Genomic DNA, 127382 nt, shown 5'->3' on the forward strand with positions numbered 1-127382 from the left:
TTATTATTTCATATTTATTTGTTATCTCATGTACATGCATATATAATATTTAGACATAAAAATAAATATGCATATTCATATTACGGTCTCATCGGTGTATCCTTGTTATATACACAAGGGCCGCTTACAAAACTTGTTTCATTTAAACTATAGAAAGCAATAGCTTATATATGCCACCACCTTGTGTACCATGATAGAGCCTACTACTAATATGCCTTAGCGTTATATTTGCACAAGAACATTATTAATTTTGTTATTATATCATATTTATATTGTCATCTCATTTTTATAATGTTTAAGATAATTGAAGGAGGTAGTATGAAATAGTGATAGAAGTAGGAGACAACGACAAAGAGTATGAGATGATGACAATGTATAAGTACTGAATATGAGATCTAGTATAAGATAATAACATGGTATAAGATGATAGGTATGAAATAACACTAACAACTTGTATATACGAACTGACAACCATTTAGTTTATACAATCCCAAAACCTTTGGTTACCACGTGACATAGTTATGTTGTGTTCTTTCTTTTTATTTAGTCAAACTGTATTCTTTCTCTTTATTAGGTCAAATGGTGCGTGACATGCTGGTCAATTTGAGTTGAGGCATGTAAAATAAAAAATGGCCAATGTCAAGGTTGTACACCTGCAACCTCATTAAAACCATATACACATACAGACATTGTATAGGCCTTTTTACTACAATCAATCTACTACAACTTTTTTGTACATATATGATTTAGTCGAGATTTTCACAACTCCAGTTGTTTTGACGGCCTAATTCAAGGATGCAAATGTGTTTAACATGCAGCACAATCACGAGAATACAAGCAGGAGAAGGAGGAATGCTAGAACGCAGAAAACAAAAGGAAAAAAAAATTATAAGCATAAAAGTAGTGTAAAAGCTACAAATAAATAAATGACACAAAAATAAGTAAAATAAAAAAGTTAATGATGAATTGAGAATGTATTAAAATAACAGAACATTACAGTTAATTTCATCATTGCAGGTGGAGTGCCTCAATATCTAAGGTACCCTCACTCCTTCAACTTTTTAAAAAATTTATATAAAGGCATCAAGGGGGCGGAGGGAGGGGGGGCCGCCTAGGCCGTGGCCCCACCCCAACTAAGTGAAAAAAAAAATTACACTAGCAAAATTGAAAATTTTTAGTTGTATAATATAATTTTTGAATTCGAGTTTAGTTTGACGCTATTCGGATAAGTTTGTTGGACCGTTTAGCATGCCCATGAAAAAAATTTTCGAAATGTAAAAATTAACCACCGCCGCCGCATGTTTATGCCTATCCTTACTGGCGTTAAAACATACACATGCCCATGCACGCACATGACACACACGGAACATGTACAGCACTACCAGCTCCTTCGATGGACGAGGGTCCCTTCGACAGTTGTTAAGGCAAAACAACAGCATTTTACACTACATATGTGTAGACTCCTGACCAGCTTAGCAAAAATTAGCTGGATGTTGCATTCTTTATATCTCAGGTGTACGTGTAGTCAGTAGTGGGACCCGTAACTTGTCACCCATAAAAGGATGTTCACTCCAGCTTTCTGAACGTGTTGTGTTTGTGTACGTATCGCATGGGCTTCACAATTTGTTCCTTTTGTTTTCAAGATATGGTTATCTGGATATGATTGGATTTGTTTGAAAAATGGGGAATCTTGTAAGGTAGTTTATCTTTCTCCTTTCTCATATACATCTTGGCATATGGTACCTGAGTTTACATGTTAACCCATAAGAAGGGAGGGCATGAAATTTGCTATGAACTCGTGCTTACGAGGGTCCACTGTCGCGGCCTCACCTTATACAGGCTAACACAGGAATAGCCTGTTGTTTACCTATAATATAATATAAGGTCATAAATGAAATGCGATGCAGGGATGCTAAAATTGAAAATTCAGAATTTAAATCGTCTTGTTTGAAGAATGCACGGATCCTAAAATAATTTCGCAATTCCTACAACTTAAAATGGGTAGGTTTCAAGTCACACCCTTCGTCTGAATTAAAATTCATGGATTGCGAGAATGAAAAATCTTACAGTGGTTCTTAAATCTACAATCGGTTATAACCATTTATTTAAAATGGGTTTCCATGTAAGCAATAGGGAAGCTAGAAATTTTAAGTTAAGTAGCACTGATCTAAAAAAACATATATTAAATTCATTATGACACAGATACATATAAATAAATAGATAACGATAAAGGAATGTGGGGCCACTTGTGCAACTGCTCCCACATGCCTATATACAATAACCAAATGGTCTGTTCTGTTACGAAGGTGCTTGATAAGAAGGATAATGGGTTATTACTTATTAGAACACATTATTCTTAAAACACGTATTTGCAAGAATTGTGTTTTTGTGTCATTGAACATGGTGCATACATCTAGTATGTAATTGTTGGATCTAAAGACAATTTACAAATTACACGACGTTTCTCAAGACAAGAATATGGTATTTTTTGGAACATGCGTTTTAAAAATATGTATTTTAATAATACAATGTGGTATTCTTATCAAACGGCGATAAAAATCATAACGACCATTCGCGAAAGTGACTTAGCAATAAAAAAGAAATTCGAAACATTTTATTTTCTTTTCGCATGAAAAACGGGCCAGGGTTAAGCAGGCCCATGTTTGATTGTGCCGACAAAAAACGGGCCACTTTAATACAATTGCCGATCTATCTCCGCGTACAAACGCAACAGCACTGGCGCCATGACATGACATGAGTTCTGGGACAGTAAAAGTAACTAGGAAAAGCTGCAAATAAGGGCATAGATTTTGGCGACAGCTGCCGTCCGCCGCTCAGCTTTCAGGTTCTGGAAGAAATGGTAGTTGTTGTAGGTGCGTCCTGTGTGTGCCGCTAATCTGCCTGGATTGCAGGTGCGACCTAACACGAGAAAGAGAGAGAGTATATATCGTATCCATCAAGCATAACAAAAAAAGAGACAGTTGATCATCCGCTGTTCGTTCTTCACCGACACAAGTAAAGTAATGAAAAAAGTTTTTTTTTTAAGTTTATCCTACCGTCGAAAGCAGAACCAGAGGTGAGGGAAGGTTATCCAACCTCCCAAACAAGAGTGAAAACTCCTCTTCCTTTAATTTTCATTGTTCTTAGAGTTTCCCTTGTCTTTAGTTGAGAGCTGCCTCGGTACCAGGCAGTAGAACTTTCTGATCAATAATTCAAATGAAATGTAATTCATTCTCGCAGGACCTGATTTAGAGCACTGTCGTCGTGGTAGGCATGAACATGCTTACTTTTCTTCATCGTCGACGTATGAGTTCGCAGCTAACGTTCTTATTTCAGTCCAAACAGCGACACGAAATAGCAGTGGGGGCCGGCCGGCCCGGCCCGGCCCCTACAGGGCCCGATTCACAGCACCGTCGTCGTGGTAGACATGATCATGCTTGCTTTTATTCATCGTTGACGTATGAGTTTCGCCAGCTAACGTTCTTAATTTCAGTCCAAACAGCGAAATTTTCCACGAAAACTGTAACAGATGGGCATGTCAGTTGGTGATGAATCATACTCTCGAGTTGGCACGCATTCGCCCTTTAGAACACCAGACAGATGATTTCAAGCAGATACACAGTTCATGAACTATTTCGAGAAAATCACGATCTGTGGATGGATTCATCATCGCAAATTTCAATGGTTAGATCTTACTGGTCCAATAAGAGATAATAGTTTTTCATCCTAAAGCATTACAGCCAGATGCACATACACAAATCCGGTTCCCACCGAGTTGAGAAGCGATGCTGACTAAATAGATCATGAATCCTTCGCTCGTCTTGCAAATTTGTGACTTCCCAATGCGTGCAACAGGACTGAACAGTTGCTACGTTGTGCCTCGATTGACTATCGACGTTCGGTTCCTTTTGTATGGGGCCACACCCCACGTTTCAGTTGACCTAGTTTACCACCATCGTATTTACTTCCACGTTTTTTACGATATCTGCGTTGTCACCTACCTTTTTCTCATTTAAAGCATCCGTCCATTTCGTCGGAAATATAATATGCATACTCCTTTTTTGACCTTTCTCAAAACTTTCTGCTAGTTTTTCAAATCGATGGTCAGTTTTCACGGTAAGTCGAAGAAAGTTTTTCCGCCTAGGAATATTATTTCTTGCAAAACAATCCAGCTTTTCGAGGGATTTTAGTTTTAGAAAAGAATCTTCGTCCTCGTCACAGTCTTGCGGATATATTCGTGTCGTTGTAGCACCAAGCATCAAGCCGTTCATGGCTTTTCAACTCTATGCGATATTCTGTTTGTGGCTTGAGCTAATCGTAGTGCATCCCTATCTTTCTGGTTGCCGCCCTCAAATGGGCATAAAAAGAAAAAGAAACCATTGTGCAGAGCCCACAACTTCTTCGACTTGATTTCCGGAACCAGCTGTTTTGAACTTGCTATCCGCAGACCGCAGGGAATCCTTCTCTGCCTTGGGAGATGTATAGACGCTTCACAAGGCAGGCACTTTCCTATCTAAGAGGCAAAGGTTCTAGGCAACGCCGCGAGGCGCTAGCTAACCGGCTGTATGTAGCTATTCGTGGGCAGCGGCCCACACTGCCAAGCGGGTTATGTGCTCTTACTGTGCACAAAATTTTGGCGAATGATTAATGCCGAACATACTTCTAGTTAATAAACAAAGATAACGTTTTATAAGGACCAAAAAAAAAAAAACTGAAAAAGTTTAAAGGACATATTTTTTTAAATAATATTTAAAAATCCTACTCCATGTCCTTTTTCTTTTAGCATACACGTGTTGCGTCGAGCGGCGCACTCAACTACTTGTCCTTGTATCTATATATTGGTGCCTCTTTGCCAGTGCGGATGAGGCTAGCTCTCCTCACAAGGAAAAAAAAATGGCAGCTGCATTTTGTGCGTGTGTGGGGAAGGTTTTTATCTTTTTCTTTCACTTTCCCTAATTTCTTTGCCCAGCTAACTTGTCCGAACCATTTCTATGGATGGGCAGTTCCATCCTGCCTAACCCAGCTTGCCCTTTAAAGAAATAAATAATGAAATCAGCAAGGCGAGAGGCAGTGGTGGAGATACACATGAGGGTTAGTGTGGGTTCATTTTAAAAATTTAAAATTAATTAACTTGTAATGATTTAAAAGTTACATGCAACGCCCACATCCACATCAAACTTTGGCTGACGACTCGATATTTTTATTCTGGCTTCACCACTGACTAAAGGCATTTTATTCGACTACCATATGATATCTATCATAAATGGGACCCAATATTGTTTCCTTGTGCACTAAGAGAAGTATATACTAAAGTCGAGGCGAAGGTTTGGAGGGAATTGATCACTTTATATAGACTAGCTACACGTCCCGGGTCTCGACGGTAAAGATTGACTTGTGAATCATGAGCTGGAGTTGACAGCAACAAAAGTAGTTGATGTAACTATATTTCACCGCCAACCTCTTTTGCTTCCTCCATCTTATCTAAAAGTAAGCCATTAATAATCATAACATTAAGCTACTAGAAATTAGAACTGTTATTTTTTATTCTTATCATTACTTTATTAACTTTTTTGCATTCGAAAGGAGTCAAATAACGACGAAAAGCTGATGCCGTAAAAGAAGAAAGAAAGAAAGAAAGAAAGAAAGAAAAGAAATTTTGTCGGCCGTATTAAGAAGAAGAAAAATGGATTCAAGAATTGGAGAAGGCAAATTGTAAGTGCAACACCCCATGCATGCGAGAGACAGCTTGAATGGTTCATAAACTTTAGGGATATACTTACCAACGTTTCTCTAATTTGTGGTGTTTTAAAACATGCAAACCAAAACTGTATACGAAGTCCCTTAGTGGCATTAGCTATACGAAGCGGTCCTCAGTTTTTATGTCAGGTTTAAGTTTCAATCACACCTGAAGGCATGAGACACATAGTTCAACATTCGAAGACTTTTCTCTTCAGTCATTGCCGACCAAAAAGGGGATCAATTAATAAAACGTGGGACAAGCTTGTCCCGAAAGTTGCGAAAGCAAACAGAAATCAAACGAAACACAAATTAAAGATGGGCGCGCGCACACACAGACGGGTGAATTATAATATCTTATGCGTGCATAAGAACTTTCAAAATAGTCATATATAAGTTTGCGTATTTGTATATCGCATTATTGGTTGTAGAGATAAAGGTAACGTCTCATGCGTGCATAAGAATTAAGAATTAACTTCAAAACAGTGCTATATTAATAATTATCATAGTTTGTAACTTTTTGTAGGCAAGACTTAAAGCTGACTATTATGCAAGTTCGGATCCACAACACTTAACACTAATTAAATCAAAATATGTTTACTCCTTCTTGAAGGTGAAGTAGATGATATAACACCTAACGTGGGAGAACCTAAAGGCATTTTTATATTTGTTGAAAGTGAGCGTCTTTGAAGGGTATCTAAGTTTTGGTGATCCTACCATACCAATTGCTTGGGTTTATTAATATATATATTTTCACGTGCAAACTAAACTGGCCAATGAGCAGGTTGAGATTCGCCCCTTGAAGCAGTACCTGTAATAGCATTTATATAATTGACGTCACATTGAATCAAGTTCCACAACTGGTGAGCTGGAAGTTCAGTATGCAAAGACGCATGTTCCTTAAAAAAAAAAAAAAAGGAGACCGAAAAATCTTATGTGATCGTCTTATATATATTTAAGCTTTTAAATATTTAAAGGGCATACGTACATTCATATGGCATATTTCAACAACCTGTACAGCGTTGCAATATTTTTAAAAATAAAACATATTTGAGAAAAAAAATGATAATTTTTAAAAACGATGACCTTAGGTGCTATATACCAACCAATGCAACAAAAATATTGGAGATCAATACATATACCATAAACTTGGAGTGATGAGGCCTTTCTTTCTTTTCTTTTTTTTTTTTGCCGTAACTTGTCATCTTCCCAGCTACTGATCGCCCGCCCTTGTTTTTTTACAAGGATTTCAGGTATTTGTTCAACATCATTGACAATTAATGGGATGAGCTCAGCATGGACGGACTGAATACGAGTATGCACGTCCACATGCATGCAAGATCATATATGCTCATGCAGATTCACCAGTCCTGCACAAAATCCAATTAAAATACAATAAAATCATGACAAGGACTACCAGCTTGGACGTCCTAGTGGTCAGGATGGTTGTCCAACTGCGTGCTCCTTGTCTCGTTGCACGCTGAAGTTGCGTTTTTGTGATGATTTTATAATTTTTTAGAGGAAAAAAATATGTGATATATAAATAGATGAACCTTTTTCTTTTGAGATGAAAAGTCGAAAGAACATTTGATCTTATTTTTTGGAAAAAATACCAAATACAGGCCTCAATTTTAGTTCTCTTCATAGACTTCTGCCTACAACCGTCGCAAAGGGATGGTATCAAAGTTATACCAAGTTATAACTTGCATGGAAGATGCATGTGGATATTTTTTAGGCATACAGTGTCAATTAGTTGAACACTTTAAGTCCCATCCTGATTACATGCCTGTATATGTACAGGCTCTTATGCATGCTAAAGTATGTACAGGCTCTTATGCATGCTAAAGGTGAGCTAAGGACCCAATACAAGTGGGCTAGAGGTACACTTGAACTTTTTTTTTTAACCATGCACGAGTAACCAACACTCTTTTAAATCAGTCATAACCTTGTCATGTTGTTGTCAAAACTTGTGCTTTTTATGGTGGCAGGAGCCATAAACCCTGGAGGCAAAGTTAGGAAGGGTTTGGCTTGTGTTTAGGCAGTTTTCCTTCCCCGTAAATAATACAAAACAATGCCATAAAAAATTAGTTTACTCTCAACGAACATCTAAAATTAATTTCAAAATAATAGCAAAGGTAGGTACTTTTATTTGAAAGACATATATCAATAAAAAGAAAAACCATTTGTGTTTATGACTTAAATAGAAATGCCCCCAACAAAAAAGGAAGGAAACAATTATACTAGAACTTTGAAAACGAAGATAATATATATGAAAATATAAGAACAACAAGATAAGGCAATCGAAATCAATAATGCATATGTAAACGTCAAGATTATCAATGTGACCCAAAGAGTGGGTGCGCTCCATTGAGATTTGAGAATATGGCAGTTCTTTCTTTTTTTTTTGTGTGACAGGTGACCAAATCAAATTTATTCGATAAAAAAGTACAACATCTAAGAGCAGACGAAAAGACCATTACGACTCCCACCTAACTGAGATGACCAATTAATATAATAAATATTGTGAAATTTAGATAGGGAAGTATACTGCCCTAATATAATAAATATTAGGACTCCCACCTAATGTTCATTAGATTTTTTTTTCCCATTCATAATAGGAAATAATCTATCTTAATTACCTGCCGCATGTGCGTGCCCCGTGCTTGTTGTCACCTTAGATCGATCTTTGGATCTAACAGTTATTTGTTTTGCTTTTTGTACTTGGATTGGAAACAATCATAGTTAATTATTTCTGAGGTGGCCGAAGGGGCATGGGCGTACGACACGTGATAGTAAAAAAAGATTGGTTGGCCTACAGTACATTAACGTGGAGTTATATTTTTCGAAAGAAAGCAAAGTTAATTAGAAAGTGCTTGGGTTGAAAAGAAAAGTTGCTGGCCTGTGACATTCCATGTGGTAGTCGTTGAAATTATGATGGAGAAGGAACATGATTCCTCATGAAATGAAGGATTCCACTATATTTGTTAAAGATATTCGCAATGATATATAGTAGGGAAAGCTTGCTAACAGTCCTGCGAATCCGTAGGATGAAATCTCCAAAAAGTGAATGAAGATATGATATTTTATGAACTAATTAACATGAAAAAAGACACCGTAAATAAAAATCAGTTTGTGAATCGAATCGGTGGAGCTGCCAATTAGGTGGATCGACCAATTCACCGGTTCAGCAGAATCAGTTGTGAATAGCCGACAATGTTTTATTTTTTTAAAATAAATAAATAAATATATAATTAAAACTGATAACATATGGACCGGGAAACCAGGTAGAGCCAAAACTTACATATACAGATGAGCCCGCTGACCAGTCCTTTGCCTTTCCACAACGAGATAAGAAACTAAATATTCAAGATTAGTTTACTATTATAACTCCCATGACAAAAATAACAAAGGTCATCTCAGAGGGATGGTGGGAGTTCCTGATCACCAATGAAAAATAATAGTTGATTGTAAAAGTAGCTTCTGTAGCCAAATAATCCTGCATTATAGAAAACAGGACTTGTGTATGAGATTGGGTAACTTCCAAATGGTGCAGGACCTTTCATATATACAGTTGTTATTGTTAAGGATAAAGACGAATCTCAAGAATCAGGCAAGATGGATCCTTCTATATCGTGAATCATTGAAGACTCAGGCAGGCCTATCAAATTGACAACTCAGCATGCCAAGATATATAGAATGGTCGGCAGGATAGAGATGATCATGTAAATAGATCGACTGTAACAAACAAAAGATGATCTACTTCAAATGAGGAGACAGTTGCCATCGATGTACTTATCTAGTGGCACTCTTCTATCTCAGTTGCAAGTTGACACAGAGAGATACCATGGACGTAGACCTCTGATGGAACGGCGTTAAAATCTTGTGTGTGTGCATGACCTTTTAGTTATCTTCTCACTATTTGAGGGCAGCCCAATTACCATGTTTCTGATTGCCCGGCTGTCTAGGGTTTTCTCAATTAGCTTAGTCTTACATTTACTTTCTCAATGAGCTTAGTCTTACATTTACTGATTAACTAGTATATATATATACTGATTAACTAGAAGATTTCTACTGGATAACAGTAGTGATCCGCTTTCATTGTTGAAGGCATGATGAGAGAGAGAGGAAAAAAAAAGGCTGGAACAAAAGAACCCAGAAATAAATGATCAGCTGCCGAAACAGGGTCAAAAAGTCAAAAGCGACACTGTGGTGTACATTTTCGGGAATGAACATGCTGCAGTACATACTTTTGAGCCCCTTAACAAAAGGCTACATCAGAAAGAAAAATTTCCAAATCCTGCAGGGGGCTATTCGGGGGCCCCTTTATTTGTTCAGAGCATCCGCACACTTTCAGATCATTTTTTCCCATAGTTTCAGAAAATTCCCTATATTTTTCTTTCTTGATACAGGCCTCACTTGGGCAGCCACTTGTAAAATTTTTTATTTGAACCATCATCCAGGTTTAAAGCTAAGAACAGGTCTAAATGCAAATATTTAATTATTATTTAGTTGCTCATTAAATGACAATGGTACCTTGTGCTTTTCTTTTTTTTTGTTCCATAAAAGTAAAAAAGTTCTTTTCAGTTGGAGATGACGATATCGGGATATGGGAATGAAAGTATAACGTGACAAAACTTTGAATCGAGCCTGTTTCTAGCGGCCATGGAAGATGAGGATTCAATATTTCTAACAAGCAGGGTCTTATTTTTACTACGATAATCAAAAGCCGTGTGATCCTAAATGAGTGTTTGAACAGGGAGGAAAAGGTGTGTTTCCCCTATTCGAACACAATTGAGAACGGACGTTCTCCTACAAACTACATTTATGTTGTGGTTTTACTTAGAAGTTTGATGGATGGGTTTCATTTTCATTGATGATATTGAAAGGTACTTATTCAGGTCAGCTGATGACCACTATAATGGAAGTTCATCTCCCCCTTCCCAGACATGCCCTAGATGGATTTCATTATGGTTCTAAAAATGGTCCCAAAACCAAGAGGCTTATTGTAGGCCGATACCCAATTTAATTTGGATGATTTCAGAAGGTTTGACTTTAGGATATCAAATGGCGTCTCATGAAATGACTGGATATAATTAAAACGCGAGAAAATCAAAACAAATTATGAAATAGTACACGACATATAATAATTAAAGCTCATACATGGTAATTTGTAGAATTAGCTTGTCGTCAACTTTTGAAGCACATATTTGCGATGTGTCTTTAAGCACAATCGGTTTTAAACTAGCTAGTTTTGTGCCGTTTGATGAAGTTAGTTAATGAGTGACTAGTATAAAATCGTGGGTGACACTTCGATGCATCAAAAGGCAACTAGGGGCTGGTAAGAGCTTTGGCTTTCTTCTCAACGGTACTGTGAATACTCTCATTCTCACAAAAAAAAAAAAAGCTAGTACAAAACTTTATGGAGACTTCAACAATTTAAATTGTAAACTTAGATATAAGCGAGCATAAGGACGGATGATGCAGTACTGAAGGAGGATATCTCATCAGATATGATAAGATATTGATGGGATGTTGGATATGGACACTACTAGGTGGTGCTATATTCATGCTGCTGATGGGTGGAAAATTACATCACCTTTGAAACTGATTGATTGGTCTGGGAAACTTCCTCGATGCTTCCACCATATTGGATCAAAAGGTTCACTAATTCAGGCAACTTCCTCGATGCTTCCTCAATGTAATCTTCGAGTTAAAGGCTCAGGCCACTTGAGCCATATTAAAGTACCGGACGGAAGAAAATTTCCTTGTCAGCTTCCTCGCAGATGCTATTCCTTGTTTTCTCTACTAGAAAATATCTTCATTGCCTTGGACTTACAGCAATTTATGGCACGCATGTATCTCAATTCTCAATCATCACGTTATATTGTACAAGCCTTCTTTAACGAGGACCAGCAGACAGGGGCTTTAACCAACACTTGAAAAGGAAGAGCTTCCACTAGGTATGGATTGTACAACGGGGTACCAAAACCTGAACTGGTTTTTAGAATGAGCAACTGTACCGGCAAAACATGAAGTAGTTGGCATGTAATCTACTGCGCCAGTTTCTGCGAGTAAGAAAACCATGTTGAAATTCAGGCTCTGTGATTGGTGCTTACCAAGTATTGCCCAGTAGTTCTATAAGCGTAGTTGATACTTAAGGGTTTCAATAACGGTTAATGCAACTGACAAAATCTAAAAATAATGATAAAATGATTCGTTTACACACACACACACAGAGAGAGATATATGTGCTGTTGGATGGTTAAAATTTAAAAATCTGCCATTAAAAAAGTCACTAAATTAACATTACCCATAGTTTATGATGCAGGCATGGTCTATGATTACTTTAACAACGATTTATGATATTTTTAGCAACGAACTTCTAAATTTGAACAATCCAGCAACTATCGAGCACTTGATATCATTGGTTTTTCAATAGGAACTTAGCAGACTCTCATACATCAGAGTTGATGTGAATAGTCTACATGAATATTTACTTGCAAATATAGAAGCTACATTATTTTTTCAAGAGCCCAAAATACCTCTCAAAAGAATTAAAAGGTTTCGTTTAAGGAAACTCATTTGTTTCCTGCTTTCTCACTCTCCCTTTGAAGAGTATTTTGGACTCATGAAAAATAACTTGACTTTCATATTGGTAACTAAACTCCACTATCTAAGCTCATTGGAATCAACCACCCAAATGATTTCCATCAAAGTCTAGTAAATAAGGGTCTCTAGTTATCTATTTGCTTATTGGTATATAAAGGTTTGGTGGTTATCTATTTTCCAATATATATTAGTGCATATGTGTTTGTGTGTGTGTGTATGTATGTATGTATGTATGCAGATATGTGTGTGAATTCATGCATGTAAATGAGAGCTTGCTTGATTTGGGTGGAGGGAGAAATCTAAAGTCTCAAGATTGAACTCAGTTGCACAAGTTCTACAGAGGTATCACAAACCCAAGAAGGGTCAGCATGGTTTAATTTTGGTCAGACATTAACCTTACCTTATCAAATGTTAGCTTCTTCTAGCTCATCTCGTATCCAAAATTATATAAGATCGGGGATCTAGATCTTATATATAATATGTGCCCGTGTGCCAAAATCAGATTGTTTTGACCAGCTCCTACCATCAAAGGGGATTCGGTTCAAATTCTATACGCGCATTAAGTCAAAAAGTAATTGTACTAAATACCCAATTAGCCTATCAGTATCCACATTAATGTTTGATTTCCTACCTATTTACATCCTTCACCGTACATTTCTGATAAGGAGAGCGAGAGATACGAACGTAGATTAGCCACAGAATTTATTGTCAAAGTATAACTGTGAGAAACAGGAATGTTTTATATATTTGACGTCCCACACACTGCAAAACATAAGGCCTATACTTGTGATAAAAGATGTGGAGCAATCAGCTAAAGATGCTTGGCTACTTGCATGAGCCAACAAGGTCCTTAATTTAGGAATACATAGAGAATTTGTAACCATGCTCTTGGGGCACCAACGATGGACAATTAGAAATAAACTCATAAGTGTGTCTTGTATTTAAACCTAGCTTTAGTTCTGAAATAACTGGTTGATAGCCAAAATCAGGAAAGAACTATGATTCACTAAAAAATAAAAACGGCCTTAGTGCAAGCTAATGCAAAGAGATGTGAAGTGCCTTTAAGAGCACACTAAATTTAGTCTTAGGGATACAGCTGGTCCTGGGTCCTTTTATCCCTAATGTGTTTTACGAGATGAACCATTAATTAAGAACCAGACCACTTAATAGGTGCCACAGTAGCCAAGCCACTATAACAATTTTTTGCACTGTGCACTGTCGAGGCTGTTGGCATAGACCTTCGCAATAGTCAGCATTTGCTATCCAATGGTCGCAAGACTGTTGGATGATTTCCACTGACACGTGATTGCCAATGCTTAAGAACGCTAGGATATGAATTCATATTGCCAACGGCTTTTGTTGGATGAGATGAGCAGGAGTATTTTATCATACCACTTAATAAAAGAACACAAATCTCCACCCTTCCCCTTAGGTACATGGCATACTCTTCGTATCTTGGGGTGCACCCCGCTACACTTCAAATGATGGCCCCATGTGTTTAGCCAAAGTTATAAACCGTGTCTGTAACCGCATTTTAACCATGGTTTCTCTGCGTAAACAAATTTATAAGTAATTAAAAAAAATCATGGAACTTTTTAATTAACCATATATTGCTGATTTGCGTGATATACATGAGCATCCAAGAAACAAGACAACTTTAGTTTGTAGCCATGCAACAAAAAATTAAGCCTCTTACTACAAACATGATCCACTTATGCAACACAAAGTACATGACTCGCCTTATAAAGTATCGAGTTTTGTTCCTCGTCAAAAGTTGGACGCTTTGTGAATCTTTCAAAGTTCGACCTCTACACCTAATTTTTACAGTGTCAAACAACTGCATAAGCGTTTCACTCCTTCAGCAACAATGGCCTGCAAATATAGCTATCTCCATGTAGATTGTAGCGCCTTCACCTCAACTACACGTTTGCTTCACATCACAAACAAGAGAAAAACATCATGAGGATGCATTCCTGTTGCATGACGGACGCATAACTTCAAAACTTTTAATCAATCGAAATTCTTTCTCGGACGAATCACAACGACGTGAATAGAAGCTTGATTTGCAAAACACGTGAGCCCAATATCTTGGTACACTCAACTCAACTGTTCCCGACCTTCTACCGAAACACCGGGGAGATCTAGCTAGTGATAGACGATTCAGAAACAAATAAAGAAATTAAGAATATACAAAAAAGGACTATAATTAGGAGCAAACAGAGAAACTAAAACCATTAAAAAAGGATCGTATTTAATAAACAAATGAAAAAAACGTATATATATATATATATGCATTTTAAGAGAAATGATCGACTTGCCAGTTAGGAGTTAAAAATATAAAATTCTCAATTAGGACTAAAAATTGAACTCCAAAAGCAATAGAATTTGTAAAAGGTATTTGTAAAAAAAGGTCAGGATATCACTACGAATGTGGGCTTTAAATGTTAACTCTATGTTAAAAGTAGTCTAAGGAAATTGCTCTGAAAAGGTCTCATTCTGTTTGGTAGTAGGTCACCTTTTTTCTACCATCAAATCGACGACTAGTCTATCCATATCCATATATGTGAGCTTGGAACAGACCATGAACGTAATTTAATATTTGCCCATCTAGGTTTGGCTTTCTTGAAACGGATAAGGATAATAATCACCAATTGGTATTTATATTTATTACCAGCACAGCTTGTGATAATAAATATGATGGGGTATGATGTAATCTTAGGAATGGATTAGTTATATTATAATTCTGCGACTATAGATTGCATAAAGAAAAAGTTGAAGATTCATTTAGAGAATGCTCAAATGATAGAATTTGGGGTAAAAATGCCTTAAGGCCAAAGAAAGTTAATTGTCTCAACAATTAAGGCGAGGAGTTATGTGGAAAGTGAGTGCACTGCCTACTTGGTTAGTATGGATGCAACTGACCAACAATTAACACCCATCAATGAGGTGCTTATGATGAAGAACTTCGTAGGCGTGTTATCTGAAGATCTACCTAGATTGCCTCCTGTACGTGAGGTGGAGTTTGGTATTGAATTGATGCCGGAAACTACACCAATTTCTTGCCTGTACCATGAGTCATGTTTCAGTTTTCTTTAAAGCGTTTGGCCATGTCAATTCCATCGTCCAAATCTCTTGGGCAACTACCCATTACCTTGCTCCTCAACCCGTCTTTGAGTCATCTAATAAATTTGTTTGCTCTGACTGAAGTGTACACATGTGGACAGTACTTCTCCAAGTGCCTGTATTTGAACAAGTACTCGTGTAGGCTCATACTTTTCTGTTGAAGATCCAAGAATTCTTGCATGTGCTTTTCCCGTGTGAAGGCTAGTATAAAAGCATGTGTGATTGCTTCTTTGAATTCCTCCCAAGTTGTTTCGTGATTAGCGAACTTCACTTCACGCTATGTCCGCCACCATTCTTCAGCATCTCCTTTCAGCATAAAGGTTCCAAATTAAACTTTTTTGTTGTCGAGCATGTCCAGGATAGTAAAAATTTTCTCAGTTTCTTTTATCCATTCCTCTGCATCATCACTTGTGCCCTTCCCATGAAACTTTGGTGGATGCAAATTCAAAAACTATTTATGAGTTACACCTCTTGCATCATAATTCGTTGTTTTGTTCATAGCTGTACTTGTCATGCCTGAAGGAGCAGGCTGCACTAGGTCATGAATTAACCCATAAATCGCATGCATGGTGTTCGTGATGAACTCCTATTGTTGTTGGATGCTTTCAACAAGTGTCTCAGATCCAATAGGATGAGTTTCAACATTTTGACTCCTGGAGTTGCGAGGGACTCTACCTCTTCCTCTAGTGTTTTCCCCCTAGTGTGCGTCATCTAAACTACACCATAAGGAGAAAACAAAAACATAAATATTATGTTTGTAAATAAAATAGACATTTAAGATTAATATAAAACTTTGAAACTCAGCATTCACACTAAATCAAAAACATTATTCTATAACAGGCTTGGATGACATTTCCTCTGCTTGTGATCGGCATTGGCAATCTGTACACTGCATTGAGTCTGGGCATTGTGGATGCTTTAGTTGTTTTAGTCTAAGTGTCTTTGTGTGGAAATTAATAAGAGTGTCTCTTAAAACAGTATTGGTGTTTGATTTGTTTACATTTTAGTCATTACTCAAGTTTGCTTGGAGTAAGACTGAATATTGCTTGCGTTATCTATAAAAAAAAAAAGGAAAAAAGTTGGTGTCAAAAACTTAGGTGGTGACATTTCGTATCTATGTTCTCTGCACTTTCTGTACAGTATTAATGCTAGGCATCCCACGACTAGATAGGTTTTGCAGTTGTTGCATCTGCGCCACTCAGATGATTTTTTGTTATATATGGGTGCAGTATGACACTATATTTTTCATGCAGACACTCAATGATGTTTCCCTCGAGGTGAACAAGGTTACAATGAATATGTCGCACAAGGTTGAGCCTTATGTGACCTATGGGTACGCCTCTCTCTATCTCTATTGGCAGTTTAAAAATATGTGATGTTTTTATTTTTCATAGACCTTGCATATTCTACATTTTGCAGCTATCCTAATTTGAGCGTGAGGGACCTGATTTAACAGAGAGGATACGGAGAATTGAATAATCAACGAATTGCATTGAGTCATTGACAAACAATGCCATTATAGAGCAGGTCTGTCCGTTCTGCCTTTTCTTTTCATAATCTTACTGGTAGAACTCTATCTCAAACTTGTCTCTTGTTTATTTAATGCAGGCCTTGGGCAAGTTTGGGATAATATGCATCTAAGATCTTAGTCATGATATTATTATGCACCTTGGGTCCCCATTTCATGGAAGCAAACAACTTTATGTGGCCATTCAAGCTCCATGCTTCATCTGGTGGCCTGAAGAAGAAGAGAAATCATTACGCGCAGGGAGGTGATTCTCGTCACCGCGAAGACAAGATGGTTAGGAGGACGAATTAAAATTTCCCTTCTATCATGAATTCCCTATTGGTTTTTGAATCATTATTGCTTTTTATAACTAGTAGCAGGGATTTCGTTTGTTTGATTCTCTACAGCGAATGAGATTCTTTCTGTTGTGTTGAAGTTTCTTAGTTCCTCAAATAAGAGAGAACTGTTATGAACATTGAAGGTTGGGAATGTGAGCGTGCTATCTGGTTTAACCGAGCCTGTTCATCCATTTTTGTGCTTATTATTATCTATGTTCTAAGCTAAAAGGTTTTGGGATATTCTTTCTTCAGGTTGTTGTTGTTTCATATTTGTCTAACCAGTGCCAATGACACTATTGATTTGTTTCACTGTTGAAAGTGGCAGGATTTATAGGGTGGGCGATACAAAGGAATATCAAGCATAGCATATGCTTGGTTGGTTTGAATCTAGATTTCTAAGTAGAGTACTTTTATGGGGCTTTGATTTTGCATGATGGTAATTATCATTACCTAGGGTACTACTGTTATTCACCTGATATGTCCGTTGGAAGGGTAGGATGATCATCTTCATTAATTTCTGAAATAGCTGATGTTGAGTTTGCATTTTGTAGGCTGTGGCAGGAATGTTTTTCCTTGTCCAATTTGTTCGGTGAAGTAGGTAACTTTTTTAGTTGCACACATTTGTCGCCTGAAAGTTAATCAACTGTTGATTCGGATGGTTGCCGGCTCCTGGAGATTAGAAGGGACAATAGGTGGCTTTTAACCTTCTACATCTCTCAACCCAATTGCGGCTCCCCTGCGCGATCAAATCAGAAAAGCAAATAAAGATAATTGGATGGGGGAAGTTGACCATTTCTTGAAGCTATCACTTGTCATGTAATTTTGGCACGACTGACAGAAGGATTCGAGGTTGGACGCAAGAGATTCATTGAGGACTGATTGAATTCCGCCGTGAATGTTGCGGCTTGGTGGGCTACTGAAGCCCGCTTCTCATCTGCCTGCGCGACTGCGTCATGGTTAAATGCTTGAGGTATGCGGCCGCCATCTATAGCCGGTCTCAGAACTTAACCAGCATGTTCAAACAATACTGAAGATTAAAGGCTTAGCTATGCAATGCCAAAAAGCTCTGGGTAATTCTAGGAGCAGCAAGAGCAAACAGGCTTCGATGCAGTTGGGCGAACCTCTCCCTGTGAAGCCTGATATTTGCACGTTTTTTTGGCGATGTGCTACCGTGAAGCCTAACTTCAAAAAATTAGTTTAATATATATAATAATATTTTGATATATTTGATTGTTATATATATATAAACGCTTTAAAGAAATTAAAGATATTAAATGAATGACTTACCAAAAAAATTTTTTTTGGCTCCACTATGCCGTGAAAGTGATTACCCATCACCAAGTTATTTCGCATTATTTTTATAATACAGACCATCTTTATACCTGCACAGATTAATATTTCGCATTGATCAAATTTAGGTTTCCGTATGTCGGAGACAGGTCGGTCGAAGGGGATGCCGAATTTTCTGGAGAGGTTACAAAGCATAAAGACCGCTTAATACCTTGGTCGTAGACCTAAATCTTATCCTTTGAGATTATACAGATGGATCGATCATAAAAGAGAGAGGGCGAGTGAAAGATATTGTAATACCTCATTGCTCTTCTTTGTACTCAATAGCTCTACCAGTTCTGGACCTTCCATCACACCATCATCATCAGGTGACACCACAAGGCCAGGATGAGAAGCAGTGAGAAAGAGTGCGTGTGCTTGAAGATTCGGAGGAACTTAAATATAATACAAAAACCCGTACATGTACATATAGGCCAGTTAATTTAACAGGAAAAAGGTGTACTCGGCTCCCTCAGTCGACTTTGTTCTACATTCAAAACCTCTACATGTATGTGGTAATGTTGAAACGAAAAAGAAAAAGGGCGTATTACCTTTTCTTCCATTCACAGATACAGAGCCAGAAAGACGGAGAAACCGCCCCTGACCTTACCACCCTCGGGCTCCATACGTCCTTCGCAGACATGGAAGGTCATGTAGAAGGGTGTAGGACGAGCTTTCTCCGGCAGAAGGTGCAGTAGTACTTCCTGCGTGTCTTGGAGTAGAAGGGCAGGAAGCAAAACCTCCACTCGCTCTCCACGTCTGCGCAGCTCACCAGACCGCCACAATAAGGGCAATTTCCAGGGGCCATCTGCGTCGCCAGGACCCTGTCCTCCTGATCGCACGTGAAGACCAAACACATGGTATGCCCAACTATGTCTTCCTCTTTCTGCCTCTCCCACGCGTTCTCTGCAAGCAGGTGATAGAAGAGAAGGCGACCACAAGAACCCGATTCTAAAGCAGCAAGCCGGAAAGAAAAAAGTAGCACAGATCAAAAACCGGGATAAGAGTCGGATGGGAATTTATGGGATTGAACAGGAAATTTGGACCCCCACCTTTTTTCTATTTCACGAAGAAACCGCGTCCTTTCCTTTTCTCAAAAAACGCGTACCAGCTCCGGTTTCTTCTAGGTTATTCGCCTTCCCTCCCTTGAAAAGGTTTCTAGAAGAGGCAAGAATGTGGGGATGTTTCTGTTTTCAAATGGAGAAACATTGCATCAAGTTGAAAGCGAAAGGTTTCTGCCCCCCAACAACGATTGTTGTCACCCCGTTTTCTAGAGAATGAGGAGAAAGCTGTAATTATCTCATTGAATCCAAAGTTTAACGATCAAACTCTTTTGAATTGCTGGTACTCTATTGGAAAGGTGGAACTAAAATTCAAATTTCAACACAAGAACCCGGAAGATCCGGAACTTTAATACAAGCATTAAAGTTCCTCCTACACAAGTGGATGAAATTAATCCGGCAAACAAAGTTGCACGTATTCAAGGTTGCGAGTGCTTCGTGGGCTACTTTAATGATGTCTATAGCCCAGCATAAATAACAGGTGTTCTCTCCATTCTCGTTTTCTCTTCTCTCTCACATGAGTTTGCCTAGTTCAAAATTTACGAGCAAGACCGCTTGAAGTGCGGGTACTCCAGTATAGTGGTGGAACTAAAATTTAAGTTTCAGCAACAGTACCAACAACAACCAAACATGAAACTAATGTTACAGGAGTTGTTGGGCAGATCGGAAACTTTAATACCACCATTAAAGTTCCACCTAAACAAATAGAAGATGAAAGTTTAGGTGCGCTGTTTAAGTGAAACTTTAATAATGGGTATAATTTTTACCCGTTAGGGCACTCATTCTCCCTATTCTATTCCACATTAGTTTGCCCAACGTCGTGAATCACCACCAACAGCCCAGCATTACTTTGATTAATTTCGGCTTCTTGGAATGCAGGCTGGACGCAAGATGGCTAAGTAAATCGAATCTCAGCCTGGAATAATATCTATTTGAAAGAAAGTTCACAATAATAAAATTGTCCTTCCATTAATGAACAATCTTGGTTTTCGTATAGTTTCTTCTTCCCCTGTATGAGATCGACAAGTGAATGATGGAACGATTTGAGTCCAAACCTTAACAAAGAACATCTTCACCAAATACAGATGGAAAACGTGAATAATGTCAAAGGCCGACTAGAAAAACAATTAATTGTGGGAATTGTGTCGATGTTATGAGCATATTAATAATATGCTCATCAAGGGCAGGAGTTGCCTTGATGATTTCATCGAAGTGCTACAGTTATTTGCTGGTTCTCTTTATCGTTCTAAAGCAATTGCTAGATTGCTGCATGTCTATATTTTTTGATGCTTTGGGCAGATCCATTTGTATATGATGTGGCAGTTAGAATATTATTTATATTTTTTTTACATATGACGAATTTACATAATTGTTATTGCTATCATTTTTTCCCTACCTATAAGCAGTTACAATCTCAATGGTTGCCTTCAAATAGATAGAATTTTATCTCTATGCATAAACAAACACGGAAATAAAGTACTAGAAACAAACGTTTTAGAAAATTTAACAAATGGAGGTATATGGAAGGTGGGGCAAAAGTTCCACCAGGAAAGGTGCCTGATACTAATACCCAGCATTCTCATACCCGTTATTTAGTTCCAGATATTGAAACATATAAGCAAAACTTCAATTCAAAAATGGAATATGGGCTGAAAATTTAAATGTAATGGCTACATTCTACATGCAATGCAGTGCATAATCAAGTACAGACGAAACTATTTTTTTACATATTACGTTGGAAACTCAGAAGCTTGATATAAACTGATGTTTAGCCGCCTACCCTGAAAGCTCTATTTAGCTTAGCTGAAAAAGAAAAATACATAAGTTCAGTGAGCATACTACCTTGACGATCCAATCAATCGAAAGGAAATCAACAAGGAACCTAGTTATAATGGTCACAGCCCTTAGGCAGTCCTCGCGGCCAGCCTTGATAGGGACTTAGTTGAGAATTTTAATTACTAATTCACATAAAATCTAATCCGTATATCATATGTTCACTTAAATATATACTCATTCAACAAGGAACAACTTCAAATCTTAATCTTTCTTTCTTGACAGTCATTTCTAGTTTGATTGTATGTGTTAGACACATGTTACTCGTTAGATGATCTTCCCTGTTCAAGTAACAATGAACACTTCAAACAAAAGTAGACATAGCTTATCTTCTGCTCCCAATTCAGATTGAACCCTCTTCATTTGTACACATTTTGTTATAGCCACTCAACACAACATCTGATTCAACATGGAGCATATCAATTCTTAATGCAAAGGTAAAACAACATGTCAAGAAAACTGCTGTACAAATAAATATTGTCATTTTCCTTGTGTAGGAGATATACATATATCCGCATACCTGCTACATAAGAATGCTGCTAGAGCATCTCAAATCACCAAAGCAATCAAATCCATCATTCAAATGTCATATAATTCATTTACACAAAAGTATGCTCAAGAAGTATGCAATTCAACATACATTAAAGAAGCTATCAAATAGATTATCCACACAAAATTTGCTCACCGGCGAAAAAAAAAATTCTATTCGGTATGCTCTTAGGGCACGTCCTTGGGTGCGGTTTCACAAACCTAATGATAATTAACATGGTTAGTCAATGACCTCAATTAGTGGGCTTAACCCATTCACCCTAAATGGCCACCAGCCTCACCAATTAAGAATCCTGTAACTATGATACCATGTCTTGCCAAATTCACTCTTTTATATAACTAAAATCTTAATTAACATACACTCTCAAAAAAAGACTAACTGTGTGTACGAAAGCCTTCTTTTTGATGCAAAAATATAGTATAACCTATCAAATTAAGTAATCAATCCCTCCTCATAAGATCCCCTTAAATATCAGCCCGTACAAGATATACAACCCTCTTTTAATTTTCAGTCTACTACATGAGTTAAATTTAATCAACTGTTAAGTACATAAATCTCATCATTTTCTTAATCAAAATGAACTCTAATCAAGGCCCAAGAGTGAACCGTACATACCTTCAGCCCCACTGAAATAAGAAGAATGTTATTCTCACAAGCATTTAAATCTGGTTGTGCAAGCTAAAGCTGGCTGTTGTTACGTAACAGAATTGGACTTGGATCAGATATTATAGGTATTAGGAATATCAGATGTACTCGATTGAGATATAACTACTACAAATTCGGCCTTTCGGATGTTGCTTAGTTAGTTAATTGCAATTAGATTCCAATGTGTGTCAAAATAATACATTTATTGGACACAGTAAGTAAAATACTACTATTTATACTAATTAAATCTGCATTCGACTCCAATCTGGACGTGAATTTTGTTGCAGATTTCAAGTACCATTTGAATTCAAATTCAAATTGAATATCACATTCTTGCTCAACCATTGACATCTCTATATGGATTTGTATGGTTTTGACGTTGCTGCTATGAATGTTTGGCACTGACGTTTCTCCGTATGCAACAGAAAATAAGTTCTTAATTACCATGCCTTTTCTCCTCTTAAAGTTTTGTAGTTGGTAGTTTGATTCTGTGACATACATGCAGGATCTGCCTGGCTAGTCTCAGTTGAACTCCCTCAATGATCGAAGCAAAGGTCGAGGGAAAAGGAATTGCGTTCAACAAATTGGTCGCATATGAATGAATATCGGTGAAATGGCGTGGAATATGAACCGATCGACCAGTTAATTTTGCTCCATCTTGACGCTGAGAAGTGTTTTCCTATTTATCCCGCCTGTGGAAATTGGATAGTCATATTGGTATAAGAGGGCAACACTTTGAGTGGGTGCTCCTTCCCACGGATGGATAATGGAAGATTTCTAAGTTGGTTATGTCAAGTGTAGGTTTCAAACTTTGGTATTAGAGACGGGATAGCAAAATTATGGTATTCATGTATAATAATAGAGAGAGAGAGAGAGAGAGAGAGAGAGAGAGGACTAATTGGGATCATATTCCGAAAGGGTATACTTTGTTACTAGAAAAAATATTTTCTCCAAACCAAAAGAATAAATTCAAAGAAATTAAATGGCCTACATAAATGTCATATTGATGTTAATTATTAATGATTGTCTTAAACACAATCTTTAATGAAGATGAATTTGATTGATTATTGTGAACCTATAAATTGGTGTTGTCTAAGTAAATTTTATGTTGATGTTATTTATTCTCAATCATCTTAAACACATTTATTAATGAAGATTAATTCAATTAATTTGATTATGAACATGTGACTTGAAATTAACTACATAAATGTTATATATATATGCATAAAAGAAGGCTTTGGACCGACCTCGAGACAATCAGAATGCAACTATACGCTGACGTTGATGTAGTTAATTTCTGCTGTGTATCTTGAACAGGTAGGGTTTGCCTAATCCCAACTACCATTAATTCTCTAACAAAAATCCTTTCAAAAAGTTCTCAAAATGCGCCTTCAACATTGCAAAATATCTTTAAAATGTAATATTATTTTCAGAAATATTTTAACAATTTGTGTGGACTGCCCATGTCGTTCACCAACACAAGAGAACTTGGTCTAGACCAGCTTCATTTCGTTGTTGACCTGTCATCCCAGGTGAAACTTTATTTTGCTTCGAGTGTTTTATGTGTTTCTTAACGTGACGTGTCTCTTTTGTTTGCCACGCAAAAATTAGCACAAATCCTTCTTTTTGCTGGTGGACAGCTCAATCAAGCATGTCTCTCTCTCTTTTTTCTTTCCTCCATTTTTTGACGTTTTCTACCCAGCTTGAATTTGCATCGATATGGCTATGAGTAGTGGAAACAATCAATGTCGCAGTTGGAACTGCCAATTTGCGGGGAGCTTCTTTCTCCACATAAAGAAATTAAGAACGTCGGGAACAATGTAGTGGATAGGTATTAATTCGTGGAGTGGAGTTCTATCTAAGTTTTGCACGTAAATAAAGTACATCTTCTTTTTCCTGGGGATGAAAAAGTTCAAAAGAGGTTATATCTACCACATGAAAAAACTAAAAAAATATAAGAAATACATTTTTATGAAAAAAATTGTAAATCAAGTAAGAAGAAAGCCTTTTACTAAAATAAAAAGGGTATCATAAAAAATGTCAAAAATCCAAAAAATACATTTAAAAAAAAAAATTTGTGAAATGCCTGAAACCCCTCTCGTTTTCGCTTTGTATATTTTGTTTAGTGCACCAGCTGGGGCGGGCGACCAAAACTCCATTTCGCTTCTACACACTGCAGTGGGGCCCAGCATTGATGCCTTATAACAAGGGCTGGCTGGTTACTTGGTAAGAAAAGGAGGTGCGTTGTACACAGCCTTGGCGGTTAGCGGAGACGGAACACGAAGCATGATGCACGTGGTCTCAGCAATCTGTCCTTACTCGCCTCCAAGACAAAAGGAACAATGGATGAACGGACAGACCAACTTAATGCCCGGTCCGATGTTTGCCTCACAATATCTATCGGATGTGCTGGTGTTTGTGTTTGAAGCCTCCGCTTAATGCCTCTTCACTCTGATTGTGCATAAGTTCATATCCACCACAGTAACTTAAAAGTAGGTCAAAGATATTGTGTACAAAAAGCTGTGTACTGTAGCCATTACTGAGTCATTGGTGCTGTTTATTATTGTACTTCAGACTTTTCTATCGTTCCTTTTTGCTTCAGGTGACCAGAAAGAATATTCGATAAATCAATCCGGTACAAGATTTTGCTTTCCGCCCCTTTGCCCCACCGCATTTGGAATTGCAGGCACCCCTTTTTACAGAAGAGACAATGAACACCATTCTGGCCGCTTGCTATTAATGCTTTTACTAGTTCCAAACAAATGCAATGAATTTCAATCACAGTTACAGACACGAATGTTCTGAAAACAAGAACGCGAAACGCCAAGGAGTAAAATATTTGTTCGTTTCATCAGTAACAAGGTGAAGGCACCCAGATGGTGGCAAACACTGCGTTGTGGCCCTTCCACGTGAGGGTAAGGCCGTCGTCCTCCCTTTTCACTCCCCACCCGGCTGCGTGGTCTGCCAGCACGCTCTTAGCACGGGCAAACATGTCGTCGCTCGCCGGAAAGCTGCGGAAGAGCGCCTTCCTCATCCTCTCCGACCACCTGCTCCTGGTCTCCAGCCGCTCCACCCTCTGCAGCCCTTCGCAGGCCACCACGTTCTCTATCTTGAACCGAATGTCCGACTCGTATCGATCCCTTTGCCAGCAGGCTTTGGGCAGCACCGTCTCGATGGCATCGAGCGGGATCCAGAAGTACTCCATCGCCGACCTCATCCTGTCCACGAGCTCCGTGGACGTCAGGTCCGCGTCCTCGTCGACCAGGATGAAAAGCGAGGGCTCCAGCTCCCTCACGGCGCTGAGAAACCCGTCCCGGAGACCAAATCCGGTTTTCTGCACTGTCTCCTCTGGCACGTAATGCAGCATCATCTGGCAGTTCACGATGAGGGCCTCCTCCGATTTCAACCCTCCGAGCATTCTGGATGCGCGCAGGTGCACGAGCAGGTTCTCCACTCCGGTGATGACACGGAACTCGAAGGGGACGTGTCGGGTCCTGGCGAAGTTGAGGAGCCGGAGACCGAGCTCATCATACGAAGCGTTCAGCACGGGAGGTATGAAGGCAGTGGAGACAGACACGGTGAGCTTCACCAGTGGAGGTCCTCGGGGCCTCTTGGAGAGGATGTCGATGAGGGTGGGGTACTGCATGCAGTGAGTCACGCCGAAGTCGACGATATGGACCGACGTGTAGTTCCTGACGGCCTCGTACACGGCGGAGTTGGCGACGCAGAAGCCGAATCTGTACCAAGGCGTGAGGTCGATGGAGTAGGCCAGGTCCATGACGGAGAGAGTGGGTGGCTGTTGCTCGGATATTAGGGGATTGCCGGTTGCCCTGGCGACCAGGGCCTTAAGGAAGGCGTGGGTGAGCCTCTGGTTGCAGTCACCCTCAGAATCAGCATAGTTGTTGAGGACCCACATGAGCTGCTGGGAGAGGGTGATGTCGCCAGTCTCCAGCGCTGAGGCGCAGTGGAGGAGGAGCTTCTCCATGAACTTGGAGTCGCCATAGCCGTCCATCCTTCGGCACAGACCTTTCGCCGGAGAGCCGGGCGCGTCGTCGAAGTCGTCAAACTCGACGGAATGCCGCATCCTGCCGCCCAATATTCTTCCACGGACTCGATCAGAAGCTCCCGAAGGAAATTGACTGCCTCAAACTCACGTCCTAGCGGTGCATGTCATACTGCAGGGCTTTGCTTGCGAGTTCCTCCCGCCACGAGGGGCCGGGGCCTTCATTCAATTCCACATGACAATTATTCAAGAGAGAGAACACAGTGAGAGAGAGGAAAGCGTCCAAAATCTCGTGAGAGTGACGTTATGGGCGCAAATGAGGAGACACTTGGAGGCATTTCATGCACGCGTTTTCGCAGACTGCACAGAGACAACGGGCTCCCAACCTAAATAAAGAGTCCGGGAGTAATGGATCTCACAGCTCATTTGAGATGGATTGATTTTCTCGGGAAAATTTTTTTATATATAAGAGAACGGACGACGAATGCATGGTTAAACATGACAAATATTAGATAATGTTTATAAAATAAAAAAATATTTATGAGATAATAAAATAATATTAAATATAAATAATAAGATAATGTTTATGATGTAATAAAATATTTATAAAATAATAAAATAATGTTATGAATGAGAAAAAAATATTTTTTACTACTTGAAAAATATATTAATTATATATATATATATATACTAACAAATTTTACTTTTATCAAATCTTTAAACTCTTTTTATGATTTACTTTTTTATTGACATGAAATAATATATTCAACTTCACCCTAAACTTACTAACTTTTACCTGGTATAAAAGGTCCCGTGCAATCTAACCGGCGTCACGGACCAGATGCCATTGGTGGTTTGATGCGACCACCTGCACATGATTGTACGGGTGTTGGGAGAAAAGAATCAAAAGTGTTCACCCCTAACTATATGCTAACGGAAACCGGTTGAGGGTCTTGCAGGGCAGCAGCATGGAGTCGAGTCAGGAGTAGAGCGGAAGGCGCAGAAAGGTAAAGCAGCGGCTTTCTGTGTTGGCCGACGGCCTCCCATAAGTTCGGGGCTTAGAAAGAACATCACGTCCGCTGGTGGACGGACTTTTGCAGGGAAAAGGAAAAAGGGGAAAGAAACCTGTGAAGAAGGTAGCACATATTTATACTGTAAGCGCCTGTGGTGCATTTTTTAGTCCGATGTTTCTCTGCAGTCCTGCCCCAGGAGGCGGGTTGCAAGCTTGGTTATCAACATTTAACCGGCCGGGAAGCCCCTCTGAATTGGAAACGGAAAGAACAGGACGAAAAATGGTAAATCTTATCAGAAGGAGAAAAAGGAAAACAAAAAGTCCCTTGTTCACCATTTTTTGTCCCTCCTTCCCTTTGAAGGAAGCAGTTTAATCCTTTCCAGCCCTGACATACCGTCCAGCACGCGGTCATTTAATAACATGCTGCCGTGGAGATCGTACTCGCCACTCTTTATCCCTCCATCGGTCATTCCATTTTTGGATTCGGACACACCGCCCAGGAAGATGACGAATAACACCAGAAATGAACAGAGAAGAAACTCAGGATTCGGTATCCAGCAGGTACAATAATTAATGGGTTCTAATCAGTTCTGCTCAGATTTGTACTGAAATGTGTAAAATGCAAAACCGGTTTTAAATTTCTACACGTAATCCATTTCAGATGCCCATGACAGTTGGATGTATATTTCTTGGATTTGGTAAGATTTTTTTTTTTTTTTTTTTTACCAAACTCTAAAATGAAACTACGTACCGATCATATTTGAGCTTAGTTATCAAATCCCATAAATAACTCTGCATTTGAAGAGATCGTGGAAAGTCAAGCTGAAACCTATCTATATTGTTGTAAACGTCGGTTTCTGTCTCGTCCCAAGGACACTGAAGATCAACGCATATCGGTGATGCACATCACCACCACTGCATGTATCCAGTCATCTTCAACGTTCCACTTATAAAATTGAATATAGGCTTGTAATTTTTGCGTCGAAAGCATATCTAACGTCTTCCATTTTAACGTAACAGGAAAAATAGTTCCTTAGAAAAAGCTATTATTTTCGTCGTTAATTTAAAAAAATAATGTTTACGCAAAACTGGCTTTGAGTTATTAATGCATACAAACAACATCTCAAGAACGATAAAACGAAGAGACATATATAATAGACATCAACCTGCTCAGCAGCCAGCAGATTACACTGAACAACGTTTGCATAAACGGAACTCGAGTGGGCGGCTAAATGGCATTATGAGTCTGCCTGCCTGCAGAGCAGAGGTTTCTTATGGGGAAGGAGTCTTCTTAGCTTCTCTGGCATTTTTGGTTTTGGCTTTACCTTTCAGTGGCAAGAGTCCGGGGCAACTTTGCTTCATCAGGCTTAGCGCCAACCCTTTAGTTACAAGCTAATTCAGCCAATTGTGTTCCTGCAGCAATTGATTTTTCCGCCATTTTTGCATGGGGGAAACAAAATTTAAGCAAACTATGCTTTCGAGTTTGGACCATTGAGGAGTCAAGCGTGGGTACAACCGGTCGATCCACTAGGACCAGCACTCCCACTGATCAGAGTGGTTTCGCAGTCATTGAAAACCAACTGATACCTACCTGCAAAGGAGATTGGTGCATAGATAGTTCATTTCCATACCCTCTTTTTCGCAATATAATGTTTTAGGAGATACTTCATTGTCTTACTGTCGCTTTCTTTCACTTTACAGCGTTTACAGTCACAGAGAAGCAGAAAAGCTTGAAACTTTTCAGGGCAGCAATAAAACATCCGAGATATGGTTTCCCTTTCGGGGACATACGCCTAATTGCTTGGGTTTTCATCAACGGAAACTTAACACCTATAAGATTCGAGCATATAGTTTGCGATTGACAAGAACAGGGAACGAATTACGTTCGCTATGGTTTAGTTAACGGTGCCAAAATCGTTTGCAAGAGCTATATATGACACCTACCCCTACCCCTAAGAAACAGTGTCCAAAATCTGTTTTGCTCTTCACCATCTCATCAGTTTGATTCATTAAAGGGATTGGTTGAGTTGGAGAGACAACGTGTACGGAAAAGACCCGCAAGAAAATGGGAGCTGCATGATTGAGGATCGGGCGACAAACGAAAGTGACAATTCTCAGAAAATGTGGGAATCACTGGAAAAAAGAAAGAAGGAAGCTCACATTCATCAGCGGACCAATGGCCGTGCACCTTTCCCTCTCCCCCTCCCTCCCCTTCTCTAGTGCATAAATTGCATTGAGATTATCACGGATGCGTTTCTTCACTGCAAACTGCAGATCACAGCGAAAATGAACCGATATGATCAACAGGTGACAAAATTTGCAGGAATTTCTTAGTCTTACTACTTCAGAGAAACAGTGAAATGAATGCAGTGAAGAAAACTTGGCGTTGAAGGAAAGCTTACCACTCTGATATATTACTTGAGCAGGCGAACTTGGCGGATGGCAGTTGCTATAATGTCGCGTCGTTCGGTGAGAGGGCGGCAAACGCCGGATGACGGAAGGGCCGGGAAATGCAAAAGCGTGGACCTCTAGATGGAATGGAGGAATTATAAATACATGCGTGGTCGACGAAAAGGCTGAAGATGCTAACTTGAAGGCCGCAATGGTTACCTTTTTTTCTGTTCTGAGGAGAAAAATGAAACCCTCTTTCCAGAACACTCCTCAGCGCTTTACTATTCTTGAAGGTGGTCATTTCCGGCTCAAGGTTTTGCAATGCGAGCCTTTTAACTTTCGACATTTCGTTGTATTTATTTTTCAAGAAAAAGAAAAGTCTGGATGTCTTAGAAGTTAATTTGGGTTGGTTGGTGGAGAGAAAAATGAGACATATACATCCCGAAATGAGATGGGCACTATTAAACTTTAACGCAAAAAAAAAAATCAGGTTGGTACGCCCCATCTTTTTAACTATATGAGGACGTGGTTGTGTTAGCAAGGGTAAGTTGAGAAGTTCATTTCCAGCCATAGGGAGCACGTAGCTTTCAATCTCACTGGACTGCTATGACCAAAAGAGGAAGCGTGCCAGAGCGACGGATTTCTTAAAGGATTTGTCTCTTGGACTTCGCCGGTAACTTTACGAAACGGAATCGGATGGGCTTCCCACTTTTTAACTGCACCAATGAATGCATACAGCCAATTTGGACAGCGCTCAATATCCCTTCCTGCCGTTAGGTTGCACGCTTCATGTTTCTTTTGTTCTGAAACTCATACTTCTGTCACGTGCAAGCATATCCAAGTTGAAAGAAGATGCTTTGTTCTTACAAAGCATGTAAAACATTTTTTGCCAAATTCAGAGAAGATACGGAGCCCTTTCTGTAGATGCGGTTTTTTGTTCAAAGTGTTCTTGAGGAGGTTCACTTGCGCAAAGAGTTTCGTGAACGCTATTGGGTAGAGGGGTCTAACTAGCAGTAGCTTGCAAAATAAAAAGAAGCCTACATTCACATTGTTTTACAATTCTTCAGCAGATGTAATTTTTCTACAAGAAGTCAGCAAACACCTCGGAATTAGTCAGGAGGTCAATTACATAAAAGGTTGAAATGGTCAGGCCCTTTGTGTTATATATATGGGAAAATAGGTAACTACAGGACAATCATGTGCCAGACTTTTAAGGAAACCATTTATATTGTTGGTTCCAATGCAATCAACTGGTAGATGTTAAGTTGCAAATATATAGAAGATCCGTTGAATTTTTTAAGAGTCCAAAATGCCCTCCAAATAAGAAGAAAAAATATAAAAATGGAAATGAATGGGTTTCCTTAAAAGAAACCCATTGTCTTCAATAGTCTAAATTATTTTAAAAAACAACTTTGACTTCTGGGGAGGGGGAGGGGAAGGGTAGTTTATCTTGTTCCAAATGAAAGAACTCACCAAACCCATATTTTCAGTTAGTTTGGTTGTATAGTATTCCGGCGATGCTGTTGAAAACGTAAAAATGTAGATCAAGAAATAATTTAGCATGGCCAGAAAAATACCGAGTCCATGGAAGGCGACCATCGACCGTATAATTGACGTTGATGTTCTAGTCCTTTACTTGTGGTGCTATCAGACTTATCCACCACTTATAACGAAGAGGTGAATCTAGCCGTTCGGTTAACCCCAGCAGTGTTTACATATTTTCTTTTTAATTTCCGCTAATGCCGTCATCCATGTTAACTTTTAGCTATATTTATGGAATGCTTATCTTTTACCTTCGGCACCACATGTACGTGCCTTATGTTCATTCGCAAAAGTAGCATGCACTGTGGCATGCTCTTTCCCACGATCATTCGTGGTCCTTCATCATCTTTCAAATTGACCGATAATCCAGGAAATCTTTGTTTGCTCCGTAGATATTTTGTAAAAGTGGATCGCCAGGTAACATCTTTGGTTGTTTGCCGGCCAGCATTAAGGCCAAAATCCTGCTCCCATATCATAAACATAAAAGCAGAAAAGTAATAATTTAACAGGGCTGGAATAATAATATTTCAGTCCACGGAAGACCACCATCAAACTTTAGAATTGATGGTGTTTAGGCCTTCGTTTATAGAGCTGTCACAATCATCCAGGACCTAAGTAAATCAAGGGGTGAAATCTATAGCCGTTCTGCTACCCCTAGCAGCATATATTAAATATATATCAGTGTCAGTTTCACATATTTTCATTTAATTTCTGCCACATTTATGGAGTACTACTTATCTTCATCTTCGGCACCACATTAACTGCCCTTACCTAGATCTGTAGCAGTAGAATGCACTGCCGTTTTCTGCAAGTTAAGATCAGGTTACGTTGGCGTGATAAACAGTCTGTAAAGTTGAAGCTGTAGTCAATAGAGAGTGCGACAAAGGTAATGTCTGTCTCTGTACACTTGTAAGGTGAAGATGGTCGTAGATCGTCCGTGGGACTTGTTCATAAACATAGTAGGTCCACCGCGCAGTGGTGCGTTTCTTTTCTTCAGTAAATAGAAAAGATTTCTTATTTCTTATCATACCGAAAGAAATCTAAAAATCGGTCTTCTCAACCAAGCGATTGAAGAGGCCATGCAGAGGGCCAGATACGTGTTTAATAAGTTTAGTACTCTGTAGCTAATTGACACGTACAAGGATAAGAGACGATACTTAGCAGCTGGTTTACCAAGCATGCACAGGGAAAATGTTGCGGGGATACCATGGCGATCGACATATCCAAGCTATCATTTTCTGTCATCGATCACCATTTTGTCTTCCAGTAGCTCATGCATTGATGACTTATTGTTTTCTTGCACGGCGTTGTTACGCCATGAAATGTTTACTGGCATCAATTCTAAAGCATTGCTGGCTAATGTGAAAATATTTCTCGCTTACGTGAGAAACTAGTAACGCATGGGAACGCGAGAACGGGTGGTCCTATAATTTAGGAGACGCCTTCATTAATAATGGAGATGTTGCTGAGGGGATGACGGAAATTGCTTGACCACTCGACGCCTGGCAGAGGCGGGCTGCGGCTAGGAGACGAAAAGGAGGGTTTGGCTGCCAATCACTTTCCATGCCCTGGTTCGTCTCCTGCACACTTAGCCAAGGCCTGGTAAAATAAAACGAACGCAATTCAAGGGACGCTGTTTCTGGCACACGCCGCCAAACGTACAAAAATAAGGCCATTTGTTGGCGCAAACCCGTATTCCCAATCATTACTATTTCTAATGTTTATTTTCACTTATTTCTGGCATTCAATTAAGACAATATAATCCTTCACGTCGTACACTTTGAAACCGAAGATTTCAGTATAATGCAACTCGAATCTCTCGATTTTGCTTCTATGTTTCCAATGCTCTTCTTTTCTTTTCTTTTCTTTCTTTTTTTTTTTGTTGCTTTTTCATGAACGTTCTTCAACAAAATTAATGGCTTTTACTTTATGGAAGCGGCCCCTCAAGTTCTTTTACATTGAAAAAAGAAAAAATATCTTCATTTTCCAAGTTCAACAAAGTTGAAATAAACATCTTCTTCTTCCTTTTTATCTTGACGTCTTACTTTGTGGATTTTAAAAACTTATTTTTTAACTGTTTATGCTTTATGTTATTTTTTAAATTTCTTCTTTTTTCTAATTTTATAATATTTTGAATTTTATTTAATTTTTAAAATCCATACTTGCGATTCTGATTCCGTTTATGGATTCCTTGAATCATTTGGCTTCCAATTGGATTCAAAATCCGATTTTAATAACCATGCCGATGCCCTGGACCATGCGTCCAATCCTGCATTTTGCTGCTTTCTGTCTTTCTCTGCCAATTTTCTGTGGTGAATCATCATCTCTTTGTTTTCTTCTTAGTTGTAGGCAGCCGCATGTTTGTCTTCTGGTTGGCTGAGAATGGTATCTCTGGTTACACAAAACTCATGTTACTAACCGCTCGATTTTCATCCCTTTGTTTCTTTCTGATGTTTACGAGACAACATCTCTCCTTCCACCACTTTTAATCTTTATGCCTCGCAAACCCCTTCCAAAAAAAAAGAAGAGGTTCTGAAAGGAAGATGGGGGGGAACTTTCACTTTGCAGCGACCACTGAAATGGCTTAGTCCGCTCTGCGACAGCATTCGATGTTGACGATACGGAGGGCAAGCACGGGCGCTGTACCTGCTTACACAAGGTGTGAAAGCATCCTTTTTATTTTTATTCCATCCCACGCTTCTCTGCTCTCAATTTCTCTATCTCTCGACAGATGGGAAAGGAATAGGGACGCTTATCCCATGAAATACATTGGCCGACGTTAAATGTCACACGGGGTTGATTCGTTGCAGCTTGACGACGGAGAAATTTTAAGCCTTCTCGGGCTTTCTTGAAGAACCAACCGCCACCTCTCCGTACCTCCGTTTTTGTTCCTTCGTCTAATTAATTAATGTTTCAAGTTTCACGGGGCGTCAAATCACCTCGTCGATCTTTACTGCACGAACCTAATTTTACATGAACCAGAGCCCACGAACCTAATTTTACATGAACCAGAGCCCAACCAATGATCTGCTTAATGCTTATACTATACTAATATTCTCCTGTCGTTGTTTTATTACAAGCCGAAGAGCCTGAAGCTCTTATAATTTTAGGTCCACTAGACGTTGGATCTATATATCAGACAAGTATAACATACATGTCCTATCAGAAAGTTCTTTCCACATGTGGTCAGTCCTGTGAGACGAAGTAAAACTAAAAATGGAGGTAGCCGTTACAGTGCAAACGTCAGAGATATCAAACGCTTCTGAGAGTAAACTTGCATTCATACTGAGTTGCAATTTATGCACCAGGCCTTGTCTCACGGCGAAGTAACATTTGGATAAGGTGGCTGTAATCAGCCAACGTTTTCGCTTTGGAGAGTTGCTTTAACATTACAAATTTTGGAGCAAGCATCTCGATTTGTGGAGTTAGAACTCATACAGGACTCGTAGTTCTCATATTTCCTTGTGTATATATCTCATATAGAAGCATCGTGGACATTTATATGGTTCATCTAAAACCTGAACTTCACATTTATATGGTTCATATTAAAAGTTCAAGCAATTCTTCAACAATATTCTTTCTATGGGGTACCCATTTCTATGTTTTTTGAGAACACCTTAAAGAATTGCCTACCAAAACATAATCAGTTTAAAACTGTACAATGGAATTCTACAGAGTCACGTTACATTAAGCTAGACGCAGTTTGAAAATTGTTTATAAAGGTCATCATAGTGTTATATGTATCTATTTTTATTAAAAACAATATGTTCTTGTTTCAGGAAATATGGTTTGATTGTAAATATTATTCTTATACTCAATAATTACATGATAGGACATATTCACATTATATTCCCAGCCCTCCAGCATCCGCTCCACATAAATCGTTGTTAGTAAGAGAGAGAGAGAGAGAATAACATTAACATAAGCCCAACCAAAAGTTGAACTTGAAAAAAAGATTAAATTTAAAAATCAGTTCTTAATTGTTGTAAGAAGTCTAAGCTACCACAATTTCCCCATAGATTACATAAAATTAACCAAACAACACACAAAATAAAGGATGTCATGCGCTAAACTGAGACAGCCTCATTTGGAGTTCCAAATGACCCACCAAAACGTAAACTGTGAAAATAGAGAGAGAGAGACATGGATTCCATATCTTTTTAAACTGAATGTTCGAATTCCCTCTAATGGATCACTGTGCTTCGATGCAATTCCCTTTGGTCGCGGGTTCTTCACAGACTGCACTTCCAACGGAGACGGAGAAAGGATGTCATGCATGAGGGTCGTAAACAAAGTGAGTGCGATCCGTTGGATAACTGCATACTGTTCGTGTTTTCATCCATGGCAGTTGCATTCCTTCCTCAGCCGTTCAATTCTTTTCAGGGGGGACCGAATGCGGATGGTCCAGTTGGAATCAGGTCAGGTCGATCGGACTAGTAGCTGCGCACTGTAGCTTGTCTCTACATGCTTCATATATTTATTTTATCTTTTCATGAAGACGAAACATCCAAAACAAAGGACCACTTAATAATAACCATGAAGAACAGATCACCCTTAGTGGTTCCCATTCACTACACCTCATTGCTAGCGACCTTATAGAAAAGTTCATGATGTGGAGCACCAAAACTAAAGGTCTTGTCCTTTTTTTGTAGGTTTTCTTCTAGGCCCCGTTTATCATGGGGCTCAGAAAGTACCAGAAGCAAGATAACCACGCAAGGATGGTGAAAGAAGACATACACACACACACACACACTATATATAAAGCTGTCGCTAATACGACTTTACCACAAGTTTACTGTTGTCCAAATAATATTTTCGAATATGACTAGCTCTATTTTCTAGGCCATCAACTTAATTTTATGCATTGTAGACTGCCGTACGTTTTTGGTGTTCATCTCCTTGATCTTTCAAGGGAAAACGTGATCGATTCCGCATATCTTACTGTTTTACTGGGAAATCAGGAGTTGATGCCATCTTTTTTTAAAAGGCCGATCACTCGATAAAGCATAATTATGCGAAACATGTCCCGCATCATGTCTTGCCAAGGGGCACTCTAGAGGGCGTTTCATAGCAGGAACGCTGCATTCTTTACAATTCAGTGTTTCATGAATCTGGACATATTCGTGGAACACGGTATTCCAAAGAATTGCTGTGTTCCTGTTACAAAATGCCATCTTAGCTATCGCTTTATGATTAATATATATGCGTTACATGTATTCGATGTCTGATATTTTATACACGGGCGGAGAAAGTCGTATTCACGTATCATGTTCCTTGGAAAAGTTATAAAGATTTTAATAAAGATAGCGCGTGTATCTGCTGTGATATTTTTTGCGTGTCCTTGTGACGTAGATAGGACGCTTGCTTTCAGAACGCGAGGTAATCAGTGGTGGTGGGGATGATAATGATACTGGCAATGGCGGTGGAGGACTCGACAGGTGAGATTTATAGGAGTTTATATATTGCTCAGCAGAGGAAATGCCAGTGAATAGTTCAAACATGTCACGACGACTGAAAAGAATGGTTTGGCACTGCGCAAGGTTTACATGTGAACACATTCGGCCGGAAGAATGTGGCCTGGCGACAGTGATAATAACGGAAATGGAATTTACCTGGTTTACCTGAAAAAGGAATCGATCTGCAAGACGATCAGGAAGGCCTGCTTCGCGGTCCACGTGTCTACGGTATCTGCTTTCTGTTCTCTATCATTTGTCTGTATAAAAATGAAACAAAAATTTAGACTTCGAGATGTTTCGTGATTGATTTCATTCTGTTAATTTATTGATTCTATGATCGACATCTCTTCTTCTTCGATTCTACATCAGAAATATTTCGATCGATGTAAAACTGAAAAAATATAGATGTGATGTCGCGTCTAGTTTAGCTCATAAACATCTCTGATTTTGATGTATTTGGCGGAGTTCTTAGTGCTCAACCTATGCACTTTCAAGTTTCTGGGTTACCAAATCTTATTAGTCAATGGAGTAGCAAGAGAAAGTGAGTAAACGAAGCACCATTAGTAGCTGCGATGACACTGCGGAAACTGAGTGGTTGGTAACTAAGAGAAAATGACAAGAGCCAACGGGATCAAGTTTCAGTCCCTGCCATTCTATTGGTTCGAGACAGATTTTAACCAAACGCGGTCAATTTATCAAATCCATCTCATGATCAACGCTGCGAGGTTTGAGTCAGAGTGTTAACCTAAATATCCACATTTAGAGAGGGGATGCGAGCACTTTGGCATTTTTACCAACAACGCGTTAGGTGCGACGAGTTTTTGGCGACAGAAACTTTAGGTGATATGAACAGTACTTTTGGCCTTTGGCTGTGAGCTCTACTACAGCCAGTAACAGATCAAATACTTGGAGCACCATCCGAATGGACTCTGACTTTACTCGTTCACCCCATCCAAACACGCCTGACATATAATAGCTATACGTTAGACATGACAGCAAATTCAATTACTCACATGACATCGTCAAACATTAGTCGTTTATTATCATTCACTCCTCAAATTAGACCTTGCATCCTTAAAAATGGATAAAGGTCCTTCGGTACAAGAGAAAGAAAGTTAATTGTTTCTTTGATTTTGTTTCCTGATGATGAACTCTATTATAACCAACGCCCTTGGCTTGCTGAAAATATTGGCATTCAGATAAACCTACAGAAAAAAAAAAAAACCCTGGCTATAATTTTTTTTTGCATGCATGGCCATGGGTACCTTTCATAACTTCTTCTTTACGTTGTGGACGTGTAATTGCTTCAAACTGACAGTTCGAGGGAGACGTACGTCTTGTCACAAGTAGGTATAAGTTGGGGGGAGCATGCTTCTCAAGGATAGTACTGTTAGAGTCCCGGCTGTCGTGGCTTGTTTATATAAAGCGATGGGTACACTCCAAATGCAACAAGAAGAAGTTGATTTCTTTTTCTTGTTTGAAGAAGAGCTTCTCAAGGATCAGATAACTCAAGAAAGCATGCTTTCAAGAGGTAAATCTCCCTTTTGCATGGTCGTCACACCACACGCGAGCAGAAAGCGAGGGGCTAAGAAAGCTCCCAGTGCAGAATTTACCTGCTCACTTCTTTCGTTGATGGCAAGACTGGCGAGATCTCACGATACAGGTGGCGTGGCAAAAGTGTCGTTAGCTTCTTTCTTTCAGCTAACGTGGAAACTGAGGGATATTTTGGCAACATTTTGGGTTCCACTTTTGCCCCGAGTCTTTCATTTAATCAAAATGGCATTTTGGTCATTACTGCCCTCACGCAGTCCCTTTATCGCAGCCTTGATTTTAGTTATCTCATCTTGTTAGTGTTGTTTAATTAATTTGCACGAGTACCAGAGGCCTTTTGTCATCAATTAGGAGCTCTTCGTTGTATGAGAAAAAGGTTGATTGGCTTGTTAGCTGGATTCACATAATAACGATCAGTATAACACCATAAGAAAAAAAGAAGGGTGTTGAAGTTTGTATTTTGATTATTGAATATTTTTTGTGCACAGAGGTGTACATAAAACCTGTTTCGATTAAGATGTAGTTTGAACTTGTGCTTTTGTTGGAATCAAATCAATCACAAACATATTTAATTCTATAGTCAATTAATTTAAGACTGCTATGTTTTCCCTCTTAACTATGTTCTTGAAAGTTCAATTGCAGAAAAATCAGGGGTTTTACGCCACCGGATGAGCAACATCTCTCGGATATATGAATACTCAGATTCACGTTGGGGCCATTCAGTTCCTTTACTGCTTTCTCGTGAAGAAAAAGCTCTTAAACAGGCTCTAAATTTCTGCAGTTTTAAGTATGAACGCACTTTTCCCAACTAAATGCAAGGAGTCCCAATCTGAAGACTGCTGTTTTCATAGAATGTAACTTTTGTATCCCCCCCCCCCAAAAAAAAAAATGGTATTACTATCTGGGCTGGTGAATAAGAGGCTTGCTACCCACCGCTTAAAAAGCCGGCAACTGGCCGGAGAAAGCATTTGAATCCTGCAAGTTGAATTATAGTCAAAAGTTATGCTTTAGAGCAATTATAAAGTCAGGTGTCCATTGCCGGATGGTAAAATTAAATTTGTGATGCTAAAAAGTGTCGCAAACAGTGCATTCCGTAATGGCATATAATTAGTCGTGGTTTATAACCATGGAATACACTATTTCAATTTGTGACAGTTTTTTAGATTTGTACTTAAAAAAAAAAAAAAAAGGTTCATGTGGGAGAGATGCTCCGGCAGGTTAGCCGGGATGTGGAGCTCGCCGATGCACAACAAGTCAAGCAACGAGGGAATGAAGATTAACGTATGTGGCAGCTAACCGCTCATCCATAACTACAACTTTGAATCATAGAAAAATCATACTCTGTTTGTGGAGTTTCTCGGATACCACCACCGATGCCCTTAATCAATCACCAGGAGTACCAAAGAGATGGACGAAATTCCTCAGATAGGACGACCGGTCGATTTACAATCCATGGGAACTGTTAAGCGCATTTATTCGCCATTCGGTGGTATCTCCACTGATGCTGTACACGCCGGAAGTTCACGGCTACAATTTGTTTGCCAAAATGCCTAAACGAAGCGTTGTTCTTTGCGCTGTCATGGTTTCCTTTCCCCATGTGGAAACAACAGTTTCGAGTTGTAATTGCCCGAGTACCTTGGCCCGTTCTTGAAATCCAGCTGTAATTTGAGTCTGCTTCTTCAAGTAGGCTCAATCAAGCCTGGACCAAAATCCTCAAAGCAAGGTCCAAGTCGGCTCAATGAAGTAGCGTTTGACGTAGTCCCGAGTAAGTACCTTGGCCATGTCTAACCTATTTAGCATTATGGGCGTCTTGGAACATTAACCGAAATGGCACAGCCTCCTCTCCCCCATGTTTCTCTTATTCTTTGACAGCTCACATTTTTTGCTCTTGGGATGTTTTTGAACAGCAAAAGAAATCTAGAAATCAATAAAGTTTTTGCTACGAACGAAACTAGATGTTTTTCAATCGCATTGATGCAAGAAACACGACAACCACCAAATTAACTAATTTGGAAATGTAAGCATAATGCTATACAAATGTCACCAAAATTTTAAATAAAGATAATTTAGATTTTCTAAAACTGTTCCAAATAAAATAGCCCCGCTACGGCATGTGCCTAAAGCTTTTTTAATTTGAAATTGGGATCATAAGTGCGAGGTTGGATTGGAATAGATTTGGAGAAGTATGCAGATGGGCAAATTGGATCTAGTCAAGAAAGCTGATTGAACTAGCAAAAGATATTTGGTTTTTTATCATATTAAACCAATCTTCAATTTATAATAACTTACGGAAAATGGGTTAAATAATAATTCTGAACTAATGATGTAAAAACCTAGTTAAGAGTGTTTTAATCATACGAGAAGGATAGGTCCCGTTTTTTTTAAGAAAAAGTTTAAGTGCTTTTACTACTAATTAATTCAAAAAGTTTCCTAGGTAGGACATACGAGAATTTCCCTAAATTGACCTCAATAAGATATCCTTGTGATTAATGCAGTGACAATGGGTATAAAAGTAATGTAGCGAATATTCGGCGGAGATCCCTTGTGGAAGCTAGCTGCTGCCAGCCACTTGACCTACCGGTCCGGTGGAAGAAAAACCGAAGAGGGCAGTCCTCAAATTGTATGAGAGAGAAATATTTTCCCACTCTATCTCTGGTTAGTTTTATGGATGTTATAATTTTGTGTCGTTACAAAAGGTGTATTTTGTTGCTAAAAATCATGGTCAAGTAACTAGTTATTGCACATGCACTTTTTGTGATAGACGAATAAGCATCTGATATATATATATATATACATATGTAAGCACTAAGCAAATGAATGAACGTCGATATATGAATAAGGAAATGGTTGAAGACAACCCAATATATAAATAAATAAGTTGTGTGGGCAACTTAACTGCCCATGGAAGCCTACCTGCATATGACTCTGCCATTGAATATAGAAGCTATAAGTATGTATGTGACAAGTCACATTTTCGCTTGCTTTCAACTATCAAGGTAGCAAGCAATAAAAGAATCCCACGATCAACACCTCACACTTATGTCTCAACTTTTTGTCATTTGAAGAGCACTCTACTCAGGGTTCCCTTTCGATTGAATGAAAAATAAATGAGCAATTTCGTCTATAGACATAAGGTAAGGGTAGATATGTTAATATTTCGTTTGGAATGCAGTGTTCTCCAAATGTGTGATGTGAGCGTGAATTGGTCCTTTATTCTCCATCCAAATGCACATCCATCCTTCGCTATTTATTGATTAGGTCTTAGGGGTATCTTAGTCATTTTCCGTTGATCATAATCGTCCTTGTCCGGCAGTCTTAAACGGCGAAACAAGTCTGGCACAAGTAAGTAAAACCGTATTTCTATATTGTTAATTATTATCGATTAAAGGTGTGTTTAGTTATCTTAAAAAGTTAGGAAAGCGATCATTTAAATTGAAATAAAAATTCCAACCCAGCGTCAAGCTCCCCATGGTACGTGGCGGCCTTGTAGAATTAAGGACTGCACCCAGCACGAGCCTCAACTGGGCTTCCTTGCTCCATCATTTTAGGCCGCCCATCCGACCCAGAAGCTGATCATAACGAGAACAGGGAAAGACAATCGAATCAAGCCCTTCCATCGATTGATTGCCGCGTCAAACAAGGGCCCGGCCGTTCAAGCTTCTTGCGAAGTTGGCGTCGTCTCCCGTCTAACCGTCACCCTTCGGTGCTTTGGTTATCACTTCGCAGCCGACCGAGAGAGGGCGAAGAGATTTCCGGAATATAACGGTTGATTGACCGACGAGGAAAAGCGGTAAAAAGGTGGAGATTCTCACCGTCTCGCTTTTGTCGAGTGATGAGCTGTGAGGCCTGCGAGAAGAGAGGGACGCTCGGCAGAGTCAGAGGACGAGGAGGAAGAGGAAAGAGAGAAACCAGGGGAAGGGCAAGTGGAAGAGGAGTATCGAATTACGAATTGGACTCGAACGGGTCGAAATCGAGATATATGTTTATCCTCTTGACAGGGATTGCAAGAGGAAGAGGACTCTCCTGCCTTCATGGGATTCTACCATGCCCAGCGTCGTTTTCGAGTTACTTCTGTCATCCGGGAGTGATATTATCGGTTGGTGGCTGATCGGTTCGCCTCTTTCTCCTATCTTGATCCCCGCAACATGTGGTCGTCTTTCTGGAGGAGCCGGAACCGGTTGTCGATCGATCAATTCAGGTGCCATTCTGGTGTTTCTACTAAGCGCTTCTATTCCCCGGGTTTTCTTGTTCCTTTAATCTTTTTTCTCTCTCTTTCCGGGATTGCGGATTAGATCGGAGGCGAATCCTTCGCTTCTTCCTCCTCTTTCGTTGGGAATTTTAGGGCTATTCTCTTGCTGAAAGTTCAATTTCAGTATTGGATTTCGGATCCCGGTATTCGTGCCCTTTGGGTACATCTTTGCTCCGGTCTGACTTCTGCTTCCTCTGGCATAATTGCCTCTTTCTCGTTTTGTTTGTGAAATTTTGGTGCGTTTGTCCTACTTCGGCTTGTCCTAGTTAAAATTGATAGGCTTGTGCTTGAGGCTAGTACTTGGAACGCTCTCTTATACGAGATCATGTGAGAAATAGCTGGAAAATGTGGAAGCTATAAAGGGAGCCTCGAACTTGGTGAGCAATTCCAGATGCGATGGACCTGCAAATAATGGGAATCGGGAGCGGTTGGGAGTCCTAGTGTGGTTAAAGTTTTAAATAGGGATAACGCAAACGACCTAGTAAGGAGCGGGATTATCAGTTTTCATCTGTAAAAGTGTCCAAAGGTTTCTATTTGGTAAATTGGTCTTAGAATTTTGCGTACCATTTTAAATCCTTTAATGGTTTTAGCAAAAAGAGATTGATCGCCTGGATTGGTACTTTATACAAAAGCAGCTTTTTGTCGTGTGCTTTAAGGCCCCGTCTGGGATAAGGGCAGGTAAAAAACATCTGATGGATCGAATTTTTCATGTCTAATGTATTTAAATAGATATTAAAAAAAAGAAAGGATTTCATCCAGAAGATTACGCTTCTTTTTAGTCAACAATCCTTTGTGTGAAAGCCTTCAGATTAAGCAGACAAATATTTGCAATTACGATGTCCTCTTGTAATGCAGAGGATATATGTTGAAGTAATGCTATTGCTACCTATGTAGAGCAACCGTTGATATATGTTTGTACGTTGAAGTAAGACTTGTTTGAGATGAACACTTTTGGAGTTTCATTTGCCATGTGGAAATTGTAATGCTAGTCAGGCGGTGCTTATGGACAACGTTTATTTTTGCTATTTCAGATGTATCGATGACAATGGTTCTCCATCATTAATGAAATAACGGCATGATGAACTAATTCTGCCACTTATGTTTGCTAGACAAAGTCAAGATGTTTGAGCCCCCGAACTTCAGTCTTCCGCTGTGGACTATCTGAGATTTTCTTATTCAACTAATTTAGGTGTTAATTGCCCCTTAATTTTGCCCATAGAGCTGAAACTGTCTTGTTGTTTAATCTTATATTGCTTTAGCTGAACATGTGTGAACTAGTTACCAAGTCTTCACATTACAGATATCTCATTGAGCAGTTGCAGAAGATCCAATTTGTCAATGAGGTTAATAAGGTAATGGATTGTAAGACCATATTTCAGGACATCTTTGTATATCTCACCTACACAAAATGTTTTTACCTTCTTTTGTCTTTGTGTGAAGGATTTTGTGATCGAGGCTCTTAGGACAATCTCTGAATTAGTGACTTACGGTGACCAGCATGATCCTGCCTTTTTTGAGTGAGATTCAGCACCTGCGTTTTCCTTTATTATTTTTGTTGCCCCTCTGTATGTTTTGTCCTATAATATGTCATTTCAGATTTTTCATGGAGAAGCAAGTCATGGGTGAGTTTGTGCGTATACTCAAAGCTAGTCAAACCATGAGTGTTGCCCTCCAATTGCTTCAGACTCTCAGTATAATGATTCAAAATTTGAAAAGTGAACATGCTATTTGTAAGTTTTCGAGCTATTGAACTGGTTATAGGATCTGTCCTCTGGATGGATGTGTGCTAAAGTGTTGTCCTTCACGTGCAGATTATATTTTCAGTAATGAGCACATAAATTCTCTGATTACATATCCTTTTGATTTCCGTAACGAAGAGCTTCTTTCATATTACATTTCCTTTCTGAGGTTTGTCCTTCTCAATGACCCCTTCCAAGTAGTTGCTGATTTTTCTAGGAAAGTGGCTTTCCTTGCCATGTTTTTTAGGTCCATTCTCAGATCTGATCTTCAACTTCTTTATGTTAAGTTGTTTTCAATTTCTCATGACCTTCTTGATACATTTCTGTAGGGCGATCAGTGGAAAACTGGACAAGAATACCATCTCATTGCTTGTGAAGACAGACAATGTAAGTTCAAGGTCTACAGTGTGTCGTGAAAATTTGATGACTTATGTAATCTTGTTATTATGAGTAAGATACACTGTCATTGTCTGTGTGCATTAACCTCTTTCATTGATAAATCATGTGTTTTATGATATATGTTGCAGAAATTTAGGCAGTGGCTTTGCTGCATTCAAATTCAATATTCTTGAAACCTAACCTACATGTTTCCAAATGCTTGTAGAATTGGTGCTGATTTAAATAAAATATATACCTCTTATCTGGGAGTTATAACCTTCATAATTGGTAATATACTCATTCAGGATTTGACAGATACAATTTCAAACGAGATCCCTCTAGGTTGCACATCATTTTTTAGCTTTGCTGTCTTTATGATCTATGATATTCCTTGCCATTTTCTTCTTTCCTGGTTTTGCTGCTCAATATTTTTATGCTTTTGCTGTTTACTATTATGAGGAGAATTTGGTCTGCATAGCTGTTTGTGCTTTGACACTAAATGGTACATTGCGCTGTTCACTGTTTTGAATATTTCTGTCTGAAATTGGTCAGGATGAAGTAGTTTCTTTCCCGCTATATACAGAAGCAATAAAATTTGCTTTTCATGAGGAGAATATGGTCCGCATTGCTGTTTGCGCTTTGACACTAAATGTCTACCATGGTAAGTTTATATTCTTACTGCTTGAGTGTTTCTGGGAAAAGGTCTATATTCTTGCATCCTGTTAGACTGGCATGGATTGGTGCATTATGTTATTATATTTAGACTTCAGGTAGAAGTGTCGGTGCATTATGTTTCAACTGTTCAAATTTTCCATCACATTTGGACTTGAAATTGTTTCTGGGATAACTCCACGCATAATGCCACTTCTGGGTCCACACTTAGAGCACAGACAGCATACTTAGTTAATTTAAAAGCTTTTTTTCTGAGAAAAATCCTTCTCTTTAGATTATTGAAAAACTAGCATATGAAAAGGTAGTTATTTGCTATCTTGTCCGGATATTGCAGTTATTTGAACCTTAGTAGGAAATCTGGATTAATTTTCTTTATGTTTATGCATTGAATGCCTTTAAGTTGCAAGTTTTTGGAGACTAATTTATTTTTCATATTTTTCAATGAAATGGTACATCTTTCCATGGTTTTTTCAGTTGGAGACGAACATGTGAACAGATACATCACAGGACCAGCTGTGGGAAATTATTTTTCTGATTTTGTCACCTACTTTAGGAAGCAATGCATCAAATTGGATAAATGGGTCTCTGAAGCTTCTAGGTAAGAAATAGTTACTAGTTTGGTGGTTGATATTTGGCATTCGTGCTTTGTCTCACGTGGTGTTGCTTTGTGCCTATGGAAGAGGGAAAAAGAGAAAATGGATGGCAAGGTCCATATTGAGCCACCTGAGTGCAACTTAGAAACAACTGCACAAAAGCTCATTCGAGTGCATTACTTATTCAATTAACGCTTACAGTGAGGCCACTCAAAACTCAGTAACTAATGAAATCAACCTATGGTTGGTTTAATTTGTGATTCTGGTCATAAGTTTTGCAACTTTGCATCTATGCTTAATGAAACATCTGGGTTTATTTTCATGTTTGTGCTATTCTTCAAGTGCTTACAGTTTGTAGCTTTCACTGTGGAATCAGTGGTCATATCTCTTTTTGTTACTTTGGTTTCTGTTTGTTTCCTCTGTCCGTGTGGTTTTTCTAAAGGTGTAAAATCATGTTTCCAAATTAGGGAAAGTTTTTGTGTTTCATTTCTGGAATCATTATTCATTTCAAGTTTGTGTTAGAAGTAGGCATTTTAAAATGGTTTTTTGTTTCAAAAATAACTTATTGAAATTGATTGAAACCTGAACTTGGCACTGAGCTCACTTTCATTATGAACCTCCTGAACAAAACCAGTCCAACTTTGAATATATAAACAATATATTTGCTAGAAAACCAGAGTTGTGAGTTCTGGATACTCATGTTTCCTGATAAGCATTCCTCAACTTGTATGACAGGGATCCTGGATGTACTCGTGCAACTTCTAATATTAATTCTGCAGTTGATGAAATTGAAGACAACTTATACTACTTCAGTGACATTATTTCATCGGGTGTTCCCAATTTGGATAGGTTAATAACAGATAATATATTGCAGCTTTTGGTATTTCCATTATTTCTGCCTTCTATTAAGATGGATTTTACTGATGTAAGTATATGCTGCATTTGTATTTTTTTATTTTCTTCAGATTCTTTAAGTAGTGACTTGTTTCGGGGATTGACTTATCAAGTTTTTGGTATTTGATTTCAGGAGACAACTATTGGCACTACAACATCTTTGTTTCTACTTTGTTGTATCTTGCGAATAGTCAAAACTAAAGACTTAGCTAGTGGAATAGGTGCTGCACTTTTCTGTCCACCTGAAGTTTTCGTTCAAAAGTTGGACCCAAGATCCAATGGTGATGCATGTGATTTTCAGACGTTCCATGAGAACTTAAAGCCAAAGCAAGAATCTCTTTATGGAGAGAAAGGCATAGAATGTTCAAAAAATACCGTACAGAATATTTCTTCTGCTCATATTGGTTCAGCTGAAGAATTTTTCTTGCATCACAATTGTAGTGCAAGAAATCTGGCTTTGAGGTGAAAACCTGTTCCAGTAGTCATCTTTACATTCAAGAGCAACTTGTTAAAGCCTGCTTTGTTGCTCCATCGACAAGGAATTATTTTTTTTTGTTAGGTTTTATTGGTGAAACTTTCAAGGTTCAATAAACTTCAACTAAGTAATATAAGTAATCATTGAATCTATTGGAAATCTGCTCTTTAGAAGTACCTTCATCTTGACATAATCTATTGTTCTTTCTTCTGCCCGCAGAACTAGTAGTTTCATTTAAGAGATAATCTCGTAGCAGAACTCTTGCCTTTTGTATGTGGATATGTTACATTATGCTCTGTTAATATGAAGGTCATGTCTTAACCATGAAATTGTTTTTTGTAGGGAGATACTGCTATCCTATATCATCGATGGTGAGGAGGTGCAGGTCCTTGGTTCTTTGAGTGTATTAGCTACCTTATTGCAAACAAAAGGTTATAATGCTTGGTTAGACTGCATCCTAAGGGGTTTTTGCATTCGCATTATGTGTTTTTTGTCTGACAAAGATGCTTTGTTCTTCTTATAGAACTGGATGAATCAATGCTGGATGCACTTGGAATTCTCCCCCAAAGACAGCAACATAAGAAACTTTTGCTAGTAAGTTTCTATTTCTTTGATGGTAGCCTGCTGATTGAAAAACCAGTGAACAATTTTACACTTGATGTTTGATGTTTTTCATCTATACATGATAAGGAGGAACATGTAGTCAGCTGATCCATTGGAGAACTTCACTGGATGACATTGAATTTTCTTTCTTTTTTTGGTGGAAATTTGCACGGTTGTCTTCATGATGATGAATTCTTGCAATATATTCTCTTACAGAGTTTGTTTTTATAAGCACATTAGAATTCACTTTGTGGCCTTTGTATGTGGCAAGGCAGAATATGCTGAGTGTTTTACATGTTTATTTAGCATTAGGTTCTGTTGGTTTAGATTTCTATTATATGTGAATGTTTTCTTGGTTGTTAAAAGAAGGGACATGAAGGTTTTTTTGTCGGACAAGGTGCTTGGTAGTTCACATGTTTGTTAGAATAATGACTTCAACGTTTTTGTTGGACTCTGTTCCAAGGTAGGTGATGTTAGAATGATGATTTATAGATTTAACGAACACATAAAAAATTTTGTTGCTTGGGTCGATTGGAAGTAACTGATCATCAAGTTAATGACATTTGAAGATGCTAAGAATGCAACTTTGCAAGTTCTCTAACAGAAAACCAAGCAAAAAAGCCTGTTAAAGAGTTAAGGGCATTGAATTATGAAAGAAAGTTTGACAAGCCTATGTAAAGTAGTATTAGTGAAGTTTGTACAAGGTTATCAGGTCCTTCTGTATTTGACCTAACAAAGGATTGTACGAGCTAACGTGTGTACTTTAGTAAATAAATAATTGCATGTCAAAGATTGTTGATTTTCTTGTGCTCTGTTTGAGGTTCTCTTATTTCTGATTTTCTCTGTTTTTCATTGAAGCAGCCACATGAAAGCATCCAGTAACAAAGCTATACGAGAAATAACTTGCATAATAGTTCATTTGAAATTTGCATGGGGTTTCTTTTGACTAGAGATATAACTTGTTATGGTCTGGAAGCAGCTAATTAAGTTGTATGCTTGGGACATATATTAGCCACATTTGAAAAAAAATTGGGGGAAACATATCCACTGAAGTTTTTGGAATTGTCAAATTGAATGGCATGGATATTTTCCTTTTTCTGGACCAAAGTGATCCTTGTAAATGAGGATTTTGCTTTGCATGAAGTGCATTTTCATTATAAAATGCTTATAGACGTAATACTTGCAACCCCAGCAAGCCTTGGTGGGTGAATCCTCTGGTGAAGAGCAGCTATTTTCATCAGGAATTAATTCATTGAAGGATGGCATCAGCAGTGAACTTGACATGTACCTGCAAAAACTCAAGGTACTTATGTTGTGTTCGTAGTGACCTGTACATTAGTTCTCTTTTATGTTTCCTGTGCTTCGTTCCTGACTTTTGATTTATCAAGGGCATGTGTGGCTTCTTTCCTTTTAGGAAGTAGAGAAATTTATTGCTTTGCTATGGTTTCAACTTTCAAATAGTTATTGTGAATTGAATAAAGACATGGATTCTACAGAACAAATCAAAGTCATATTTTTCAATGTTTGCATGGCGACCTTACTCAAGTTCATTATTTGCATAACATTCTTTCCTGTAAACTTGATGATGCAGAGCACATGGAATGAGCTCTGTATTAGATTTCATTTTCTATCAATATAAGTTTGGAAATAATTCTCAAACATAGATGATTCTGGTTCAATTTTTTCCAGACAACTTTTTGGGAATCATCTGAATAACTTCATGGAGAAGAGTGAATGTTGTGCCTCACCAAGAGAGACTAACTTTCTTTGTTATTCTGAGGCAATAAGATGTGGCTCTTTAGCATATCTTGAGTGTTAATAGTGCATAGCGCATGCATATGATTTAAAATTGCCTTCATCATATATAATTTTGGTATCGAATCCTGACATCTAGATGATGTCATTTCCTTGTTTGAAGTGCTTTAGCATCTTATCTCTGGTCTCTGTGGTGAGCCGATAGTAAAAGGCAAATGTGAAGAGTTGCATGAAAGCTGAAAACCATGAATCAACTCCCTGCCCTGCCATTCTGTTGCCTGAGTTTTTCAATAATGTTGTTCTATAGGGCTTGGTGCCAGTGGTCGAGGCACACCCGAATTCAAGAAAAAATGAAAACAATAATGTACATCAAAGTTTCTGTTCAGTGCAGGAAAGATGCATCGCATGTTCTGAGCACAATTGCTCCTGGACAATGTCGGGTGTCTTTTTCCATATTTACATTTTGTAGGCAAGTGTATTTACACAAGTTTTTATCAAACTGGCCCTTTTGTTTAGGTTCAAATTCTAGGAATAACCCGAGCCTCAACAGTCAATTAAGCTTTTATTCTACAGAGGGAAGTTCATACCCATTGAGGCTGGCAAAGATAATTGGATCAGAATAAGTTTCTGAGTTGATCCGAAGAAATCCTTTTCGTGCTAGATTACATACATCTAGGTTGGATTTGGTTATTCACCAGTTTTGAACCATTAAATTTCAAAAGCTAAGCTAAGTGTGCACCTATCTTTCCCTAATATCAAGAACAGACAATGTTCATATAGAAAACTGATTGATCGACACCTTGTTTTAAAACTTTAGATTGTTTTGCCCATTGTGTTATCTATTACTTGATGTTTATTTGATTTATTTGCAAATATGCTTTCTTTTGTTATTTTTGTAGGATGAATATGGTCTATCTTCTTCAACTATGGACCCCGAAATAAGTCCACAAAAGCATCGATATCAGGTTCATTTTCCTAACTCTGATTAATTTTGTTTAAGAATGTAAGATACTTCAGTCATAAGGTTTGGAGCTAGGAGGTAAATGCTAACTTGCAACTTCTTCATAACATGGTCAAGTATCTGCTGTGCTTGTTATGAACTTTTACTCAACAGTCTTTTCAACCATTCTGTGGGAGTATTCCATTAAAAATCATATTTGCATAAAAAATTATAGGTGTTTATGTAAGTAAGTGTATCTGCATGTATCATTTCTGAACATTATGATCGTTAAGTCATTAATAAGGAACTAAAATGTATATAAGAAGTAAAACATTGACCATGTCACAATTATATTGTGATATCTGAATTTTTTGTCATTTCGGTATCTTGCAATAGTTTCAACTTTATGCCATGATAAAATCCTGTGTTCGTCAGAACCTCATCTGGATCTGTGACTGTGCTTTTGGGATAGCTGCTTCATCTAATGTTTCTTCTTGTTGAAATCACATGGTTATGTCTAAACTGTAGGACATGCTAAACAATTCTTTAAGTGCATGCAAAGGCACTTTTTTGTGTCTTAGTTACATTTCATACATGCTGAAATTTTCCCATGATACAATGTTATGTTTCTTTATTGGCATTCTGGAGGTTGTTTATGGCCATAGGATGGGACATTGTTGTCATGGCAGTCTTGTAAAATTAAACAAGTGTAGCACATAAAAAATTGATTTATGCGTTTTCACTAGGAACTTATGTAATCACATCTAAGTATTTAATTTTTCCAAGTATTTGATTTTTTCAGGTGCTTGATGCATTAGTGCATCTTCTTTTCAATAGATCAAACATTTCTGCTGAGACGTTGTGGCATGCTGGATGGCTCTTGCGTCAGTTGCTTCCTTCTGGTGAACAAGAATTTAAAAATGAGCACCTAAAACTTCTCCAGGTAGGATAAGTTTGATTCAAATACTTCACTGAAATCAACCAAAGAGCAATTGACAGTTTGGTGGATGATATTTTTATAATCTCTATGGCATGTTCTGGTTTACAATTTATATGGTCTTTTCTCATTGTATGCTGGTTAAGCTTTCTGGTACATATACTCATCAGGGGATTATGGCTTTGGCCTTGTTGGGCTTGTCAAGTTGTTGCACATGCACATGTTTGCACCAGTGTTGTACGTATCATACAACATGGGGCCGTATTGTACAATACGTATCTTTGCTTTTTTATTTTATGATATGATACACCACCCGTATCGCAAATAGGTGGTGTATCATATATGTATCACACATATCGTGCGATACATAGCTTGTATCGTATGGTATGGGGCAATACGCCCCGTATTGTATGATACATGTCTACTTTGGAAAATAAGGATGATAGTCCCACTCAAGATCAAAAGAGAACAAAAGAAAAAAGGCAACAAGACAAAAAAAAAAGAAGACAAAACAAAAAGGAAAGAAGAAAGAGATAGAAAACATGCCTGTCATCATTGTTTTTCTTCTTCTCCCTACGGTCGGAAAACTAATCGCTGCAACTTTTCTGTAGAAGCTCCGTCCAGCTCTTGATTTCTTCTCCGCTATTTTTCAAGTTTTTTTGCTTTGGGTTTCCCATACAAAGTCTACAAAGGCATGCCATCCGCATCGATGACGTTCTGACGAGTTGGCGGTGGTTGGAGAGTTTGGCTCGGCCTCTGCACGCTGAAAACCCTTGGAAAGAAGAGAGTGTTTGAGAAAAAGGAGAGAAGGCATAGAAGAAAATGAAAAGATGCACACTGGGTTATTTATACCCGACTTCAAAATTTCATGAATCATTCTCATTTTTCTAAGCTTTATGTTAGCAATTTTTAATCCTTTAACGCACAACATTTATTTTATCAAAATATTTGAAAAGTGGGTTGCATAACAAAATTCACCTTGTGGAAAATTTCGTAAAGAGGCTTGGGTTTACTATCTTCCCTTTGTTTCGGAAAGCTGTGAACCAGTTCCTGTTTAACCTAGTTGACTTGTTTATAAGCTTGAGTTTAAATTTAAGCTCGAGCTCGAGTCAAATTTACTCGGACAAGCTCGAGTCAAATTTACTCGGACAAGCTCGAGTCAAGGCCGAGTTGGCTCGACAGATTGAACATCTCTAGCATCAGCATATATTATATATATTGCATGGTGTACAATGACATGAATGACAAATATAAAATATTACTGGAAAACTGCAAAGAAGCTGTTGGGCATGTTCATGCTACAATAAAATTGACATTCTAAAAAAGGTGATTTTGAAGATTTGAGTATTCATGTTGGTTTTTGACAATCTCATGAAGGGTCCCGTTGCTGCAAAGCAAAGCCTAGCAGTTAGGCTAATGAAAATTGGAGAAAGCATGACACGGACCTATACTTGATGCATGCCGATGGAGATTGTTCTGGTTTAGTTTTTATCTCTCAGCATCTCTTTGACCAGTGACATGCCAAGTATGATTGCCACAAGAATTAGCGAAAGTATACATTCATTTGAAATCTCTCTGTCTCTTTCTCATGAATGTGTGTGCGCATGTGGGTTTGTGTGTATGTGTGTGTATATGTACAAAAGGAAAATATCTTTCTAAACAGTCTGTAACGATCCCAGTAATACTCAAATAAGGAAAGACAGTAAATGAAGTACATGTGGGGGAGATGAGGAGCCATGTCACTGTTGTCTGCCTTGTGGTTGGATACATATTCCAATGTTAACAAAATCAAGTTGTGGATAACAAGAAACTATTATCATGTGTGCAGAATACTGGAATCAGTTTTTCAATATGCACTGACTTCCGACTTTCTCTTCCAAGTTTTCTTATGATATTTGATACATAGAGCTTTATTTTATATGCAGGACTCATATGAAAAATGCTCTAATAATGTACTTAATGAAGTCAAAGGTTGCTGGTGTGACTTGCTTATTGCAATCATTATAGAAGAGTGGAAAAACTGTAAAAAGGGTACAAAATCTGACCTGTGAATTTTTGTCGTTTTAGGGATTTTTTTTTTCCTTTTCAATGATTTGAGGTTACTTTTATTGTAGCAATTGAGGCTTCATCCTTACAGAAAGATCTCAAGAGTATTATCATGCCTCACCAGTATATCTCCTCTGATGAAGGTTAGCCTTGGAAATTTGGTTATCTTTGCAATGTTGCAAAGATAAGAACAGTGTTTCTATATTCTTTTGCTACTTACACAACCAAGTTCAAAGTTCCTGGTACCTAGTTACGGATAAGTGATAGCATTTACATGACTCTTTTCAGATGACTCCTCTTCTGCTGCTGGCGGGAGGATGTGCGAAACAATAAAGGTACTATTATGGTCACATCATCTCTAGGAATACATTGAAGGCACGTCTAAACTCTAAAGCATGCCATCATTCATCCAGGGGCAGAGTGTGTTGTAGTATAAAATTGATCTTTTTTCTGCTTATATATGGTTGCTGAATGTGTGGCCTGCGTAGAAATGTATGGTGCAGGTTGTTGAAAAATGAGCGATCCATGTCTTTGAGTTCTTATGGCCATCTTGTTGAATTCCTTATGTAGTTCCATGCATTACATTCTGATTTCCTCTATACATTCAGGTGTTTGTACTTCATCATCAACTGCAAATCTTATCTCATGGAGGAACTTTGCCTGAACAACCTCGGGTCGGGACTCCAAGAAATGTCAACATGGAAACAAGAGCAAAAAGATCTGGCCTGGGTGTTATTAGCCCAAATCCAGGCACTGAAATAAATCTGGGTTAGTTTTCATAGCTCGACATATGACTTCTTATTGTCATTCACATCAAAATTTATTTACTTTATGGATAGGATTTCTGTGGTTCACATGTAAGCCCTGTTGCTATTGCCATGACGCTATCTGCAGTGGATGCAATGCCTTGTAGAATCTCATTTGAAAGAGGCAAAGAGCGCCACTTTTTTTTCTTGGCCACTTCGACGGGAATGTTAGGATGGGTCCTTCTTGCAGAAGAGTTACCTCTCAAGCCGCAGCATGGAGTTGTTCGCGTTGCAGCACCATTAGCTGGGTCAAATGTATGTATACTTCACATCATCCTTTTGGAGAGTATCTTTTGCTGGATTCAACTTGAATTCTTCTCACATTCTTGATAACAAACTTAAATGTAAAAAGATGTTAGGATTTTCACTTGGGGTACCTTGACATGAGTCATTTCTGTGTCTTATGCTGTTTCATGCATATAAAATTGGTAATCTGATAAAAGTCAAGAAAACATTGGATTCAAAAATTGGTTGGGTGGAAGCTGTCATTGGGCTCTCAAGAGATGAAATCTTGAAGTGTGCAACAATAAAAGGCTTTCTCATTCCATCAGTCCATACATCTTTTTTAGAGCGAAGAAGCCACATTGTGTTTGTTAAAGCTTGTTTTGTGATTTTTGTACTTGCTTGAGATATGTTGCTAGCTAGACTGAGCTTACAGCTATGTGTTTAGCTATGTCAATGGATGCTGGTTGGTTTTTACATACAAGACATGTCCCCTATTTTCTTGTAATTGTGGTATTTTCTTTTATCAGTAAAACTATTTGATCAATAAAAAAAAAAAAAAATCCATGGTACATTCGTTGAATTTGAGCATTGACAATCCTTGTACTATAAATCTTCTTTTGAGGTAGAAACACTTTTACTCTTTAGTTTTTGAATCCCGTAGAAGTTTGCATCACATTTACATGTTAACAAGAGAAAATTATTTTTGAGAGAAGGCGAGTAGCCGAGTCTTCAGCCTTTTGATTCTTTCTTGTAGAATCAGATGTAAATATTCTTTGGCTACCAAATGGCCTTTATTTGTATTTCCTTTTTAATATTTTGAATATGGTAGAAGTTAATGTCGTATTTGTCTGCTGCTAATATAAGAGAGAACATTTTTTGTCAGAAGGGTAGTGGCTGAACAGGGGCTCAACCTTGGGCTTTCCAAATGGGGAAAATGCTCAACCGTACTTTGTTGTTTTACAAACAGTTAAAGAACTTCCAAAAGGATCACTTTTATGACAACGATTTTCTGCATTTTTTTCTCCAAAAGAGTTTTTGCACTTGGGAGTTTTTATGGTACATATTGCATTGTAGTGGACTTAGCAGATATATGTATGCAAGCACTCCGAATCGCAGTTTGTGGCTAATTGTTATTTTAAGAATGAGAGATGGTGAAATGAATTACTGAACATGGTAGGCGGCGATTGATATCAACCCGTAGAAGGTAATTCTCCATGTAAATAAATTTTAGTACCAAAGTTAGTACTTATGAAGTCAGTCTACTGTGTGTTAATTTTGTGTGGGAGACACTGCGTGCTGTTGTTTCATATTTAAGTAATTGAACATTGGAAAACTGATGATAATGTTACTGCTGAGAGTGTCTTACTCAAAGCTCAAAGGTTATGCTATTCAGTACATATCAGATTCATGTGCAATTTTCACTGATGTGATATGGTTGACTTCATGCTTATAGTACATCTTGTTCAAAAGCTAAGAGGATTTAACACTTTTTGAATCTGAAATATTAATTTCATGTACCAACTGTCAACATCATTTTGGAATTGCATTAATAAATTCTGGTGATTCTGATATTGCATGAATTTTCAAAATTTAGTTCTGCGGAGGTTTTGCTTGGGGATTGGTTTATCAATCTAAATTCTATCTGAACAGAGATACGGTCATCTGTCAGATTTACTCGCGGTTTGCCAAAACTCAAAGGTAGCAAGTGTGGAAACTTGGGTAGGGGTAGGGGATTAGCGTGGGGTGAAGACTAGTAAGGCGTTTATATTTCACGACTTGATCCATGGTCTCGTGATTGAAAGATTTCAGCTTCAAGTTGTAAAAAATGCCTTTCACAGTGCTCTTACAAGCAAACTTTTCGTTTTGTCTATTTCCGTTGCTGAAATTGTCATAGGCTATACAGTTTGTAACTAGCGTCTGACTTTTCAACAGCCCAAAATTGACGGTAAACATCCCAGGTGGTTACACTTGCGGATCCGTCCCTCTAGGTTACACTCCAAGGGGCAGCCGAAGTTGGAAAACCTTGGGATGGTGAAGACGAGACCAATGATGGATGGAAGATGGACTCTTGCTTTCAGAGACGAGCAATCTTGTAAAGACGCAGAAGCTATGGTACTTGAGGAGATGCATCTGCAAAGCAAAGAAGTGGAAACGAGACTAAAACCGTTATTGAACTTTGACAGCCCCACTTCTCAAGATGCAGCCATTGTGAGCTTGGATCCCTCTGGCACGACATCTCTTCCATTGTAGATATTGATATTTTCAGCGCTCCTCTTTTCATGTCTCCAGTATATCCTCCTGAATAAAGTTATAGACAGACGCAAGAAACAAAAACAAAAGTTAGGGGTGCAAGAGACTGGTTTTGGGATGCATGGTGTCCTGCATCCGAGCAGCCACAGCTACCTTCTGTACATTGCGAGTTCAGTAGGCGAATGTAGATCAGAATGAGTGCAGATTTTTTTTGTATAGTAGGTCAGTTGTATTTTAAATCTTGTTATTATCAGGCATTCTTTAACATGCCCATATTTGGGCTTCCATCTGTAGCACCATCTAATTTCCTTGTACCGCAACCGTGTGCTTTTCGTGTTGGTCTGAAGAAGGCTATTGCGTTTCTTTTTCGTTTCTCTATACTGAACTTTGTATAAGGTTTTCCTTTCTTTCTCCAATGAAAGACTGTTGGAGGATGGGGCCCAAGGATTGGCCTTCTAAATGAATGCTCTCTTGAGCGACAACCGAGTGAGAGTGAAGAGTTGTCCGGGTGGCATTTAACCGAGATGTTCCGCACATATTAAAAGGCAACATGGAACCTTTTCTGGTTCATTCCTTTTCATGATCAACGGAGATTGCCGGGTGCAACCTTACAGGGACGGCGGTCGTATTGCGGTTCATCTATGTGGATAAAGGTATTAGGCATGGCTTAAAGTCTACAGGATGGTCAAACATCAATCCCCATGAATGACAAAAGCAGGTTCCATGTGAAAAAATGTAAAGGAGGAGGAAAGAGCGGGAAAGAGACTAAGGATAAAGTATGCTGCCATCAGGAAACAAAATGACGCCATTAACAAAATCGAATTTGTTGGAAAACGAAAGGCACAATGAAATTAAAGATACGAAAAAGGAAAAAAAAAAAAAAAGGAAAGGGGAATGAGATCCTAAATCCAAGTCCCTTGTACTGCTGTTGTGTGCATGAAAGAGAGAAAGTCTTGCGTTTTGGGGAAAACACGAAAAAAGAAGAAAAGTGCTGATGACCACATCTGCTCATTGGATGATAAAGTAAATGTGGTAGGAAGAAAGTACCACAATACCAGGGATTTGACAATGCTTTTAGGGGCAACTTGTAGAATATGGTTCCACTTTTGTTTGCAACACTGATCACATTGGCATATGTTTTCTGAGATGGCCAGCTTTGTTCTTTAAAGATACTTGGGATTGGGCAAGAGTGGGGACCAGACCCAGTCTCTCAGTTTATGTCTAGTCAACAATGTGAACCTTTTGGCCACTTGTGGTCAAATCAGACAACCCTCTTGCCTTTATTCTGCAAGTTGAACCTCTTAAAAGAACTACAAGTTTTTCTTTATCCCTGCATATAAACTTTTAACACAGCGCAGTGGGTGCCCCACATTCGGCTGGTCATAAAGTGGAAAACTAATCCATCTTTTGAAGCGTTTACTGCCGACTCTTATGATGACCTGATTAGCGAATTAGATACTTGTTTGTTTTTGCCACTTGGTACGGTACAAGTTCTCCTGGTTCATCAAATGTGGAGCTTCTTTCGTCCCCAGTATAACCGTATAGGCTTCTTAATTTATTTCTCTTTACGTGCTTTTTCTTCAGCTGTGTGCTACTTTGTTTTCTTGTGTTCGCCTTGTTCTTCTGTGGTGGACCAGCTAAAAGTGAAAAACCATCAAGTCGTGTACTATATGAATGCTATATTCTCTCTCCATCTCCCTCTCCCTCTCTCTAACTATGTATCACGGGTCCAACCCCGTGGAAATGTGCTGATAAATTTTAATGTTATTTTGATCGTCTATTGTGTGTATTAATTGGGTTCCCACCCGCGTCCTTACCTCCTATTGTTGGACTTGCTCACTGAAGTTTTTGATAAATAGACGATCTACCTTGGCCACGTCCAGGAAGTTGGTAGACGTTATTTCGCCTAGAACATTAATGCCGTCAATGCCTGTGGGGGCAACTTCTATTGAATTTAGAACACATTTTCTCTGTTACGCACTCTTTTGGTGTTGGAGAACACTATCATCATTCATCACGAATATCATTATGGTCCACGTTCATAAACATGTTGGTGAAGGAATTGGTAAAAGAGAAGCGGGATCTGAGTGGAGCACTCTTTCAACATCAGTTGCATACTTTTCTCGCTTGTAAAGCATCTAGACCATCGATTATCTCAAGTAGGTGTTGAATAAGAATGTATTTAAGCAGCAAATTAAGTACATTGTTGGACAAAGCAGGAGGTGTCCAGATAATTCAATTTAAGTACAAGGAGAAACGGTCGAACAAGCAATGCAGAAGGCTTGGGCTATTGTTGGAAAAGGAGTGCGAGTCTTTCCCTTTCTTATATCGAAAGACCCCAGACTCGAGGGCTTGCTGCACGAAGAGTCAAGAAGAGAGGTCGTGGAGTTGTATGGTCCATATAGTTCAAGCATTTTTATATGGGACACTAGCAACTTGTATATGCGCTTTTAGAGTGTAAACCATTTAATCGGTAGGTCATCGTTAAGTAATTTACGTAAAATTAGTTCTTATTTGAGGTCCAAAAAAAGGAATATAAAAAAATCAATATTGCACAGATGGGTGTGTAAAGCTCTTTCTCATCACCGGGGAAAGTCCCTCTATCTCTCTCTCTCTCTGGCTCAAAATATATATATATATATATATATATATATATATATATGTGTGTGTGTGTGTGTGTGAAAATTGAATGGTGTATGTGCATAAGAAAAAACTGATGACATAGGTGTATGTGCATAAGAAAAAACTGATGACATAGTGGATTCGTTACGAGTCATTCTTGATTGAAGCTTCACATAGTAATATTAAAAAAATACGCATACACGTCGTTTAAGCAATATCTAATTTTCCCTTCTTGGTTAATAGAATCCTCTGACAACTTACTATTGTTCCTTTCACGTGACGGCCAAAGGTTCCCCTTTTTTGAAATTTTCTAACCTCACCAAATGTTTTTTGTCTTTTAAACAGTCGATGTTGCACTGCAGACCTAATTCAAACAAGATTTTCTTATCAGTCCATTTAAGAGTATTTATTTATCTTTTTCTTTTCAATCATAGATGTAACACGTCTAGCTTTTGTGCTACTTTACAACTTAACTTCTCTTTCTTTTCTAAATAATTTTTCGAATGCGTTCAATTTCCACGAGGATGTTTACTCTTAGAGGGCGTTTGGTTTGGCAACAGGAACATTCCGTATACTGCAATTTTCCACTCTTTTTCTTTTGAAAAAGTTTGGCTCATGTCTTATTGATGAGGCGCTGGCCTTCCACCTAAATGCTGCAGACGGCGTATCCATATACTGGAATTTTGGACAAGGGTCGACGCCTGAGCAAAGTGGCCGATTCTGAGGTTCGCGACCATTCGTTCCAACCAGTCACATTATGCATTTTCAGGCAAGCTGTAATGAAGCAGGAGACGGGTAAATGGAACGAATCTAGCCGGCAGCGTCACTGACCTATAAACTCATTTCAGAGTTCCCTAGTAGAGGATTCATGTGGTATGGGCTTGTACATTGCCCCTAGAAATTCATTTGGCGCATCCTCAAATTTTGGGATGTCAAGTCCTAAATTCGATATGGCTGTCCAAGTCGAAACCCTCTTGGAACATTGTCTTCAGCGTTCATCATCGTGTATCTGTTCAGCATCGCCACCACTCTGTTCCCATTCTCATAATTTCTCGGATGGAAAATCTCGTCTCGATAATGAAGTTGCATTTGTTCTAGCAACATACTTGGGAGACCACAACAAGCGGACAGCTTGGGTCCTAACGCTCTTAATTATTCTATCATCAAACAGGCAGGGTTGTCGAGCAGTCACGTCTTTTGCCTCATCATCTTAAAGGGAAAAACGAAAGGTAAACTAGTTAAATAATGCGTATTAGTATGCCATGATGCCAGCAAGCCCGCAGACAGACAGAGACAGAGACAGAGCATGTTTACAGTGTTAACAGTAGCCTATGGTTACACTGGCTAATTTCCTCTGCAATAAACAAAATTCAGTGTTCACAGTAGCCTATTTACAACTCTAATTTGATATGCTTTGGTTCTGATGACTCGTTTTTCGCCGACCCGGAGCTGGGACACCAACTTAGAAATTTTTTCAGTTATCCTTTACAGTCGTCAAAGACAACCTCTATTCTGTTTGGCAGGGGTGAACCTTGGTACCCACATTCCCCCTCACTCAGTCTTTCAGAATCAAGGCAGAGTTTCATTCTAATCCTTTCGTCCTTCCCCGCTTTCCTTAGGATTTCCATGTTTCTCTGGAGGACATCTCTAACCCAAGCATCCATCAAACAGTTGAGAAATGAACATGAAGCGTCAACCAGTCTCGTAAGGACGTCGTCCTCAACAAGAAGAGACCACGCTCCGTCCTCGAGAACTTCTCCGAACCCTCGCCTCAGCCTCCTAAGAAAACTCTCCGAGATCGTGCTTAGATCAGCAGGGAGGTCAAGAGCAAAACGCTGAGTGATCTTACTAAAGAACCAATTCAGAACGGAGTCATCATTCTCCATGTTTGTCAGTCGTGATTCTTGAGTCAAGTGACTATGAATGATGGCCATCGTTTCTTCCTTTTCTTCCTCTTCTTCCTGAGCCAACACATTAAGATCCAGTGTACTCGCATAATGTTTCTTCGTGCCGTCTTTCTTCATATCTAACCCAACAGTCTCAGATTTTCTTTTCTTCGATACATCTTCTGATGGGGGCTGAAGGCCATCAACACCCACGTGCAATTTCATAGGAATGACACTCGAACTCTGCTCTTTAGTACTGGCTGTTGCCCTACCACTCGTCAAAATAATTATGCTGCTCGTTAGGAAAAAATCCTTTCCATTTGGGTCCTCAACTTTTCCATCTACCATGGCTTTCCTCAGTAGCTCCAGAAAGGATTTCTCCGCATGGTCAATGTCTTCAATAAAAATCAACGCTTGAGGTTTGGCGTTTATATATTCTATGATGTTCTGTGCAGCCACTTCTCTTGTTTTCGTGCTCAAATGCAGTATGCCAGCTGATCCAAAGAAGGACTCTGCAACTGTGATTGCTAGCCTTCTCTTCCCAATCCAATCAGAGCCAGTTAACAGAAACCATATATTTTTCTGCTCTGACAAGGCATCTGATATGGAAGGCATGATTTTGGATTGCCAGGGTATGTTTTCTTGCAACTCAGTACATAATTCTTTCCCGGATACCGTTTTTCGTTTACTACTTTCGGCAATCCAAGTGCATGGCAAGAACGCTTGCTTATTGTTACGAAAATCGTCATCTTTGATAGAATTATTGGGTACCCAAGAATGTGATCCTCCATTGCCTATGCCAAGAGCTAGAGTGGTTTTCACTTCAGTAGAACCCGCTGTGACCTTGCTCTTTTCAACATGAGAGCTGCTGCAGCACAGTGGAAATGGCGCACTGAAGCCCTGAGTATAAGCTAAATTTGGAACCATACGAGGACTCCCAGCAGAGGCTTCTCCAGAATTCAAATTTTCATGACGGACTTCTCTTGATTTCCTCTGGATTTGATTCGGCAGCGAATGATTTAAACTTTGACATAGTCTGTTCCATTTTTTCTTTAGTTCCGACAGCTCCTCGCATGACCCATCCTGAATGAATTCGCAAATGTAATCAATCTAGACGCATATGTTTTATTATATGCTTACCGAGCAAAAAGAGTGCAAATAACTTAATGAATGAATAAGTTAATCTACCTTGCGAATCTGGTTTCTGTAATGTCGCATCCAGTAAGGGAAACTCGACGGACCATTTTCTATCTCATTGGAAATCTGATGCTGCTCTTCTTTTAAGAAAACCCGGGCTTCCTTTTCATAATTGGAGGCACAATCCTTGCACAAACTGAGTTTATCATAATCTTCATCCTTGATGAGACTGGATTTTAATATCTGCGTTCGGTGTAGATATTGTGGATAGTTCGCCCCTGTTATGAAATCCATACCACTGCATTCACATTAAAAAACAAAAAAAAACAAATGAATGTTAAAGTCATTACTATAAAGTTTTGTGCAAACAATCCCTCGTAACAAATTTGTTATAATATTTTCATATTTTACTGTTCGCTGTCTTTTTTGTTTCTCTGGAGGCTCATGATTTTGGAACTTCCTAATGATGGCTTCACCACATTTGCATTGTTCACCTTTTTATAATTAGCATAATTTAATACATGTTGCAGTAGTAGGAGCGATAGTGCTCGAAAAGTAAGAGTGTCAAGTTTCAACGTCCAAAATGCCGTAGTGGAATTCTGATCACCACCATTAGGACAAGATGAATCCACCACTATGATCAAGTCAAGACGTTTCCCCAAAAAATGGTTGCTTTTCAAAAATCATCAGCAAGTTATCTAAGTGAAAACCTTCTGCTTGTCTAGGCTTCGTCTTTTCCCTTTTTCTTTAAGATACCTACTGTTCATCCAAAAAAGTACCGAATATGAAATTCAACATGTAATTAGCATTGTTCCAGTCCCTCATGAGCAAACAATTTTTACCTTGAAAAAAAGAGGAGAAAAACAGGAAATCTCTAAACAAACATAAGTAGACAAAAATTTAAAGGAAAAACTTAGACAATATCTGATCAAATTTAAGAGAAAATCACCTGGCTGAATGCAGAGTTAACGACAGACCACCTGAGGGAATTGGAACAGCTTGAAGAGCCCACTGGCTCTCTATGGAAGGCTGTCTCGTCTGGCACCTCATGAATGTCTGTGTATTTGCGATGCCCAACAACCACAATTTGGTGTAGTGGGCAAAATCCGATAGAAATCTCCCGATTTCCATAATCAGGTGTTCGGCTGGGTTGTAATCTCTAGAAACTGGGTCTGTCTCCAAGTATTCGTCCACCACCCATTTCATGTTCCCCACATAGATGATGACCCCACACGTACAAAAGCTTTGAACCACCCTTCTTAGGTCTGTAAGCCTCGAATCGACATCTTCCCTCTTCATAATTCTAATGGAAAGAGCGGAGAAATCCAGCGTGAAGAACTTGACCGATCTCAGTTCTTGAGGAACGACTCCTGCTTCTATCTTGTATTTCAGTTCTGAAACAAGGCCTTCAGTGCTAGCGATTGAGTCTCCAAGAAGAACTATGTTCCTTTTCCTCCTCAATAACAGGACATCGATCACCAGCCTCAACTGTTCCCTCTCTGCCGCACAATGCTTCCAGTTAGGAGCATGGATGGGGGAGTTGATGAGTGGGCTTTCATTGATTATGAAAGGAGGGTTCTGTTTGACCGAGTGAAGAGAAAGAGAATTAGCCCAGCGGGCCTGCCACAGATTGTGTGCTGAACCTGGGAAGACCTCTTTTGGTTCAGAGGAAGCGTAGGAAGCGAAGATGGAAGCAGAGTCCTCCAGGTTGTTCTTGACAGAAGTGCTCGAGAATCCTGCCTCTCTCATCACCCTGCTAACGCTAGGATCATCGAGAATCGAGATAATTAGCTGTTCCAATTCAACCTTGATGGCCAACAGAGGCTGCTGCTGTTGTTGGTGCTCAAGGCATCCTCTTCTCTGGTGAGCTTGAGCTCTCTTGAGAGCAGCAACCAAGGCATTAGATAGAGAAGGTTGAGATTGCAGAAGCGGGCCAGCGGCTGTCGGTAGACGGTTAAGTGCGACGTTGAAGCAGAGCTCGAGAGCTCGACACTGAAGCGGATGGGGGGTGGGATGAGGGTGGGATTTCAGGCATGCTCTCCTGAGAAGGCTGGATCTAGAGGAGAGCAGAGTAGCCGCAACATGAAGAGGGGTGACCTGGGCATGGCCTCTCCTCTTTGCTAGCGCCACTGCTTGCTTTATGACAATTGCAGCCTCCGCGCCGAGGGTCTGCTGCACTGCGCCCGCCCCTGCACGCATTCCTCACTCTCAACACCAACCCCTTAAGCCCTTTATTCTTCTTCTTCCTCCTCTCGGTCGATCTCCCTTCTTTTGTTACAGGACTACTTGCGCCACTCCCTCGACCATCACCTTGGTCCTCGTCCTCACTCCTTACAAGATGGTAAGCAGAAGAGCCAACATCATCAAATCCTTCTCATAATAGTCATTTTATCAGGCTACCCACCACCACCACCGGCTTACTAGAAAATGGCCGAACACATCAACGATTCTTTTACGCTCTCAACAACACAAGCATTAGCCTTCGCACCAAGTAAGAGATTGTTGCGACTCGAGCAGAAATTATCACCACCGAAAGCAGTGGTGAAAATGACGACCACCACCTTGGTCACCATGGCCCAGAACGAACCAGCGGTTGGAAGAAAGTAAGGCTCACCAAAACCAGCAACAACCTCTTGTGGTTCTCATTACTCGCGCTTGATTGCAAGGAGATGAACGTTTTCTTGCCTTCCTTCCTTCGTCTAAATTGCCATTCCCAGCTTTGTTTGCAAATATTGAGGTGCTGTGGAGCTCCTTTAAAAAACAGCGGCCACATAGGCCCATGCAAGCTTCGGCAGTGGGACCCAAAATTTCAAATTTAATTTGCAGCGTGTCTCTCCTCTAAATCATTGTCCCAGCCAGTTTGCAGAGAACCCGATAGAATACTTTTATTAATTTATGAGGAGGACATGATATCGATATAAAAAGAAGACAAAGGAGGTATGAAAAAGCAGAGGTAAGTCCTTTTCTTTATGTTTCGTCACCCACATACATCCCCACGCCAATCCTCCTCGTAGAGGCGAGCAGCTCCGACATCAGCTGCCTAAAGTTTATTCCTCAAGTACTCCAAAAGCAAGCCCCTGTCTGCTATCTTAACACTATTCGCTTCTCCAACCCGTACCAAAGCTTTCGTCCTAATCCCCACATTCCCGCTAATCTCATATTTTGCAATGTGTAATGTAATGTAATTCATCCATCTCCTCCCCACTAATTCTACATGCGCATTTATGTACTTTCCACAACTATTTCTCATGCAATCAATCGGATCCAGATTTTACTATCTCAGATGATTCAAATTCTTTTCTCATTAAAAAATTAACCAACAAAATTCTTTGCATTCTATGTTTCAACCATTGCTTTTCCAAGGCACTCAGATAATCATGTAATGTCCCGTTCTCAAAAACTTAAAAAGTTGGTCTCCACTAAATCCACCCCTATAAAGTATATATCTAGGATTGATCAGTGGACAAAAAAGGTGTTAAAAAGTTTTATAGAAATGAAAAGCTATGCCAACGAATATTATACTGAAGCAAGCTTAGTTGAATGCGTACCAGAAAATATAAGGGATATTATAGGTACTAATTACAAAACGTACGATCGGATTCACAGAACAGCTCAGGCTGTCGTGTGCTTAGCTTATGAGAAATCATCCTCCTGTTTATCGTATTTCAAACCTGATGTTTCATCCATTGATTTTTAATCCTTGAGACGACACATTGAATTCAACAAATCATCTACGTAGGGTTGCATTTTAGAGAATAAACGAAAAGAAATTACACAAGTGAATCGCAACTTAGGTGCATGTACAGACCACTGCAAAAAACATAGAGCAAATGAAATATGTGAATGGCCGCAAATTTGGACGTCCATGAATATTAATAATATATGGGTTGTGTGGTCATGTAATTTAATGAAATGATTTATAAGTTCTCATTTGAAAAGCATTTTTTTCGCGGAAAAGACTACCTATGAGCGACTTTTATTAGAAAAATTACTTTCACACGATATGATAACTGTCCAATCATATTCAGGAAAATTCCTGCGTGGGGGGTAAGCCCCCGGATTTTTGTTCGCATGGCAACTACTGAAGACTAATCTCCACTATTTGCTCATGTACATCATATGGTTGTAACGTCCACCAAGCCAAAAGGAAGTTGTCGACTCAAAAGGCGATTCTTACTTGACTTTTTAAAAGGAGTTTTACGTGTGCTTACTTATTTGTAAATCAGTTGGACCATATTGTCGAATGGTTGAGTTTAATACATACAAGTCTTCAAAACCGGCGTAACTTCAAGCGTTGCACCTTTCAATTAATCAATCGAATTAATAGAATGACCATTATATATATATATAAAGAGAGAGAGAAAGCATGCCATTATTATTTTTTTCTTTTTGGTGTCAAGGAAACCGCCCCTAATTAAGCCAAGAGACATTCAGAAAAATCAACCCAAAATACGTCCTCAAGGACACTTAATTAAAAATGATACACACAAGTAAACAAATAACAGACGTAGACTTCTCATAAATCATAATAATTTGGTACTAAGTAAATGTCCTAGACACTAAGCTTGTTCTCTTACATAGGTGCATCTTCAAGGGCGCTTGTTCTCCAAATTAGGCCCCCAAAATATTTATCATCTCTTTAGTAGGAAATAAGGGTAAGGATGGGGTTTGAATTTCATTTGGCCTATAGGGGCCTGTTTGGTTGGAGGGAAAGGAAAGAAAAGGGAGGGTTTGGTTAGAAAGGGAGGAAAAAGGAAGAGAGGGAAAGGAAAGGATTGTGTAGTGTAAATGCAATCCCTCCCAAATCGGACGGATTGGGAAGGAAAGGAAAGGAAGAGAGGAGCAAAAGTGTTGACTGCCCACAATACCCCTCCCTTCACGTTCTTAATTTTTTAAACATTTTGACTGTTAGGGGTATTATTGTAAAATATTAATATTTCCTTTCCTTTCATTTCCTTTCTTTTGTATTCAAACAAGTTTTTTAATTAACTCTTTCCTTTACATTTCATTCCATTTTTTTTCCTTCCCTTTCCTTTCCTTTCCCTCCCTTTCCACCCATTCCTTTTCATCCTACCAAACAGGCCCTAAATTTAATTGGTCAATCTCAACACATTTTCATACTCTTATTTGGAAATAAAAAAAAAAAACAACAACAGGAGAGAAAAAGAAAATGAGGCTTGTTGGCTTTGTAATCATGCACATGAAATTTTACATACTGTGACCGTATGATCCAAATAGATTTATTAAACAAAAGCTTTACGTTACCTTTGTGTGATCAGATTTATAAAATCATGTTTGCGTGTCAATATAACTCAAAATTCATGTTAAACATATACGCACCCTCTCTCGTTTACAAATACTTATTAATGTTATTTTCTCCTTGTTTCATGAATTAAAGTGTCGTGCTAAAATTTGACGAGACCAGCAAAATTGAGAGGAAATCTACAGGACTATTTCCTTCATGACGTTTCGTATTCTAAGGTTCCGTGAGCTCTTTAGTTGTGTAAAGGAAAGATGAACTCCGTGCAACCCATAAAGTTGTATTTTAAAGATAAAAGGCAATGATGCGTTGAAAAATAACTGAAAACACCGGTTTATTTATCCACCGCGGTAAGTTATATTTTCAACCTTAGAATTAAGAGGTCCTACTTGAACTTTTTTTCTTCGATACTCAACCTTTGACGATTTTGGAAGTGCCATTTTCTCCCAACTGATGAAAAAGGAAGGCATTTTAGCATTTCATCCTGATCAGAGTTGCGCTACTTTTTTTTTTCAAACTTTAATGCATATTTAATTCACACACATACGCCGGTGGACTTGCACGCTTTAAAGAAGTAATCATGGTTGAATGTTTGATTGATCTTAAAGAATTGAACGCATCTGAACACCAGCCAACATCCTTTCGCACTGCAGACCGCCCTTCAAGACCGATGTATCCCTCTATGCTGTACCAGGCCGAGTACTTCTTGTTATTTTTTATCAAATTCGTCGCGTCAGTTGCTAGAAGACTCCCAAGTCTGATATCAAATAATTCCCAAGAGGTTGAAATAGCCCATATATTCAAAAGACATTATCTTTGAACTTTTCTTTCCAAAGGAAAAAAAATGGATTGAGGAAGACGAAATCTTTGAGAGTAATAATGAGTTGTTGAACTTTGCAGAAGCAATTTACAAGTAAGAAGATAACACGTACATACTAGTACTCCACGCAGCAAGAACGGTGATGATCTTTAATCAATGGCATGTTCATGAGGACGACATGACTTTACCGGCTGCAGAAACTAGTTGTTAATGTGACAGGAAAGACCAGAGCAAGTTAAAACGAAATGCCCCACAACGTTGGCATCATTTGCTCGTCCAAAACCTTCCTGAAAACTTTTTAAGCTATTTGTAAATCAATGGAGATGGACCAATCCTATTAGCTTCAAGGATGACACATTTTCCATCCACTTCATGGGATGCTTTTTTGAAACTCAGGTAGCCTATAATAGCACCCTATAACCTAATCACATGTAGCACTATTTGATCAGTACTTTTCTTTTTCCACTTTTACAGAGAGAGCACTATCGATTAGTGATGATGAAAGATAGGGCTATGACTTGTTCTTATTTGTATGGATTTATAGGCAAAGACTAAAGAAGAAGAACTCTTGCTGCCAACAAAAGAAAAGCAGGTCCAACAGACAATGTCATTACTCTCTTAACATTTAGGACGATCTCGATCAGCGATACTTGTGGTGAGGAAGCATGAGAACTCCAAAAGGAAACATACAGGATATGGTGGTGGTACAGACAAAGTGGGGAGGGTCGATGGAATGCAATAAATGTTTTGGAGAACATCAGAAGCTTTTGAACTCCGTAAAGCGAGCTAGGTGTTGAAAAAGTCTGCCTGCTGTTCAGAAATAGTAAGTGTCAATAGTTCTGAAGTTGGTAATAAAAGGAATAAAGTTTCTCCTGCTGGTTGATACTATTAAAACTAAAGGTCGTCAATCAGCGTTGGTGTTCCAGATGGAAACGCAAAAAGATGCACAGGTGCGGTATGGGTGATGAAAGAACACTTTCTCTCGAGACTAGACATGAAAAATCAGAAAGGACGAGCAGGTATTAAAACGCACTTGGGAATGGATGAAATATTGGATTGAATTAACTCGACCCACATATCAAACTCCAACGTTTTAATGTTACGTTGAATCCTCTCCTTCGTTAGACTTGTTATGGAGATTGGACTACGGTTCTACCACTTAACGGAGATCTAGAAGATTGCAGGCTGACGGACCCATGGTTCTACCACATAACGGCGAGAGATGGGCCTATGGTTCTACTTCTACTACAAAAAGCGGAGATCAGGTTGCAGTAGTGTGATGGGCCTGCATTGATACCACACAGACAGCACACATGGATTTGCGGATTAAAAAGAAGAACGTTTCATGTTTCCCGGTACAGACTTGACCTGGTCATCCTTGAATCCATAAATAACCCGTCCAATGCCCACAAATGTATTTGATCTGGAACGAGCTACCGTACTCTTTTTGTTTAATTATTTCCGTTGTGGTGTTCTCTTAGTCTCTAAGGATGCAGTGAAGGTGGATTCATATGCACGTGGACCAAAGTTCGGGGTTTACAGTGTATTAGTTGGACCGGGTCAAATTGAATGCATACTCACGTTAAAGCCCTTTGTATCTTCATTACTACAGATACTTCTCGATCGCATGCACATTGATCTGAAATGTTGGCACAGTATCTCTCTGTTCACACGACTATCTTTAGTCGGATGTGGTCATAGAAAACTATGTCTATCATGGTCTGGTCACTTGACCTTGTCATAAATATACCAACCGCGTTGGATGGATTGGAAGATTTTTATTTGAACGGAACCAAAGAAAAGAAAAGAAGAAGACGGGTGCTTTTATTTGCGCTGGGTACTTAGACGAAGCTATCATGACACATGCAGAACCATCCATGGTCAATTAGATTTGAGCATCAAAATAGTCCTGCAGCTGGTAAAGCTATGAAGCAGCTTGTGGAGAATGTATACATGAGGAAGCTGGGATGATATGTTACAAATTGGCATCACACTGACATCGGTATTGGGAATCCTTATAATTCTTTAGTTGGGAAAATTTTATATAGACTGAACATTGTCTGGAGAGGTAGGGGAGGGGGCCTCCGGCCTCGTGCCCTAGGGAGATACGCAACAATATTGGTTTAAAATTTTTTGTTGGGAAAGGTAGCCAGGATTCTAAAGTTGCTTGCCCGACCTACAAGAAACGCATTCCGTGGGGCTTTATCGGGTTGCACATTCTTTTGGTTGAGATCGGTCCCTGAGAATAAACCTTTAGTCTAGGCCTCCAAAAGGCGTCGAATGCTAGAAAAAGTTGTTCGAATAGCAAACGTCCACAACACCTGATGGCGATTTCTCTCTTTTTCAAAAGATGCGTCGACGTTTCTTACCTTTATCCCTCTTCTTTCTAGATCTCTCCCTCACACCCACAGCATAGGATCATAACGTTAAGTCCATCTTCATTATGAAAATATATTCGATCGAAAGCTACTGTAGCTCCGACAGCATTAGTTTTTGATATTTTTATTTGGTCCTTCATTTCTTTGCAAATCAAATCGTAGAAACCTTTTCAATGAAACCAATATCCTTCGTCTTTCAGAAACAACCAATTATCTGACAAGCAATCGATATACGTTAAGTGCACCTATTATCTCATATGAATCAAAAGATATGGGCGGCTTTTGTGGTGCACACCGATCGAGTCCATGGTCAGTGTAGGCAAAATTGTACATATTGCACATAGTCAGATCTTAAGTACTACCAACCACGGGCTTGGATTGTCGTTGCCATATCAAATATACATAAGCATTGGGCTTTGTAGGGACACTGTTGCCAGCAGTGGAGTAAGTTTTTGGCCTTAAAATTCGAAGAAGAGACCCGACCAACGCCTGGGCACGTTGCTTCCTAGTGTCTCCCGTTGATGTTTTACCCTGACATGAAGCCAGCCCTGCTGGTCGCATCATGTGACCGATCACTGTTGGCTGCTGCACCAAAGAAAGCCGCACTCGGCGTAACTAGCTTGCCTTGGCTATCAGCCAGGAATCGATTCTGATGTGTACCCTTTCCGGAGTTTGGATTAAAAAATACTCATGAGATTTAATTCATTCATTCTCGAAGATCTTTTTGGAAGAAAAAGAAACCGCAGATAGCTGCAGGTTAGTGATGATGTTTGTACTCTGAAGTTTTTCACTTGGGATTGTGAGGAAAGGAAGCCAATGTTTCCGCTTATGTTGTCCTCAAATTTATATAACAGAACAGTAGCAGAACTTTCATTGGTCCATGCCTCATGGTGTAAGACGGGAAGATGGAAGAATGAGGAAAAAGAGATGAAAGATCTGGAGGATTATGCCGACCAGGATCCTGCAATAATCCCGGTTCCGTATTAGATCTTAGAACAATATACTCAGAAATTGTCCCGCTCAGAGAGCCGTTTTGTCAGATCTGGACCCTGGCTCACTGTACAGGAGACCAACATGTAAAGCGAAAGCCAGTCTAGAACGAACCTTTTTTCTTTTTCTTTTTCCGCTTTTTCTTTTATTGCCTTCAGAAGTAAGGCTATTAATATTACTCGCGAAAGACGATTCTTCCACGCTTGTAGATCACTCCCAACTAGATTGGTCGTCGTATTTTGTGCAAAAATGTAAATCTATTTATTTGATGGTGCAGAAAGTCAGGTGTATGAGTAGCTGATGAGAAAGGTTCGGATCCTTCTCATGCATCTACAACTACAGTAAACCATGCCAATTTTCAGATCTCACGATCCAATCAAGGACATAAACCTCCACAATTTGGATTAGGAAACTACTTCCACAGCCAGATTGACCGGAAAGGTCCGGAGAAATGAGATCTTGTTCCTTCTTTGCTTTGCTTGCTAATCTTGAAATGTCCGTGCAGTCCTTCTCACAATGTCTTCCGCGCCTGTCAGGCTACATTGAATTTGACCGACTTAAAATGCGGGCACTCAAAAGTAACATTTATGAATTAAAGTTCGTGCGGGAACTCGTAAATGAAATGGGATGTGAGTGTGAAGGAGAATTCATTATGGTCTGATCACTTTGTCTTGGTTGAATTTAGCCTAATGATTAAAACGGCACGAACGTTATAAATGCTGGACTACTATCCTTTAATGTTGTGTCCATATTGCATCATGTAGTTTTTTTGGTGTAAGCAAGGTGGGGTTAGGTATTACCCTATCAGAATTAAAGCCGGCATACCCTCGCAAGGAACTCTTGGCCTTATGCTTCAAAATTTTAAACAATTCAAAAAACCTAAGCTTTTGTTGGTGCACAGATAAAGTCGTCATCTGAAGTTGGTTCAGCTTTTTACATATAAAGTTAAATAATTGAATGAGACAAAATGTTAAGGAAGGTTGGGAAGTGAGGTCATCTAATTGAAGCGTAAATGAAGGTTTAAGGGTTCTTCATATGATGTGTAAATGTGCTGCCATAACGACAATCCTATCAACACTGACTTAGTGTGTGGTTAAAGCCAGTTTAAGGGTTCAGTTCAACTGATAAAGAAATATGATGGCACTTACAACTTTTACAAAAGTTAGCAACTTTATGGCATGTGAGTGATCTCGTTTTCTTCTACCCAAATTTATTTGTGGTCTTGACTTTCAACAGAATAAGCAAAACATCATTAAACACAAATGTTGCCAAGCTCTCAAGATCAACAATACCTTCCACCGAACATGGCTGATCCCATCGGCTTAAATCGCGACCATGGTCCATCGATAAGAGAAACGTTTGGTGGGGAAGTGTGTCCAACTGTGATGGAAGCAAGAAAAAGGAGAGGAAGAAAAGGTCGCAGCAGCGTGATGCCTTTACGGAATAAATGCCCTGCTGCGTCTGCGGCTGCCAAGGCAAAGGTGCAGACGCAATCCCAAATCATTCATAGTCCCTTTACCTTTTTCCACATTTCCAACCCCCTATACGCGCTGCTCCATTTACCTCTTTCTCTCCCTCTCTCCCTCTCGGACTCGAAGGGGACGGATGGGCTGCAAGCTCAACAGGAAAACAGAACAGAGAAGTGAACTTTTGACCATCTTTGACTGTCATGGAGTCCGCCATTGATGGCCGATCCTCAGCCAACCAACATACGTGTAATGGTAAAGCCAACTTACTTAGCGAGCTGCATTCCCTCTCTTTCTGTCCCTCCTAAACTCGAATAGCAACTCTCTTCTTTTTTAATTAAGCACCAAAGAAGTGAAGTGAGATCAAGTGAGGAAGACCTCTCTTTTTGGAGGAAGGGGTGTTGGGTTTCTGGGATGGTACGGACCGCAAGTCCCTTTCTTGCCTTTAACTTCACGCTACGTTTCATGATCCATGACCGATTTGTCGTCCGGTCATGCAAAAATTTTAATTCCAAAAGGAAAAAACTGGAACAGTGAAAAGGAAAGAAAGAAACGGGAAAAAGAAAGGGAGCAGGAAAAGGGAAAGTTGCGGAAAAGGCGAAGAAGAAAAGGCATGCATGCAGAGCAAGACAGCATCTAACGCCATTATTGAGGGAGAAGAAGGAAGGGCACAAGAGTCAGGCCATCCCTTGATGGTACCCAAATTGCCCTTCCGTCTTGTCCCTCTGCATGGTGTACTTACAAAAATTCTGCAGTTGGGTATTCTCTAATGTTTATCATCTTTTCTCGTCAAATAATCATTCCTCTTCTTCATCATCTTCTTGGTGCATTCCATTCCTGAACTTGTCTGACAAATTCAAAAGGAAAAGGGCGGTGTGAAAACCAAAAACATGCCGCATCATATTAGAGCTGGGCGTTCACGTACTCAAAGATTCTCCGACGAATAAAGCTGATAGAGTCCAGTGGAAAAATAAAGGTTAAAAGTTAAAGAAAAGAGCAAAAGATCGGTGTTCAAAAAGATGCAGTGTAATTCTCTCATAATTATCTATGCAGCTTTTTAGTTGCATTAGAAAAACAATATTTGAAAAGGAAAAAAATTCAACATATAGAGCATCGTAACTGTCATATACTGCGGAATGCATAAGCGCCTTACTCATGCAACCCAGGATGAGCTCATGATCCAAGTAGTCCTCCCTTGCACATCTATTTGGTACGCACTTTCTCCCTTGCTTTAGCTTTAGATAAAGAAAAAGGTGGAGGAATGGTTGATGCACCATCCACAGGCCGTCATGGGGAGCGTGCAGCATGGGCTGTGTGTGTTTTGCCCTTCTTAACCCGCTCATCAGGTTTCTGCTCAATTAGCAAAGCACCCGAAAAATGCATCTGACATTTGTGGTACAACTAAAAGAGAGGAATGTCGTGGAGTGTTCGACTTGTGTTTTGCTCATTATAGCCCTGTAAATGAACGACCAAATGTCCATAATTTGTCTCATTTGCGTACTATTTGTATTGCTTTCATATATATATATATATATATATATATATAATGGGGGTAGGTAAGAGAATAGAATGGAGACTCATGAAAGAAAACGCCATATGAAAGAGGCCAAAAGCCTGATATGGACTGTTGGGAAGGAATAGTGAGAGGGATGGGGGAGTGAGGTAAAAGAGGAAGCTTGCTTTTTCAAGAGCGCATGCCTTCTATGCGGACAATGTTTTTCCCCATCTTATATGGCTCTCCTTTTCAAGCTAGTCGACATGGATTCTCCCTGCCAGTACAAACACACACCACTCCTACACACACATAAGCGCGCGCATATGAACGGCGGGAAAGAGAGGGGCGTGCCGTTCTGCGTTGTGGTACTTTGTGTTTTTTCCTTTTCCTCAAATTGCCAAAGATCTACAAATCTTTCGATGACCACAAAGTAATAAAAGCAGCTCAACGATTAAAATCGATATCTACGACTTTGTTTAGATAGGCCTAGAAATAGACTTACAATCGTGTTTCCGTGATTCAGTTTTTCGAGGCGCTTTAATGATAGAAACAATCATGTTTTTAGTGCTAAAAGCTCTGGAATATCGTGTTTATAAACGAGGGGAGTGGGTGCATTAACAAAATACTATTGTTCGCTACCTTAAACTCTTCATCACTTTTCGTATCACTCAAAGGCTATAAGCGTAGGGCATGAAACAAGGCAATTCTTTATTCTTCCCAAAGAGAATGTTTTTCTTTTTGCATGAGAACAAGAACACAGGACCAAGGAGCAGGAAGTGTGGACATGTCAGTTTCCAAATCAATCAACTTGTATATGCTAATTATTATAGTACTGCAGCACAGAAAAGAGCTTTGTGCCTGCCCCACCCTTTTTTGCCGGTTTGGCAGTCATGTCTCCTCTCTGTATGTGCCTTTTGAACACATTTCCCTAGAAAATGGACGCGACGGGCCAACACTTTCCTCGTTTACTGTCCCTAATTACCGCTGTGAACCTCGACACGGATTCGTTTCCATCACCACAAAAGTACACTCCAGACCGCATAACCCTCTCTTATTCGGACCTAGTAAAGATACGTGCCCACAGTGCGGATAAGCGCAACTGTTGGACCTCAGTTTGACTGGTGAAATAGCAAGTATTCGAACTAAGTGTTCACTACAATGGGGCTTCGAGGGCAAGGATTATTTATTAGCCCTCGTTGGTTCCCATCACATTGGACCAATTAACGGGAAAATCTAAGCATCATGATTCTTCATGTTCAGCATTCCCTTGGAACAGTAAACCTGCATACGCACCATCAGCCAACTCATTCCCATTGTTCACCAGGAATTAAAGGCAGTCATGCGATGACAAGGCACAATCCACCATCAAGTATTGCAATGCCAAATGGCACCTAGGTTGGTTCACGCAGTAGAACAGACATGTGAAATCTATAACATGAATTTTCACAACAAAGCTAAAGGACGCACTGAGGTTTGATAAGAAAAATATTACGTTTTTGTAATACATTCTTCAAGCGTGTTTTGGAAAACATAATATTCTTGTTCTACAAAACATGTTATAGTTACATATTTGCGTCGAGTGTTTAACTATTTAGATCTAAGAATAACATCCATAATTACATCATATTCATGGAACAAGAACATACTATTAAATCATGTATTTTTGACAAATTCTCCAAGAATACATGTTCTAATCTAACGCCTCTGAAGAATTGATACAGATAGGATTCTAAAAAAAAGGAGCGACAGTACCCCCATGGTTTCAATCAGTCAACATCCCATAAATGTACAGGGTTTCACTATTGCTCCATCAAACATACAGCTAATCAACTAACTGAAAACTATTATTATCAATTTGATGATTAAACATCTTAACCGAACCTGCCGTTAAACTAATTTCTTCCCTGATCTCCTTGGTGTCATTAAATATTATGTATTCCTTCAAATGCCTGATGCACAGGCAACAAGATAACTCACCAAAACTGTGAGAAAAATCTGGGCTTATCTAGCTAATACACAAACTGGAGGTAGGAGAGCAAAAGAGATATATTAAGTAGAGGCAATTCCTAGTGAGATATTGATCTACCCTCCTTCCTCCCCAAATGCCGCACAGGAGATTTGGTTTTCGTTTCTGATTGTACATCCTCTTTGCTCTTAAAGATTTCCTGTTTAAGGCGAGGTGTAATTCTCAAAGGGTGAGCTTCGGTGTTGAACACCCACTCATCAAAGGAGATGACATCTGGTGGTGAGAACAGAAGATAAAGATATTTAAGCGTCTCTGCAAGGAAAAAGCTTTGCATCATATCATCCTTTACTCCTGTGTTCACCTGAAGAAATTGCAAGAACATTTTGTAAGATAATGAAATAGTAGCTGAAACCAAGTTCTCGTTAAAGAAAAAGCAAATGTCTGGAGTTTTCTTTTCGTATCCTGTATAGATGATCACAGTTGGAAATTGTTGGATTGTGTTTCTAAGGGGAGAACCAAATCATAATCAATTTAAATTCAGGGCAGCTATTTGAAGTCTTAAAGGAACACTTCTGCTTTCTCATTGTCTGCTTTTTGTGGAAAGAATTTTTTTTTCAATTTGCCAAGTACGATGGCCAGAAGAAAAAGCATGCCAATAACTTGAAAAAGGGGGAATGAGAAGAAAACAGTTTTTCTATCTTAGACCCATCTTGGAGCATGTCAAAACATGACACAGTAGGAGAGAGAAAAAGTTGTACTGCAGTATGTCAATGCATGACCCACTAAGAGAGGAAAAACTGAAACAAATTAATGAAGACCAGACAGGGTAGAGATGGATTACATCTCTAAGCCCAACATAGCCTGAATCAATTCTTGAGTTCTTTTCAAATGCTTGAAAAATATTCCACCCCCATTCCTGATATGTCTTGTTTCCAGTCAAACGCCAGAGGTACATAAGTGACTCAACAGTCTCAGGACGCAGTATATTCCATGATGTACCAACACTCATGTCCTGCAATTTGAAATTTGGATGGAGTGAATATGCAGATGAAATAACATCAGAACTCAAAAAAATGAAATGACAAACCTGTCCTCCATGGAAGTAGTAATTTTCTCCAGCCAATTTTGTGGGTGTGGACTGGTAGAAGTTGTAACAAGTCCAAGCAAGCTGCAGAAAAACAAATGTTCTGAGCTCAATTTACTTCCTAATTCTAAACTATGCCCCAAATGCCTGAACAAGGAAGAATATTATGCACACGAACCACAAAGAGAAAAAACAGAACTAGGCATTTCACAGTCAAATTTGACAAAACTCTTAAACCAACAGCATCATAGTTTCCAAGCAAGACAACAAATGTATTACATATTTGAGTGGAAATAGTACCTCTTTCGCGAGTGACATAAATTTTGCGGCATCTTCAGGACCATAACCAAATGATCCTAAAGCTATCATTCCAGGAGCAAAGCATGCTAACTCGTCCATCTTGTAAAAAGGAACACAACAATCTCAGAACAGGTGGGAAAGAAGCCTTATAATGATGCTGAGTTCCTTGACTGAAGGATGTTTAGGACATTCCTACCTTATCTGACAGTGAATCACCATTTTTCTCACAGATATATGAGAAAGAAGAAGGTGTAGATTTCTTGACCAAGCTCAGCAGACCTTTCATTGAAGTCTCCCACATCTGCCTACAGTCAAATGCATGATCTAGTTAACTACCATCTACATATAAAAATTTGTGTATGTCACCACCAAAACAGAAGGCAGCTTTCATGGAACATAGAAATTCACACACTATTTAGTTGCATTTTATTAAGTCAACAAGCTAAAAAACTAAAAAAGAAAAGAGAAAACTATTCTGTAACATGAACAAACAGTTACCTGTAATGTCTTACAGCTTCAGTTTTGTTCCCATGTAACCAGACTTTAAGCAGATACTCATAGAAACTGTAAGAACAATTACAACAAGAAAACAATTATCATTTGTCTTAAAAATATGGTTTATCAACCTTTCAGATATCTTAAAATGTCATATCCAACACAAAGAGCAAGTTAAGCATATCTCCAGTTGCTTAAGAACAAGAAGAGTGATATCATCCAAAGCCATTTAAATGACATAGTAAAATGGAAGGAATATATATGCAATTTTCATATCTTCATTGACTACTAAAGTAGAAAATAAAGATGATATTCAGAAAGAAATAAGAGTACACTCTAAGAACATGCTAAGAATGTGTCCTTGTCTTCAAACAATCACATATTCACATTCATTCTCTTTTCTGAATTTTGAATTTTTACTGATGTTTTTGTAAGAAAATTAGTAGAAACTCAATTTTTCTTAGTTTCATTGTTTTCCATATTTATAGTTTTCTGAATTCTCGAAAGTTTCCCAAAAGAAACAAACTTCTCAATTAGCACCCAAGAAAAGCCTCATGATAAAACACAAGAATATAATTTGGGACATATATATATATATATATATATATATATATATATATATGTTACTGTTTATAGAGTATGTGGACTATATAACTATGAAAACTGTTTATGAACTGTCTCAACTTGATTCATCGTTCATAACATGTCACATGTTAATAATAATTAGTATTTTGACTATAAAACACCCCCTAAGTTTGGGCCATCAACAAGCTACCACCAAACTTTTGGAAGTCAACAAATAGCCGCCTAAGGTTTCATATAAATTTTTGGAAAGCCGCCTCGACACCAAAAAATATTAAAATAAAGTAAATGACAAAAATATCCTTTTATATACACTATTTAAAAAACAAAAAAAATAAAAAGAGACGGAATCTGCTGCCAAGGAAGTGGAATTCTTCGACAAAATTCCCACAACCACAGCATGCAGAGAGCTGCTTTTCTCTTTTGCTCCTTCCAACCCATCTCCCTCCACCGTTGAGGGACCCAAACCCCTTCCCTCCCCTCCCTTTTCCTCCCTTGTTCAGCTCCAAAAGTTAGGCAGTAGTTTGTACCTGGCCCAAAACTTACATGGTGATTTGGAATTTTCTTAATTAATTTATACATGACATCTTATGAACCATCAATCAAATTCATTGGATTGTTCATAATCAATTCACACAGCCTTTATCTTTACTTAGTCAATTCTCTCTCTCTCTTTCTTTGTGTATCAATATATATGCACAAAGAGAGGGACAGAGAGAGATATTAAAAACAGCCAGCTACCTTTATGGCTGGATGAAATTTTTTTTATTCTGTGCTGCTAAAAACTGTCACAAAAGGTGCATTTGCAATAGCACTTGCTTAGCCACAGTTTTCAGCAACATAATGCACGCAACAGTCTTTAGTGACACAATTTAAAAAAAAAAATCCAGCCACAGAGGTAGCAGGCTGTTTAATTTTTCTGTGTGTATATCTATATAATATATATATAAGCTCTCCCCTTATGCCAGCTATTTGGCGTAAGGGGTACGATAACTTCTCAACGTCCGATCACTCATGACCGAACGTTCAGTTTTTTTTTTTTTTAAAGTTTTTTTTTTTGTTGGGGGTGGTCGGAGACAATCGTCGGCGCCTCCCCATTCCGACAGCCTCCATCGCCTTCTGGCAAGCGACAGTGGCTCGCTAGCGTCTACTGCGTGAGCATTCAATCATGCTTTTCGGATGCTCGTTTTTTATTTTATTTTTTTGGGCTTTTTGGATAGTGGAGGCGGTGGTCAGTGATAGTTGTCCCCACCTTCCCATTCTGACAGCCTCCACCCCTTTCAGCGAGCGATAGTGGCGCACTGGCGAGCAATGCGTGAACACCCGATCGTTTGTAATTAGACGCTCAACCAAACGACAATGGAGAAGGTTGTTGCCTCTCCATTCTGGCAACCCCTGCCCCCTTTCGCTCACCAAAGGGCGTGATCGGATGCAATGGCCTGCCAACAAGCGGAAGGGGGCAGCAGCCTGCCACAGAATCAAGGTGGCGATTGGATGAAGGGTGATGACCTCTCCTCCCCATTCTGGCAGTATTGGGGCAAATTTTGCGTAAAGAGGCTGAGGCCTCCCTTCTGCATTGCCGATGCTCACCGGAGCTTCGCCTGCTGCGAGCAAGGCCCCAGCAGATATCATCGGTGGGGAAGAGGAGAGGCCTCAGCCTCCCCTTCTTGAGGGCGTCGAGGAGAGCCTCCCTGACGCTCTCGTATTTCTTTTTTTTCATTAATATGGATCATCCGATCAAAAAGATCAGACGTTCCAGAGTGTATATATATATATATATATAAGTTGTCTGACCAATTCAATCGATGGTTCACATGGTGCCACGTATAAATTGTTTGTTCAAAAAGTCTGACAGCTATAACTTTGAAAGAGCAACTCAAATGTGACATCATGTGAACCTTTAACAAAATTAATGAATCATATTTACCATATATTCTACTATTATAGATTTAATTTGTCTCTCTCTCTCTCTTCATATAAGTAAAGAGATAGTGATCGAATATTGTTGCCCCAAGCTGGTTTTTGTTCTCATATTCCCCAACCCCAAAATCATTTGATCAATTGATCATATGGATAACAACATAACGTGACCTACATAGTTCACTTTAACAAATAAAAACATTTGAAGCACATAACTGGAAGGTGTAATCGGGATTATTAAGAGCATAAAAAAAGAACGGCTCACAGTGCATCAAAATTTGATGGGATAAAAATTACAATGTAAAAAATGATATGTAACAAAAACTTTATGTTGAATCTATCTAATGTCACTATATCAACTATCAAGTGAAGCAATTATCTTTTAAGCTACAGTGCACACTAGAACCTGGGGGAAACCATATATAGAGTATTTACATCTATGCTCATGAAAAAATTACCATGGTGTCTTAAGTGCACTGCAGTGTTGCTGAATATAGTTTTTTTCACAAAACCAACCACATGCATGCTCATTGAAAAAAGAAGAAAAGTAAATCAATGTAAATATCTTGTTCCATAGGGATTTACAAAAGTGCCTAGCCCCTAGTTCATATTGTTGAAGCATGTAAAGATGGGTCTTGGGACCAGGTTTGGGTCCAGACCCGATCCAGCTTGTAGCCATTGTTGGACCTTCCTTAAAGACTTGTAACCCTAATTTCTGAAGTGAATGAAGTTTTAAGAGAGAGAGTGTCTGGCGGCTAGTGGGCACCAGACCTCCTCACCCGTGGTTTTTTCTCCCTCTCGTTGAGGGTTTTCCACGTTACATCCGTGTTCTTCTCGCTTTCACTGTTTCTACATGGTATCAGAGCCGTGACTAGATTGTGAAAATTTTTGCCGGCCGTGAAGTTCCGGCCCTGACCTTTCCATCACTCGCTGCTCTTATTCCACCGCCGCCACCGCTTCCATTGTTGCTACCGATTCTGGCTGCTCTTGCTGCTGGTTTCTGGCTGCAGCCCAGCATCGTTGCCCAGCTCACGCCCGTTGTGCTCCATCGCCAGTGCAGCTCAGCTCCGCCTTCTCTGTCGTCGCCCTAAGTCCCCGTCGCTCAGCATCTGTCAACGCCTAGCGTCGTCCATCGCTCAGCGCTCACCGTCGCCTGCCATTTTGTGCTCCGTTGCTGTTGCTCGAGGCCTCCCTTACTGTTTGCCATCGTCTGGTGTGTGCCGGTTGCCGCTGTTCTCTTCCTGCCCGTGGAGATCTGTCGCACTGATCTGTCAGCTCCCTGCATCACCACCCAACATCGTCCCATCTGCTATTCTCGGTTGCCGTTTGTTGTTCCTTCTTTGTGTCTGTTTCTTGGTTAGGCCTTTTTTGCTTTGGTGAACCCGACATGGTGGCGGATTCTCATATGGGGGAGTGGATTCTTGACAGTGGTGTTACCAACCACATGACTGGCGATCCTAAGGTATTTCATGAGTATAATCTTTCGTTAGGAAAGGAACGGATGTCTCTTGCCGATGGTTCCTCTATTTCTGTGGCTGGAAAAGGGAGTCTCTCACTTTTGAACAAGTACTTAGTCCACAATGCTCTATATGTTCCTCATCTTCCCTTGAACCTCTTGTCGGTTAGCAAGATTACAAAAGAGTTGAATTGTGAACTTATTTTTTTTGCTGATCGCTGTGTTCTGCAGGACTTGGTGACAAGGAAGAGGATTGGGATTGGTTTGTTTTCTGAAGGGCTATATCGTTTACCTATGCGTGCCGCTACTGCCCTCATGACAGCCGCCAGCAAAACAACGAAGAGTAGAGAGGACTCCCTTTAATCGATTTTGTGTTGGCATGAGCACCTTGGACACCTTCTTTTTGGAATTCTAAGACAATTATTTCCTGATTTGTGTTCCAGGTTAGATATGACTATGGTGTCTTGTGATGTCTGTCACCTGGCCAAACATGTTAGGGCTTCATACCATGTGTCTACCCATCGTTCAAACGAGGTGTTTGTCATGATTCACTTTGATGTGTGGGGGCCTTCGAGAATTCCTTCTTGTCATGGTTTTCAGTATTTTATCACCTTTATAGATGATTGTTCTCGTAACACCATTGTTTATTTGCTGAAAGACCGTAGTGAAGTTTCTACTGTCATAGAGACTTTCATTGCTTATATGGAAACTCAATATGAAGCATTTGTTAAGACCTTTCGGTCTGACAATGCTCGTGAGTATACGTGCCAGTTTGTTGATAGCTTCTTTCGGAAAAAAGGAATTGTTCATGAAACTTCTTGTAGTTATACTCCTCCTCAAAATGGAGTTGTTGAAGGAAAGAATCGCCAGTTACTGAATATGTCTCGGACACTTCTTTTTCAACGTCATGTTCCAAAAAAATATTGGGGGATGTTGTGTTGACCAGTGCGTATCTAATTAACCGTATGCCTAGTCGTGTGTTGAATGGGCAGACGCCTCACTCTATGTTACCGGGGAGTCGTGAACCTTTCTCTCTTCCACCTATAGTTTTTGGATGTGTTTGTTTTATTCACAATCACAGTCCTAATATTAAAAAACTTGATCCTAGGTCGGTTAAGGGCGTTTTTCTAGGTTATTCTCCAACTCAAAAAGGATATAAGTGTCGAGACCCTTCCACAAGTCGTGCCTCTGTTACCAAAGATGTCACCTTCCTAGAACATGCTTCATATTTTGGAATACAAGAAGGAAGAGATTGAAGTTACTAACCCTCTAGAGCACAATAAGGATGATGGATGTTCAACTGTGGATAAGGAGGGACGTGATCGTTTGTTTGGGCAGGTTTGCTCTAGGCGAAAGTGGCCTGCGGCAAGACCCATTGATGAAGCTGACCAAGCAATGCCCTCTGGTGACAAAAATCCTACTCCAAATCCTAATGCTACTCCTTCCCTGGATGACCCGAGTCGTGCCCAAGAGATGTCAGTTGAAGTACTCAGGCAGAGGCTGAAAGTGAAGATTTACCTATTGCTCTTAGAAAGGGTGTCAGGTCATGTACTCAACACCCTATTGGTAATTTCATATCTTATTCTAAACTGAGCAAAGATTACAAGTGTTTTGTATCTTCTCTTTCTTTGGCTGTGATTCCCAGGACTGTTGCTGAAGCAAGGTGATTCCAAGTGGGCTGATGCGATGCAAGAAGAAATGGAAGCCCTGAGAAGAAACATGACATGGGAAGTTGTAAAGATCTTTGAGGCAGCTCACTTGGTTGGATCCAAATGAGACTACACCATCAAATACAAACCAGATGGAAGTGTTGAAAGATACAAAACTCGTCTTGTGGCCAAGGGGTTTAGTCAGAAATATGGAATTGATTACTTGGAGACCTTTGCTCCAGTTGCGAAAATGAAGACAGTTAGAGTTGTTATTTCCCTAGCTGTGATGAAGGAGTGGAGGATGTACCAACTGAATGTTAAGAATGCATTTCTCAATGGCGATCTCGAAGATGAAGTGTATATGCATATGCCCCCAGGATATGAAGAACCAGAAAAATGTTGTAAACTAAAAAAGGTTTTATATGGCCTCAAGCAATCGCCCAGAGCATGGTTAGAACGACTCAGACGAGTAATGCAACGTTATGGCTACAATCAAGGGAATGGAGACCACACTCTGTTTGTGAAGAGGAAAGAAGGGAAAGTCACTTTGTTACTTGTTTATATGTGGATGACAACAGGTGATGATGAGGATGAAATCACAAAGCTAAAAGTGTTACTGGCCGCCGAATTTGATCTAAAGGATCTTGGTAAACTGAGGTACTTTCTTGGTATTGAGATTTATAGGTCCAGTACCGGCCTTGTGTTAAATCAACGGAAATACACACTAGATCTATTGGAGGAGACCGGTAAGCTAGGGTGTAGACCAGCTTCTACTCCTCTTAATGTTGGGCACAAGTTGAGCCTTAGAGATGGGGAGTTGCCCTGTGAAGAAACCAAAGGAAGATATCAACGTCTTGTTGGGAAGTTGATTTATCTTACCCTCACTCGATCAAATATCACTTTTGCTGTGAATGTACTGAGTCAATTCATGCATGCCCCGACTGATATACACTTAAAGGCTGTGGACAAAATATTGTGCTATTTGAAGAGGAATCCTGGCAATGGGCTCTTATATGTGAAACAAGAGTCTGTTGAGATCGAAGGGTATTCTGATGTTGACTGGGCAAGTTGTGCTGATACTAGAAGGTTTACCTCAGGGTATTGTGTCTACTTGGGAGGAAACCTTGTTATCTGGAGAAGCAAGAGGCAAGATGTGTGTTCTCGATCTAGTGCAGAGACTGAGTATAGAGCTATTGCTATGGGAGTGTGAGTTACTATAGCTGAAAATATTGCTAGCTGATATCGGGATAGAGATTGGAGGACCTATGAAGATGTACTGTGACAACAAGACTGCAATCAACCTATCTAATAACCTTGTACTACATGACAGAACAAAGCATGTTGAGATTGATCGCCACTTTATCCGTGAGATGATTGATGCTAAAGAGTTAATCTTACCTTACATAAAGTCTGAAGACCAAACCACTGATGTTCTGACTAAAGCTCTATCTTCAACTTCTTTTGAGAGAATGTATCCAAGTTGGGCATGTTTGATATGTATGCCCAACTTGAAGGGAAGCATGTAAAGATGGGTCTTGGGACCGGGTCTAGGTCCAGACCTGATCCAGCTTGTAGCCCTTGTTGGGCCTTACTTAAAGACTTGTAACCCTAATTTCTGAAGTGAATGAAGTTTTAAGAGAGAGAGTGTCTGGCGGCTACTGGGCACCAGACCTCCTCACCCGTGGTTTTTTATCCCTCTCGTTGAGGGTTTTCCACGTTACATCCGTGTTCTTCTCGCTTTTACTGTTTCTACACATATAACCTTATATATATTTAAAAAATATATTTTCAAGGTTTCCAAACATGGAAATAACATCCATGTGGTTACTCATGCAGAAAACACATCCACAAAGATATCCCACTAAAGTTCATTGCACTTTGCTCTCTATCTCTCTCCCTCTCTCTCTCTATGTGTGTGTGTGCGTGTGTGTGTGTGTGTGTAGGCGTATGTGTGAGTGTGTGCACACGCATAGAGAGAGAGAGGCACACGTTGAAGGTTCCTTTTACTTAATCCAAGTAATTAGATCCATATGTCATTCTTTATTTGCAACCATACTTGGGATTTACATCAATTTCACAGAAAACTTGACTTTGAAATAAAGTTTTTGGCACCATATTAATCTTTTCCTTTTTTGACATGGATAGTGGATCAGGTTGCCTGTGAGTGACCTTGTGAACGCAAAACAACACAAGAACCACTATGTAGAGCAAAACAGCAGGACAATATATGTGATAATTAATTAAATCAAAAGACACTTTGACTAGCATGTCCGTCACGATGACATGTCCTAGTTTTCCACAAAAACTGGTCGTATGGATATGATATTCATTTTCCACGTTTTTAAACAAACTGGTGAGATGGATATGATCACCATGTCTAAAAATTTACGAATGAACATGAAAAACATGTTCCCTGATATATATATCCAAGCTTTCATTGGTCATATAGATATTATCTCCATGTAAAAAGAAAAAATCAAGGATCTACACAAAATTATGTTTCCTGATTCCTATATTATAGACAAAAACATTTGGATCTGATTCAAAAAATTGAGAAAACACAAACAACAACATTCAGATCCATTTAAAAAAATTGAGAGAACACAACTTTATGTTCATTCCTATGTTTCTTTCAGGGAAGTCTCATCTGGAAGGTTTTTCTTATTGAAATCACATCTGTATGGTTTGCTTCATGAAGAACTTGGGAGTGGCCTAGAAACCTTATGCAAGTGAGTACATGAATCAAAATAAGCTCCAGAGCAAACACACAAACTCTAGCAGGCTTTTCTACTTGTATCCAAGCATAATAAAAAGGTGAAAAACTTAGACTAACATGCATAAATTACAAACTCAACACTTAAAGTTCAAATACAGAAAAGCAACCAACACAGATTCAAGGGAAAAATTAAAATAAAAGAAGTACTAGCAGAACTCCGTACCTGTCACCCATAGCACCAAACGTGATTGTCCCATGTGAAGGTTGTCCTGTGTGAGGATTAATGTATATTGGAAGCAACCCATCACTAGGGAAAACTTTTGCAAGCTGATCTATGACGTTTTCTACCTGCACAGGAAGATCAAAAGATAGATCTCAACCTAAAGCAAATGAAATCAGAGTTGTTCTGCTCACAGAGCAGGAAAGGAGTCATTTAAAACAAAATTCAATGTAAGCCAAATTGAGAGGCACATGGACATAACACAGTCATGCTACACCCAAAAATATCGACCAGCAAACTGTGAAACCCACAGAAAATATGCTCCCATCCAATTTTCTTCTATCTTAATCGCTTTCGAACAATTGACAAAACGATTTTCCTAAAAGTAGGCCATGAACATTATTAATATGTAACTAACAAAGAAATGTATAGATATCTAGTGACAAATTGAAGAATTATGGACTTTTAAGCCCCACAACATAGATGATCATTAGTAAAGTAACTACCCCTTAATTTAACCCCCCATATTGATCTCAAAAATTGATTTGCAATCATCTCCTAGAAAAATTCAAGTTATGAAAAAGTTGCATTCAAGACATGGCCGCAAACCTTTTGCTGATATCTTGGGTCTCCTGTCCTCTCAGATAAAACAATGAATTCTAGTTGCTCAGTTCCAGAATCTGCTAAGATGCTATTGCCCTGTTGATGAAGAACTTGTCAGTTAAACAGTTCGGCTTAAATAACATAGAGAATTTTGGCGAAACCATTCTAATAACTGGCATTAGCCGCATGAACATAATTCATGAATAACTGGTGGCATTGGAAGAGATAAAGCTATTAAACCTGAATTAGCATCGGGTTGACAAAGAGATTCCAAAGTAAAACAAATATAAATATGGATATGTTAAGATTTCAAATTTCAAGATAGTCACCTTGTTATAAAGAAAATAGAAATGGAAATCACGTTCACAAATTTCAAGATAGTTTCCTGGTTTGTGGTTGAACATGGAGATTCTGCCCCCTGCTTCCTAGGAATCAGAGTTACCATAAGTGGCCCCAATAATAATGCACTTACCTATGTCGCACGGACTTTTCACAAAAGAGTAAGCACCCGTGTAGACACGACATGGGTGCAAGTGCGGACGCGGATGAGGATCCACAACTGCATCCTCTCTTATTCACTTTGACAATTTTCTCTCCTCTTCTTTTTCTTCTTTCTCTCCCTCTCTTTCTTTATTTATTGTAATAAAAGTAAAAAAAAAAAAAAGACAGATTAAGATAAAAAGCATATATATATATATATATATATATATATATATATATATATATATATATATATATATATATAATTTATTTATTTATTTACAGTTATATATATAATAAATATATGTATATACACCATGGCCGCACCTCCGCACCCAAATTTTTTTAGATATGCCACACCCACACCCTGCATTCATGTGACATAGGTACTTATTGTTATATTTTTTATGAGAAACCCTCTTCCCCAGAAAAATTGAAATTTGAAATTTGCTCGCAAACACTCTATATATCCCATCTCTATAATTGGATGCAGTGTTATCATATCGCATACATATCGTATAGGTTTAAAAAACCTATTTCAGACTTTTCTTTTATATTACAGACACAAGAATTTGAACATACCACAGTAGTTTGGATATAATAGAGAACTATGTCGTACAGATTCTTTAGGAACTTGTTGCACCTGTGTTACACCTACTCTGGGTGCTGTGGAGGTCCAGGTGTGTTGACAACTCACCAAATCCAATCGGCAGCCCATGACAAGGCACACAACTGCAACTTGTGCACATCAGAGTTTCTCCCAAGCTGTGTTGTCAAATGAGTCATAGATTCACTCATTGATTAGCTTCGTCTAGACCTTATGCATTGCTACAAAATATTTCTAAATTTTGTTTTGCTTTTGAGGTTAAAAAATGAATGTGTGTGGGTGCCCCACCTACTCCCTTAATTTTTTCAGAATGTCACATCAACACTCACATCTCTATCTATCTTAGAGATGTACAGAAGAGAAAGAACTATGAAGAGGCATATCACAAATTAGGGTGGTAACATTCACAGCCCGTATAAAAAAGAAATGAAACTTTGTCAATGACTGTATGCAAAAAAGAGAATAGATGATCAAATAAGAAAAATCATGATCCACAAAGTTCCTCCAAATAAATCAGTATCTGGTATGAACTTATTGAAGAACCACAAAAGATTGCCATCAGTTCTACACTTCTATAAATTCAGTAGAAAAAGAAGACAGGAAATACCCCAGCCCATCCTAAGTTGTATGCACGTCCACTTGCCAAATTAATCCGGTTATAAGGAATCCCTGAAGGAGTATTCCAAGCAGGAAGCAATCTGTCTGCAATTTCTTTTGCTTTTCCAAGAAATAGCTTGTCACCTGAGAGATCATATGCACTGAGGAGTCCGCCAACAACTCTGAAATCCATATATATTGTGAAATCAAATACTAAACTAAGAGACAAGCATCAGACGTAGCGCCTTGCGATATACCTTTCAAGTTTCAACAACAAAAAGAACCCTACAATTTAGACATCTAAAAATTAAACCTTACAAAGCAACCTTATGGTTGTCTCAAAAACACTAGCTTCACACTCCTTATTGAAGTCCAGAGAATGTGCAATCCATCTGTAGCCAAATGACAGAATAAGTCACAATATTAGAATATAAAAGCAGGCTAGAAAGGTAACAGAAATAGATCATACCAGAGAAGCAACTACCATAAAGTTACATTGTAATCTCATGCTGGAATCAAAGTACCAGACAAAGACAAAATATCAAAGAAAATGCAGTGAAAGTAAACCTTTAGTTTGACACCAAGTAAAAGCCTAGGAGGTCAGGATTAAAAGCTATGTCACATGCAATTTTCAAAAAAGGGACAGCACCCACATCAACGCAACATGGGGGTGGGTGCGTAAGTGAGTGCGGCTTCGACACGCACCCGAACCACATCCTCTCTTATTCACTTGAAAATTTTTTTTTCTCTCTCTTTCTTTTTCTTCTCTCTCCCTTCCCCTCTTTCTTTATTTATAATAATAAAAGTATAAAAAAAAAGGATGCATTAAGATAAAAAGCAAGCACCCCCACACCCAAGTTTTTTGAGATGTGCCATGCTGGCACCCGCACTCCACATACATGTGACATAGATTAAAAGTTTACAAAAATTCAAATTGCAGGAAAGAAGATTCAACATAAATCCATTAAAAAGCAAACAGATAAAAGCATATTTGAAACGTCACACATGGTATATCTGAAAACATCTTTTGAGAATAAAATCACAATATAACACCAAAGATCTGAGTCAATCTCACTCTTTAGCCTTTTGGAACTCTTTGTCTAGGCCCATTATGTACAATGTATCAAGGGAATCCACAATGGTTGCTCCAAGGCCACAAAAGCTATTGGTGCCGCTCTTGGATTGTGGCTGGAAATGTTAAACAAAAAAGCTTAGTGTAAACAACTAGTTGTTAATATGGTAGCAGCAACTCGAGAACAAAAGTTAGCATAAGAGAAGGTAACACAGATTATTGCACATGTAAATGGAGAAGCTTCCAATGGAGCTAGATGAAAGTCATCAAACATTTGGAGAACACACCAGACAGCTTCTTCACATGAGCATTACATATTTAGCAACATAGTTACAAAAAATGTGTTTTTTTCCCAAAAAACACATTGAAAATGTGAAAAATAAAGTCAGCCCAAAAAAAGGCAAAAAAACTGCTTTTCAAAAATCGCCAAAACGAAAAAAAATGTGTTTTTTTTTCCTTTTTTTTCATTCTTAGGCATTTCTTTCTCGCTTTTTTAATGCCAAACTGCTTCTTTCCATTATATAATTTTAATTTGTTGCTTGTCTACTTATTTTTTGATGTTGTCTAATGTCTTATTAGTTTTTCATTTATTCTATTTTTCCCTAATTTTTAAAATTTTTTAAACTTTTTAAAATTTACTGTATTTTTTCCCTTTTTCTAACTCGCCGTATTGTACCCGAAAAAAAAACCTAGCCGCTTAAAATGCAAAAAACTATACTTGTGACAATGTTTAGCAATAAGAACTTCTCAACAAAAGGTTCAAACCTCATTACGGTAGTTCAAAAGTATATCCTTGTACAGAGTTAAGCATACCTGAAGTTCATCCTGGCCCCAAGCATATTTCTCATAGCTGGTCCAGGCATGAATCATAGCTTCTTTAACTTTCTCCCTGCGCTGCATGTCAAGGGGGTCCATTTCTTGAATGTGATTCTCCTCCTTATCTTTATCTTTAGAAATTTCAAAGTGAAGATCCTCTGTTGATTCCCCAAAACGACGCTTTGTATCATGTAACTAGAAGGAAATGAAACGAATTCAGGCACATTTCTTATGACCCAGTCCACATTGAACAATTTGATTGCTGATACAGAGATGATTACCACCATACCTCGACACGTAGTTGATGTAATTCTCCTTTTAATTTCAATAGCTCGACCTGAAACAGAATTACCATAAAGCTGATGAATTATGTAACCATGTCAGCAAATAGCAACAAGATGAAACCTAAGGAAAGTGCACAGGAAAAATACAGCCCACATATGAACGTCAAAATCTTCACCGAGCTACATGATAAAAAATGCAAGAACGAAAATAGAGTTGAAGCAGCTCCCAAAATTATGTTTCATTAACTTATAATACTAGTGACTGTAAGAAATAAAACGTAGGAATAGGTAACTACAACTGAAGCCAACAAGGAATTGTTCGACCAACATGCTTCATGGTTTGATAAGTCGAAAAAATGCTTCTTCTATGCACAGGCGATCAACCCCCATAAGGCCTAGTCTATATACCTTGGCAGGAATTGTTCAGAACCCCAAAAAGGGAAAAAAATGCAATTCTGAACTACAAAGTAAAAACAGCAGAAATTTTCGACATGATAAGAGACACAATGAAAACAGTTTAAGTTTCAAAGTTCAATTAAAACATTAGAAAAGGGCAAATTTTAATCAAATCTACGCATTAAATTTGTGGTCGGGGTGCTTAGGCAGTCCAAATGGCTATACCCAGCTTCTGAGTCTATCAAAGAAAATGGTATCATACTTCAGAACTACTGAACAACAGGAAAAACCAAAGTGTAAAAAGGAATCTATGCCCATCACATGCCATTTACGAGGCGTACTCTGTTAAATCAGGCAACCATTTGACAAAGAAGTTCAAAAACTAATGTCGCTATTTATGAAGACAAGCATATCTGACGCAGCAGAATAATTTAGGACTAGTCCAACAGGAAACCATTTCATTCGACCTAATCTAACTCAAATTTCTTCACTGAGATGGCTACAGAAGTCAAACAACCGCGTTGGAACGACCAAGTAACTCGATCGTCAGCGGACCAGAAAGATATGAAAAAGATGCCATCGAAAACCAAGGGTTTGGAGTTTGGAGCTCTAAAATCTGTAGGAAACAACTGTCAGACACTGGCGATTCTGAAAACTAGAGCATGCTTTCTAGAGAAAGGAACTCAAGCTGTAGTACGCAAGTACTAATGCACGAACTACAGACCAAGATGCCAGCTTTCGGGCACCAGAATTTCGTCAGTTGCGCTTGATCCGACGTTAAACAGGCAACTATCAGCCCGATCGTACCCGCCGTTAAATTTAAGCAAGAATCTAAATAGCAATCTATCAGGAATACTCCGAGTTCACCGTTTCGACTTGCTTGATCAGAGCAAGCACAAAAAGTGCGATACTGGCAACCGGCTCCATTATCGCTGCTTTTGAACAAAATCGATATTGTAGAGATCGGAAGACCAAGTAGTTAAGCAACCATGTGAAATCGTAGATCTCATTATCTAGGAACTTCACAATCACAAAAAGGTTCGCGATTCACAGTTAGTGGCGAAGAACATGACGAGATTTGAATTATGTGCTGTCTAGTTAGGACCAATCGTTAACAAGAAAACAGAAAATACCGTGACCTTTTTGAAAGAGAGAGATGTGGGGAGAACCTCATGCTCTCGGACCAGCGTCTGGCGATCCCAAAAGAGGAAACTTAAACAGACGAAGGCGATGAACAGGGCGGCTAGGCGCTTCGGCCTCTTCAAGTAATACGATGGCTGAAGAAGTCGCCACCAACTAGATGAAGACGACGACGATCTTCGAGCCATTCTTCTTGAACTCCCTTAATATGCCTCCAGATCCAACGTAAAAATTGCTGGAGGAATGATCATAAGATCCGACCACTCTCTTCTGTAAAGCTTCCTTTGCCTCCCCACTCAGTAACGAAAAGAAAGAGAGAGAGGGAGAGACGACGAGCGGAAAGGACGGTCTCCAGAGCAGCGTCGTCACCAATGAATCGGCAGAGACAGAGAGCGCGGCCGAACAGCAGATCCACTGCCTCTCTTCGTCCGCCCAAAAAAAAAAAAAAAAAAATCTTCTCCGAAAGACTGGATTTGAGAGAATGGGTTTACGTTAGAACGGAAAGAGAGAGGGAGGGGAGACCAATTCCTTGGCCGTGAAGAGAAATCCGCTGCGGAGCGGAGGTCGTCGCTTAGACGGCAGACGTCCTCACCCCCTGAGAAAAAGTCCAAAAAGCCCCATGAGAAGGGACAAAGAAAATTCTTCGTGCACGCGCTGGTGTTCAGTGGTGAGTGGTGAGCAAAACTACCCAACTGCCTTTTAAAAGCTCTTTCGCTGCCTTTTTTTTTTTCCCTCATTCACAAAGAACATAATCCGTTACTTACTCAGAAAGTGAGCTTTTTTTTGTATTATTTTTCATGCGTCTAACGTTGACTCATTCATTATTATAGTTATATGACTATTTATATTGGATTTGGCTTGACAGGCCTAACATTTGAATGCACGCTGCACTTTTTACTAAAGATTGTTACAAATTGCTGCTCTTGCATATATTGTTGTCCACTCAGAAAAGTTATGATTATATGTGCTAGAAATACACTGTATTCGTCTTTACCCTTGCAAACAAGGTTCTTTCTTCGTTGGAAAAACGAAAATATAGTGAAAAATGCATGGTGTTTTCTATATGAAAGGAAGTTAGGAATGACAGTTGATTGGATGGTCTTGTGGTACAAGCTTTTGGTTGTTGTATCATTGAGTTGCATGTTCTATATCCCAGGCAACATATATCTTGATGCATCCAATGCCACATCTATGCCCTTACTCTGTAGTGGTACTGGCAATTCCCTTGCTTTTGGATGCTCGAAATGGCTACCTAACCTCTTCTCGCTGTTTTGGGCACGCTTAATTTACCACCGATGTAAAACCAATTCACCTCGACATACTCATGCATTACTCATACTTGTCTTTTTTTTTAAAAAAAAAAAAAAAAAAACCAAAAAAGGTGAAAGTGTTGCTGCAGTAGTCCAGAAGCTAAAGCTAGACCTTGTTCCAAACCTTTTAAATGGGCTTGGATACTGGCCAATCTGTGATTTCATCACCTTCAAGCTTCTACTTGCCCGCTTACGGGAGATTTTTTTCTGAATTTTGCTTCCTAGTTTGTTTCCTTAGTTTCTCTGGATTTTTCATCTGATCATTTGATTTATTACTGTCATCCTGTCGTAGCCCTTGGTCATCAATTTTTTTTGTGTTCCTTTAGACCATCTAGCTCTCATCATACGTGGGTAATCTCATGAAAGCAAGTAAACTGGCCAATTGGTTACAGGCGCTTTATCTCGTTTTGCGACAAGTTTCTTTTTATCCTCTATTGTTTGTGTGTAGCCTTCCCATGAAGGGCCAAAGTTACCTACACGAATACAATTTCGAGTTGCATTACCTGTCGGCTTCTTTACTTGCTATAGAAGTCGGCAATCACCAAAGAGATATGCAGTTCATAAAGAGAGGACATATTAAGCGTTAAAATATGTTCTCTCGAATTCCATTGTTAGGGATTGTCTACCTTGAATGGTTTCCTTCTGGCCAATGTGTTTTCTCGAAATGGGGTATTATACCTTGACCTTTGTTTCGGCATACCATGCTTCTACTTCTCTATCAAATCATGTTTTTTGGTTGCAATGGTTTTGCGCTTTTTTGATGCTCCGCTTTATAATTTACTGAAAAGAAGCTGGGTGGGTTCTTCACGGCGACCCGTTTCGTTTGTGCTGCTTGAACTTGAAGCCGGTTGCGTTTATGTGCCCTCATGGGGGAGAAGATGTGGTACTGCACCTTTTCAGGAAATGCTCAGTTAGTGTCCAGAAGCCCCATGGCATCAGCCAATGGTTCTCGTACACGATGAATCCGCAGTCCAGGACGCCATTTTTGGGCTGCATCAAAGGTTGAGACATACAAGAAGGGTGGAAAGTTGTGGACTGGAGAGGCGCTATTTACTCAATGGAAGACGATATACCCGGCTCGGAATGAGTTCTTTTTTTTTTTTTTTTTTTTTTTCGAGGAGCTAGCCTTGACATACGGAAAGTAGAGCTTGCTATCTTGTTCGATACATTTTGATGACCTTGGTCCCTGTACCTTGTAGTCTTTCCAAAACACTTTTTGAGTAACGTTGAAAAATGTACTCCCTCTCTCTCTCTCGGGGTCATACACTAGTCACATATACGAAGCATGATGCACCTTGTTTTGGTGCGGTGCGCGTGAATGGATGGTGATTGGACCGTCTTTGTTGACTGTTGACTAGTTCATCACCTCCAGCGGGGTGTGGAGGGGCCCGTTGACTTAACCCCATTGACTCTGACGCCGTGGGCTGGGCTGGCTAATGGGCACCCTTCCCTCGGCCAGTCGCGAAAACAGGATTTCTTTCATCTAAAACGCGGAATCTCATTCTCATATCTCTTTTCCAAGGAATGTGTAATTTATTTTCCTTCCCCACAGCGCAAACGGTTAGAGTTCAACCCGGTTTCAAATGACAAAAACTGGCCGTGGTGGCTGACGAGTTGCATTGAAGTTGGTGGGCAAATGACCGGAGGTTTGGTGGGATCAACACAATCTAGAGATCCTGTTGCTGAAGAAATTCTTCTCATCTTGTTGCAGTCTTTTGTAACCTTCTTGTTTGCCGTCCTGTATAGCGATTTTGTAATTGATTGATTTGCGGTGCAAAATTTTTGGCAATAAAGGTCGGAAGGCCAAACCTCCAGCAGGGATGTTTTCTACCACAGGTCAGGTCTAACGGCTCCAACCAGCATGTATCGTGGAGGAAGAGAAAATAAAAAAAGAGAAAAGCCTCATCTCTTTGTGAAAGCTACTTATCCTCTCAACCAATTATTAGTCAAATTTTCACCCGAAATAACGTAAATTTTGTTTCCGTTTACTTTATGGGAAAGTCTAATTGTCTAGATATTTGTTCTCATTCTCTGAAAGGCGTGATTTTTATTTGGGTATGGCAGGGAAGTCTTCCCACATCCCTCTGAGCATTTCGTAGCAAATTAAGTAATCTGATCCAAATTCATTCGTTAGCCTTAAATTCGTTTTTTATCATTGAAAAGGAACAATGTAATTCGGTCGAACTTGTAGGTCGCAATTGTGTCCGATCCATATCAAATTTGAATAAATATTTGTAGTGGAATCCAACTTGGGTTTTGGTTAATATCACCCTCCCAAAATTCTAGATTTAAAAAAAAAAAAAAAAAACATACACAATTTGATCACACTTGGTTAGGTGTAGTACAACTACACAAATCCCAGTCCCAGATTCAACGTACATCATCCGGTCCTGTTCGTATCCTGAAAAACGTCAACGATTCAAATTCAATTTAACCCATGCAAAATCGTTCCAACCCCATCTCCACATGGCTCGGGCATCTTCCATCAGTCACCCTCAAACGTTCCACGCATTGCAGCACGGCTTCGTATCATGCCGAATGCACTCGTCGGCGCAACCAACTTAAGTCCGACATTTACACGAAAAGCGCATCAAAGATAAGGATCGCTCTCAAAAGGAAAACAGAAAACCAAATCTGCCTCTCTAGGATTAACCATAGTACACTTCAGTAATTAAAATTTTAAGAAGGAGAGTCCAAAAGAAAAAGAGAGAGAAAAAAAAAAAGCGAAGGCACACCATTTTACAGAAAAGGATTGCATACTCTATATGTAACGCAGTTACTTCAAATGTTCCAAAGCATTCCACCACGGACGAAAGGAAAAGAATTAGAAGGGCAACAACGCCCAACTCTCCAGCTAACAACTCCCTTTTTCAGAAACCTGAGTTACAAATACATATAATATAATGAACAAGATAAGTCACTTACAAAGAGATTATATACTAAGTGCATCTGGTCGTCACCAGAAAATGAGGGTGGTTACGAAGAGGAATTATGACCGTCCATAGGCAGCGCCTGCTCATTATTCTGCAATCCAGTTTTATGCACTTTAATCAGTATATAAATGTGTGTGATGTGGCTACTGGAAATATATAATACATGCAATAGCAAGAAATGCTGGAGAAAACGCGTACAAAGTACACCTGCTCACTGGAATTTGCCGGTGGGTTCTGCAGTGGAACAGCTGTGCTCTTGGAAAGATCCCTCAAAGTTCCCTGCATATCATTAACAACGACAGAAGTGTGATTAAGTTAACGACAATTAACATTTACTTTGAAACGTGAGGTTTTGTAATGGTCCACACATTACACGACAAAGAAGTGATGCAGAAAACTTTCCTAATGGGCATGGCCCAAATAAAATAAGTAGCAGAGGATATTCACAGGATATTGCACTCTATCAAAAAAGCTGCATTTTCCTAAAGACATAAAGTGAAAGAAAGTGAAAGAAACAATTATACCTATAAAGTGAAATCACACCATCAGAATGACGTTAAAATATAATTATACTGCAACATAATTACTTCAAGCATTTTTTAATAAATATAAAAGCCTTAGTTATTTTCTTCTTTCTATTCACAATTTCTCACAGAGATTGCCACCATCTGTGACGGTATTACCATGCTGCTAAGAAAACAAGCAAAAATTTTAAAAGGAAGTGCCTGAAGAAGCGTTAAATGTAGGTACCAAAATTACCTTGTTTGCCCACATGAGTCCACATGCATTGCATAATGTTCTTGGCCCTGCGGGCCCACGACGCATCATAGGTGTGGCTTTCTCACTGATGCCACAATGACGACACCTGACAACCAGAACAGAAACCAATTTCAGATTGTGAGAAAGGAGATTATTCAAACATGTGTGCAAGTATAAAAAAGATTCATAGACTCATGATGCCTCAAGGGGTGTGGCTTTCTCACTGATGCCATAGTTACACACCTCGACAGTCGGATCAAGGGACCAGATATCTAAAAGTTGCAGCTATGGAAGAAAATATAGAAAACTAATCAGGAATAAAATTGCATAAAAAAAAAAGCAATATGCAAAAACAAAAATAGACCAGGAAAGAAAGATTAAAATTTAGTGTTCATGTTTAAATAAATCACGTGGTTCTTCCGCCACAATTTCTCCAAAGTCCTGGTCCTACCAAGAAAACAAGCAGGAAAACCCTAAAAATCATTTGAATTTACTTACAATGTTATAAAGTATATACATTTCATTAAAATAAGTGGAAGATATAATCGCTAGAAAAAAAATGTTGACAGATTCAATCAGAACAGAATTAAGATCAACATCGAAATTAGTAAATCCACATGTCCTTAAAACAGCACCTACATGTGTTAACAGTGACTGCAAACAACTGAATATATGAATAGGCAGACAGCCTCCCGCAATCCCAAGGATTTCAGTAAACATTTAGGATATAACTTGTGGATAAGACATGGCATGGAGATGCTAAAAATAGACATGGCCAGAAGTGTGAGAAAGGAAGAAGATTTATTATGCAAATTTCCCTTTACAGAGAGATCTCCATGACAAAACAATTGCTGTACAATAGTTAACCTCATTCACAAAGTTTAAACAAACGCTGGTCCTATTCAACAAAACATCAGCCTAACCTACACAAGGCCATGATGAAACAACAGAAGAATGCAGACATATTGTGAGCACTATTGGCAGCCATACAAACATTAGTAAAGTTGGAAACTTCTACCTTGCAAACCATAATTTATGTGGTAAGATTTTCTAAATCGTCTTCCAATGTTGGATTAGCATGTGTGGAAAATAAGAATTTTGCGGCAATGCACTGCAAGATTTTTTCCAAGGTTTGGAAATGCACAAACAACAGAAAACTGATGTTGCCATATGTATCAGCCTAACGGTATTCATACGTCAGTTATACCTAAGTACCAAAAGTATTTGCAATTCCGTAATGCTAGAGATTTAAGGGAAGTTGCTCACAGCACATCTTTCCAACCCCCCTATCCAAAGCATAATATTATAGTTATGAGAATAATATTAGACATTTATTTAAGAAGAAAATTACTATAATTTGAAAATAGGGATATATTTTAGATTAATTAAATTGAATTGTGCCATTTGTCTTATAACAAAGAAAATAGACAAACAGATAACATAAAGGAAAAATATAGTGAACATTGGTGCTTACGCAGCCTCCTGGGGTTCGTTGCCATCCTGACTCCAATTCTGAGCAGCAGCATCCCAGTTTTGTACAGTTGATGATGCTTCATCAGGATTTGCCTTTGATGAAGTAAACTGACCTTTATTGCGTTGCATCCTGATGCAAAAAATATTATTGAGGAAGTTATCAGCTAAAATTTAAAAAAAAAATCACAAGAATTCTATAATGACTAATGAGCATAACATTGGCCACCAATGATAGAGCAAGATGGCATTATATGTCAAGAATCCACAAGATGCCTATTGGTAAAGCAATGCAACACTCACAAATATGCAAACTAATGTTGCCCGTTCAGGCATGGCGATGGTACAGAAAAGTTACCTTTACCCATGGCATCATTTAAGACTTTCTACTTATTGTAACTCGAGATGATGCAAAAAAAAAAAAGGGACTGACACAGAGACATTGACACACAACAGGGATAGCTCCTACTGAAGAACCGAACATTAAGCAAGATATTTGACCACTGCAAATCCATATAAAATTGATAGATTAAATTGGTACCAAAGGTTGCATCATCATTGTCAAATGAACATGTCCACAAATAATTTAAACATAAATTCAAAACATAGCCTTGCAGCAACCAACCAAAAAACTTCAATATTCTTTAGCAGCTTAAACATATAAAATGCACCAATCAATATGGCTGAACACACTTCTCAAGATAAGCCTTATGGGATATGAAATATTATAAATTTCACAACTAATTTTTTCTTGTTTCTTCTTAGGAAATTACATATCCATTTGTTTTAGCCATTCAAAACCACTGAGCCCAAGGAACCTGTCCCAGACAACCTTTTCTCGGTACCAAAGCATAAGATAACCTTCTTTCCGACATAGGTAACCATTAACAATATAAATGAACAGTGGACTCAGAATCCCAAAGTATAGCCAAGTTCATTAAACACCAGAGCAGGACACAGAGTAAGAAGGCCATGCAGCTAAGTGATGGAACATGAGATGACAATTATTAGTTGGAAATAAAAAGGGAAATTTATTGAATCTTATGCCAAAATCCTTTAACTTCATGTGGTTGGATGCAATATTAGGACCTGCAGTTAAATTTCAGTTTTTTAATGCTGAAAAGTCTTATATTATTGTTGGATACTGTCTTCATTAACACTTGAAATATGTGGTCCTACTCCAGCAAAAGATGAAGTTAAATGGGTCGGTGATGACCAGCCTTGTTCCCTCCTGCATAACCAAAACCTAATACAGCTGCATAATGCAGCAGACCGTAACTCTTAGAGGCACCAGTCTGTGTATAAGAAATTAAAAAGCAATATACTTCTTGAGGAAAACAGTAAACAAATTCATATCGTAATTACAGTATGAGACAAATGCCAAAAAATAATGGCTCTACCTCAAGGCAACCTCTTTCCGTACTGTATAACGAATTCTTTTGTCAAAATTTCTTTCCTTTCTTTTCTCACGGAACCTTGTCAATGATGCAATTCGCTGTGGATAGTTCATGCGTTGCGGAACATCAGAATATCCCTGGTTGACAAAAATCAGTAAACATGGGTACGCTCTAAAAAGGAACTGCCAAAAGCACCTCAAGAAATGAGCATACCCTGTAATGCTGATGTCCAGACAATGACATATTGGGCAGACCAGGAGGCATTTCACGTCCACCTAGTAACAAGAGTACTGCTTGCACCTAAAAGATGCAATATGCAAAGGATCATACAAATCTTTCCCGATATTGCATCATATATTCTCAGACGAGATGAAAAATTTTAGACAAGATACATATTGTGAATTAAGAAGAACAATGAAGTGTTGCTTCAGCACCCTATCAGTTAAGTTCAAGAATATCTCTGGAGTACACCAAGGACCTAAAAAACAAAAGGTCAGAACTCAGCAATGACTTCATAGCACTCTGGTTACATCCTAAGCAAATGGCACAAATCTTTGGAAGACTAAAATGTGCATTAGCCCAGGAAGCTGAAGGGATAGAAGTGTAAGGGAGCACTCAGGATGGCATGCATTGTAGCCATTTTCTAGTCAGAAAATGACCAGATTAAGCAGTAGATGATGGTAGAAACATACAAACGATAATGAGAGAGAGAGTTCAGATCCCACATAGTTTATTTCGTCACTACCGGTTGCGTCCCCCACCTCCACCTCCCCCATACCCAAAAAAAAAAAAATGCTGTTTTCTGGTCTGAAAATGACCAGCTTAGCTGGTAGATGCTGGTACACAACATACAAATGATAAATGAGTGAGAGATAGTTCTGTTTCAGATAGTTCATTTTGTACTGCTGGTTGTGTATCAAATTCAAGTAGATCTTTCATGCTTCAATAAACTGGACAAACTTCCACAAACACTTATTTGAGACTAAACATCAGTATTGATTTTGATATGATATGCTGACTGGCACGATAAAGATCAGACAATATGAATTCCAGACATGCCAATAACATGCACATTTTTTAACAATTTATGCTATCATAACCTCCACCTCTGATCTTGTCAATTGTTTCTACTGGTAATTTGTTCACACTTTCTATTGCATGTTGATTAATATCTTATTTTGTATTCAGAAATTCACAATTAGAAACATGCCTAGTCACCAATTTGAGAAAATTTTCAAAACATCATGGTTCACAGTTTTTAGCATGAGAGACATGGAATACTAGCATATTATCATTTATCACTACCCCCATATAAATATCCCGTATACAGTAGGAATGTCTGAGGAAAATCTTGTGTGAACTTTTAGTTTTAGAAACGCTATTTAAAAGAGAAACTTGTAAATGAAAAAGACATAACCTTTACAAAAAGAAAAGAAGTAACTCACTTATTAACTTGCTTGTTTCAAAGGCATGCCACAAATTGAACAGTCTTCTTGTTTTTATTTTGTAAAGCAATAGACAAGGTTAACTTATCAGAGATTTTGGTGTTATTCTTGGATGAACCTAAGAAGGTTACGACAACAGATATTCAAGACAGTTTCTACCATTTGATTGGTCAAAAGAATGAGATATGCAGCTGTGGTAACAATTTTTCTTCTCTTCTGAATTGCCACCTAATTTATGTGTGTGGAAAGACAAAAAGACAGAGAGAGAGAGAGAGGACGGGGGAAGGGGGCATAAGTCATTTGTCACATAACATGATTGACAATTCATTTAATATGCTAAACACTTGTTGGCTTTTCTCTTTAGCCTTATTCTTGGCACTGGGTTTCCATTCCTCCGGCTAGGGACCAGAAAAACAGAAATATTGTGTTGTATGTGTGTGTGTACTTATAGAACCTTTTCACCTAATCATGTTTTACTGAAACTAGTCCTTTGGACATCAAATCGAGGGCTCAATTATTCCCATTCACCCACGTGTTGTTCACAACTTGAAAATTACGGAAATTGCAGGTAAATGGGTTATCAAGATTAATGACAAATGCCAATTACCGTCGAAGGCGAAGTTCCAACCCGTTTTTCATCCAGTTAATCACAGTTTCCAATTTTACTTCTCCCAAAATTGATGACCGGATAACCATGGTTCCTGTTCTCTGACTTGAAAACACAATCACTTCTTGCTTCAATTACGCATCCATTAAAGCGCCTTAACTAATTTAAACAAAGAACGAATTGTAGTCACCCGATATAGATCAAGAGCTGTAAGAGGTAATTTGCCACTTGCCTTGCCGAAGTCTAAGTTGATAGAGATGATAAATAGCAAAGGATGATCAACGGAAAAATACCGGAAGTCGTGCATCTTATTAAGAAAGCAAATGAAAAAGCAAACAGAAAGGCATGCTATGTAAAGCAGATAAATGAAACACAAGAACAACAGATGATGACACAAAGACATGGAGCCAAAGAGAAACCTTTTCCGGCGAAACCGAATCAAACACATATACTTCTCCCTGAAACGACAATGTAAGCTGGTTTGATCCCTGGGCCCGGGGAGGGATGGCAGAAATAGCGAGATTAGCAGCGTCGGACGGCACATCTCCATCCATGCCATCACTGCCACCGTCGTCATGATCATCATCGAGCCCGCTTTCGTTGTTATGATGAAGACTGTGTCCGTGATCCGGCACGTATTGTAGTTGCATATGTGCGTTTGCATCGCCACTGTTCATTTGGGCGTCCCCGTGCACATCGTCTATCTGACCAGGCAGATGCATATTGTGCATATGCATGTGGTGCGAGCTCCCTTGCTCCTGGTCGGACGAATGGACGCCGGAGTTCCCTTGCGCGTAAAGGTCAGAATGATGCCTCTGCAGCTCTTGACTCTTCACATCCTTATGATTTTCCGACATCGTACTCCGGCATATCGTAACTACCACAGGGAAGTACAACCAAAACCCTAATTCAATGCGTAACTTTAAACCCCAATCTAGAACACGCTTAGGATCCCAACTCTAGATGCTTAGTTGTCTTGGATTACGAAAGTAAAGCTTACTCAACCAACAAACTGTTTCTCCAAGAACCCTGTAACCCTAGATGCTTTCTCCCCAAAGCATGAACTCTGAAATGAAGAAGATTGGAGAACGCCTAAAGCGGAGCGATCACGCACAATCTAAACATGCAGATCGCCTACAGGGCCTCAACTTCCGCAAAGAAAAATAGCAAGAATCTTCCGAATAGGAGAAGGAGCGATCGGCGGCACCAAAAGGGCAAATCGACGGCCAGAAAAAGAAGACAGAGAAGAAGGAACACGTCGTTCAGAAAAGAAGGCTGAGATAGTCGGAGGGAGACCGACTTTCCGGCAGGTTTTCAGGCCACCGGAACCAAATGCCGGCCTTGCCCGCCGGCTAAAAAGGAAGAAGAGAAGGCTCTGCGAAAAGACAAGAGGGCTTTCCGGCGAGGTCGAACGGCTTTTGTTCCAAGGGGAGAAGACGGTCCCGTCCTCGGGTTTGAACCTAATGCCATCGGTAGCAGCCGGCCTCTCGGGGAGGAAAACCCTCGAATTATTGACAATTTACGTGGATACCCAATCAACAAGAGCTCAATTGGCTCTAGTTTCGAACCCTAGCAGCGCCTTCCCATTGGTTTATGTATGTTTTCGGACTTGTGGCCCTTTTTTGTACATGACTTCCTTCCACTTGAAGCTCCTTTCTTTCCTTTTTGTCTTGATTCGTTTACAATGCATTTTGTGTGTTTTACAATATAAAATGTGATGCTGTTATAGTTTTTTTTTTTTTTTTGAAAAAAAAAAAGAAAATAATGACTAATGCTTAGGGTAAATAATTAACTACCACTCAACTTTAAGCACTCACCAAGTGAGATAAAAAGAGGTTTCATGACTGAGCTGACCCTCGTGTTTTGCAGATCGAGAGAGACCCATGCATGGCGTTTGGTCTGTTTTCAATAACTTTTCTAATTTTTAGGATAAATTTTATTGTATGCAGTATGTACGCATACAAAAAACTCTGCTCATGCTCTTATTTTTTCGTGAAAAAAAACCGTACGTTCTTCTGTGAATTTATCTGCTCATGCTCTTCCTTTTTCGTGAAAAAAACCATGCATTCTTCTGTGAATTTATCTGCTCATGCTCTTCCTTTTTCGTGAAAAAAACCATGCATTCTTCTGTGAATTTATCTGCTCCAACAATTACTGTTTTCCGATTATTTGTTGGTCGCGATGATCTGGAGTGCAGGACAAGTTTCGCGATGATCCACAAATGTTTTCCGATTATCTGATCGATTCGACCACCAACATCTTTACTTGCTTCCAGATTCAGCCCGTTTGGATCTTTTACTTGTAAGATCATTGGATATATATATTTTTTTTTATTTGCACCCGCTGTTTCATTTCTTTTTCACACGAAATCCAAGTCCAAACAACAATTGAATTGGAGACTGGTATAAGAGTTTTCTTTTGAGAACCAATAGATATCGATCCCTGTATATGCATGTCCAAAATTGAAGTCGATTCTTAATTTCGTCTTAGGAAGAAAACCGACTGGATGAACTGGTTCCACATAATCTGGGGTTCTGAATTAGATCCCTCTGCATCCATTATTTATTGAGCGAATTAATTGGGGATACAAACATCTTGAAGCTTTCTGTGGACCTTCATGACAATTGAGTGAGCGCAGTCTTTAGCTACGTGTAAAAAAAGCATTCGAGAAATCTCTATTGGCTGGCTCTGGAAGGCGATGTTTGAAGTTTGTGTTTTGCTCTTGCTAAAAAACACATTTGGCCTTTTCACTGCAAGCAAATAAGAGATTGGTGCCGTGCGCCTAGTTTACCTTCAGAAAAGGTCGGGAAGCTCCTTTTTGTTGCTATAATTGAGAAGTTCATCTTTCAGAGTGACAAATGGTAACCAACAAAAAGGGAGAGCAAAAAAGTGTTTTCCTCTTTCAAAAAACTTGGGACAACCTCGCCCTCAACAATCCTATTCCTAGTATGGAGCCATTTTTTGTCCAACTCACACCCCTTTTATGTCGTAATGTGTTTCTATTTGTTAACACAGGTTTTACAAGTTTATGTTCAATATTTGGTGATATAACGAAGACACTTTTTAGGGGACATTTGTTTACCTCCGATCTTAGGACCGAGGTGGGCTGAGATTGTTAAGGATCTCAGATCCGAGGTGATCTAGGAATCTCAAATCCAATGGTTTAAGGTCAGATTCTCCTCCCATCGTACCTAAAATATGAGGTTTTTGCCATATAATTAGGATCTCAAATGTCTTTTTTCTGCATAGTAGTGAGATCAGGTACTTTGTGGATCCCACATAAAAAAGATTTCAGATCGGCCTACGATATGAGATCTGAGGCTATCAAACACAAGGTTGAGATCAGACTACCTTCCGTTAGACATCAAATCTGATGTTTAACATCTGCTTTGGTTTCCCATCCCGAGCTTAAACAGGAATGAAGTCTACGAGGGTAAATTTCATCTTCACAATATGAATTTACATGTTAAAATCATCAGATGCAAAAGGCAAACCCTGAGGGGTCATTTGATTTATTCTGAACTTGAAATCCATGGATTTAAGCGGATATGACATAGCATGCTTTTGCTGATGTGGCAAAAGATCCAAGGCAAAATTCATCATTCATCAAAATAAGGATCTTAGACCACACTTAATGTCTTTATTTTATTTATTTGCATTGAAAAAAGGTCAAATTTAAGATCAAAATGGGAGAGTCTAATCTTAAATTCATACCTCTCAAATCATAAGGATCTCAAATCCAAGGCTATCAAAATGCTCCCTGAAGGATACATGCAAAGCCATCAAATACTACACTAACATTAACAAAAGTCCAAGGTCATCTATCTAAAATACACCTTTTTCAGTAAAATGCTCTTTAAAAGCCTGGTAAGCAAGTTACTCTTTCCTAGAAAAAAAAAATCCTTTTTCACCTAACGTATATTGCTCAAGAGGAAGATGCACTTCATTTTTATGGGTTGAGTAAAACGTTTGCTTTTCACATTTAAAGGGCAGGCAATCACAAATTTTATCTGCATGAGCACCAAAATAGGCTCTTATATTGAGGGTCAGAGAAATGGCTGAGCTGCATGGTTAAATGCGCGTGCACAGGTGACAGTGTCCCAACCATCTTGTGCTCTCTGCGCATGAAACTAAAAAAATGAGTTGCTTTTTTTCTCCATGCATAAACAAAAGATTTGACAGTTTGTCACAGTTCCCATGAGCCGTTCCGACGAAAGGAGTAGCTATAAACAACTCCCCATCTGAATCAAGTCGTCAAGCTCTCCGCATGCATCCGATGCGCCTCATTGCCGATCTTGGGATGATTAAAATTCTCACAGCAGATCACAGTATCTGGCAACTTACATTTGAAAAAGGATCTCACACCTTCACGGTCACAGACTCACAGTCTGTCCCGCCAGCCATTTCTTATGCAAGTACAGTTCACACGAATACGAAAGCGTCATCACTAATATTCATAATAGAGCCTCTTTCCTTGCACAAAGAAACATGTGACCTGGGAAGAATGCAGTGGATACACAAGCACGTGCGTGCGCGTGGCTGTGTGTGTGTGTGTGTGTGTGTGTGAGAGAGAGAGAGAGAGAGAGAGAGAGAGAGAGAGAGAGAGAGATAGAGAGACCACTAGTAAGCCGCAGCATCACAAGAAACCTGAAGAATAAAGGCCGGACCCAACGGGCCAGATTTTTTAGAGCAGATTTATGTCATTCGACGATGAAACTACAGAAGAAACTTAGCCTGCCAAGAAGAAGAAGGGGAAATTCTACACTGCGTTACATAGCGGAAAGGCGGCTCTCGTGAAGATCAGTCCTTCATAGCAATAAAAGGGTCGGCGTAGAACTGCACAGAGAATTTTCTACGATATTTCTTCAGAAACGAGAACGGCTGACCCTCTTGCTTGGTTATAGGAAAAATACATAAGTCCTTACACGGCACGAACTCAGCCATACTGTAGGCCTCATCTTGAACAGATTGTGCAGATGCATGATCGTCATGATTGGAGAGGATAGTCCACGCTTGTGAATGAAGAAGTGACAATTATGATCCGTGAGATACAGCAACACAAGATAGAATTGCTCATGAACACTTATTAACGGACAACTTCAACTCTTTTCCCACAGGACCTGCGTGTCAATCTGCCTCATTTTACCGTCATCGAGTCGCTTCCATGTCCTAATTTGTTTCACTCCCATCCACTCTTTCTGTCCTTTCTCAAGTTCTATTGAGATGATCCGAGCTCGCCTTGGCCAGCCTGCTTTGCCATATGCATGATAACCAACTGCACCTCCATAGCAGAGCCAGATACCGTATATCTTCCCACAGAAATCATTTTTATGATCATGGCCCATAAACACACCTTTCACATCTCCCATGGCAGCCAATGTATTTAAGACTCCAGAATTCACAGGAGAACAGGCGACGCCCTCCTGAAACTGACCCACGAAGCCAGAGTACCAGAGTTCCCGGACTTCAGGAATTGGAATATGGAAGAACGCGAGGGCAGGGGGCGGATCAACCCAGTAATTCATTGTCTGCCCTCTCTGTCAATGATAATGTGTGAGGTCGTATTTGTAAACACTAGAATGAAAATCCGATCAAACAGCTGTCCATTTAGATATTGATAACATGCAGCATAAATCAAATGGGGTGTACCCGTGTTGCCATATAGATATAAACAGCACCAAAACGAAAACCATGCAAGCCGCATTCTTTTAGCAGAGGTGATATCAGGGTCTACCATTTTCTACTTTCCATGGTTAAACATGCAGGAAAAGCATTATCAACATGCATTTTCTCTTTGCAAAAACATTCTCGGGACATATAGAATAACAAAAAGGGCCTTGCAAGGAAGCATAAAAAATTGTTCTATCTAGCTCAACCGTTAACAACGACATTGAAGAAGCAGTCAATGGTCTGGGCAACAAATGAAGCTCGAGAAAACTAAGATTTACCTCCACGAAATTATGTTCATTTAGTAGTCAATTACTGCTTATAGCCTTGACGTTTTGAACACGAGAAGGAAATTCAACAGTGTAAAACAACTAGATCAATTTTATCTCCAAAATTTATTACTTTAACAAAATTAGTAAACATAACGTAATTGTCAAAAAGAAAAACATAGTGTCACTCCTGCCAGAAATTTATTCCAGTTATTACATCCTGGTTATCAGAAACAGAAGAAACGCACACAAACATGTGCACAAGAAAAAGGATGGACAAGGTGACAGTTGTTGCATAAAGAAAAGGCCATAGGAAACATACAGATAAAGGTTTACCTGCAACGAATTAGACAAATTATGAAGCCAAGTTAATTGAGATTCTTTGATCCATCCATAACCACGAATTCCAGGAATAGTTGATCTGTCTCCACTATCAAGAAAATAAAGATTCACGATGCTTGTGTTTGCTAATCCTGAACCAGAAGCACCATTTATTTGTACATGATAATTCCCAAATCCATCAATCTCAATGAATCTTCCATCCAAACTTGATAAGTTGTCCACAAACGGGTTAACCTGAGAGACTGAGAAATCCATGGAGGATATGAAGGACATAAGCTCTTCACGGGTCATGGTGGATTCCTGGTCATGGTTGCCTAAAACAGCTGCCCACGGAATCTCAGCTTCAATAGCAGGAGCAAATGCTTCAATCATAGATTCTGCAGCATCCGTACTGCTTGATCCAAATATGTTATCTCCTATTTCACAAATAAAAAGTGTCCAACAAGCTGAATATAATGTGCTTGCCAATTAAGACAGAAAACATTCTTAATAAATCCTAATAACAAACTTAATTTTGTTAAGATACACCATCGATAGTATATTGCTAAACCGGCTGTCTGGAGCAGTCAAATGTATTATGATTTTTTATCTCTACATCAAATTACACAATTGTATTACTTGGTTATTTTGCTGGACAGGCATACTCTCAGTGTCTTAAAATTTGAATGGCACGACTCTTTCTTTCCAGTTCACAGCTCATACCATTTAAGTTGTTTCAGCCCATAACCATAGTCTTAAATTCATGCAATTTATGTAAAATCGAATAAAGGGGCAGCTATCTTATTATATGTCCAAACACAAAATTAAACGAATACACACACGATAGTATATACACAACTGTCTCCCATGGAACTTCAAAAATTTCTTCTGTATCTGCACTATACCCAATTTGACATGCGTATTGTTTCAGGAGAAGAGGCGCCCGGTCATTTGGGTTTTTGGTTGGGGTGGGTTGGGGGGGTGCCGCCGGGGCGCGGTGGGGGGGTTGTTGGGTGAGAGAGTTGTAACTATTTTGCTAAATGGTTGTGTAAATCAAATTGTATACACATGATCCGTATAGTCTATTTCGTAGAAATGACATATTTTAAGTGGGAACACTGTATCTTTAAACTGATTCTTTGGAAGGAGGACATAATGGTTCACACTGCGCCAAGACTTTCATAATGAAAACGGCAGGTCTTTTATTGATCTCATAATGAACATGTTATAGCAAAAAAAAGAAAGAAGAGAACTGATGTGAACTTGCCCACAAATTCACATCAAGTAAAAAGATAAGAAAATGCGGGTGATGTAGTGATGTAAATGTCCAAAGGCTGTCAGTTCCCAATATTTAGTTTCGTCCTTGCCAGTGGACTTGTCGACCAGTAGCTTTAAGATTTCCTGATGTTTGAAAGGTGAGATGCAAATTTTCCATGTCCACCTGCCATTACAACTATCCAGTGACATTTTTGAAATGCATAAATTAGGTTCTCTTCCTTTTCCCTTTCTTACTCTGTATAATCATTTCCGAGGAATATCACATCATCATGAAGAAAGAATAGTCTGATCAAACTTCTTACAAACTCGGTAAGGACGAGAAAGATGAATAAATTTTGAAAATGACATGAAAATTTAGCAGTTTCTTTTCTGACAGAAGTATGTTAGTTCAAGGAAAAGATTGTTGGAAAATCGAAACGTTCTAAGAAAGCACATGGATGTATCCATCGGCCAAAAAAAATCAGAACGGCTTCATCAAGTGGCTCCATATCTGTAACCTCTGATGAACTACATTTATATTGTTTAAAAGAACGAGATATGTAACAGAATACTTTGGTGAGAAATCTTCTGGACATTGGATTTTAGACGTAGTTCCTAAGATATTCTCTGTCAGAGGCAGGATTAAATGCTAATGACAAGTAATCAACTTGCAACCCATTCCATGGACTCGACGCGGTCTTTCCGTTTCAGTAACCACCTGCACCTTAAGGTATCAAAGAAAATTAGCTAACAGCGGATTTTTCTTGTTCCAACTTCAGTTTACGTTATTTCCACTTTGTAGTGTTCAGCTACCAAGACGGAGCGTTCTCTCAGTTTCATGCATTTGGCTGTCTCTTAGATAATCTGCATCAAATTCCCAATTCAATCTCTACCGGAAAAGAAAAAAGCCGTAATCAGAGGATGACCTGTATGGGCTCAGAAATGCAGTAGCTAACCTGTAAAAGCAATAAAATTGGGTCGTTCCTCCCGAATTAACCTTCTCACAAACTCGGTGGTGTTCAAATCCGAACAGAAACGGAACTCCGACGGCAGAATATCCCTGCATCTCGTCCTCAGGCCGTGAGCGTAATGCATATCTGCTATCTACACACCACCAACAATCAGGGAACTGTGCCAAATCTCACGGGGAGAGAGAGTGACTACCTGAAGGATCTTGAATGTACCATCATAGCCAAATCGAAGAGGAAGATCAGCCGTCTTCTTGATCTTAACGGGGTGGTTCCCTATCATCAATCTCCCGAAGAGGGATTGAACAAATGAGATGCAGAGGAAGAGGAAAGATAGATAGACAAGAAGATGAGTGAAGGGTTTCAAGGCCCGCCATGGATCTGTGGGTAGCATTTCCCTCCCTGAATATGGTGTCTTGGTCAGTTGGTCGACACCCTCGCTGGAGGCCTCGATTGCCACCGGCAGCTGCACGCTCAACAAAATTTAGAGGGCACCCTTTTTTGAAACACAGAAAGTAACAAGAAATTTGTCTCCTGAGTGCTGACTGCCGGTGCCCTCCAAGGAGTCTGTGGAGGAAGGAAACAGTTCTTTCAAGTGAAAGACACCAAATCGAATCATCATGAGCTCGCCGCATTTGACAAGTCCGTTTCTTAACGACAATCGTAGAGGCCTGACGAGGGTAAAGGGAAGAAAAAAGGGGAAAGGTCAGTCAGTCAGCGTAAAGGGAGAGTTGCGACTTAATTAAGGTTTAATTTTTCAATTTTAGACGGCTTTTACATTTTCTTTTTTATCGTTTGCCCACTTAATTTTTACTTATTTCTCTTATTGCTGAATATCGCGCAACGTTTTCGATTTTATGTTACCAGAGGAAGCAACTTAGATCGGATATGGCCAAAAAGGTTCATCATCTACTCTGATGGCCTGCCACTCTCTCATATTACCGGTATCATATAGCTCACCGTTCAGTCGAGAAGACGACTGGGTTATCTATGAGAAGATTAGCCAGGCCGGAATCTATTAAGATTCAAAGCCTGAGTTGATGCCTAAAATTGAACAAGAAAATAAGTGTGTGTGTGTGTGTGTGACATTGTCACATTTTTTAGTACTTAACCAATCCATCGATTGCATTCAGATGGAGAGCTCTCTGTTGCACGTGGCTACTTCAATCAACAGCCATGCTCTCGATATGGCCACGCTGTTGTTTTGTGCTTCCACATGCGGTGGAAGCTGAAGATGACAAATACTTGCCGCAAACATTATTCCTTCGACCCTTGGTTGGTTAAGTACACCAGCCATACCATACTTTGTTCTTTTCCCAGTTTGCAATTTGACAATTTTACAACTGCACTGCACATTTGCATTTGACAAATGCCTACCGTCTCTTAGAAAGCTAGTTCAACAAGGGGGCCATTTGGTAACAGCAACGCTATATGATTTGGAATGCAGTGGTCCGTGAACGTGACTCATTTTCTAACTACCAGTTATCAAGCACCTTAAAAAAAGATTCTAATGAAATAAAGATAACATGCTCAATTTTCATTTTCGCGATGCTCGTGGATATGGCGTTCAGGTGTCGAGCTGGGTGGGTTCAATGAGCTTAAACCTCCAAATGGTGGATAAGAGAAACGCCCACCGCAGCAAATGTGATTTTTGTGAAGGAAGCACTACACGTTGAATGAACATACTTGAGGCCAGCTTGCCTGGATTGGGCTCAATTCGTGATCAAAGCCAAGTTTCCATTTTCACTCGAGTTTGACTCATTTAATAAGTGAGTCACGCTTGAGTCGAATTAACACAAGTTAAGCTTGTCCTGCGATGCTCCCATCATCTAAAGGTGTTCACAATTGATTTTTAGTTGGTTGCATTCCATATTTCCATTCAGTGCAAAAAAAAAAAAGTTAGGAAGCAACTTCTTCTTTAAATTCAGAGAGTGCTCAAAATGATCAGTTAGGAAGCAACTTCTTCTTTAAATTCAGAGAGTGCTCAAAATGATCAGTTAGGAAGCAATTGATTTTTTGTTTTTTTTTTTGTTTTTGTTTTCAACAGAACCAAAATACATTAAAACAAAATCATTACTTCACCAGTACATAACAAACCAAAACATGTGATCAAAACAGTCGTTTCAAGGACTCATTTAGGACCAAGACAAAAAGATAAACATAAACGCAACCAATAAGACATCCACAAGAAACCCATACTCAACTCAGTGCCAAGATTGGCAATGTTAGTTCATTGCAAAGTTGAGGGAGTCCGTCCAAAAGTCATCAATCAATCAAGAGCTATTTGTATAGATAGAAGGGATAGGGTCGGTTTGCTTTGGGCATAGTGATATGAAAACATGGATGCAGTATGGTTCGATAAAATAAATATACAATTATATCAAGACAAATCAATATGAAGGATCATGGCTACTACCCATGAGTTGAACCATTCATGCCGTCAAAAGGGGTATGATTTACTATAACAAAAGATAACATGCGATAGATACAAGACTCTTGTGTAACAAAAATACACTGAAAGTTTAGCGGTTATAAAATGGTCATTGTGACTACTATTAATAGAAAACTCTACGGGCAAAACACATAGGTATATCTTTACAAAAGATCTATATAGACCGAGAGTAACTTGAACTAAGCTTACCAAGATCTCCTAAATCACCGTTACAGTAGCAGTTACACCATCAAATATCACCTGAATTGGTAGACCAGACCCTTTAGGCACTCAAGTTGAGGGACTAAGAGACTTCTTGCTCTCCAAACAAAAATATATATATACTCTCCACTTCAGTCCACCTGTAGAATTTGTCTGTTCCAAACACAGTCCACCAGCACCTCAAACGCTCTCTTTCTCTCTACTATCGCAACATATATATTTACATTGACCAAATTATAATATACCCATTAGAAACTACATATATATCAATAGATAGTCCTATTTCCAAGTCTACATACTTACTTGAGGAACCTTCAAATAGAGACAACCCTGGTTAACTAGAGCTGATTCAGTTCATTCTTCCTCCTTGTACCTTACACACACACGCACACATGTATATGTATAAAATTATAGGTTACATGACCTTTGCATAAAACAGCAACTAAAATGGTCTCAACTCATTCTTTTTTTTTATATTATATACACACACATATATATAACTATATATCGCTTGACCTTTTGCACTATAGAGTACAATGCTAACTTGAGTTGTCAGTGACTATAATAGCCCTAATTTTCCGTCAGCGACTCCTTTAATTTCTCTTCTCAAGAAGTTAAATGGTTAAGATGGCAAAGGAGTAACCAATTACTACCAGTTTCCATTGGAACTGAAGATGAAGCAAAAAATGGGATGTATATCTCTCTCTCCGACTTTTTTTTTTTGCTGAAATTTTCCCCGCTGAAACTTCTGCAAGTATGAAGCTGAAATGCTGCCAAACCAAGATAAATAGCCCCTTTTTAAGAGCCCCAAAACACTTATCCGAATTTAATGTTACTCGAGTGACCGTTTGGTTTCCCCCACTCTCATTTAATGTCTTATTTAAATTTTCCTAGTAGCCCCACTTCTCATCTCCTTTTCCAAAATCACATCATTTATTATTCCCACTGCAACCTCATTATGATTTAATCACTGGTTCATCTGGTTCCAAGATGACACAAACACACACACACATACGTTTGTCTTTATTTATAATTAAATCTTAAGTCATTATCGGAATGAAAAATGTAAAGCCTTACACAGATATATTGGGTCAAGAGGAATGATCGATCTTGACGATCATTTTAGCATTCACAATTAACAATGTTTTTTTGTTTCATCTCTCTCTCTCCCATGTTCTCCTGTTTATTTATTTCATGATTCACAATGTTGATGCATGAAATTCAATGTCAGAGCCATTGTATTTCTGATTAATACACTAACCTATGCATTTAAAAAAATATCTCAAGCACTAGTCTTAATTATGGGTTGTACCATAGTACAAAGGGGCTGTTTGGGCACGGTAACATTATGTTACTGTTTCATGCATCTTCCCTAAAAGTAGGGCAGATTCATTAAATACTTTTTATTGTGCTACATGTATCTAACTAATTTTTGGGTTAGATGCATGAGACAATAACATGTCACTATCCCCAAATGGCCCAAAAAGTACAAAATCATTGTTACGTTGTGAAATTCAATTTATAAGATCTAAATTGCACGAAATAATAAACCAACTAAGTGCGAAGTTCCCAAATTTTATGGGCATATACCAACTAATTTCCAACATCAAGTTGGAACTCTAGAAAACTAATTTATGAGGATCTCAAAATATTTGCTTCCCAAGACACTTGTTAACTACAATTCCAGCCTAATGCTCAATATTAGAACAATTTACAGTATCATGATACACTAGGTTTTTCAATGTCATGAACTGGACTTTAGTTGAACCAAGTGATTAGTAATACTATTGACATACATTGTTACGAAGCATGTGAAGTTGAAGTCCTTTCATCAAGCTTATACCTTGTTTATGTTGCCGAACCAGCCATATAGGAACAATAGCAACTATTTCATAATTGTGTGGTAAAGATTGAACAGGTTTATGAAATACCATGTTACAGTGTTCAATCACCGTAAACTTGGGGATAGATTCATGAAACAAGTTATTACTTTTCTCATTACCAAACTGACTCCTTAGTGGTCATGTTTGCTTCAGCTTTTTCTTACCGTGTTACGTTCATAAGGTTGTCTAGTAAGAACACACCCGCGTTATAGATACGAGAGTGAGGGGGACACCAGGTCCCTCGCATGGCTGGAGGTTTAAATTACCGGCTGGAACCAGTGTATCGCTCCCACAGGACCGGGCGGTTGTCGGCAGGCAATCTTCGCCGTAAATTTTAGCAAATTCACGTGGACATTATCGTCATTCTAGTCGAACACGAACACCCCCCCGCCTTCGTCCTCGCCTCTTTCGTTAGTTGTATTCGTTTCGGCGTGTTAAAATTCAACGTCGCTCGCGGGTTCGGTAGGTCGGTGTTTTCGGGCGTTGTCGTGGAGCGACAGATCTTGGCGTCAGATCTACGAATTGACGCCGCAGTGAACCCAACTGACACCCCGCGCCTAATTTTCTTCTCAAATCATTCCGTTTCCCTTTTCTTTGATCCTCTCTCTCGTTCTCCCTTTGATCGGTCTGCGAGAGACGAAGCCGTTCATGTGAACCTCGGTCGAGGTAAGCTTGTGTTTCTGATACATTTTGTAGTTTCTATTTCTATGAACGAAGCGAAATATTTTGAGTTATGTCCTGGCTTGGATCCTTTTGCTTTGTCTTTTCTTTTTGTTTGTGTTGTTTCTTTGTCTTATGCCCTCGGTCGTGGAGATTCGTGATCGGCCCTCAGGTAAAGGGAGGGTCGGATCATGCTGAGAGTGCTTGTTTTCAAGTTATTTGATTTGTTTCATGGTGGACATCAGGTCGTGGGGAAAATCCGGAGGCGGCGTGGATCTGATGGATAAGAATCGGAAGAAGAGTGATCTACTTGCCGCAGGCCGGAAGAAGGTTTTTTTTCCTACCCCTTCTCTACTCTGGGCGTGGCTTCAAATTGTTGTTTTTGGCTGACATACAAAACTCCGGTACTTATTGTCTGGGAACGGCCTCAGTTCTGTAGTTCTGGAAGATCTGAAATTCTATGTTGCAAAACTTCGGAGTTCTTTATTATTCCGGGAAACTATTAAAGTTGCCGAGATTTATTTTGATTCTTACCGGTTATTTTCAAAGCAAATGCGATTAATTATGGCAACTTCAAATGTGACAAGTTTGACAATAGGTTTTCCGAAGCTCTTGGAGTCAATATATTTACTATTTATCAAATAACTTTCATGGATTAGCTAAACTTTGACCTGCACTGATTTTAATCTTAAATTCTTCGAATTCCTGGCTCTGAACTTTCATTTATTATTTATAGGATAGGTTTTGGCAACTTCGGTCTAAAGAGCGTCACAGTCGTTCTATTTTGGCTGTGTCGATGGAAGAAATGTAACTCCAATGGAACATCTGTAAACAAGGGATGTTCCACTGGTCCTTCGACTATTTTTCTTTTGCTTATTGTAATCCACTTTATTGTTGATTTGTTGTCTGTCGGACATTGACTCTGTCGACATCCTTAGTCATGCCATAGTGCCATTAGTTTTATTTGCACGAATTCCTTTTTACTACCTCCAGTGAAAAACCTGGAAATTGTAGCTCATCCAGGAAAGCAAACTGAAATGTTGTCACAGCTTTACAGACACTACTTTTTCCTTTAATTGTAGTTTGCTGTTCTATTTCAGTTTCACTTTTTAGGTTGTAATATGGCAAGTTCTATGGAGGACGTAATTCAGGCTTATGGTTCAGTTTATTTTTACTTTGAGTTGCATTTTTTGTTGCAAATTGTTATAGTCACATGATTTACAGCTTTACTAGCGCTTGTTCGTTGTGATACATCCTCTCTTGACTGCATGCAGTGATTTAATAAGTCGAGAGTTTTTTTTTCCCTGGTATAGTTTCATTTCCAGCTCTCACCAATTTGTGTTCTAAATTTCTAATAACATGTTTTTTTTCCCCAGCTTGAACAGTTCAGGCAAAAGAGGGAGAACAAAGGTGTTGGTCATGGAAAACTTTTAGATAAAGGAGCAGCTCTGGAGACTGGATCTCCCAGTCAACTTCCTCACGCAGAAGTGACTTTGGCAAGTTCCACCGATGAAAAATTGGTGAAGCTTGATGCTGAAAGGTCACTTTCGGAAGTAGAAACAAGCCCCTTACCCCTAAATGCTGAACATATATTAGAACCAGTGCAAGGTGACGAACCATTGAACCAGGATGAAGAAGTAGTGCATCCTGAAAGGGAAACAGCGGTGAGGGCTGCACCCCTTTCTCAAGATACTGATGCAGAGGTGGCCCCTGCAGCTTCAGGGGCTTCAGACGTCCAAAATGCGATTGACCCTGTACAGGATACTAGACCAATACAACTGGGCAGAAAAGAAATGGTGCATCCAGAAGATGGAACAGATTCATCAGGTATCCGTCAGGAGCAGGATGTCACAAGCGATTATCCTAAGGAGATTCATGATAGGGTTCTGACAGTGGTCAGTTTTTCCGGGACACTGCTAGAAGCAGAAGCAAGTGAAGAAGGCTGCCGGCAGGATTCCATGGCTGATGAAGTTAGACTGGGAACAATTAGTTCTGAGAATGAAACACATTCACCAGGTCTTGAACATGAACAACCCATGGATGATCGACATCTGGAGGTTTCTGAAGGTGATTCAGTATTGGGTTGCAGTCAGATACTTGTGGCCGCAGGTGCAAGGGTCGGAAATTTGGAAGGATTGCATCGTGAAGGAGAAATTAATCCATCTGGTTTACAGGATGACGGTGGTTCAACTTGTGCTGTCGAATCCATGTACTCTAATCTTGATGATCAGGTGAGATTTGCTGTTTTTGTATCTCAAGATATGCTTGTGCCAAAAAAAAAAATTCAAAACATTCATTAGATTAGAAAGTGTAATTGTACTTTGATGTATAATTATATTCTCATTTTCTGCTGGGTAGGGCCAATGCAGGAAGTTCAAATTTCTGGTTTGGACCAAAACACTTGTGCACATGTGGACGGAGAGGAGTTTCGAGGACATGGTGGTCCTCCAGAAGGGGATGATAGGACCAATAATGAGCTATCCAAAGATGTGGACCATGTGATGCTTGCAGATGCCACAACATTGCAGTTGGTTCAGGAGGAAAAGCAAGAACCTTTGGATGAAGCTGTTTGTGGGGTAGCTGCAGTTTTGTCAACAAAAATAGAGGGGGCAGCTGTACAGTTTCCCATAGAAGCTGCGAATTTGCAGATTGAAAAGAATAAACATGGCAAACATTGGACAGAAGATGTTCTGCAGGATAGTACAATGTTACCTATAGATGCAGAGGTAAAAACTGATCATCTAAATGAAGTGGATTTCAACAGGAATGCTGCTGGTTTTGTATCCTCCTCTCAGTTTTGGGGTGAAAATTCTGCTGATAAAAGTATGTTGCAGGAGGAAGATCTTCAGGAAAATCAAGATGCAGGAGCTAGATGTTTGGCATCAGAAACTGAGTTATCTGAAACTGCTAAAGATTCCTTGTTGGTGTCTTCAGACCTACAAGGTTCTTCTGTGCTTGCGACAGATGGTGGAATGGTCTCTCCAGTGATACAATGTGAGGATGGAGCATATGAATCATCATACATTCATTATGCAGCTGGACCAGAAAGAAGCTGCAGTTCTGATGGTGCGTTATTGAAGATTGTTGAAGAGCTTTACATTAGGAGCATCATAGGGGATGTTCTCCAGGTGCAACTTCAGGAACAAAGCCTGATACAGTTGAAGTCTGATGAACAGGATGAGCAGCTTCTGAACGAGGTATCAAAGCTCAGGTCGTTACTGAATGTAGCTCATGGAAGCAGTGCAAGTATCACAGAAGAATTTGCTCAGTGCCGTTCAGAGCTCATGGCCATGACAGTTGGCAAGGAGGGGCTTGAAACTCAGTTGTTTTCTGCAAGGAATAAGATTTTAGAGCTTGAGAATAGGATAATAGACCTGCAGAAGAAATTGGAACTGTCTGAAGAAGAGATAAGCCAGGAACTTAGAGATTTGCGTGATGGAAACAAAGAGCTTAATACTCAATTATGCTCCACAATGGAGAAAATTGAGGAACTTACGCTTCAGAACTGTGATCTTCAGAATAAATTGGTGAAATCAGATGCTCAATTATGTCAATTAACAGAGGACTTAGCAAGTAGCAAGGAATTAATATCAGTATTGGAAACAACAAATGGAACTTTAACGAGGGATCTTCTTGCTGCCAGGGATCAGTTGGGGGTGAATAAGCTTGAACTTACTTTGAGAAAGAAGAGAGAAGATGATCTTGTGAGTGAAAACTCAAAAATTACGGCTGAGTTGCTTGAGGTGGTGAGGAGACAAACTTCTCTTGAGGATGACCTAAGAGAAGCAATGTCTTACATTGAAGAACTTTTAGAAGAAAACTTTTGTCTTTCTTGCAGCCTCGATGTACATAGAGATAAAGCAGCTGAAGACCTACATTTAAGCTCTACTTGTGAAGGATCTGGCATGACTATGATCCAAAAATCTTCTGTTCTATGTGATGATAAAGCAAAGCCTGATCATGTTGAAAAGGAACATGGGGCTGAGTATGATGGTTTTGGATCTTTGAAAGAGTATCTTGAGGATGCGCTGATGACAATTAAGAGGCTTGAGAAGTCCATTCAGAACATAGGGTCTGATAATGCATCTTTTGTCAGGTTTTCAAGTAAAAGTGCTTCTGGAATTTCAAAGATAATTCAAGCTTTTGAGGCAAAATCTCTTAGTGAAGAAACTTTTGTTGAAGAGGTAAGCTCTATAGTGAAACCTACCATTGGGGACCAGAGTAAAATTGACAAGAAGGCTGATGTTAATCAACCGCAGGATGCTAGTTCCTCTACCTGTCTTAGGCTAGCCAAGGAAGAGCTTCATCGACTGCAATGTGTCCTCAAACAAGTAGGCTTGGATCTGGTGAAGGCTTCTCATCTTTTCATGGAAGAGCAGAGATGTAAAGAAGCTGCACTTGGGGCTCTGAGGAATCTCCAAGCAGAACATGTTGCAAAAAAACAAGAAAATTCGGATCTTGAAGCACAGGTGAATGTGTTGTTGAGGTCTAATGAGAAAAACATGAAAAAGTTACTTGACTATGACTCTTTAACTTATGATCTTCATGTTCGTTTGGATGAGTTACATCACAGTTTCTGCCATACGGCTGACATGATGGTTACTCAAGTCGAATGCCTGCAGAAAGAAGTAGATGAGAAGATGTCTATTCTTGAGTTGGAGAGTAGCTTTATCTATGCAGAAATCTTCAGTGCAGTAGAAAAGCTCAGGGAATGTACAAATCCTGTCTCCTTCATATCCAATGAACCCAGTGATCTTGCTGTCAGCATGCGCCTTTCTACTGCTGTTTCTGCTGCTGTAGAAACAATAATGGACTTGCACAGACAGCTTCTCGCTTCATATATTGAAGGAGTGGTGTGTCGTCTCTCATTGGAAGAACTCAAAAACAAACATGTGCTTTTGCATGAAAGGAACCAATCAGCTGTCTTGCTGCTTGATAGGACCTATTCTAATGTGATGAAGGTGATTAATGATTTCTGTGGGCTTGAGCAGTCTGTTGAAGAGAATCTAAACTTTGAGAAACTGCAAATTGTTCTACCAAAGTCATGTGAAATCCTCACAGTGCAGTTGCATAATTTTCTCAATGAACGGTCTGTCCTTCATTCTACAAAAGTTGAACTTGAGTCAAAATTGTTCTGTAAAGCTCAGGAGATTGAAGAATTGAAAAAAGTTTGTTCCGGTAAAGATGAACCTCACAGTTGTAACAACTCTGATGATGCTTCTGATCCTGTAAAAGTTACACCTTTGGATGTTTCTCATCCTCAATTGTTATCTGAGAAGTATGCAAGTGAAGGGACTGCAGAGCTTGGATCACAGCTTGATGAGGAGACACACAGATTAGTCAGACAATTGATCGAAGCTGTTGAAAAGGAAGTTTTGCCTGAACAGGTGGTAGTTGATATGCGCAAACATCCATTAGAGTACCTTGACACTTTGATTTTCTCTCTTCTTGAAAAATATAAAAAAATTACTGAGCAGTTGAATTTGTTAAAAAAATGCATTGGGGACTTTAGTACAAGGCCTGAACTTCTTGATGAGTGCAACATGGTGCCTTTACATGTGATGTTGAAGGAAGAATTTGAGTCAAAGTTGGTTAGTCTACGCGAGCTGCAGGAGACAATCCATCAGTTAAACTCCATAAAAGCTCAACTGGAAGTTGAAACACAGAACCTTAAAGAAGGCTTGGCTAAGGTGGGGGCAGATCTTGATTCTACTTGTTCAGAATTAAGAAACAAAGATCTTGAACTTGTGCAATCGGAACAAAGAGTGACTTCGGTGAAGGAAAAGCTTAGTATAGCAGTTGCCAAAGGAAAAGGTTTGATTGTGCAACGTGATGCACTGAAACAGTCATTGGCAGAGAAGACAAGTGACCTGGAAAAGTGCTGGAAGGAACTGCAGTCCAAGAGTACATCACTTCATGAAGCTGAGGCAAAACTTAAAGTATACTCAGAGGCAGGTGAACGGATTGAAGCCCTTGAATCAGAGCTATCATATATTAGGAATTCTGCCACTACACTGAGAGAGTCATTTCTCCAGAAAGATTCCGTTCTTCAAAGGATTGAGGAGATTCTGGATGAATTAGAGTTACCAGACCAATTTAATTTTGGAGATGTAACTGAAAAAATTGAATGGCTGGTTAGATCCATATCTGGAAACCCTGTTTTGACAGATTGGGATCAAAAAAGCTCTGTGGGTGAGGCTGGTTTTGTGGCTTCTGATCCCTGGAAGGAAGATTCCCAGTCAAGCTTGAATCCTGCAATTGATGATCTGAAGAGAAAATATGAGGAGCTACAGAGTAGGTTCTATGGTCTTGCTGAGCAAAATGACATGTTAGAGCAGTCCTTAATGGAAAGGAACAGTCTTGTACAGAGATGGGAAGAGGTTATGGACAAGATAGATATTCCACCGAATCTGCAGTCGGTTGAGCTGGAAGAGAGGATTGATTGGTTAAGAAAAACACTCTGGGAAGCTCAACATGATAGGGATGCATTCAGAGAGAAGATTGAGAGCCTTGTAGAGTCATCTAGTGCAATCATGGTTGATTTGGAAGAGTCAAGAAATAAGATATCCAACCTTGAGGCTGCACTTGGAACTGTCACACATGAGAAGGAGCTTCTTGCAGGTCGCCTTGAGAAGCTTGCTCAAGAGCATGAGCAACTCTTGGAGAAAGTGCTTAGAGATGAACTAGAGAAAGAGAATTTTCACAAAGAGGTTTTCTCCTTGCAGGAAAAGATTCATGAGCAGAAAGCTACAAACAACGAGTACTGTTCTTCTATGGAAAAGGAAATTGAACTACTGCAAGAAAAGATAGAGGAGCAGAATTGTGCTCATGAAAAGTATTCCGCTGCTTTGGAAGATGAGATAAAAAAGTTGCAAGCCTTGATTGATAATGTACTGCTCAATCATGACATAAAAGGAAATTTCTCTGATGGTAGTTACATTGACAGTTTAAGGGAACATATCAAAATGCTTCTAGATAGTTACAGAACTATCTCGCTGGAGAACTCTGTTCTGAGAGACAAAGAAAAGCAGGAAGAGACAGAACAAGCTAACATAGAAATGATTGAGGATAAAGCAACAGCTGATATGACGGTAATGATGGAAACAGACAGTGGGGCTTCAAAGAGAGAGCTTGATGAGGCTTTGTCTGCTTTATCCCTTGTCAAGGAAGAACGTGATCAAATCTGTGAACAATATGAGTCATTGGTCATTGAGGTTCAAGAACTTGGGAGGCAGAAAAAATTATTGGAAGAACAACTAAGTCAAGAGGAACAAAAATGTACTTCAACAAGAGAGAAGCTTGGTGTTGCAGTAAGAAAAGGGAAAGCATTGGTTCAACAGCGGGACCAGCTGAAACAGACTCTTGAAGAGACGAACTCTGAGATGGAAAGGTTAAAGATTGAGGTCCAGAAGTGCAATGATGCTCTTGTCGAATGTGAGCAGAAAATCCAACAGTTACTAGGCTACCAAGGGAAGTGTGAAGCACTTGAATCTGAAAATGTTGTACTAAGAAACAAACTGGAAGAAACTGAAGATACCTTAGATAGCAATATCTGTGCCTTGAATGAATTTTTGACTGCTCTGAATGCTGTTAGCATAATCAGTAAGGTTACCAGCACCAAACCTTTACAGAAGCTGGAGCAGCTGGTAAAGGTTGTCCATGATCTTGAGGCCCAGTGTTCTTCTTGTGAACAAGATGCAAAAAGATCGAAACATGCAGCAGAGTTACTTGTAGCCGAGCTAAATGATGTCCAAGAAAGATATGAGAATCTTCAAGAGGAACTAATAGAGAAGGAAAGCATAATTGGGGCCATATCTGCACAGAGGGATGCTGCAGAAGCTGCAAAATCTGAGGCTCTTTTGCATCTTGAGCAAACAAGTAAGAGCGTTATTGAAGATAGAAAGAATCAACATCAGAAGGAATTAAAGCTGAATATTGGATTGGAACAACTAAATGAGGCATGCTATGCTTTACATGGTCTCCTCACTGATGGTTTCTCCAGGGAGTTAGAGATGTTTGGTAGTGTGGAGGCCAGTTTGGTTGCTTTCCTGAAGAAGATGGTTCCTATTGAAATCATTGAGTTTCCTGTGGAAGAAGCTCGTAGGATGGTCCCAACAAGTGATGAACTACATGAGGTAATTTTTGTTCATCTTATAAACATTGGTTCTAGACTTCTAGTACATGGGAGGCTAAAAAAAATAATAAATAAAGGAAATTGTGAGGTTGGTGCTGTCATTTCCTAGTATGCCTACTGCTGATAAGAGTGGATATTTTCTTGGACAATTTCGTTGTCATCACTGTTTCTCAGTTATGGTCTTATGGATTTTTATAAATGCAATGGATATTTATTTGCTGTATTTTATGTGATCAATACCATTTCACTTGCTGATCTTTAGACTAAAAGTTTCTGGGTATGTGCTTCATGTAAGTGCTATGTGATTGTCTTGCCTAAGGAACTAATGCTTTGAGTAAATTATTCATGTCCTGTTATTCTGTTATTTTGGTTTTTGGATAAATCTGTTGAATTTGGTAAAGTAGTTATCAGGAGCACATAGTGATTTTTTTAAATGATTGAATATTATGACTTTGTAACTAGAACTTCGTATGCAGTTATAAAAAGCATTGCTTGTCTGCACAATTTCTATACTTTATTTGGTATAGGATCTATTGTCCCTGGATATTTTGTTTTTGCTTCATTTTGAGGCAACATTTGTACTTCACTTGTATTTTTGGATTATATAGTTAATCTATCTAAATAGATTGTAGTTAAGAATCTTAAGATAACTGAATATACCTGTAAATATGCAAGTTGTAGGTTTTAATATTTCAATTCTCTGCCCAGTTTTTGCTTTTAGGTCGGTATACCTCTGTGCAATTAATGATGTCTTTGGCCTACTAAGAGTACCAAAATATTTCCTTTAGGGGACATAATCTCTTCCATTTTTAATTGCCTGTAAATAATGATGAGAACTATATGTAACTTCTACTAGGATTAGCAGGCATCAGTAGGGAAATTAATGAAATGAGTTCTAGTCACCAACAACATTTCAAATCAATTCCTTGAGAAGGCTTTTCTTGGAAGCCTTTTGTAAAAGGTTGTTTTTTCAGAAAAAAACTTCAGAATATATATATATATATATAGTAGATAGATATAGAAATAATAGAAAATTACAAAAATTATGTGTCTGCTAGTGGGCTCCTATTTTCTATCCCTGTATATTGAAAAACTTTAAGAAAATGGCTCTCTTTGTTGACATATCTTCTTAAACTTCTTATTTCCATGTTGACATATCTTCTTAAATTTCTTATTTCCTTTCCCTGTCTTACATTCATCTGATGAATTATTGATATTAACATTTTTATTTTTTATATTATGAAATAGGTACCTTTTCAAAGGAAAAATTAAAATGTTTCATCAGCACATGGGTGAAACCATGGGCCGAGACAACCTTTTTTTTCTTTTAGCATTGGTGGTAGATGGTTTATGTAGCTACTAGCTATGTTCTTCATTTATCGATCTTTGAGTCTCAATAAGAGTTCTGTAATATCTGGCAGATATTTGTCTGGGTATGCTCAATTTTTGACTTATACAGTATTTCTGATAGTTTTTGTTGTGACCTTGTCGATAGCTACTGACAGTATCTTTTATCCACTTCGTTCCAGTCTCTGTTTTTGGCTTCACAAGGAACTCCATGCTTATGACTTTATTTTTCTGTGCTTCAATCTTCTCAGGAAATGGGTCCTTTATATATGAAGTTGAAGGAGCATCAGTTGGATGAATGTGATAAAGATCATGATATTCATGATTTTGAGTCCGTTAGTCATGGCCTGCATGCATGCATAAAAATGATCAGTTGGGTTCAAAACAGATGGCTGAAGCAGATCTCCAATTTGAGTGAAAGTTCTGAAAGGCTGATCAAAATCATTGAGAATGGTGAAAAAAGAATCACAAGTTCAACAGAATCTTTAGCTTCTTTGAAGAGATATGTATCTGACCTTGAGGGAAGGAAAAAAGAGGAGGATGCTGAACTGGATTCTTTGCGTAAGCTTATTATGATACTTTATGAAGCTTGCAGTAGTTCAGTTTTCGAAATTAAA

General features: G+C 39.1%; 8 protein-coding genes across 16 annotated transcripts in view; 2 read left to right on the top strand and 6 right to left on the bottom strand.

The window, feature by feature from the left end:
- Positions 1 to 18600: 18600 nt before the first annotated feature.
- LOC116251179 (uncharacterized) lies at positions 18601 to 19792 on the bottom strand. Its single transcript, XM_031625292.2, has 2 exons — positions 19695 to 19792; positions 18601 to 19593 (listed from the first exon to the last, which is right to left on the bottom strand). Exon 2 carries the CDS (start codon positions 19499 to 19501, stop codon positions 19292 to 19294), a length of 210 nt encoding a protein of 69 aa, XP_031481152.1. The 5' UTR covers positions 19502 to 19593; positions 19695 to 19792; the 3' UTR covers positions 18601 to 19291.
- A 5520-nt stretch (positions 19793 to 25312) lies between these two features.
- LOC116249533 (scarecrow-like protein 32) lies at positions 25313 to 30451 on the bottom strand. 3 transcript variants are annotated; one of them, XM_031622648.2, is made up of 4 exons: positions 30357 to 30451; positions 30149 to 30274; positions 29907 to 30014; positions 25313 to 26953 (listed from the first exon to the last, which is right to left on the bottom strand). In XM_031622648.2, exon 4 carries the CDS (start codon positions 26813 to 26815, stop codon positions 25583 to 25585), a length of 1233 nt encoding a protein of 410 aa, XP_031478508.1. In that variant the 5' UTR covers positions 26816 to 26953; positions 29907 to 30014; positions 30149 to 30274; positions 30357 to 30451; the 3' UTR covers positions 25313 to 25582. The 3 variants fall into 3 exon arrangements, with proteins under 3 accessions (XP_031478508.1, XP_031478510.1, XP_031478509.1); XM_031622650.2 differs by adding an exon at positions 27531 to 27602 and having other exon boundaries at positions 30149 to 30451; XM_031622649.2 differs by adding an exon at positions 27531 to 29337 and having other exon boundaries at positions 30149 to 30451.
- Positions 30452 to 42473: 12022 nt separating this feature from the next.
- On the top strand, positions 42474 to 57626 carry LOC116249730 (protein TRANSPARENT TESTA 9). Of its 2 annotated transcripts, XM_031622961.2 has the most exons (21): positions 42477 to 42884; positions 44236 to 44287; positions 44376 to 44452; positions 44532 to 44665; positions 44747 to 44843; positions 45004 to 45061; positions 45605 to 45713; positions 46199 to 46322; positions 47053 to 47242; positions 47345 to 47673; positions 48029 to 48117; positions 48210 to 48280; positions 49482 to 49592; positions 50944 to 51009; positions 51787 to 51927; positions 53847 to 53952; positions 54036 to 54110; positions 54256 to 54302; positions 54576 to 54735; positions 54862 to 55028; positions 56931 to 57626. In XM_031622961.2, the coding sequence occupies exons 1-21, from the start codon at positions 42832 to 42834 to the stop codon at positions 57246 to 57248; spliced, it is 2574 nt and encodes an 857-aa protein (XP_031478821.1). In that variant the 5' UTR covers positions 42477 to 42831; the 3' UTR covers positions 57249 to 57626. The 2 variants fall into 2 exon arrangements, with proteins under 2 accessions (XP_031478824.1, XP_031478821.1); XM_031622964.2 differs by lacking the exon at positions 56931 to 57626 and having other exon boundaries at positions 42474 to 42884; positions 54807 to 55022.
- A 3463-nt stretch (positions 57627 to 61089) lies between these two features.
- Positions 61090 to 65668, bottom strand: LOC116249524 (protein SMAX1-LIKE 4). The gene is made up of 3 exons (XM_031622638.2): positions 63843 to 65668; positions 62945 to 63191; positions 61090 to 62839 (listed from the first exon to the last, which is right to left on the bottom strand). The coding sequence occupies exons 1-3, from the start codon at positions 65090 to 65092 to the stop codon at positions 61349 to 61351; spliced, it is 2988 nt and encodes a 995-aa protein (XP_031478498.1). The 5' UTR covers positions 65093 to 65668; the 3' UTR covers positions 61090 to 61348.
- An 11260-nt stretch (positions 65669 to 76928) lies between these two features.
- LOC116250698 (mannosyl-oligosaccharide 1,2-alpha-mannosidase MNS1-like) lies at positions 76929 to 94339 on the bottom strand. Of its 2 annotated transcripts, none has more exons than XM_031624530.2 (14): positions 93685 to 94339; positions 92155 to 92202; positions 91863 to 92060; positions 91053 to 91165; positions 90304 to 90369; positions 89988 to 90159; positions 88300 to 88389; positions 87694 to 87818; positions 79151 to 79216; positions 78849 to 78957; positions 78653 to 78751; positions 78356 to 78436; positions 78110 to 78280; positions 76929 to 77629 (listed from the first exon to the last, which is right to left on the bottom strand). In XM_031624530.2, exons 1-14 carry the CDS (start codon positions 93871 to 93873, stop codon positions 77369 to 77371), a joined length of 1788 nt encoding a protein of 595 aa, XP_031480390.1. In that variant the 5' UTR covers positions 93874 to 94339; the 3' UTR covers positions 76929 to 77368. The 2 variants fall into 2 exon arrangements, with proteins under 2 accessions (XP_031480390.1, XP_031480391.1); XM_031624531.2 differs by having other exon boundaries at positions 93715 to 94336.
- Positions 94340 to 97715: 3376 nt separating this feature from the next.
- On the bottom strand, positions 97716 to 105049 carry LOC116250544 (GATA transcription factor 24-like). The gene is made up of 7 exons (XM_031624244.2): positions 104026 to 105049; positions 101768 to 101854; positions 101558 to 101691; positions 100162 to 100290; positions 98688 to 98793; positions 98127 to 98207; positions 97716 to 98019 (listed from the first exon to the last, which is right to left on the bottom strand). The coding sequence occupies exons 1-7, from the start codon at positions 104461 to 104463 to the stop codon at positions 97972 to 97974; spliced, it is 1023 nt and encodes a 340-aa protein (XP_031480104.1). The 5' UTR covers positions 104464 to 105049; the 3' UTR covers positions 97716 to 97971.
- Positions 105050 to 108254: 3205 nt separating this feature from the next.
- LOC116251566 (probable inactive purple acid phosphatase 28) lies at positions 108255 to 112754 on the bottom strand. 2 transcript variants are annotated; one of them, XM_031625910.2, is made up of 4 exons: positions 112285 to 112754; positions 112077 to 112224; positions 109879 to 110300; positions 108255 to 109143 (listed from the first exon to the last, which is right to left on the bottom strand). In XM_031625910.2, exons 1-4 carry the CDS (start codon positions 112480 to 112482, stop codon positions 108706 to 108708), a joined length of 1206 nt encoding a protein of 401 aa, XP_031481770.1. In that variant the 5' UTR covers positions 112483 to 112754; the 3' UTR covers positions 108255 to 108705. The 2 variants fall into 2 exon arrangements, with proteins under 2 accessions (XP_031481770.1, XP_049933153.1); XM_050077196.1 differs by having other exon boundaries at positions 112305 to 112440.
- A 4303-nt stretch (positions 112755 to 117057) lies between these two features.
- Positions 117058 to 127382, top strand: part of LOC116250694 (trans-Golgi network-localized SYP41-interacting protein 1) — a 16218-nt gene continuing 5893 nt past the window's right edge. Inside the window, exons 1-6 of one of the 4 annotated variants that reach the window (XM_031624520.2) lie at positions 117059 to 117290; positions 117530 to 117614; positions 118661 to 119515; positions 119654 to 120010; positions 120119 to 125419; positions 127017 to 127382. The exon at positions 127017 to 127382 is cut by the window's right edge and continues 553 nt beyond it. In XM_031624520.2, the coding sequence (XP_031480380.1) occupies positions 117564 to 117614; positions 118661 to 119515; positions 119654 to 120010; positions 120119 to 125419; positions 127017 to 127382 (6930 nt within the window). In that variant the 5' untranslated portion in view covers positions 117059 to 117290; positions 117530 to 117563. Of the gene's footprint in view, positions 117291 to 117529; positions 117615 to 118660; positions 119516 to 119642; positions 125420 to 127016 lie in introns of those variants that run through there. The other 3 variants (XM_031624519.2, XM_031624518.2, XM_031624521.2) reach the window with 3 other exon arrangements.

Source organism: Nymphaea colorata, chromosome 3 (assembly GCF_008831285.2).
Source record: "Nymphaea colorata isolate Beijing-Zhang1983 chromosome 3, ASM883128v2, whole genome shotgun sequence".
Lineage (NCBI taxonomy): Eukaryota > Viridiplantae > Streptophyta > Magnoliopsida > Nymphaeales > Nymphaeaceae > Nymphaea > Nymphaea colorata.

Coding starts and splice junctions, on each gene's coding strand:
- LOC116251179 (XM_031625292.2), bottom strand. CDS start 19,501: ATGTGTTTGGTCTTCACGTGCGATCAGGAGGACAGGGTCCTGGCGACG.
- LOC116249533 (XM_031622648.2), bottom strand. CDS start 26,815: ATGCGGCATTCCGTCGAGTTTGACGACTTCGACGACGCGCCCGGCTCT.
- LOC116249730 (XM_031622961.2), top strand. CDS start 42,832: ATGTGGTCGTCTTTCTGGAGGAGCCGGAACCGGTTGTCGATCGATCAA. Junction 49,593..50,943: donor TGTACCTGCAAAAACTCAAG/GTACTTATGTTG, acceptor TTATTTTTGTAG/GATGAATATGGTCTATCTTC. Junction 53,953..54,035: donor GTGGAAAAACTGTAAAAAGG/GTACAAAATCTG, acceptor CTTTTATTGTAG/CAATTGAGGCTTCATCCTTA.
- LOC116249524 (XM_031622638.2), bottom strand. CDS start 65,092: ATGCGTGCAGGGGCGGGCGCAGTGCAGCAGACCCTCGGCGCGGAGGCT. Junction 63,192..63,842: donor TTAACTCTGCATTCAGCCAG/GTGATTTTCTCT, acceptor ATGTGAATGCAG/TGGTATGGATTTCATAACAG. Junction 62,840..62,944: donor ACAGAAACCAGATTCGCAAG/GTAGATTAACTT, acceptor GAATTCATTCAG/GATGGGTCATGCGAGGAGCT.
- LOC116250698 (XM_031624530.2), bottom strand. CDS start 93,873: ATGGCTCGAAGATCGTCGTCGTCTTCATCTAGTTGGTGGCGACTTCTT. Junction 79,217..87,693: donor TTTGGTGCTATGGGTGACAG/GTACGGAGTTCT, acceptor TTGTTCTTACAG/TTTCTATGAGTATCTGCTTA. Junction 78,437..78,652: donor TTATGTCACTCGCGAAAGAG/GTACTATTTCCA, acceptor GTTTTTCTGCAG/CTTGCTTGGACTTGTTACAA.
- LOC116250544 (XM_031624244.2), bottom strand. CDS start 104,463: ATGTCGGAAAATCATAAGGATGTGAAGAGTCAAGAGCTGCAGAGGCAT. Junction 101,855..104,025: donor ATTCGGTTTCGCCGGAAAAG/GTTTCTCTTTGG, acceptor TGCATCTTTTAG/GTGCAAGCAGTACTCTTGTT. Junction 98,208..98,687: donor GACTCATGTGGGCAAACAAG/GTAATTTTGGTA, acceptor AATGATATGCAG/GGAACTTTGAGGGATCTTTC.
- LOC116251566 (XM_031625910.2), bottom strand. CDS start 112,482: ATGCTACCCACAGATCCATGGCGGGCCTTGAAACCCTTCACTCATCTT. Junction 112,225..112,284: donor GTACATTCAAGATCCTTCAG/GTAGTCACTCTC, acceptor GGTGGTGTGTAG/ATAGCAGATATGCATTACGC. Junction 109,144..109,878: donor ATTTGTCTAATTCGTTGCAG/GTAAACCTTTAT, acceptor TATCATTGACAG/AGAGGGCAGACAATGAATTA.